Source organism: Lathamus discolor, chromosome 18 (genome assembly GCF_037157495.1).
Source record: "Lathamus discolor isolate bLatDis1 chromosome 18, bLatDis1.hap1, whole genome shotgun sequence".
In the NCBI taxonomy this organism is placed as follows: Eukaryota; Metazoa; Chordata; class Aves; order Psittaciformes; family Psittacidae; genus Lathamus; species Lathamus discolor.
Genome location: NC_088901.1, coordinates 4,320,155 through 4,464,333, shown reverse-complemented (window position 1 = coordinate 4,464,333; position 144,179 = coordinate 4,320,155). Strand labels below are relative to the sequence as shown.

The following is a 144,179-nucleotide window of genomic DNA, read 5'->3' as shown; positions in this document are numbered from 1 at the left end:
TTTATTGATGTATTGATATATGCCACCTAGAGGACAGATCCCATTGTTCTGAACAATGTACAAGTCCATGACAGTAGCTGAAGAGTTTACAAAGGTTTTCCAACCAGAAGTGCAGGTTCCGGAACACTGAAAAATGTTAACACTGAGAATATCTCCATTTCCCCCCAGATGATGGGTAGAGTAGGAAATGAAGTGCAGAGCTTTGGAATCAGTTTGTTCCACTCAATACTATTATTTCAGTTCTCAGTCTTGCAGCTTGTTTTGAACTATTGAATTGATTTGATTTTCTTTACTCGGGGACTCAAGATTGCAATGGAAAGAAACGTCTCCTGTCCAAACGCAGCCTTTTAATCTGATTTGAAGCTTCTAAAAACATTTCGTTTTTCAAAGAAATCCAAAACACTTGATTGGAGAAAAAAAAACCAACCCAAAAAACATTTCCAGCAAACTGAGAAGGTCATAATTTCCACCCAGCTCAATCTGCAGGCTTGGTAGGAGATGAGAGGCTCCAGTCTGCAGCAGCACATCATTTAGGGAAGGAAACAACGAAAGTTTTACAAGAAAGTTTAATTAAAGTAGGAGTAATTAGGTGCTGAGGAATCACAACACAAACTTGGCAAGGGATCAGTCTCTGCTAACAGTGTCTTTTTGCTGTATGTCTCTACCCTTGGACAGATGTAACCATAATTTCAGTTACTGGTTAACCAGCTTGCCATGAAGCTTCATTCTTACAGGCTGGTTTATGCTATAACTATTGGTATCTGACTGCAAGTCCAGAGGGAACAGAGCTGAGGGTAGCAACCAGATTTTCTGCTTTATTAGAAATCCTGTGATTTTTGCTCCAAAATAAAATTACTTAAAATAAAATGACTTAAAACTATTGGGAATTTCACATTAAAAAAATATAAAATCACTGAAGCAGGTCTCAGGTCACAGAAATATATGATTCTGAGCAAATAGTTGCAAGTGTTTGGTTTCTTAAAAAGCATTTTAGCATACTGAAGCAAAGGTTTCACTGTGAAAAGTGAATGTAAGTTGAATAGCAAGGTATTACATTACAAAACTGTAGGCATGGGATACTACATATTCATAACTGTGATTAATTTTGTTAGCATTACTGCTAATTTGTTGGGTTCAGTACAATCAGTGTATTTGTAAAGGATGTTTAACAGTACTAGCTGTGTTTGTAAGTCAACCAAAGTAGTTGCGTTTCTAATAGTCACTTTGTCTTGACTTCCCAATAAGTAAATGAAGAGCAGAGCAAGAGAAGAGAGAAAGAGAGAAAGAAAAAGAGAAAAAGAGAAAAAGAGAAAAAGAGAAAAAGAGAAAAAGAGAAAAAGAGAAAAAGAGAAAAAGAGAAAAAGAGAAAAAGAGAAAAAGAGAAAAAGAGAAGAGAAGAGAAGAGAAGAGAAGAGAAGAGAAGAGAAGAGAAGAGAAGAGAAGAGAAGAGAAGAGAAGAGAAGAGAAGAGAAGTTTCGTCCTTTTCTTTGCCAGTGGCTGTTTTGCCTATTCATTCTAGGAACTCCTCGGCTGTCTGTGGTGGTTCTGAGCCCTCCAGCCCCAGCTCAGAGACCAGCTCCAAGAGGAGCTGGTGAAGGGAGAGCAGTGTCGCCATTGAGTGATTTTGCTCTGAAGGCCATGCGTTAGTTGTGTCTGACATGTCTTGGGTGCCACATACCATCTGCTTTGTTGCTGGAGATAATAGAAAATCTAGGAGCAAACAAGGCAGATGAGCAGTGGAGGAGGTAAGAGGACTCAGCTCCCATGGAGCTGTTACTATTTATACATCAGGCATTGCTCAAAATAGCCTCTGCTGTGTTTATGGGGTGGTTTTCCATGGCATGAACCATGCAGAGATTCCTCCTGCCAGCATTGCCTGCAGACCTTGGGGTATCACCAACTGATGGAGAAGCTCAGCCCTGGGGAGAGGCTGGGGAAAAGAGGGTTTCATGGTGTCATGAAGAAAGACCTTCTTGGCTGCTCCCAGGCAAACTCCTTTCTCTGACCACTGAGGGTACATCCTGCTATAAGTGGGAGCAAGTGGGAGCAAGCCCAAACCTGCCACCCACCTTAATTTATCCACTGTCCACTTATGGCCCAGCTGAATGTGCTGAAGCTCCTCCGATGGGGAAAGCTCAGCCCCAAACGTAGACACCAATTCGACGTGTTCTGCAGTGGTAAGCCAAGGAATGGCTGAGCAGGCTTGTCCCAGACCATCCAGATGGCCCAGAGGTGATTTTTGCATCAGTTTGAGCAAAAAACTGCCTAAATTAGTGGCAAATCTAAAGAAGAGAAATGCAAAGAAGGCACCCAGGAGGAGTATTAAATGTGAACCTTCCCCACAGGTTTAATTTGAGAACTGGTCAGGTGTTTCCCATGATAAATAAGGTCCTGGGAGAAAAAGGTCTCTCCCTCTTTTCTCACTCTACCCAGTAGCACACTTACTTCCAAGCTTCTTCTTTAGCCAGGATTTGATTATCTGTACAGACTATAAGGAAAGATATGAAAATCCCATCCCAGATAACCTCACTGTCTCCCACCAAAAGGGGTCTCTGTGTGTAACAGCCCCAGCATGAAGCAGATAAAGTTACTCACACTTGGCCTCTTCCATGGCTCAGGAAAGTGCTGTAACCGCTGGACTTTGAGTCTACTAGTACACACACATGTCTGAGGGCTCGTCTCTGCTGCCTTTTGTGTGGGTTTGGCAAGCTCTGCACATGTCTAATGGATCAGGTCTTGCCAAAAAAACAGAGAGTGGGGAACGCCTAGTTTAAGAGTCTCTCCAGGGCTTGTGCACAAGCAGCTCACCATGTCCAAAGAGCTAAATCCAAAGGGGATTAAGTGCTCAAGCCTAGCATGCAGGCACCCTGGAGAAACCTAAAACCTGAGCTGCCACCTAACACTGTAGGTACTTTAGGTTCCTGGGTGCTGACGTTCCTCCACAGGAGTACACACAAACCAGTCTACACCCCAGGCCTTTTGACACTCATATTTCTGCTGCTGTATGGCAGACATCCTACACGGGGTACGTGCACATCCCCATGGCATAAACATTCTCCACTGCACTCAGCCTGTTCTCTTCTTTCCTGAAACAACAGAGTTGTCCCCGTCGTTTTATGACATTTTGGAAAGGAATTCAGCAGCACATCGAAGGGCACAAAACACAGCAGGGACAAACACTGATAACATTGGCAAAGTGGCAAACAGAGTGGGTGTTTGATAGCTCCCCAAATACAGACTTCCACACTCTGCTTAATGATAGGAAAAGTGTAGACAGGATATCCCTGCAGGGTGTCTCTTCAGGAGAGTTGTTGGCAAAACGTGTGTTTCTCTATACACGGTGAGCAAAGGTGCTTTGAGCCAGAAGGATTTTTTATTGTGTAAGAGAACAAAACAAGAAAGAACAAAAGTAGTTTTCATGAGAGGAGTGTGTGAGTGTGCTCCCTCTGCAATAATCTGCAATGAAGTGAGCATAAGTTGGCTGCCTCTGTAAATGGAAATGTAACATCTCTGTAGACATTGAAAGTCATAAGGAATGCAGAGCTCCATACATGATTGCACTCATTTGCTTCCATATCCCTGAAAAGATACATTGGTGTTTGCAGATGTAATGCAGGCTTGGCTGGTCGTGGAGGACAGACCCACAGGGTTAAACACAGGAAGAAGTCAGTCTTGTGAGGGAATGATGAGGAAACACAAGCAGATGCTTAGGATGAAGTTGGTGTTTGTAGAAGGCAATGCAAGGTTGGGCTGCAAACTGAAGGTGATCGGGTGTTACCTTGAGTTGATTTCTGGAGGAGAGATGGGCACATCTTCCCCTTTGCAGGTCCAACATAGGATGAGAGTCCTGGGGCAGCAGGACCTAATGCCTATGCATAGTGAGAGCGAAAGTACTCCATCAGCAACAGCTTTCGAACCTACCATTAACATTTGCCCTCAAAAGTTCTGGGCCAAAAGGGGCTGTTAAACAGTTTGGAGGCTCAGCTCCGGCTCAGTCATCCTCTGCCCTGCTTTTGCAGTTGTTCAAATCACCATGTTTTTAGGCTCAAACCTTTGTAATTCAGTGCCAGGAAGACAGGCTGCTTTGCACAGCTAATTGCATGCAGCAGCAGATGCCTCATTGTGCTATGGTTGTCTGGACATGATATAGCAGAGCCTTGGTCTAGCTGTGTCAGAGGGATAAGCAGAAATACTAGGAGGATGATCTGCCCTAGGTTAATGGCATAATGAGAGAGGTGTGAAAATTATGAGCTGTGGCAGCCCTAGGAGGCATCTTATTTATCTATGTGGTGACAGATGCCACCTAAGGAAGGGGTATATACGCTACACACAGATGACGTAACACAAATCTTAGTTAACATTAGGCACTTTTAACAATAACTGTTCAGATGACAGTTCATGGAGAGCACACATTCCTGCAGGCAGAGAAGCTGCAACCAGGAGCATACCCCACCCAGCTCTGCAAAGCAACCCTAAGGCACAAACCTACAGAGGCACAAGGGCTTGCCTGAGAAGGGCATGTTGCACCCAGCCCTTCGTTGTTTCACAGTGCTTTGTGTCTTGGGCTGTTCCAAAGGGGATTGCAACCAGAAGCCAAAGGCACAATGTCACTGGTGAAGGTTCCTCCATGGCCGAGTCACAGCAAGAGTAGACTACATGCATGGAGATGGTGGCATGATGTTCTAAGGGAGCATAAAGGTGTTCCCCCCACCAAATCAAGGGCTGAGAATGACTTTGTTCCTGAGACCATTTGTCACAACTTCTGCAGCCATGGAGATGTTATATGCAAGGCTCTGTTATACCCTGCGTCATCCTGGGTTTAGACCATGGTCTTCTGGATCTAGTCATCAGCATTGGGTGTAAGTAGGAGCACTTCAGCTTCTCTAACCTGCTACCCTGTGTGAGAGGAACAAGTGATACAGCACTGTTTTGTGGGATACTGACTCACCTCAGAAATGCATCAGCACCGGCCATAAGAGGATGATTACAGATCTTATGAAAGTCTTCCTTAAAATCCTGGGCTCTGGATTCATGTGGTGGTGTGGGTATCTCAGCTTACGTGGCTTGAAGGGAAGTCTCTTAGTCTGTGTACTCTAAGGAGAAACTGGAAGATATCAGTCCTAACTCACAAGAAACTATGTGGAGGAACTTCCTTCATGATCTTAGAGAAGGGGCTGGGAATGCAGCCTGGAGATGATGACCTGACTTTCTCTGGGTGGAACATCTATAGCTGCTGCAGTGATGCTACCTGGGAATCACCGCTGCGGAAACCTCACTATGTATTATGGAGCAGGGGTGGTTCATGCGGTTAGATGTGATTATCTCCCCACCTTGCAGCCTCACTGCTGTAATACGTGCTGCCTGTCTTAATCTTGGCTAGAATTGGGCAGTCATGCAGAAGACCTTGAGCAGCCAACTGCACGGCAGCACCATTCCGATATGATGCTTTGCAGCACGTAGGGGTGAAAAGGGACCTGGGATGCTTTCACAGCACCACGTTCCTCAACTGTCAGGAAGCAAATACCTCCGTGTGGTCAATCCCACCGAAGAAAATGGATTTTAATCCACTGAGATGCCAGCTTAGTTTGGCCTTGACATAAGCGCTGAGAGAGGATAAAAGCTTCTGGGAGGACAGGCCAGATGGGAGGATTATCTGCACTGTTTTGGAAGAGGCTGTGACTTTACAAACACTCACTCACTGAAATGAACAAAAACATCTTCTGCGGTGAGAGCTGCCTGCGCTGAGCCTTCTCCCCAGCTCGCTGATATGCAAATCCCACCACACGCAGCTGGGCTGGCGCGTTGCGGTTGGCATCCTTTCTGGACCAATTTTGGTAATAGCTTTCTACGTGACTCGGGTGTGACTAAGCAGAAAGGAATGAGTGGGGACTCTTTGTTCTTGAAGCTCAGCCGAAATATGAACGTGCTGGCCTGACAAAAGCCGGCTCTTTGAATGAAGAAAATCAAGAGGTCTGGAAGGTTAATGAGTGACATAATCAGCTCCCTGGGAAGTGCACATAGGCAAGGAATGAAAACAATGCGCAACTGAGAGAATTGATTACCCACAGTGTCGCACTCACCTGAGTGCAAGGATTCCCCACCAGGCTGCCTGGACGCGGCTCACAGGGGCCCAGCAGTGAGGCAAAGGCAGCAAAGGGCTCAGCTGGGACCCTCAGCACTAATGTTGTGCTTGGAGGAGGAGGAGGAAGGCTCTGAAGGTGGGATTTTGCTAACAGGCTGTTGAGGTGCAAAGTCTGTAGATAAGGTGTGCAGGAGGAGCAAAGAACGCTGTACCCTTTTACCACCTTAGTTTTAACCCAGGTTGTAATCTGCTGTTAGGGATGAAAGAGATGCGAATTCTCCTTCTGGTCAGCAAGTGCTAAAGTGAGTCTTTGGACCTCTGAATTACTTTCTAAAGCTGGAAAATAGCCCTTGTCCTGTATTTGAAATAAATGGTGTCTACTTAAAGGACAGAGCTGTGCCTTTGAGAAGAGGAATTTCCCTGTAGTCTTCCTGCCTCCCTATGGTCAGTGAGCAGGAAGAGTTGAGACACAGTCTTCATTTCATGTCATCTCTAAGTAGTGTTCAACCCTTCAGTTCCGTGGCAGCAGCCAAGAACCTAAATGTCTGAGGTTACAATGAGGTCAAATGTCTGAGATCGCATACCCTAAATACCGTCACTGATCTGACTGTGCTGGAGCCTGCAATACCCCTGTAACAAGGAGGTACAAGGAAGATGATCTGGCATACTGTGTGCTGTTGGATGCTGGGTTATAGCACAGAGATATATGTCAAAGAAGGCATGGAAATGACTTTGGTTCAACTAATTATATCTGACATAATGCTGCTTTTGATGACAAGATGAAGGAATGACCCCTGAACAGAGCTTCCATCTAACTGCTGAGCGAGGATGTGAAATCCTGTGCATCACTCCCAGGGGTCTGCTGAGCATAGGAAAATAGGCTGGTCCAGGCTCCCCGGCCAGGTCCTTGCCGTGATCCTCAATTTACCCACATCCACAGCTCAGCTAGCCTGCAGTTCTTCATAAAGAAAGTGAATGCACTGTACAGGCACAATACCTGCTCAAAGGCCAGGGTGATCTCAGTGAACTGCAGAAGACACAGACTGCATGAAGGGTTTGCCTCTGCTGCCGTGCGATGGGCAGCACACAAGGACATGAAGAGTCATGTCCCTACAGCAATGGGTGCCCAGGAGGCTCAAAGGCAGGACACTATTGTTATCGCCCTGACTTAAAGGTTTTGTTTGCCATTCTCACAAAGAATGAGTAACAGATCAGGTTGTTTCCTAAAATGGAATTAATCACGTATAGCTGCTGCTCTGCAACCTGCTCTCTGCAGTCCCTGTAAAATGAGCTTTCAGGTGTGTGAATGTACATACCTGGGTTTTGTGCAGTTCTCTCTGCTGTCATCAGTAAAGATTGCCCAGGAAATCAGAGCACTGATTTCACCTCTCTGGTCTGTCACAGCACTGCTGGAGACTGGCTCATCCTCCCAGCTTCAGCAAGGGGCTGGTAGAACTGTCCTTTCCCACAGGGCACAAGGTGAGAATGTCAAATGGAAATGTGACCAAAAAGGGATGGGCTTTCTGTCCTAATAGGGTGTGTATCTGTTGTTTACACCAAGTTTAATTATCAATTAACCTTGATAGTTAATTGTGACCAGTGTCAGTATTAATTGTGTTAACAGGGACATAAAGATTCTCACCTGCCCCTGGCAGCCATCTGTGAACCTGCTTCCACTTACACAGCCTGGAATAGCCAAAACCATCCTCTTCCCAGTGTATTTTCTCATACGTGGGTGCCAGTGAACATTTCTACCTCTGTCAGTGGCTTCAGCCCCTTAGTAGATGGCTTGTTCATGTGAAAATGTGTGCAAGAGTCTTACTCTGTGTCCTGGGAGATGAGGATCTGGACCATAAAAGCAATGCAACCAGCAATAAACTCTTTATGATCATGCACAGCAAAAGCTTAGTGGAGGGGGAAGGGAATGGTGACCTCCATTCCCATTTATTGATGTCAAAGGGGACCGTTTTAATCACCACTGTCCAGCTTCAGCCTTCTACAAAGTGGCAAATCTCAATCTGATTCTTATTCAGCACCTTTTCCCTAGTGTGAATGCGGATAACGCCATGTGCAGAAAACACCTTTGCTGTTTGCCTTTGCTGTGCCTTTTCTACCTTGGTGAGCAGGTTTCCAGGCCCTTAATTCCTGTCCAGCAGCAGTTACAGTTATTAATGCATATTAATGGTCAGTTATTGGCCATTGGTCAATGGTCAGTAATGACCATATTAATGGTCAGTTATTAAATTGGTCAGTTAGGTTGGGCATTACCCCTTGAGCAGGAGAACAGACCACTACACCTGGTGAGTGCCTGTGTAATAAGGACTTCATGCGCCTCTGACAGGCTTTCCTCTCACCTGCCTCTGTCATCTGAACATTCTTCCTGCACGCTTCTGAACCAAAGGCTGGACATAGACATCTGCTTTCCAAAAGCACATGCTCATGTGGATGAAGCCTGGCCCTGCTCACTCTCCAGGCTGGGTAAGAGAGCATTTCTGGGCTTGTGTTCTTCCCATAGCACAAGCAGTCGTTCTGTACATGTCCATCAATCACCCCAAGATGAAAGCCTTGTTCCTGCAGGTATTCCTGTCTCACATGGGCACCGTGTGAGGTCTCCCCTGCCCACTGGAATGCAAACTGGGGGGTATGAATCTGTCTCAAGATACCGCTTCTCCTCAGCTCATTGAATTACAGTAGGGGGGAATTCTTTGGAGGCTGATAAATGGGACCTGCTTGAGTCCAATCCTTATTAATGCCTGAGGTCATGAGAAGCTCAGAACAGCAGCTACAGCTGAAGGAATCTCAGGAAGATAAGTATCAGTCCCCAGGAGATGCCCAAAGGAGGGAGAAGCCCACTGGGAGTCTCATAAATGCATGTCCAATGTTTTCTTTGCTCCTCTTTGCAGCCTGCTGTTGGGACAGTTGTCATTCCCTGGAATGTGGTCGCCCTTTGTTCCTCAGGCGAGCTGCCTGGCCAAGATATTGATCAGCACACTGCTCTCCTCAATCCAGTCAGCCAGGTGGGGAAGTGTGAGGGACCAGAAGCGCACGCTGCAACTGCAACCCCAACTCATCTGTCACAATCTGGGAAATGTATTGGCAAAGGGTCAGAGAAAACAACGTTCTACCCAGTGGCCTCTCCCTTGGCTCCTTGGAGTGGCTCCAGCCTCACACCTTTGTTAGTCTCTGGACAGATTTCAGTTTTCTCTCCATCAGCACTTCCTTCTCTTCAGCATTGCCCTCATCGCCTCAATCCATCACCGTCGGCAACTCCTGTCACCTGTGCAGGGGCTGGCCCCGTAAACCATTCCTAAATCAGCACCTCACAGTCGTTATGGCCATGTCTGTAAACAAGGTACAGGGCTTTGAGAAGGAGCATGGTTCATTCTGATGATGGAGGATGTGGCAGGCACCCACTACCTTCAAACAGGAGCAAGGCTGACTCCTAGCTGACGAAGACAACTGCCATTTCCGGTAGCATCCCTATATTCTCAGTGGGGAGCAGGACACATCTGGAATCACTTGGGCAATGTGCTGTCCACAGAGAAAGAACTGGCAAAATTGGGCGGCTTGGCTGATTTTCTGCACATTCTCCAAGTCATTGGCCTCTCTTGTGACTGACACGGTTACCCTAGGCCATCTGTCTCTCCTGACCATCCCTGAGGCAAAGCATGGGGAATTTCCAGAGGGTAGCACTTGAATTTGACACCTAAATTAGGCAAACTGCACACAGCCCCAAGTGACTTCATGGCTCAAGTCCTGTCCAAAATCACCAGGATGTGTGTGCCCAGCACTGACCACAGCTCCAGTGTTAATTGCCTTCCTATTAGGCACAGGACCAGGAGATATCTCACACTTCCCTCCTTGTTGCCTTTCAAGCAGCGCTGTCAGGATGGACCTGTCAGTTTTATGCCTCCAGGTTTAATCCCAGCTTTGTTCTTAAGGATCAAAAATAATTCACATCTGGCTGCTTGCTCTGTAATCAGGGCATCTCAGCTTGCTTTGCCTGTCACCACTGCAGCACACACTGTGGCTGTCACAGGCTGGTTGTACATCTTCAGCTGAGCTTTCCTGCCCCAGTGACAAAGAGCCTGGAATAACACATTGGCAGAAAGGTGTCAAACTATTGTCATACCTGACCTAAAACCGAGCCTGTGCCTTGCACTGACAGTTCCAGAAGTCCCATAGAGGACAGTGTATGGGTAAAACTTATTCTTAGGTCTCAAACATTCATTTACTACCAATCAACTGCAGAAAGCTATTATAACATACCATGCTTATACAGCAAAGAAAATACTGCCATACAAAAAATGTCCAGATGCTTAAAACAGGTCCCTTTTTTTGACATCATTTCATGCCCCATCCCTGCAGTGTTCAAGGCCAGGCTTGATGGGGCTTGGAGCAAGCTGCTCTAGTGGAAGGTGTCCCTGCCCGTGGCAGGGGTTGGAGCTGGATGAGCTTTAAGGTCTTTTCCAATCCAAACCACTCTATGATTCAGTTACTGTGCAACTGATTGCTGGGGTTAAGTTATTGCTGGTCACCTCTACCAAGGAGCCTGTGAAGGCTGAGCAGCAAAGTGAGTTCTAAACTCAAAGGCAAATCATCTTCTCCCATACCAGCTTCTCACTGAGCCAAAGGATTTGGGGATCTTGATAATGGTGGAGGGATGGAGAGGTCAGATGCTGGTTTTAGCAACACTACCATGACCTTGGCTCAGCAGTTTGCCTGGAGTTAGCTGTGAATCCAGCTCTGGTACGTGCATGACATCGGGTAGTGAAGGCTGCACCAGAGGCTGTGGCTGAGAGTGACTGACTCAGATGGCAGCAGGTTGGCATTCCTTCAAAGAGGCTCTCTTTGTCTTCTTTGTGGGAGGTGTAAATGAATTGAATGGAGACGCTGAAGGCTTTCCCGTGCCAGTTATTAGCAATCTCGCTTCTATATATAGCTTCTGCCTAACTTACTCTGGGTGAGCAAGCAGAGTGGCATGTGAGTTATCGCTCTTGTCACGTTCGCCTCTCTTGATTACACGCATTTTGTTTGCTTGCTCTATCATGGTGATGTAAGGCAGGCTAAAAGAGGCTTCAATACCACACGGCTTCAACATGCCAGAGCTACAGGCTCCACTCTCTTCTTAGGAGCTACCTAAAGCATTGGCACTCCAAGGTATCACAGCCTCAGGACAGGGAACAGAGCTCCAGGCAATCCTCCATGGAAAGCCGGGCAGCTTCTGGGCTGTTTCCATCCATCTGGCCCAGCAGTGGTTCATGTGCAAGAAGAGAAGCAGTGGGAGATCAGCAAAATTGCACTGGAGGGAAGAGGTGAAACTTCTTCCTGGGTCCCCTGGCAGCAAAAGCCAACCGATCAATCAGAGCTTTTTCAGAAGTTGGGTTAATTTTCCCGTTCTTTTCCATTCCTCTGGGTTCTGGACTAGCACCAGAATCAGCCTGACAAAGGCTGCTCAAACAGCCCCATCGAGCTCACCACATCCCAGCTGTCTCAGGGGAGACTGGAGAAAAATACCCTGTGCACAGGGCCTGCTTATGCTAACCCGGTATAAACATACCCACTCTGTACCGATTAGCAACATCTGTTTTCCCTCTGAGCTGCATCATTCCCCCAACCAAGCAGCCCTCGGATGTGGGTACTTTCTTCCTGTGCTTTTTGAGGGGCAGCAAGTGCAGCAGCAGCTGGAGCCTCTCACCATTGACTAGGGACGAGTTGAGGAAGTTGATCAGAGACAGTGAATCTGGGTGCAGTGCCCCACTCCATCATCCCCACCTCAGTGAGGAGAGGTAGCCGGTAGCCTGAGGGCTGGGCTGGGTCACCTGTGCCAGTGCAAAATGGCTGCAAAGCTTCCTTATGCTGAGTCTGAGCACCAGGTCCCTGTTGCACACACCATGTGCACCACTCTCCTGCACTCACAAGGTCATGAGGATGCTGGTATAAAAGGACCATAGGTGTTAATTAGCCACCTCTAATGAATTCATTCTCTGTAGGTCTGGGAGCAGCTTTCCCCAACCAGTTGATGCAGGGAGCAATCACTCACACATAGCCAATGTGTCCCTGCTCTCTGCAGATCCCATCTGGATGCTCTACTTTGTACATGGTCTCCCCTTGGGAGCTCATGCTGGCAGCTGGTACCAAGCTGGGCCCCTCCACCATGTTCCCATCTAAGCTGTGGCGCAGGGTGCTGAGCATGCCAACAGTTCACAACATCAGCAGGCCCCCAGGGCATGATTCCATGCACGTGGGCCAGCACCAAGCCCCGTCGAGTGCTGAGGGGGTGTGTGTGTTGGCAGAATCCATTAGAATTCTTGGATTGCCACCAGCGACTTTAACTCTTTTGTTTGGGCCAAATTCCCAGTGGGGCCCCTTCATTGCTTCCATATTGGCTGTGGCCAAGGTCTCTTGAGAGCACACTGGTTCAAGTTGGAATATGTTTGAGATAAACAGCGTGTCAGGTTATGGCATGTGCCCAACAGCCTGAGCCAGCCTCACATGCAAACCCCACCCGCAAGCCCAGCTCTCCTGCGGAGGCGATGGTGGAGCATGACGATGGCTGTGGGTCCACCATGGATGGAGTACACCATGAAGTCCTTAATCCCAGCAGCCGGAATATTGTCCATTGGATTACGGCCTCCCACTGACCAATTGCTCCTGGATGTAATGTTAAGAACAGGCAGGATCATTTCTAATTTCAGCTGAAGACCTTTTAAGATGATGCTGGCTCATCCCGAAGCAGTTCTGGTCATAGGCTGGCGGTGACTCACACCTGCAGTATGAGGCTGTGTTCCCCTGGTCCATGGTGTCATTACCATCAGCCTCATTGAGAAGGGGAACTCACTTGGAATAAATGAATCCACTGCTGTTTTCTTCCACTACAAGGGAAACAGGAACAGCAATTGCCTGAGTGGAGCGACAGGCTGATGCAATGAATAAACACGGAGCCTCTTCACAGTGAGGCTCCTCCAGGCACCAAGACTATCTGAGGATTAATAACAGCAAAGAAAAGGGACCACTGGCAGCCAAAAGTATGGAGACAAAACCAGAGCCAAGCTAAATGTTTCCAAGCGCAATGAGCCCACTTGGGAATCCAAACCTCCAGCTGGGTTTGAGATTCAATTAATCCTTTCTCTCTTTTCCCCTTGCATGTGGCCATCCTGGGTAGGAGGTGGAGCAGAGAAATGGCACAGAGAAGACCGCTCCTGTTGACCTGGATCAACCCTCCAAAAGCATTAGCAAGCTACCCATGGACAACTCCTGTTGCCACACAGCCATACCTTGGGCCTGATGCTGCAGGCAGGCATTCCTGGGTGTAGTGATGATGGTAGTCTTCAGATATCCTGATAAGTGTGCTAGGGAGATAGCTAGGTATCGCTCATGTTACATTGTCATCTTCTCAGGGCTTTACTCAGATCTTCTTCAGACAAGTCATTTTTGGGGGGTGATTTGAGTAAGGAATGAGTAAAACTTGATCAATGCTCTCTAGGGCTGACCTCTGACAGAGAGATTCATGGGGCCCACAAAAGCTGGCAGACAACACTTCCCTGGCAGCCCCACTGTTATCATTTTATTTCGGAAGAAAATGCAAATTTAGGGTCTGTTTTCAACAACAGATTTTGATAAACTGATTTTTAATTGATTTTGAAGGCTTCAGTCAATAAGACTATAAGAACAAATAAAGGGTGGAAGGGGAAGCACCTTTTCTGCCAATTCTTACATCTCTTCACAGCCAGAATATATCAGCTGTCCCCCATACTTCTAGAGTAGGCAGAATAATTCAGTCTAGCAGTTACTCTGCTGTATATATTGTTAAAATACCAGAAATGATAATATGTATGTATATATGTGTGTCTGTGTGTGTGTGATGTGTGTAGTATATATAGATGTATCTATACCATATGTGTGTGATGATACATATGTTTAGAACATGTACATACAGTGATTAGAACACAATGTCCTACTTTCTATTTAATGCACAAGCATAGCGTGGCTCCAATTGCATCCCATCCTTATTCTACCACAAAAATAACTAGGTTTGAATCCTAAGGATGTTTCAGCAGCTGAAGCCTCTCCCCACTGCTGTGTAAGATTTCGTTTCAAGAAAGTATTGCATTATGTTCCTGGTACAGGGTGAACTGCTTAGGTGGTTGCTCAGATGCAGAGAGCATCGCCCATCACTGGTCAGGGGGCTGAGCAACCCCTGGAAGCTGCATCCCTCACAGCATTTCTCTGAAGGAATATCCTCCAGCTTCCCCATAGCAGCCAGCAGAGAACAGCAGCATCCAGAGCTGGTGTCAGACCAGTTGCTGGGTGAGAAGGACTGGGAGGATGTGTATGATAAAGGAACAGACTGGAGTCCAGTGAGATCCTAATCACAGCTTGCATGGTCTCCAAACGGCTGTTTCCTGCAGCTTTAAACCTGTCCCTTAGCACAGCAGTGGCCCTTTCCAGCTCTAATTCATCTATCACGGGTCTCCCCTTGTCTCTGTTTTTGGTCTTTTGTAGAATCATAGAATCATAGAATAGTTAGGGTTGGAAAGGACCTCAAGATCATCCAGTTCCAACCCCTCTGCCACAGGCAGGGACACCTCTCACTAAACCATCCCACCCAAGGCTTCGTCCAACCTGGCCTTGAACACCGCCAGGGATGGAGCACTCACAACCTCCCTGGGCAACCCATTCCAGTGCCTCACCACCCTCACAGGAAAGAATTTCCTCCTTATATCCAATCTAAACTTCCCCTGTTTCAGTTTTAACCCATTACCCCTTGTCCTGTCACTACAGCCCCTGATGAAGAGTCCCTCCCCAGCATCCCTATAGGCCCCCTTCAGGTACTGGAAGGCTGCTATGAGGTCTCCACGCAGCCTTCTCTTCTCCAGGCTGAACAGCCCCAACTTTCTCAGCCTGGCTTCATACGGGAGGTGCTCCAGCCCCTGATCATCCTCGTGGCCTCCTCTGGACTTGTTCCAGCAGTTCCATGTCCTTTTTATGTTGAGGACGCCAGAACTGCACACAGTGCTCCAGGTGAGGTCTCACAAGCGCAGAGCAGAGGGGCAGGATCACCTCCTTTGGATGCAGCCCAGGATACGGTTGGTTTCTGGGCTGCGAGCGCACACTGCAGCCGGCTCATGATCATTTTCTCATCGACCAGCACCCCCAAGTCCTTCTCTGCAGGGCCGCTCTGAATCTCTTCTCTGCTTGACCTGTAGCTGTGCCTGGGATTGCTGTGACCCAGGTGTAGGACCTTGCACTTGGCATGGTTGAACTTCATAAGGCTGGCATCAGCCCACCTCACAAGCGTGTCGAGGTCCCTCTGGATGGCATCCCTTCCCTCCAGCTCATCAACCGGACCACACAGCTTGGTGTCATCGGCAAACTTGCTGGGGGCGCACTCAATCCCACTGTCCATGTCAGTGACGAAGATGTTAAACAAGACCGGTCCCAACACCGATCCCTGAGGGACACCACTCGTTACCGGTCTCCAGCCGGACATCGAGCCATTGACCACAACTCTTTGTGTGCGGCCGTCCAGCCAGTTCTTTATCCTCCGAGTGGTCCATCCATCAAATTCATATCTTTCCAATCTAGAGACAGGGCTGTTGTGTGGGACAGTGTCAAATGCTTTGCACAAGTCCAGGTAGATGACATCAACTGCTCTACCCTTGTCCATCAGTTCTGTAGCCCCACCATAGAAGGCCACCAAATTGGTCAGGCAGGATTTCCCCTCAGTGAAGCCATGCTGGCTGTCACCAAGCACCTTGTTGTTTTTCATGTGCCTTAGCATGCCTTCCAGGAGAACGTGCTCCAAGATTTTGCCAGGCACAGAGGTGAGACTGACTGGTCTGTAATTCCCCGGGTCTTCCCTTTTCCCCTTCCTGTAATTTTGGGTTATATTTCCCTTTTTCCAGTTGTCGGGAACGTCACCTGACTGCCATGATTTTTCAAATACGATGGCCAGTGGCTTAGCAACCTCATTCGCCAGCTCCTTCAGGACCCTGAGGATGGATTCCATCAGGTCCCATGGACTTGTGCACGTTCAGATTTTTAAGATGGTCTCGAACTTTCAGACTTGTGATTTCCAAACAGGCTCTCTCAGGGCAGCCCAGCATCTCCCATGGCTTATGGGGACTTCTGAGGACACAATTAGACTATAAAAGCACTTGAGAGATTTTCACAGAGACTCTTACAACAGCTCCAGGGTGGAACAACCATGAATACAAGGATCAGGTGCAGGGCTCTGGGTGTGGATGGAGAGACAGGCAGAGCAGAGCATAGACAGGATGCCAGGAGCCAAATTCTCCAGTGCATTTCATGTTTAGTGCCACCAGCGTGGAACAACATACATATGATCCTTGGATTAAGCCATGTCTGTGCCTTGGGATGCACCCACACATACCTGTGACACACTTTGTGCTTCCAAAGAGATGCAAATCTGAACTTCAGCAAGTGCACGCACACTCTTGCTCTGTTTCTCTCCCTCTGTCACAAGCAGTCAGACACATGCATGTATATCTGTTCTAATAGATTTAGAGAAGATGGAGTCGTTTCTGCAGGGTCTCTCACAAGAGGATCTAGATCTTACAACAGTTGTCCACCCTGTAGTACCACTGACTTACAAGGCCCTTTAAAAACAAGTGAAAACATGCAGTATTTTCCTTATGGAGCTTCCATTCTAAATCAAGATTGAGAATGTGCCCGGCATATGCAGACAGTAAGCAAGGAAGGGAGATGCAGAAGCACAGTTGGAAAGGAGCTGCTGGGAGAGTGTGCGATGGGGAAGATTTGCATTCATTAGGTTTGCTTTCTCCTCTCCAAGATGCATCGAACCTATGCACAGCACTGCGTTGTTTTAAGGAAACGCAGCTTTTTGAAGGGAATATGGATGCTAAAGCAAAGCCCCACTAGATGGCACTCCGTGGACATGCATAATTCACCTTCCAACTGTGCCAAGCGGGGGCTGGCTGCAGGCTGCGGCTGATGCAACGCTGGGAGCTGGCGCGCCTCATGCCCCACCAGCATGGTCCTGAGCATCCCTGCTCGGTACCGAAGCTTTGTCTCTGCCTCTGACCTTACATCCCAGCGTTTTTGTCTCCCTGTCAATCATATGGGGGATCTGCTTCCCCTTACGCAGCTAAGGATGCTGCAAAGGGTGTTTCATGCACAGTGATCATCCCTAGTGTAACCAACATCAAACAGCCTCGTGTTAGGGCAACAGAAAACTTGCTTTGACCCTCGGATCGATAGCTCATGCCAGGGAGCTGCCCTATGGTGTGGCTGTAGGGCAGAGGCAGCAGAAAGGGGCATCTTCCCCTTCGTGCTCCCCAGCTCCCAGCCTGGCCCCCCAGATGACATGACAGGAAGAAGACCAGGCTGGGCGCAGCTGGGGGTCACTGCTGCGCTAAAGGAGCTGTAAAAGGTCCTGTTTTGCTTGAAAGGATATATTTATCAAAGAGGAGAGGGTCTGGGGGCTTCCCCACTCCATAGCACAGTGCCAGGGCTGTGAATAAGGGCAGGAGAACCAGACCCCATCAGGGAAAGCTGCTGCATGCTGTGAAGATGTGCTCTGGGCTAGGGAAACCTTTACTGAGACCCAAGACCTAATCCTTTCTTCCATCTGGCCTCAACCCCTCTTCTTCTGTGCATGCCAGGCCCAGGGATGCCTGCGGGAGCAGCTAAGCCCATGAGGGTCTTTTCTCCTCCAGGGTGATGCTCTTCACCATGGCCCTGCTCACAGCCCCACTGCTGAGCCATGGGGACGCCTCCAGAGAGCCCTGTGCCCAGTGCCACCCCCGCGGGGGCTGACGGTGGTTCTGGCTCCTTCCCAAGCGTCACGAGCACAAAATGCTCGCTTGCCCAAATGCTTGGCAGCAGGACTGTGACTCGCAGGGTTTGACTGACAGCTCCTGAGGCAATTTCATTAGAGAGACAGGAGTGCTCGAGAGAAATCATTAATTTCTCTTAAAGAGAAATCCTTGCTGAGCATACCTGCCCGATGCGGGTGCGAGGAGAGGATCTGGGATTGGCACGAGCCCCCATGCCCCTGCTAATCCCATCTTTTCATGTTTCACTCCTGAAAGCTCATTTTAATACCATCTGTCAGCAATCCGATTCCCTCTTATCACCACTGTAAGACCATCCAGCCATTCGACAAGCAGCGATGACGGGGCTGGAGGGTACACACAGCCATCTCCATGCAGGCTGCAAACCCTGTCCCTGATGGCCATGGCTGGCTGGATTTTAGCTGTTCTGCACGCAGGGCAGGGGGGAAAGTGGAATTTATTGCTAAGGTGATGCTGCTCAAGGGCTGGCTGAAGGTGGGAGCAGGGGTGTTAGTAGGTCAGGTACCTCACTGGGTTTGGCACTGAGTGGCCAAGGACCATAGAGGGTGTTTGGAGAGGGCTGTGAGCATCTTTAATCAAGCAAAGAGGACAATGAAGAGAATGAAGGAAGCCTGTGGCAAGAACCCAGATCTCAGTGGGTGCCAGCCTGAGAAACCCAAGTGCAGATTCCTCTTGCCTGAGGGCCGTGGCTGGCTGGGGACACGGCTCATCATCATGGGCAGCCATCACTGCATCTCGAGTGACTCAAACCTGGGCAGCAACGTCAGGCTGCCACTTGATGAAAGGTCTGTGGGGACCCAGCTGGGATATTCAGCTGCAGGACAGGGTTGGGGATCTCTCTCTTATGATGTCCTGGACTTACAAAAAAGATTGTGAATGCAGATCTCACCATGGTGCCTACAGACCCCATTGCAGTTCATCACCCTGACACCATGCTCAGGACTTTCAGTCTGCACACATTAGTTCCAGGCACCCCTGGCTGAAGCACAGCTCGAGGCTGGTGTGGTGAGACCATAACCAGACCTGCAGCATGTGCCGTGTGCACGTGCATGGGCTGAGCCTGATCCTCTCACTCTGTGCTCTTTCTCCTTGAGCAGATGGAACACCAGCACCTCAGCCCTTCACACCCCTCCATGCCAATGCAGATCATCAAAGCCTCTCTCCTTGTCCATGCAGAGCGGGCTTTGAGTGAAGCTTCTGCTGCTTTTGGAGCCCCAACATGGGCCCCTCGATGCGCCCCAGGACCGGCGATAGCTTGCACTGCTACCCAGCTTAGCCCAGCCCCGTGGCCTGGAGCCCAGGCAGGTCCCTGCCTGCCCACCTCTAAAATCAAGGTCTGGCTGCAAGTTTTGCTGGCTTCAATTCTCAGCAGCCCAAAATGGGAAACGCAGCCCCTTTTCATTGTGCAGGCAGGAAAACCGAGCTGCCTTCTTGCCTTGGATGCTCGCAGAGCTGTCTTTTGGGAATAGCTCATGAGCCAGGAATGTGGCTTTTTGGAGCACAAGCGAGGATCACTGCTATTTTCCCATTTAAAACCAAAGGAAAATAGATCAAATATTAATCAGCAGCAGGGGAACCTGCTGCAGGTTTAGTAGGATTTTCCCCTTCTGCAGAACCGCCTGATGAATGGACAAGCTACAGAGCACCATAATACTTTCAACACTGCACATTTGCAAAGAGCATGGCCAGTGCCCAAAGGATGAATAAGTCGGGGAAGGGGAGGGAAGAATGGTTTGAGTGCACAAAACGAGGATGTGAGTTTGCCTAAAGAGATGATGAATCCCAAGCAGCATCCCTTGCTCTGCCAGTGGGTAACGGTAAGATCCGAGCAGAGTCACATCCCTGGCTTGGTTCTTTATCTGTAAAATGACCTAACCTCTGAGCTAGTTGAGGCTGTAATAAAAAGGCTAGAGGCTGGAGCGAGCTCTCCCTGGTATCACAGCAACAGCAGGAACGTTTCAGAGCAAGCTCGGTTTAGCTGCAGCCTCCAGGGTTCTGAGGAGCAGCTCTTTAATGTCTGTGAAAGTGCTTTGAAACCCAGGGATGATAAAAGTGGAAGGGGAAGGATGGTGGTTATTGCAAGCACAGAGGATTGTGCTTCCAGCATGGCCCTGAGAGAACTCACACCTGAAGAGGATCATCTATGGGGGACAGATCAGCTCTGATTTCTCCCAGCTGATAGAGCCGAGAAATATCCAAGGATACCCAGTGAGCTGCATGACCTGCAGGGTGCTTCAGGTGGGATGAAACCAGCAAAAGAGCAAATGGGTCATTCTGGATGAGCCAGCAGTGCAGAAGCTGACAGTGCAGCGCAAGGGCGGATGGAGATTAAGAACCTTAATGTGCTTTGGGCTCCCTGCCTCTCACCCAGAGCTGTCTGCATGGCTCTGGAAGGATCCTGGAAACTTCTGTCCTCGGTTATCCCCCAGCAAAAAGTCCTCTAGACCTAAAAGTCACCCCATGGATTTATGGCTCAGCCCTGCTGGATGGCAGAGTGGGGTTTGTGGCCATAATTTAAACCCACAGGAAGAAACGGGGCTGGGATAAGGTCATTGCTCCCTCATGAACATCCCTGGATGGCGAGGCAGAGAGACAGGAGAGTTTCTGATGCTGCACAGTGCTCCAGATCCCTTACTTACCAATGGCATTAAGGGCTTACAATGTTATAGCAGGACCTCCAGTGTCCAACAAAGCAGTTCATAGGAGAGACTGTAGGATTTCACAGTTTCTCCTCCTTCCTGAAGCAGTACCCCTGGGTTATTGCACTTATTACATTAGGAGCTGTAAACCAACTGAGTAAATAATAAAGTGCTAGAAAGAAAGAAAAAACCCTGCCACCCATTGCAGTTATTAGTCCAGATGAGTGAATTGGGTGTTGAAACAGCAGCGTTGAACTTCCCCTCATTAAATCACACACCAATTCCGCGCTTATTAGGTCTCCAGTCAGATGTCTAAACCCCAGGAAGAGAGGTTTGCTGTTAGCAACAGCCATTACTTTTTCTGCTGTGAGCAGCCTGGGAGTCTCGTGCTGTTTGCTGGGTTGTAAGAGAAGAATAAGAACATAACCCTGGTGCTGCATGAGAGTTTGGGGGGGGGGGGCTGTTTCTGAAGGAGGAGCTCAGAAAGTGGGTGATAACGACACAGACATTCACCAAGAGTCAGGGAGGCAGAGAAAATGAGCTGTGAGGAGACTTTCTGGGTCTATCTGTCCCAGAGGAGGGTCAACCCAGATGCTCACATGCAGGTCTACCTCAAGAAGTTGAACTCTACCACTCAGCAACACTTTGGAGACTTCCCCCATCCCTCTCTCCATCCATCCTGGATAATCCTCTTCCTCATGCATCTCCTATCTCCCTTCCCTATAACCCTTCTCCCCATGCTTGCCTCCTGCCTGCTGGCACTGTGTCGGGCAGCAGCTGGGATGAGATGCTCTTTGCCTGGTTAAAGGTGTGCCACGAGGGCAAGTTCTGTCCTTTCCACACTGTAGCAGTGGCAGTTGGATGTGGTTTATCCACAGACCCCCCAGCTCCTGTGCACAAGGGTCCTGAAGCAATGTCTGGCTGGTGTTGCCTTCACCATAGCTTCTGAGCAGCTGGAAGGCTACAACCCACTCCTCACGCATTGATGGACATACTTAGGACTATAGGATAATTGAGGTTGAAAGGGAGTTGGGAGCTGGGCCAGCTTAGGAGGTCAGACCAGGTTATTCTGGCCTTTATCTGGTCTGGTCTTTTAAACTTTGCTTATGCTCCCTTTAGAACAATCAGGCCCACATTCCTAAGGGATGTGACCAGGTCTCACAGAAGGCAGTGGCAGTGTCATGAATCTCTCATGGGTGTTAATCCCTCTTGGCAAACGAAAAGGGGGCCACAGTTCTGAGTTTTCCACCATAACCAGGAGGATGCTGTTGTTTGCATCTTTCTATTGAGGAGAGCCAAGGTTTTCACTTCATCATCGGGGTGCAGGAGCTGTGGCTGTACAAATGAGTGCATGTTATGGGGTACCTGTTCAAAACGAGAAGCACAGGCTGACTGTGCACTTAACCCAAGGGCATCCTGCATCTTGTGCTGACCCCGTTTTGGGCAGGAGAGGCTGGGAGAGGACTCCAGCAGGACACAACGTTTAGTATGAGGTGATATTTTATTTGTCTTGCTAAGCATCCAAGAGCCGCCTGTGAGCAGATGAAGTCATGCTTCGCCTGCCAATGCTCCCCAGGAGTGATCTGCTGCAACCATCAGCACACTCTGTTATATCAGGCATTATTTTCCCAGTTTCTGGCCACTGCACAGGTCCCACCATCCATATCAATGATGCTGGTGGGGGTTAGGCTGCTGGCACGCAGCATCACAGGCATGCCCACACCCTTCTTGTGCACAACAGTACCATGAGCCCTTCCTGATGTCCCATGGTAGCTGCATCCCTGGGGGCGTCCTCCGTCCCTGCACTGTGCATGCTAACCCCTTACCTCTGCCTGACCCCTTGCTGGCTAAGACCTTCTCCACCACCATCCCTTTTCCTTCCTTTCCTCCTCACACACAGCAGCCTCCTCCTGTTGTCATAACAACAAGCATCAGCCCGTGGCGGCCACAACGGTCCATCCAGCAAAAACACCTCCCCATGGGAGAAAGCACCAGCTCCCAGCCCCAAACCATCTGGCTGTGGTTAGGAGAGGCAGAGCTTCCCCCCAGGCAGAGGGACAGCGGCTGCCTTGCCTCATGCATACACTTTGCCTGGGGCCTGTTCCTCAGCAGACAGGCAGCCTCACCTCCTGCACTTGCTGACACCACCCTGCCCTCCCATGTCCTTCCTTCTGTCTCCTTCCCACAGCATGGGGATGTGGGGCAGATGAAAAAGGGCCGCATCCCTGCCCAGCACCCCCCGGCGAGGCAGCATGTACCCCTACAGTGCACACCTGTGCCTGCCCCAGTAATCCCTCCTCCCCATCATCCCACAGAAGCCCCAGTATCCCCAGAGCCAGGTCCCCTGATCCTCTCAGCCCCTGGTCTCCTCTCCTCCCTGTATGACACAGATGTGGCACCCTGAGGCATAGGCAAGATCAAACAAGACCAGCTCAGTGCAGATTAAAGAGCCCCTTGTGGCTTAGGACATGCTTCTCGGAGGGGAACCAGGACCACAGGCACAGCCAGAGCTGCTCCTGCAGGCACCATCCTGTGCTCCAGAAAATCTGTCACATCCAAGGTCTCAAAAGTACTTCTCTTTCTTGAAGCCTGTGCCCAGCAACAGACTGAAACCACTCAAGTCCAGCCTGCTCAGAGCAAGGGGATGCTGCTACACCCAGAGGAACACAGGAAACAGAGCACCAAGATAAAGCAACTAAGATCTGAGATTTGCCTACTCCTTATTCACTCCCCACAAGCTTTGTGCGAGTTCCATCCAGCCTGGATGCTCTCCAGGACTGAAGATCAGCACCCTCCTTCCCCAGCGCCTCCCAGCCTTCCTTTCCCAGTTCCTTTCCAGCAAGCTCTGCCAGCTCCACCCCTCAGGGGAGCATTCGCAGCCCTTTGCACTGGTTGGCAGAAACCAACCAGAAACTTGCTCTCAGGGCTGGATCTCAGCGTGCCCACCTGCATCCTGTCTCAGCTTCAGTCCTGCTGCATCTCCCCAGAGGCATCCCTTCATCCTCCTCCCCAGTCGTTCCCCCTCTGTTATTCCTCCCATGCCAGTGGCTCCCTGTGGTGCAGCTCTGTGATCAACAGCAGGTAAACTGCTTCTGTTTTGCTGAAGCCATCCAGCTTATTCTTCGCGCAAGCTCTTCCCAGTTGGGATGCTGGGGTACATCTCCCAACACAAAGCAGCCAAAACCTGCCCCTCAGCTGGGCAATCTGGTTCCTTCTTCAGCTAAAAGCCGTACGAGAGGTCAGGGAGTGAAGATTTCTGAAGGTGCTTTTATTCCTGTGGTGCACAGAAAGGCCTGGTTATAACAGGAATGAATCTTGCCAGGTTCTCAAGTCAAGCTCCCGAGCTGCTGGGAGGCTGAAGCCGGGGAAAAGGAAAGACCATTTCACCATGGGATCAGATATCCCAGCCTCCCAGAGTGAATCACTGGTTTGAGCTTCCTACAGCATTGTCACAACCTTCCCCACTTCACGTGGCTGTCAGCAGCTGCATTTCTCACCGGGTAACCAGCCTGTAGCATCAGTAGCATCGGTCACGTGCAGTATTTTGATACCCTATTGGCCTCCCCAAGGCAGGAAATGTCTGGTCTCTCTGTCTAGAACACAAAGACTCTTTAGGGGAAGGAATTTCTTGGGACACCTGATTAATTGGAGCCGTTCTGGAGATTTGTGCAAACCAGATTTGTTCCAGGTTTGGGAGATCAGTGGGGTTTAGCTGCAGCGCTCTGCAGACAGCCCTGGCTGCCTGTAAAGCAGCTCTGGTTTGAAGCACTGTTTTCCTGAAAGGAAAACTCATTCCTCCATTCAGTGGCTAAAACACGCACTGGAGGGGCTGGCAGAGTGGCTGGAATAAACGTCACCATCCTGCGGCCTCCAGCCAGGACTCGTTGCCTTCCACCACCATAAAGGAATATACGAAGTGGTTTTAGGGTACTAAAGGACCCAGCCTTCCTCAAGCCTCACGCATCTCCCTAGACCCACAGAGGCACTTTGGATGCATGGACCAAAATGCTACATCCACTTCTACTGCACCGAGCAGACTCTTGGAGCAAGGACAACAGCAAGATTGGGACCCCCTGGAGCAGAGGGATGCAGAGCATAGCACCCACCACCCAACGCTCTCTAAGCCTTTCCAACACTGGAGAACCCCTGGGGGGATGCTACCCAAAGTTGTGCATCTTTAGGCCTTGCTTTTGCATATGTTTTAACCACTGGAGTTTCCTCATAGCCTTATGAGGCCAGGATTGCTGTCTTGCAGTTGGGGAAACTGAGGCAAGGAACAGGGACCTGATCTCCCAGCTGAACGCTGAGGGCTGATGCACTCCTTCCTCCTGAGTGATGCACAAATTCAGACCCAGTGACTGCTGCCAGCCAGACCTAAGAGAAGATGGAGGCAGAGGTTTGCAACCCTCTTCCTCCTTTCCATGCACAAATGTGGCTTTTGTGAGACTAAATGGAGAGCAGATGAAGTTCCCCACCCCTTCCCTCATCTCTGTCATCGAGAAACAGCCACCATGCTAAAAAGTCTATGCTGGAGAAGCACTGTCCAGGCTCTGATGTTCAAACAGGGAGCAGGCTGGCTGCGGGCTGATGCAGCCCTAACTGCATGGTCACAGATGAAATCGGATAGAGATTTCCTTCCCTGACCTCTTTCCCAAAGCCTCCCTCCACCAGCCCCTGAACTTGTCTGCAGGCATCCATCAGAGACAGGCTTGGGTTGGACAGGACCTTAAAGCTCCTCCAGCTCCAACCCCTGCATGGGCTGGGACCCCTTCCACTGGAGCAGCTTGCTCCAAGCCCCTGTGTCCAGCGTGGCCTTGAGCACTGCCAGGGATGGGGCAGCCACAGCTTCTCTGGGCACCCTGTGCCAGCGCCTCAGCACCCTCACAGGGAAGAGCTTGTGCCTAAGAGCTCAGCTCAGTCTCCCCTCGGGCAGGTTAAAGCCATTCCCCTTGGCCTGTCATGCCCCTGTCCAAGCTTCACACTGGTTTATCCAGCTTCGCCTCCGTGGTTTTCCAGGCCGGGTCCCTGGCTGCGCTGCACGAGGTGAGAATTAAAGACCGCCAGGCGCGCACGTGCTCGTATGTTGGGACTTTAAAATTTATTCCAACATGCTATTTTTTTAAAAATAGGCTCAGACCGAGCAGTCAATCCGAGCTGTAGTAAAGGCAATGTTATACTTGTAAAAACTTCTCATTCACAGTACAGATGTCATTTACAGAAGGGTCACAAACATCAAATACTGAGGATTTTCTCTTATTTTTCTCCTTTTTTTTTCCTTTTTTTTTTTTTTTTTTTTGTTCTGTTTTGTGGTTTTTCTGCTTTTTTGGGTTTTTTTTGGTGGTTTTTTTTTTTGTTTTTTTTGTGGTTGGGTTTCTGTTTTTACATCAGACTGTGCTTTTACCTGCGTTTCTTGGGTTTTTTTGCACTGCTATAACCATACAGACATCGCGAGATGCAAGTGTAGAAACCGGAGTTCAAATAAAATTACAGGCAAAACTACCAAACCCCATTGGACGCTGTACATATTTACAGTACCGTTTTTGGAATGTATTGCCATTTGAAGAACATATAGAAACTTTCTACAGACTATTCCACTTACAGAATACATACACCTTTTAGAAAAAAAGGCAAATATTTATCTTACATGAGACCATGTATATTAAATTTGCGTTACACATTATTCTTATTCTCCTTATTATTCTTATTTTTTACATTACATTTACTAAAGTGATCTCAAGTGCCATCATATCTCAGGAATGGAAACAAATTGGGGGGGGTTATGCCATTGGGACTGATTTTTTTTCTTTTTTTAATGATTTTTTTTAATGATTTTTTGCAAATAATTTACAATATGGTTTTCTTTGTAAATACTGTGCAATAGATGGAGATGGAAAGGAAAGGAAAGGAAAGGAAAGGAAAGGAAAGGAAAGGAAAGGAAAGGAAAGGAAAGGAAAGGAAAGGAAAGGAAAGGAAAGGAAAGGAAAGGAAAAGGAAAGGAAAAGGAAAGGAAAGGAAAAAGCACATGATGAAACCAAATCAGGAACCAAAAAGCTATTGCCAGAACAGCAGGAAAGGGCTAGATCAAATTGTCTAGGATTTTGCATGAAAATTGGAATCATCTGAATGCATGCCCAAGTCTATTGCTTGTTCAGGTGCTGATTCTGTGAACTGAAAGCAAACTCTGGGTAACACTGAAAGCTGGCTTAAGGGAAAACCTGGTTTGCAGGTTTGTTGGTGGAGGTGATAGGAAAGCAATGGGATGTGGTCGGTTGGGGCTGATATTGCTCCGGTGGAGCTGATGGGCAGTGACTGAAGCGTGGTTGGGTGCTTTACTGACTGCAGGTAGGCATCCCCCAGCTCTGCCAGCCAGCATCTCCTGCCACATCCAACCCCAGGGCTCTGCAGAGGTTGGCTTTGACCAGTGAGCCCAAGCACTAGCCAAGGCATGGAGCTTTATAGACAGCAGTGCTGCAAATGTTACCCCTTAGGAGCAGGTGGTGAAACACATTTCTCAGTCACAAGCTGTAAAGTCACAGCTACTTCGTCGTTACTTTTAAAGGTTTCCTGCTGCAGTTCCTGGGTATCCAGCCAACAGCCTGTGAATAATTGGAGCTGATAGAGATCTGCTTCAAGGCATGGGGTCGTTCTGGGGAGCCAACTGCCTCCCTCTCCTCCTCCCATGGTCTGCAAGATACTGAGCTCTGTAGCCTTGATAAAAGAAGCTGAATTCATGCTTAAGCACAAAGAAGTTACTGAAACTCCAGAAGTGCTTAAGCTTAAGCCAATGTACAAGTGCTTTATTAGCTCTGGCTATAAGGCTTGGTACTTAACGTGGCTGCTTCAAGGAGTTAAGAACATGGGCCAAGTACTCGGTGCAGAATGACTTCTTGGATGCCGGAGCATCCGTTTGCCGTTGAGTACCTGCATTCATGAGAGCTACGCAAACAGCTTACCAGGGAAGGAAATATCAGAGTGGGGTTTTGGCTGATTAACCAGCTTAACAAAGAGGAGCACCCAGTCTCTGGAGGCCACGTGCCCTCATGGACTACACATTTAAGAACTTCTGCCATAAGGAAAGCAGGGGTTTTATTTCCATGTGCTGATGAAAAGGAAGGGCTGGGATCTGGTTTTTTAATTTCCTTATTTGCATTATGAATACATTCTCCTGCAGATAATACTGCTAATTGCTCTGCAAACTGTACTGATACAAACTCCACCACCCCTGCAGCCCCTGCAGAAAGTAAAGCAGGATTTATCATCCCTACTTTGCAGACAGAACAGACACCCAGAGTGATATTAAAAGCTGTGACCTGCAAAGAGCTTTCACCAAGGGTGGCATGGGGAAGCCAATGGGTGCTCCAGGTTGGAACAGCAGCCACCAGTGATGGTTGGGTCTTCACCCCTGTTCTAACACACAACTCTATGACAATCAGTGGAGCTGCATCACTGTGCTCCTTGGCTGAATATGAGGCAGAGGGGAGACACGAGTTGCACAAGGGCACACTATGGTTTCACAGCAGGGCTGGGGCTGCCCTCAGAGACACCCGCTCTGCCCACAGACAAGATGCTGGTGCCAGTGCAGAGAACACTCTTCCCATGGAGCTCTGAGCTGTCAGTGTAAGAATTAGCCCTTGAATATATGTATATATATTTGTGATCCTTTTTGCCTATACATTAGGCCATATTGCGCCTGCTAGGTACAGCATGAAGCACCATTTCACCCCAGCCAGAGCTTCCCCCACTGCGCCCGCAGCCACTCTGCTGAGAAACCAGACTGGGTTGAGACCCAGATGGGAGCTTTGCCCATCTCCTGAGTTTTCAGCTCTCCCTGCGTGTGCCCAGTCCGTGACTACCAGGGGGTTGGTATGGGATCTGTGGGCAAAGGCATCCGGATGGTCACACACACCAGTGGCTGCCAGTCTGGATGCTCTGCAGCTGCGATGCAGAAAGCTTCAACTCATCTTGATCTGCTGGAAAAGCTTTAGGCAATAATAACAATAAACCACAGAAGCAAGAAACCAATGGAATGACTTCAGGGCTTTGTTGGGGTTTTTTCCCCCCTCTATCCAGAAATGACAGAGGGAAAAAAAACCACCCCACCATCTAAAGTATCAACAGATCAAGGATTTAAACAGAGTTACAGAAAGAAGCCGAGCAAATTTGATCTAGCCCAAAGCTCATGTCAAATGCACCTAAACAAAACCAGGACTCTGAGTGCACAACTGCTGCATTATTTTTCTTTATGTACAATTTCAATATATATAAATATATAGATATAAAATTAAATACAAAAAGCTACCTTGGAATAATGTTAAGAGTGTGACAAGAGTAAGGGAGGGGGCAAAGTGGCAAAAGCCAGGGAAGCAACAAGTGGTGGATGGTTCCCAGGGATGCTCACACTGAGCAGTCCACTCTGAGTCATCTTGATATTAAGCACACGCTTAAAACCCGAGTAGGATTTAAGCTGGCGCTTAAGAGTTTCACTGAACAGAGCTGCTTCACTGAACTGAACTCTCAGACCCTGCTCCTGCCTTGGGATCTGGCCAGGCTTGAAAGCAGGACCAGCTTTCAGGCTTGGGGCCAAAGAGGGAGAGATGGGAAAAAGGGCAACTTGATAAAAGTGCTAATTAAGGTATAAATGGGTTCTGGACATTGTTTTGGTCAGTGTCACAACCTTAATGTTATTTCCATGATATCTCCTTTTGTACTTAATTCCCTTGAAAAGAACAGAAGGAAACCCCCCAAAAAATCACAGAAGAGCATTAAAAAAGGTCTATTATTTGCCCGTGGAACGGGAACAGTTCATCGCTCACCAAGTCTGGCAAAGGGAGATGTTCTCAGTCAGGGGGTTCTTTGATTTCTTTTCTTTTCTTTTTTTTTTTTAATGATTTTTATTTTTACTTAAAAAGTGTATCACGTACCCGATAAACCAGAGCAGCTCTGAAAGAAAGAACTGCTCCACCGCTTAAATAGCAATAGCTTTTTCTGTTAAAATAAAACCCAAAAAAAAGAGGTTTGTACAGATTCCATAGACCAGAAAACCCTCTGAAGTAGTAAAGAACCTGCCGTCTGCTAGGGCAAACATATACGGAACAGTTGTATCTTAAAAAGTGTATTAACATGACAGAGAGGAATGGCTCCATCGGGTCTCTCTGTATTTGGTATCGTATCTATTGGCAGTAGAGGCCATTGCTCTGCTACGGATGGTCATGGTTAAAACTCTGCTCTGCCAGAAGTTCCTGTGCATGCACAAGAAGCTGATTGCGAACATCCACCGCTCAGCACCGTCACTGGTTGCTTCCGAAACACCAAAAAAAAGAGGGCCCATCTGCACCAGAAGGACTGCGCTGGCGACGTTCTGCTTAAATAAATAAATAAAGTGAAAACAAGCCACGGAGTTACTCATGAGTTACGGAGCCTCAGGCGTGCAAACGAGCAGAGCACAAACCCCTCCTGCATCCCTAGGGCTCAATGAAGCCAAACCAGCAGGAGCAAGGCGGGGATAGAGGGAGCTTGTCCACGACTAAAAAATGACAGAGGAAAAACGGTTGCAAGGCTGAGATTAACTTCGTCGTTCAAACAGAGGGAGGGCGTTTACAGAGGGCTCCAAACCCCACAGAAGAAGGGGGTCAGGCACGGGCAGGACTTTGCCGGGCGGCCGCGCGCGTGGGGTGGGAGGATTAAAGCAAGCAGGAGGCCGGCTCGTCCAGCGAGAGACACCATTCCTGGCACTGGGTCTACATTCGATACATCCCTGTGTTCTTGCAGGTAAATCTCTGAAGAAGAACCTTATTTTTCTGTCCCTTTTTAGGAAAGTGCTTTGATGGGTTCTGCAGGAGGGAGGAGGGATGCTCAAGACTCATTTTCTCTTTTGAGTGACAATTTCTCTCCCTGCGAAGGAACCTCCCCTACTCAAGGAAGTGCTAGTTTCATTTACAAGCTCAGGGTAAACACGTTTCTCAAATGTAAAGCAGTGTCAACTGTTTAAAGCACAACCATAGGCAAACAGAGGGATGCGAGAAAAAAACCAAGCACTTTGGGAGAATTAAATAAAGCATGTAATAAATACGAATCATAAACTTCTGTACACAGGAGCAAGGGTTTGGTTTGGTGTTTGGTGTTTTTTTTTTTCTTTTTTTTTTTTAATCATTTAATCAATATAAAAGAGTTTTTCTGTTTTGTTTTTTTGTTTGTTTTCAGTGCATCTTCTTCCTCTTAAAATGCTTAACCCTTTCCTTTCTGCATCTCTCAGGCCCATCATTACGCACACCGAAATGGCAAAAAAAGACAAAGGTCTAACAACCCCCTTTCCAAAAAACTGTAAAAAAATATTCACAGCCTCAAACAGTTTTGTACATTTCAAGCAACAAAAGGTATAGAAAAAGGCACAAGTAACTGCATACATGTGGAGATAATACCAGACTGGGACAAAGAAAACCAGGAATCTTCCATGGGTTTGGTCATTCACTAGAGTGCTTCTTATAGCGATGATTATACTAAAGGAAATAGTGTTGAAAATGTCTGTTGATTTTACATTGGAAGCCTAAAGGTGGAACAGATGGTGGAGGCTTAAGTACTTCCCGTGTTTTCATCCACCTTCTTTTGAGTTTGACCTAAATCTGCATGCTCTGGGTGTGGACTGCTCTTCCTGGAGGTTCCCCCTTGGTGAGTGGGCTCTCCAGAGAGGTTTCTCCTCCGGCTGGAGAAGGGCTGGGCGTGCGGATGGCTCGATGAGGGCTCTGAGAGGCAGCCGGTGCTGCTGCTTCGGTCCAACGGCTGGGAGGGGACGTCTGAGATGAAAGTGCAGGATGATTCAAAAGAAGTGCTCGAGCTGCCAGATTGCTTCTTGCCCGGTTTTGTCAAGGGTTCTTCCCCGCTTGTCGAAGGCTTTGGAGAGTGCTCGTGGGATGCGCTGGGGCTGGCTGGGGCTGCCGAGCCGCCTGCCTGCTCCGCCTGGCTAGACTCAGCGAACATTTTTACCCTGTATTCCTCCTGGTCTGTCTTTTGCTGAAGCTCACTAGTCCTCATTTGCTCTTCTAAGTAACCACTGCTCGTAAGCTCTGGGGACAGTGTGTATTTAGAAACCTTTGCAACCGGGGAGACGGATGCTGAGGATGGCTCCTGCGGGACCTGCGGTTCCTCGTCCCTTTTAGGAGCTTGGCTGAACTCTGCAAAGCTGCTGCCACCAGAGGCAAAGTATCCCACTTGCAGGGACACGACTGAACTGGGCACCAAGCTGGGATGGGTGCTTGGCCTCGCCTGGACCATCTGGATGCCCCCAATGGGAATCATAGGATATGGGGTCCTTGTGAGCTGCTGCGAATGCAACGGGAGATGGCTGAAGACATTCTCCTCCCCTCGGCTGGGAGCGTGGACGTGTATTTCATGAGGTGCCTGCAAGGGTCTGGAGCAGACAGGCTGCGTGATGCCAGGTGAGCATGTTGGGCTTCTTGTTTCTATCTTCTGCACCAGAGAGGGAAAAGAAACAGCTGAATCAGTGCAATGCACAAGTTACAATATTAGCATCATTAATGTTCATTGGGGTTTTTAGTATTTCACTCTATTTGAGGGAGATTAATCAACTGAAGAAGATCTGGAACCCCAAACCTTTAAGGTAAGGAGCAACACAACCCACAGCATTTGCCTTCTGGGTATAAATATGCCCACAGTCTGTTGGGGCACAGATCCGGGGCTTGGTTCAGCCTTGGATCATTATAAAATCATAGAATGGTTTGGAAGGGACCTTTAAAGGTCACGTAGTCCAACCCCCTGCTATGAACAGGGACATCCTCAACTAGACCAGGCTGCTTAGAGCCCCGTCCTACCCAACTTTGAATGCATCCAGGGATGGAGCATCTAACACCTCTCTGGGCAACCTGTGCCAGTGTTTCACCACCCTCAGAATAAAAAGATAAGATATAATAGCTAGTCTGAATCTACCCTCTTTCAGTTTAAAACCATCACCCCTTGTGCTATTATCAGAGTTGCCTCTGAAAGCCTGGCAGAGGATGCCAGTGTTTCCTGCCATCGGAGCTGCTTTGGATCCCTTTCAGTGCTCTGAGAGCCCAGAATAATGTTATCTATTTTCATTAGGATCACATCCTTACAGCTGCTAATTGAAGGATGGTTTGTACAGAGGGAGACATAGCATTAACTCTCATTTGAGACAAAGCACACCCATCAGCGTGGTCCCCACCACCACCCTCATGGTGTGGCCTGTAGAAATCAAGTGTTAAGACCCTATCATTTTACCTTTTCCTCTTTCTCTCTCGGTGCTTCACATAGTTTCCTAATGTACATCATGGAGAGATATGTGGCTAAACAGAAATGGATTAATTAGTGATGAGGTTATAACTAAACCCCTAAACAGGACTCCCAAGAAGAGGAAGCAACAGAAGTTGAAATCAACTTTCCATTAAGATGGGGCTAGCTTTAAAAGTTGAAGATACACTGGAGGGTATGTGTCTTTGTAGGGTTATGGAGAATTGATTGACCCCGTGGGCTGGATCCCTATGACGAGGCAACAGAGGAAAGCAGCAAAAGAGAGCAGAAGGGAGAGAAAGCAAGAGCCGCTGAAGATAGTGCATACTTGCTCGGCAGTTACAAGCCCAAACACTTGCTAAATCTCACTTATCCACATGAAGCCTTGGTAGAATCACTATGGGATGCTGGGACACCCCCAAACAAATTGTCTCAGTGGTGCAACAGCCACCAGCTCAAGAAACTACCTACTGCAAGAGGCAGTGGGAAGAGAGATGGTCATGGTCAGGCCTGATGCAGAGCATTGACAGAAAGCCTTACACTGAAGCTAAGCTGAGACCATCTCATGGTTTTGGATCTGATAAACCCACCTCTGATCTTTCTTGTAGCCTTACCAGGAATACACTTCTGCAAGGAAAACCCAGCTGTCCATCTCGCTGAGAAATGGAAAGCTTCCTGTTCAAGTCTGTCATTGCTTTGGAGGCACATGAGAAAAGCAACAGTGATGACTGTGTGAATAAAAGGAACGGGAAGATGGAGCAAAAAGGTGTGAGAGTTTAAGTTACAAGGTGTGAATGGGCAGATAAGCAGGGGTACACCATACTGTCTTCTACTGTTGACTAGGGAGCTTAGGGGATTTGCTACAAATAGTGCCATTGCGCGGTTTTCCTGATAGAGATGCTTTAGAGTTGAAGGACCAGAGATTTTCCACAAGACAGGAAACGTTAATAGACAGGAAAGGAAAAGAGCATTAAAGTAAGCAGAAGTTTGAGTTTAAACCAAGGGATTGTCTCTGAGAAGGTAAGACAAATACTCAAAGTGGAAAGCAGAAGGAAGGCAGCACCAGAAGAAGGTACGTTATCATAGACACGTAAGAAATGCACACAGGGCAGCGTGGCTTTCTGGAGAAGACCTGGGTCAGCATCTGCTGTGGCAGGTTCTCCAGAGCTTTTATAAAGGCCTCTCTCTTCCCAGTGTAGCCCATAAGGGCTTGAGTCTCTCCTCACACCAGTTTCACAGCAGAGCAACTCCAGCAACTGAATCTCAGCATGAATTACAGCAGATCCAGGCACTTCTGTAGAAACGAGAAACGTTCCACCAAACCCAACATCTAATTTGCCTGGAGCAGTGGGAGGAACATGCAATTTTCCTTTACCCATAGGATTTGATACGTCCAGCAGAGAGATTAAATCATTTTCTGGACCCAGTGGGATCCACCTCTCTGTGCTGAAGAGAGAAGGGAGATGAAATCAGAGATGGCCAAACAAGCATTCCTCAGCAGTTCATCTAACACAGTTGGCTGCCTATGTACATAGCCCAGAAGCCAGCAGGAGAGAGCAATGGCCAGTTCAGAGCTCGTTCAGTGGTTTCACTGACCAGATTAAAACGGCCACAGCTTTCCCCCAGATGGTGAAATTTCAGACATGGGTATGAAAATCTGAGGGGAAAAAAGCTTTTTAGTGACAACTACTCATTATTAAGGTCATCCTTACTGCTTGGCTCAGCAGGAGACCGGTTGGGTCAGGAGTGTGAATAACCCCTTGAAGAAGGGGCAATTTTATTCAACTGAGATAGGCAGGACCACAGGGATGCAAAACCCATTGCTGTCCATTGTCACTTTTCTCTGGGTTACCTGTGACATCAGCCATGATCGGAGTCACTGTGCACTTCTGCATTGCAACCTTCACTAAAAAACATACCAGAGAATGTACTGCAGGGACTAGAAGGCAAGAGGGGCTTGAACTTACCAGCTTGGACTCGTAGAGCTGTATGTTTTTGCCAAAGAACCTGTGAGGTAGAGGCATCGAAGATAATATCCCATGCTGGGCTTGATATGAGCTTTGAACTTGGTCATCTGCTGCTGATTTGCTAGTACCAGGCAAGTCCTCTTTCCCGGGGGATGGATACCGGGACGGCTCGGAACAGCCTGGAGACAGGACTTTCTTCAGCGATAAATATCTGACTGATGACATCTCTCTGCTCGGCGACGAGTGCCTCACAGGGGAGACCTCTCCTTCTGGTGGAAGGTATGTTCTTGGGGACAGCTCTCTTCTGGGGGATAGATGCCTGCTGGGCGACAGCTCGAGTCTTGGTGACACACATCGCAGTGGAGATGCCTCCCTCCTGGGAGAGACGCGTTGGCAAGGAGACAACCCTCTCCCTGGGGACAGGCACCTTAGAGAAGACAGCTCTGCAGTGGGTGAGAACCGCTTCGGTGAAGTTTCATTTTTGGTTAATAGGTGCTTTCTGGCTAGCATTGGTCTGCTGCTGCCACCGCCTCTGCCAGAGTCCTGGCTCGGAGACCACCTCTTTCTTGGGGAGGTGTCTTTTGAGGTTGCCAGGTCCATAACTAAGGCCATCTGTGGCCTTGTGACAGACTCCCTTTCAGCAGAAGCCAATTGTTCGGTGGAGGTCAAAGCTGGTCTGTGGAGACTCAAGAAGCTGTGGCACACAGCAACATCACTGCTGTCTGCTGACCACTTTGTTTCCAGCCCTGAGGAGGAGGCCTGCTGGCCTTCACCTGCTTTTTGGCTGCTGGAAATGGTTTCTTGGGCTAAGGACAATGCTGTTTCGGTGCCTTCCTCTTGAGAAGATGGAGAGCCACCTGAAGAGTGCATCAGGAGGGTGGTATGTTTGCCTTCCGGTAACTTTAAAGGTGGCTCATCTTGGCTCTCCTCTTCCTCCTCATCTTCCTCATCTTCATTGTCATCATCCTCGTCAGATTCCTCTAGGTCTGAAAACTGGTGTTCTTCAATTGGCTCAGATCCCTCCCGCCCCTCAGAGTCCTGGAATAGGTCTTCACTGGTTCCTGAAGGAATGGGCAAACAGAAAACAGGGTGTGAAAACACACATACAGGGACTATTTTTGTGCTAAATCTGCTCAGAAGCTCTAAGGGGACAAGAGAGAGGACCTGGCTATTTCATAGCTTCTTCTGACCATTGGTTGCAATGGTGCCTGCAAAATATCTACAGCTGCCAAAATACAGGGAAGTTACTGGGATAACCTCTCCCATCCTCCACATGTTGGGCCTTTTCCTGCCTAGATTAAATTGCAGTTAAACATTAGCAAGACAACTTCTTGAAAAGCAAACAACAGCATTGAAAGAACCTCTGTGGCTTTTCCCGTCTTTTGGCAAATTCCAACTATGATGCAGATGTTGCTTTGTAACAGAGGAGTTTGGAGCCTGGCTGTGCAAGGCCTTGCACTGGGATGCTTTTTAATAAGAGCTTCTAAATGGTGAGGAGTCTACAAAAAGCAAAGTCTAAAGGGTTTGAAGCGTGCAGGTATAGACACAGCATCTCCCTTCTACTTGAAGGACCAGCAGAAGCTTTCTGAGATCGGTACCACGCTCCCAAGCAGATTGGTGCAGCATCACCCACGGCCCTGCTCTGGCTAATGAAAACCTGCATTTCCCCCTGCCAGATGTGCACTGATCCTGGCAGAAGTGCAAGCTCAGCCTGGAGAGGTCCATCGGGAACAGCCACTGGATGTCACTGTAGCTCAACAAAATCGCACTGTCAGGAGGTTTCCTGCAAGCCCCCATGGCTCAACGCTGTTTCTGCCATACACCAAGGCGATGGGTGCAAAGCTGACGGCACACACTTTATCCCAGCTTTGCAAGGAAGGAGAGTACCTGGATGCTGCTCTGACACCTGCATGAAGCCGTGTAACTAATTGCAGCGCTGCTGGCCTCTTTACCCTGCCAGTTCAGCCTAGGACACTGTTTCTCCTCTGATGAACACTGAAATGGTTTTCCATTTAGAGCTGCCATCTGTCAGCAGGACAAGCCGGAGGGGAAATTAAACAGAGCTAATGCTGAGGCTGGACCACACCTGCCTGCAGCAGGCAGAGTGGTTTTCTGAAGGGGACGTGGCCACACAGTGAGAAGTCACTGTGATCTAAGGATAAAAACTCTCATTTTGCTTACTCCGAATAGCAGGGGCTTGGTAATTAGTGCTCATGAAAGTATCAGGCATTACCACTGAAATAAGACATCTATTTTACCATTATCCATCCACGAAACAGCCTGAAACGCATCCCATTTGCTCCCCACCCCGTTTCAACAGTATCTGTCACTAGTCTGCAAAGCGAGAAATACTTCAGAACTCCGACAGCATCAAGTCAAAGCCATCAGCTCTCCACCAAGAGGCTGACTTTGTGAAATGCTTGTGTGATGATGGTGTTTGCTGGACCCAGGATCCAGTGGCGGGTTGTTTGCAAACTCCCCAAGGAACCGAGTTCAGAACAAATATTATTCCGAACAACCAGCGCTCCCAGCTGTAGGGTGAACTGTGCATATTTCTTGCTTGGCAAAGGAATGCATCTCACTACTGGAGCTATGAGCTTGTCCCTGTTTCTGGCTTTGGGGCTGCGGATGGGCAGGCAGCTATAGCCTCAGCCTCCACTGAGTGGCTCCGAGAGCCTTGTGCTCTGTGGTGTCCTTTTTAGGCCCCAGTCACAGAACAGACAGGCGCTGGCCAGGTCAGAGAGCAAGGGCAGGAGTGTGGACTGAGGGAACCATGAAGGCAGCTCCGCACTGGGGACTTGTTTGCATTTGCCACTGAGGGAAACATTTCAGTGAGCCCTAGGACAGCCCAAAGGGAATCGGCTTTGGCATCCTAATGCGCTTCTTGCAGGCAGAAAGAAAGCTCAGCTCTGAGCTCTGAAATGCATCTTCCTGAGCTAATGGGCTGAGAAAGGGCAAATCAGGAGAAGACAAAGAGGGACACGGAGGAAGGAAGGAGGGAAGGAGCTAGTGAAAATGTGCCCTGTTGATGGCTTTGTTTGAGGGTTGCGTTTCATTACATGCCTGTTAGTCTAAGCTTATTCTACCAAACCTACTTGTGCAATCACACCGAGTGCAAACAATGCAGGAGTGAAGAAGGATACTCAAATCTCCTTTTATAGTAACACCCCTCACTTTCTCCTGCCCCTTAAATAGAAATAGAAACAATCAAGTGAAATACAACTCTAGTTTAAAATAATCCAGGGAGCTTTAGGAACTGCTGCTCCCTCCCAGCCTGCCCCCAAAGGAAAGCACGGCAATCTCCCTGCACTGGTTTGTGACACATGGAAATAGTCTTCCTTTTTTTGCTATTATTGTTATTATTTAATTAAAATAGTCCTTTCTAGGCTCTGTTTTAAGCCTCTTTCAAAGAAGACAGAAGATACACCGTGGTTACACAGAGGAAGGCTCTTTGCAAGCCACCACTCTGAGAACAGGGGATGTGTGATGCAGCTGTGATCTCTTATTTCTCATGCACCTTTCTGCGTTTCTATGTTATTTTCTCATTCATCCAAATAGCCCCAACCATTCCAGTACAAAATGCCATCTTCTGACCATCTTCTTGGCTGCTTTATTTAGTATTTACTTGGCATCTGTGAGTAATGGGCCTCCTTACTCCTGAAGCGAATAGCTGAAATCTCAGCAGAAGCCCAGTGTTAGCTTTCACCAGGTGATAAAGAACCTGGAAGGAAAGAAAGGAAACATCCTCCAATACCAGGCCTTCCCATTTCCACCTTTCTGCATTCCTTCCTGGCAGACCGTCCCCTTTACACAAACACAAATGGTCTTCATCAATGGGAGGAAATGGGTTCTGTATATTTTCTGTAATTCTACAATTACACGGATTGCTTGTATAATGCAATGAAGTCCAGACAGCACAACACATTCCAGCGAGCAGCCGCACAGCCAGCAGCAACAGTGGGAGAGGAGTCCCTAATGAAAGCTAATGAGTTCCTCTCCTCTGCAGTCCACATAGGGCCCTTCCTTGCTGGGCTTAGCAGGTGTCCAACCACCACGTGTTCAGCCACAAGCAGTCAGGGACCAATGACTTGATGGTGGCCATAAAAACAGTTCCCCAGCTGATGGTCCCATCCTTCCCAGCTGAGCTGGGGATGCAGAGCAGGCCTTTCTTGGGCTTTTGCTTAGACCTATTCTTCCCATAAGGCCAAAGGCTGAGACCAGCTCAGCTTCATCACCTGCCAGACCTCTGTTTTCACAAGCAGAGTGCCCCCATGAACAGGTTTTCAACACCCTGCTGAGTGCACTACTATTAACCCTGTATGAGCGCAGGGATGAATGACTGAAGGAAATGATGAATGAAAGCATTCCCCTGGCCCGGTGCAGTGAGCCCTTGCAGTTCTGTCCTCAGAAACATGTAATTACGTGTAACATAAATAGGACTTGTGATTTGCAGGTATTCAAAAGCGAAACTCAATTAATAGGATTCATTAGTTCTAATTGGCTGTAATGGAAAGGTTTAAAATAACAGTAGCTCTTTCCAGAGTTGTGCAACCGACATTTCAGGAGCCACTTTCCTCTTTGTCTAACTTTGAGCTGCAGAGGCATCACTGATGGGTGGTACAACAGCAGGGAGAGCTTTCTGGAGACCATCGGCCAATCAGTTCTTTTAAGTGAGCTCCTGGGCTAGAAGAGCTCTCCAGCAACCCCATGCGGGAAGAGCCTCGCACTGCTCACATCACACCAACACTTTTCCCTTGGGACTGCTACTGCAAAATCCCTGAGAGGTTTTCTTTTGGCCACACCACCCTTTGGAAAGGCCACAGCCGAGTACGGCACGTCTCGGCCTGATCAGAAGGTTGCTCCGAAGAGCTGGAGGAAAGCCAGGAGTTCGAGCAGATTTAAAGGGAAGCAAGCCATCCCCTGAGGCAGACAGCACACTGGTGGCCAGGTTATTCTTAGCCTTGGTTAGATGGGAGAGCCCTTTGTCAGACCCTGCACATGTCAGGAAAGGCACTGTGAAAGGGGGCACAGGTGTCTGGCAATGCCATAGGGCTCTTCATTTCTTCCATCTCCTTGTCTCCTGGCCAACCAGTTGACTACCCCTGGCCTGAACCAGCCCCTAAGCCTGAAAGGGCACAGTGCACTGCACTGGATATCACTGCGGTCTGGGACTGGTCAACCACTGGGACTTCTCAGGTACCTCCTCCAAGTTCTCTGCTGGCAAGTTTAGCCACGGTCTGTTCAGGTCAAAACCAGTCTCATCAGCCCTCCAAGCCACAGCTGCCCCAAAGCAGTGACCCAAGCCCTGCCACCCCATCAGGTTGCTCATGTGTGCCTCCAAACCAGGGTGGCCACATCTGACCCCAATTCCTAAAATGCGCTCAGCATTTTTATGGAAGTATGGGAGATTCCTTGAACCTTGCTGATTGCTCCTCAGTTTAAGTTGAGATGATGCTTTGCTGGTGCCTGCAGATGTCGTAGAATCATGGAATGGTTTGGGTTGGACAGGACCTTAAAGCTCATCCACCTCCAACCCCTGCCACGGGCAGGGACCCCTTCCACTGGAGCAGCTTGCTCCAAGCCCCTGTGTCCAACCTGGCCTTGAGCACTGCCAGGGATGGGGCAGCCACAGCTTCTCTGGGCACCCTGTGCCAGCGCCTCAGCACCCTCACAGGGAAGAATTTCTTCCTTATATCCAACCTAAATCTCCTCTGTTTCAGTTTAAACCCATTCCCTCTTGTCCTATGACTACAGTCCCTGATGAACAGTCCGTCTCCAGCATCCTTGTAGGCCCCAAGCACAGTGTAATTAATGAGCGTGGCGATACCCCAAGGATATAGCACACTGCATTTCTGAGGTTCAATATCCCAAAACTCAGACTTCAAGCACCTCGGAGGGTGCCCAGGCCCCCCAGCCCTGCGAACCACCTGCACCACAAGGGAGCAAACCCCATTCCCACCATAGGGAAAGACGCTTCGTGATTTTTAATTACCTCTGAAGCAGGGAGCATGCGGCACTGCCCATGTCCCAGGAACCAGCCCCTTTCCCAATACAGCCTCTGACTGACTTGACCCCAGCAGGGGAGCGGGGTGATAAGCGCTGTTTGTTGTTCCTGCTGAGTTAACATTCCCTGGCTCCTGGCTCCAGCACTTGCTCAGCTGATGTTCACTTTACAAAAATAACCGTGGCGCCGGGTGTTTTGTGCAGTTCATTTTAACCCATTGTCAACAAACCCTTGCGGGCTGCGGCAGAACGAACCCCAGCGATGGGGGAATCAGCATGGCTTGGGGTGAGACAGAGTGGGGGTGAAACAGGAAACGGGGTGGGGGGAAATGCTAAAGGCAGCCACAAGAGCTGCTTTCATACTGGGGTTTCTGGGGTGGCAGCCAGGAAGGGTCAATGGGGTCGTGCCCAGCCTGCAACGCAACGCAAACAGAAAACACCACCCTGCTCCCTGGCACTGGTTCACCCAGGAATAAAGGCGCTGTGATAGAGGCAGACCTGTGCTCCCAGAGCCTCCCTTCCCTCCATAGCCTGTGCAGTGTTTCCTACAAGCACAAACGACCCGCTGAGCACAAATGAGATGACTCAAACTTCACGAGGAGCTGAGATCTGCTCTCCCTAAAGCTTCTTCCCCATCATCCCTGTGCTGCGGCTCCAGGCCTGAATACTCAGGGTCTTGCTAAAGGAAACAATAACAATCGTCAAAACATCTAACTGCTCCCCGGGGACACATAACTGAGCCCTTCACAGCTGTTGGGCTGCAGCTTCCAATAACTCGGGTAAAAGATGCTTTCCTAGCTCAAACAGCTCAGTGTACGTAAGGCTTCCCCATGCTCCTTCATCTCCCAGCTTGGAAATCTTCCTCACCTTCCCCTCCCAGCATTTCAGATGGAGACAGAAGTGCTCATGGTCACCACGCTCCTGCCTGATGCTGCCCAACATCCCCGGAGATGTGCTTGGGATGACTTCAGCAGCAGATACTATAAAGCAGGGTGGATATTACTAAATAAGAGTCATGCGTCCTGCTCAAAGAGCAGGCAGACTCCTGCATGTACAGAGCTTTGGGCAGGCTTCGTGTGTGTGTGTGCTTGTGCAGAAGTAGGTGAAAGAAATAAGCAGGTGAGTCAGGGTAAATACATCTTGTAAAGCAGTCGGAATAATGCCATTAAATGTCAAAGCAATATCTTATTTCAGCTTTGCCGGCTCTTTCCCTGCTGAGAAACCTTCCAGATGATTTCTGACCTGGGTGATTCACCTTCATCCTACCCACAGAAAGGACCCATGAGAGGGAGGGATGTGGGAAGCAGTTGCTCACACCCCATCCTGGTATGCTGAGGTCTTCAGCAGTGGTGCAGGGTCCAAGCTGGGCCTGCCTGCAGAGACAGAAGCAGCTCCTGCAGGCACCAGTCCCTACAGACACAGCCCAGGTTTGCACTGGTAGTTTGGAGTCTCCTGGGATCAGCCCAATACAGGAAGATGGGCAGGTCCCTGGAAGATGATCCTTATGGAAAAGTCCTTCTCCAGAGACCCTTTCAGGAGGAAGGTATCCTCTGAATCATTAATACTCCTGTATTGCTGGAGCGCACCCCCTCTGCAAGAACATCACCACAGCCTGCACGGGCCACGCACCAAAGCATCACCCCCATCCTCATGCTCATCACTTCAGCTCCAGTAAAATATGCTGTCACATCCCAACCGAGGTGCTGGGACTGATTTTTCTCCTCCACCCACCACACTGTGCTTGCAGCAAAGTCGAGGTTCACAGCCTTATGCAATGCATCCTCATGGATGGGTCTTGTTTTGCTGCTTTTATGGCCAGAAGAGACCCAAAGCATACCAGGGAGCCCCCGAACTCCCTGCCAGAGATACCCCAAGATAGCAAGCAGCACAATCTCATGCCAATAGATAGATCTGCTATTTATTCTTATGTGTATAACCCATATGCAGAGCACTGGATCAAGCTAGGGATGCTCCCTGCTGTTCACTCTTGCCTGCAGCCAGCCAAAAGACTTCAGACAAACATGCACAACCCTCAGCAAGGAGACACAGGCTCACACTGTCCCTGTCCCACGGGTGCAGTGTCCCAGGATGTCCCCATAACCCCCCCCCTGCAAGCAGAAATTCCCTGACATGTGGGTTGGAAGCAGCCTGAGTGAGCAAAACCACTCCCCGTCTTCAAAAGGATGTTCTATGGAGCACATCTCCTGCCTGAGTGGATGCTGTCCTCTCTTAGCAGTAAGAGTAGGTTTATAATGTGAAAGACTTTACCTTCTTCGGCTTCCAGATCCACCAGTGAAGATACCAACACGCCCATCTCCTGACATTTTTTGCTGTGGGCCTTTGACTTCATGTGTTTAGTCAGATTCCCTGAAAAGAAGCAGAAAACATATTTTGCTCAATATGGCTCTTTCTTTCCCTCATTTTGCAAGCTCAGCAGTTCCAAGTTAATAATTTGGCTCTGAACCAGACAAAGGAGGCCTCTGACTCTCCCCAAACCACTATCCATTGCAAATCCCCTGTGACACAAGACTAAGTCCTCCCTTTCATTCCTCTGCTGCTGCGCTGGGATGGAAGAGGAGGTGCTGGCAGGGTTGTGAGACGTTTCAGGTGTTGTGCAACCTGAAAAAACAGTTGTGGTACACATTTGGGTTTGGAGGCAGGGAAATCCTGGCTTGCTTTCAGCTGTGATGGTGCAGCAGTGAAAAATGGTAGGAAAGTAGGGAAGAGAAACACATCTCAATCTAGTACCACCTCCCACCTCATCCCAGCACGCAGGGTCACCTGCCTGGAGGTGAGGAGCTCCTTAGCACCACAGGGCAAACTGCTACTACCAAAATGAGTGCTCGAGATGCCAGAAACAGCTTAAAATCCCCACAGCCACTCCACAGGATGGCTCAGATGCTCTGGCAGGCAGTGCCAGGTTAAAGTTCTCTGCTCCCTGGAGCAGGAGGTGTCCTGAGCACTCTCTGAAGCCCCATGCACCAGGGTCTGGCAGCACTAATGAGGTTTCATCCACCGGGATGTGGGGGCATCGGTTACTGCTCCAGGACAGTGTGATGGGATAACTCACGGGCACAGCGGCACCTCTCTAACTCCCACATTACAGGCAGGTTAATTAGACAGCTATTAACCCTGCTAATATCCAAGGGAAACACTGAACAAAGGGGAACCTTTGTTGAGGAGGAAAAGGTAGGAAGCTGGAATGCAGAGAAATACAAAGGGTAGGAGTAAAAAGCAAGTATGTCCTATTTTTCCCTTTCCTCTCCCACATTTCTTTATGGGCTGAGCTGCTGATGAGAAGAAACCTGGGCTCTTGCTGAAGCTCCACCAAGGGCTGCTTCATATCCCAGCAGAGCCCCAGGAGCTGGCTGAACACTGCAAGCTCACAGCAGCAATATTGATGTGCCACGAGCCTGTCTGTTAGCCAACACCTGAGAGCAGGGCTGAGCACAAGGCTTGTTTCTCTCACCGACATATAAGAGGAAAAAAAGGGATTCTCACACTTTATTCTACCCTTCGGTTGAGGTCCCTTGGCTGGTATCCTCAGTCTCCCAGTCCCTGAGCTGGGTGGGAGTATAAGAGGGCCTCTATCAACCTCTCCTCCCGCTGCTCTGAGTAGTATAAATAAATAAGCAACCATTCATTGGAGCAGAGAATTACCCGTGATGCCCTCCCACCTCAGAAGAGGGCCATAACCATCTAGCTACCAAGTTAAGTTTCTCTTTAGCCCATGAATTATTTATTTAGCCCATTTTGTACAAAATGGAATAGCTCCAACAGGAAAGACCGAGAGAGACAAAGGCTGACTATATATCCTTGTGTAGCTGGCACCCATCTAGGATGTGGATTCAAAGGATATTTAATAATTCAAATGCAGCACAGCAGCTCCAATAAGAGAGATGTATTATTTTTCAACTTCATGTCTAAATACCCTTAGGCCCATGGTTAGGACACTCAGGTATGAGGATGAAGGCAGCTTGGCTCAGGTCCTTGCTCTGAATCAGACCTCTCTTTCTGCACTTTGGACCAGGGGTTTTGTTCTGGACCCTAAGACACCCAGGACTTTGTGTCCAGTTCTGATGAGACAGATGGACACAAGATTCAGTGAATCAGTCTGGATCAGGATTCACATCCACAGATCCAGACAAGTTCATGCTCTCATGGACACCCCCGATCCCAGTGAATCACCATTGTTTTAAAGTGAAAAAATGCATCACCAAAAACAACGAGTCCAAATTGTGGCCTCATGGAACTGGAATTCAATTTTGGACCTAACTAGCAAAAAGGCAAACTGACTCAGTCTGTTGAAATCAAACCCTGCTGCTGCCTGTCCATCACACACATCACATCTTGGCTGGCAAAAATGACCCATCTTTGTGCACTTACCACAGCAAAAACCCTCACTGGATTCCCTCCAGTGACAATAAACACAGAGAAGAAGCCCAAGTAAATGCCTGGTGTGAGAAGGGGGGTGTTGGTTAACCTGTGGTCTGTGGCGCCTCGGGAATTCAGCTGTGATCCCCATGGTGGGAAGAGTGCAGAGGGGAGGTCCACCAGGCATTTTGGTGCTACCATTATCCACAAAGCAAGCTCGTAAATCCACTGTGTTACAAGCGTCTGGTTTGGCTAAACTGGAAGGGCATAACATCAGTTACTTGAGGGGTTGGTGGATGCAATGATCTGAGCAAGACTGGGACCTCCCCCTACTCGAGGGAAGGACTCTGCTCCTCAGAGGCATCCAGCGGCCACCTTGGCCACTTTGGATGTCCAAAGGCTGTTTATACACACAATTCCTCCTTACTACCTGCGCTCCAGTGCCACTGGCAGCATATGCACACTCTACCCTTTTGCTGCTGAAGGGCTCAGGCAGACACTTCTGCAGCCTGCAGCTCTGTGCCCATCCCTTCATTGCACCTCTGCTGTGACTCAGCTCCACCCTGAGCAATAGCTTGACTTGACAAGCCATCACTGTCACTTCCCTTCTTATTGTCTTTCACTGGAGGCAACTGCCCTTGTGCAAGGCAAGGTCATGGCTTTTCCTCTGCCTTGCCCCCCCGAGGCTGCCTGCACAGGCAATGCCACCCCCCCCTGTACCAATGAGCTTATGCGAAATACCAAAGGACCAATTCATAGCAAGCGTTGCTTTCCTTCCCCTTCCACTGTTTTCTGCTCTTCTTCCCATCTTCCTTCATTCTCATTTGGTCTGATAAAGCAATACCCACACACGCTGAGGAGCAAGATAACCCTGCAAAACTCTCGGTGCAAATCCCCTTGGTGCACAAGCCTATCCATATCCAGCTTGCTGCACACACGCCATGAAGAAATTCCAACAAAACAGGGATGCTGCTATCCTTTTAGGGAAGGGAGACTCAGCGGGCTGGATCCTCATCTGCCCTAAGCTTGCATCATTTTAAGGAAGTTAAAAGCTCGAGGCTCATTTACCCCATCTGAGAAGTTGAGTTATTACCTTGGGAGCAATTTGGAGGACAATCATATTTATCTTATCAGGGTTCTTCTCACAGTTTGTGTTTTTAGACCCCTTAATTAATGCTGGCAGGATTAAATGCTAAAGTCCTTCGGCAAGTTTCCAGTAAAATCAAACACCACTTTGCCTAAGTAAAAGCTGGATAGGAATCCTACAAGGAAGGACTCAAAGCTTCTTGTTGCCTTAAAGACTTCTGGCTCGCAACTTAAAAAGGAAGAACCAAACCCACTGAGCATTGCTTCCTTGGAAACAGTGGGGAAAACATGCTTGGAGGAGCAAGGGAGAAACCAACAGGAGGGGAAGCTGGACTTCAATAGCAGAACAGTATCCCAAGCAGGTGAGTGGTCCTCATTAAGGGCTGTTTACCAAAAAGGTCCCAGATTTAAAATACACTGGCTATATTTAAATAGAGCCAGGACCCAGTGGAAATTGTGACCCCATCCCAACCACTGCTGCACTGGAAGACATGCAGTACCAGCCCAGCACTCTCATTACCCCTGCTTGGAACTATGTAACAGCGGCTGCTTAAGCTCTTCCACCTTGTGAGGTCTTATTCTGGACTTAGAGCAGCTTAAGTACTGGTGTTGTTTCGAGAAAGCTGGAATTCTAGTGTTCCAAAAGCACTTAAAGCAGCTTCATCGGGACCAGAAGTGATTTCCCAGTTAAATGTAAAGAGGGAAATTAATTTTTCAGGGTATCCATGACCACATTTTTCAAACGTTAAAGCAAAACATAGGGGACAGAAACATGAAGATCCTTGGAAAAAATGATCCTGCCTATGCCAGGCATGCACCACGATTCCTACTTCTCCTCTTAAATGTGAACAATTTAACACCGACAAAAAGCCCCCAACAAATTACCAGCTGCATGATCTCAGCATCCAAGGTGATGCTGTGGTACAGACATTCACAGCTCTGCAGGACTGAAGGGTTTTCATACTCCTCTTTTAAAATACTACGCAAGGAGAGCAACAGCTTCTCCGCAAGTAGCAGACTCCCATTTTAATGTGAGACACACACACAGAGAATCAGCCACAGGCCAATGCTCTTCATCCCAGATAAACCCTTGGAATAGGTTTTATGTGCGACAGGCTTTGATTTAGGTCTTGGCATGGAGATAGTGTTCCCAGGTGAGACTCTATGAGAAGGAAAGCTTTAATTTATGTAACTTATTAGGCAAAAGATTTCAATTTAAAAAAACCACTGTTATTATCTTTTATTCTTATTGACTTAGATATTAAAGCCGAGAATCTGAAGATCTGCCTGCCTGCCTCTATTAATAGAGGCTATAAAATGCTAGCCGTCTTCTGGATCAAGCCTATCAGCTTGTGTTAGCCAAAGACTAATCTTCCAGAAAGGTGCCCAGGCTGGATTTGCAGATTTCAAAATACAGGGAATTAGCATATTTCCCATTGAGACTTGTGCTGAGCCTTAATAGCTGCTCTGTTTAAAACAAATAACAGCTAATATTTCACTTGAATTGGCCAGTTTTTTTACTTCCAGCCCTCATTCCTTGTTATTTTTTACCTTTCCCTGGGAAGTTACAGAGCCTTTTTGCTCACAGTGTTCCATGTCCTGTCTGGACCACTGGGCCATTTTCTGTTCCCAGCGACACGTCTCACGCCACATTGCGTAAGGGAGCAGGCAGCAAATTCCTGAGGATAACTCCGTCCTCATCTCATTGGAGGTTTGTGACATCCCGAGGAGTGGGGGGAACAAAGCCTCCTCCCATCAGTGGCTCCCACAGGGATGCTCAGACCCTTTCCCCCTCCCAGCCGCTGAGGAAGGGCCCCAGCACACACAGTGCAGGGGCAATCTGCAAATCTCTATCTCAATCTGCGCTGCTATAACAGCAGTTAATTCTCCTGGAGCTTCCAGCCAGTTGGACAAGCTCTGTAGTTTCCAGAGGAGGCTCAGCAGAGCGCTGAGTCTGCTGGAGCAGTAATAATAATAAACTGAGCAGCCACAACCTTGCCTTTAAGGGCTGAGGGGGTAATGCATTTAATACATTAACATGTTCAATAACCTCAGTGCCTGTCATGTGCTGATTTAAGGAACTGAAAACTAATTTATTAAAGGAAGACTATGGCTGAGGACATGAAGAAGTCTGGTGTCTGGAAACTGTGAGTGGACCAGACTATCAAATGGATATCTTCAGCCAACAAGGCACTGATGTCCTTTACACAAGCACCTTTTAAATTAATACAAAGTTCCTTGTCCCTTCTGACCTCCAAGCAAAGGCAACAGCAGTCACACGGAGAGCTGCTCCATACACTTCGTCCAGAAATGTAAAGCAATCTTAAGTAATCAGGACATGAGAGTCTGATGTGAGTCTGAACGAGGACAGAAAATAGCTGTGGAAATGGATAATGTCTGCACAGGAGGGGAATGGATGTGCCAACACTGATCCACATCCCCAAGTCACCCAAGAGTGCGCTTCCCTCAAGGTTCTGGAGATGAGTGACAAGGGAAGGCTAGTGGTTCCTGTGTTCCCTTTGGGAAGGTGGTCAAGGGAAAAGCTCTCCCTGACCTTCTTGAAAGGGAGACTTGTTAAACTGCAAGTTTTCCTTCATTTCCTTCCTGGTAAGAAAAGAACGAAGAAGCTGCTTAACTTCTTTTAAACAACCTCTTGGAGGCCATGGTAACAAACCTCTTAGGAGAGCACTACTACAGTGGAGGTAGACACCTCATTAAAGAGGCACATTTCTATCTGGTCCAGAAACGTAAAATCAAATAAATCTTTACAAACCAAATTTCCAAGGCTGCTGTTCCCATCAGCTCAGTGAGCCCCCGAAAATCCCAGGGATTTGCTTTAAAATAAGAACAAAAAGGAAGAATTTCCCTGCAGGAACAGCTCTGCTTACAGGGATGGAAGAGCACAAAAAGCAGACAAACAGGGTAACTATCCAAAAGGGGGGAAATACTTAAAGCTCTATCTTTTGCAGTTTTCCCAGTTGTTGGAACACTGATATGGAGTTTCCAGGACGGGGAGAGGAGAGGGGGAGGTACACTTTAACCAGATAAAGATCCTCATTAAACATAATAATAAAACAAACGTTTAACTGCTTCCAGCCTACTCGAGAGTTTAGAGCATTAGATCATGCGGGAGATATCTACTACAGCCCAAATGAAGACAGCTCCACAGATATCCCCCTTGAGTTTATGCTGAAGGCTAAAATTAACTTGGGAAAGCTGATTTCTAAGAGCTTCAACCCAACTTGTGTTTTTTTTTGCAAGTGCAGCCCGGTAGTGAGAGCTCCAGCTTCTCCATTCTGCAGCTAACTGTGGTTGCAAAACTGCCCGCCAGGAAGGAGGACCCCAATGAACCAGGGCACAAACAAACCGATTCTAGACATCTGCCAAAGAAGCTGTGAACCATCCAGTTCTGCACACCCTGTCCCTCTGTTTTGTGCTCTGTCGCCAACAGCAGTGGTTCTGTAACTGGGCTTTAACTGAGGATTTTATCAGCACATAAAGTTGATCTTCTTCTCCCTTTCCAGTAACTCTTCCAAAGACCCCTGTATCTCCATCAGCAAAACAAACCGCTGCAAAGTCATGTGGAGTACAAGCATGCCCATAGGACACAGCCAGGGCTCTGACTGTCACCCCCTTCTAGCAAAGATCCATCTCCACGCAGTTCCAAGTCACCACCATCCAACTATTTGTCCTGAAATCACTGATCTCTGGAAGCTCTTCCCCACTCATGCATCCATAGGTAAACCGATAGTTTTGCATTTAAATCCCAACCCTGGGGTTTGCTTTTGAAGGAAGCATTTCCATGCCGCCTTCCTCATGCAAGTTTCCTGCAAAGCTGAAGAAGGGAAGTCCCTTGGAGGCAAGTGTCTATTTGCAATGTGCAATCAGCAGTCAGTGCTGACAGTTTGTGTGCTTCAAGGAAGCAGAGATGAACAGCAAAGCAGCTAGAGAAATGGTGAAAAGGATGGTTTGATCGCAGCATCCTGAATAAAAGCCTAACAGAAGCATGGTGGAAAGCAAGGTGAAGTGACTGAAGAGGCTGAATGGATTCACCTCTCAAAGGAAAACCTCAGAGCAAAGTAACAAAAGCAAGAGAGAAAGAGAAAGAAAATGAACCAGAAATAGCTCTGGGCTGGGAGGGAAAGAACCGCTGCTCAGCTCTGCTGCATGTGTCTGACGAGAATTTGGCCTCTGTATCACTTCCCCATGCTCCCACACACGTAGTGATTACCAACACGGTGGTTCCCAAAATCACCCCCCAGCTTTACCAGCAAAGTCATCAGCTCCAGACGCTGACCGCCCTGAATCACCTGGCATCTGGGTCACTTGTCTAGCATGGACATGCCCCCATTGGCACGTCAGGGTAAGCACATGTGCCATGTTCCATACACACCCAGAGCTTCCTCCCCCATCTATGCTGTGCCACTTCCTTAGGTAGCACCGTTTTTGGGGGGTTGATGCTCTTCTTGAGTAATTGACAATCCCAGCTGTGTCATCTTCTGAGATTTGCAAGGATGGAGCTACAGATACTGAACATTTCATATTCATGTCGAGCTAGAATCAAGAAAGTGAACTCAACATCTTTATTGCAAGATGTGCTGCAACCAAAGATGGAGGGGAGGTCTGCCAAACTCACATGAGAAGTTAAGGGGACCTGGGCATCTCCAGCACTTCTGAAGTCTTTACCCACAGTCTCTTGGAATAGACTTTTTTCCTGCATGTGGTTTTGCATGTTCCTAATAGAATTCGCTCACGCACTCATTGAGGCAATGATGAAGGTTACTTGCAAAGAATATCTGGTGGTAGTGAAATTGTGGATCGTTAATGACCAGATGTCCTGGAATGGAGGCTTTAAGAGAAGAAGTCTACTGATATGATATAGGAAATGTGGAAGCTACATGCAACTGCGAAGGATGAAAATGTGCAGCGCAAACAGATCTGAAGAGCATAAAAAGCCACCCAAAGACTGTCTCCAGGTGCTCGGTCAGAGCATGTTGCCTGTACCCAGGAGCAACTGCTCTCATTCATGAGGTGCTTTGGTTTGTAAATCCCTGCCAGTGAAGCTGCATTTCAGGATCATTCCCTTTAAGAAGCACAGATGGGATGGCACAGATGCTGTGCTGCAGCCAGTGCTTTCCACTGGTCATCTTCTGATAATGACGGCCAATTTGAGACTCCCTCATCCCCCCCCCGCCTCCGGCTCCTGGGCTTTTCCAGACCCTGGGAAGGCTTTCCCTTCCCCTTCACCAGCACCCCCAGGAAGGCTTGTAAGTCAATATACTGAGCAGAGGAGCTAGGAGCTGACTGTCTCTTACCTTTGGTTTTAAAAGCAAAGTTACAGTACTTGCAGACATATGGCCTGACGTCTGTGTGCGTGCGAATGTGTTTCTTCAGCATGCTGGGTTTCTTGCAGCGAATTCCACACTCCTCACATACATACTTCCCTCTTCCACGGCCTCGCACATACACATACTCTTCGTTTGATTTGTACCTATGAGCAACAGGTGTCATGATAAAAAAAAGAAGATTCCCACCTCAAAAGTTGTCACAACTTCCCTGGATTAATTCAACGCGTTACGGACGCCACCGCTCCCGTTCCGCATGTGCTAGCTCAGGGTGATCAGGCTCAATTCAAACTATCTTCAAAAGCTTTTGCCCAGATGCCTAATTCCTCTTCTGGAACATGTTCTTGGGTCCTGCTTCTCTGTACAGACAAATAGCCCAAAGTCTGAGATAAGCAAATGTCCTGGTTTTCCCTAGCCTCAAACACAAGCTGAGGCACTCATGAAAGTCTGAATAAGATATGTCACAGTCCAGCCCGGCTGCATGAATCATTCCTCTGTCAGCCTATGCTGTGTTTTGAAGTGTGCACAGTCTGTCACTGTACTAGGCAAAGTAGTGAGCACCACAGAACACACATACTACTTAAACCTCGCATGATACAACCATTCCCACCCATTGTGACAATCAAAGCCATCTGAGAAGCCTGCAATACCACACTGCAAATTGTGGTCCCTGCACAGGCTTCTGCTAGAACGAGACACCCAGAATGGACACAAAGAGAAGAAAACATCCATTTTTTAAATACACTCTGCTAGCACTAGTTGTGAACACCGCAGACTCCAGGCTCCTTTCTCTTTGGCACAGTACCATGACTTAGGTTTACCCAAGAGAATGAGATTGGTCATCCTTCCTTCACACTGTATATTCATTTACTTTCTGTCCACGCATTAGTGTATGGGGAAGGCTCCGTGATGGGGGTCTGAAAAATATTGGTGAGACTGAGACAAATCATTTAGCCTCCTGCCGTTTAGCAAATGGAGTCAGTAATTTCCTGTACTTGCAGCATATGAAGAGTAAGGTAACATGAAATTGGTCCCCTCAGATTTCTAAGAAGCCAAAGTTTTGAAGCATGGTACTTCTTGCAACTCATTTTTCTATCCAGGATGAATTATGCCTGAAAGCAATCTCCAAACACCTACATGTGAAAATCAGGTCTTCTAAAGCACCACCATCAGTCACCTTTTAGTATCTTCCCAATAAAGCCACATGTGGGGGAACCGCTTGTATTTCTGCCCTTCAGCATCAGCAGAATTTTCCTAGACTGTAACCAGCATCATCTGGTAGCCCAAATATTCTATTCTATCTCTTGTAACTGAAACCACAGCAACGGCATCTACCTGAAGAATCAGCAACAAAAAACCCCCAAGAATCAGCACCAAACCCCCTTCAATCACAAGGTTCTAGTTATTTGGCCAGAAGGGACTGAGACAGTATCTGAAGAGCACACACTGACTGCCAGTCTCCACCCCAGCATGTCCACCTATCTCCATTTAACCATACAGATACACACAAGGAGTTGTTAGGGATGGCCAACGTCCCTTCTTCATTCAGTCAGTGACTTGATGCTAAGGGAGCAAAAGGAACCCAGGAATCCTGATTTCCCTCCTTCTGTTCAGATCTGGATTTGAGGCTTCCTTCTGGCTCTCCCCTCTCTTTCTGTCATTATGCTGGTAATCACCTTGCCATTTAAGAAATGAAATTGCTCCTTTATCAGCCTTGTACTTACTCTACCTTTAATTACACTCTCACTTGGCAGTCTCTAAGCAAGTCCTTTGTGTCCAGCAGTCCCTTCGTCAGCCTCATTAACGCTATCAGGGCTGGCTTTTCCTGGATAAAATGGGCCACGTGGTTTAATCTGAAATCAGACATTGCGGTTTATCTGTCACTCTGTGAGCCTGAGCCATCCCTCAACACAGAGGTTTTTTCTACAGCTCCCTAAGACCATGTGCAAAACACCCAGGGAGAGGAGAGAAAGAGAAAAAGAAAGGTAACCTAAAATAATACCAAACCAAACAAGGAGAAGAAAGCAAGGGAAGTAATCCTGCCATAACACAGAGAAGGCTGCTGCAAATGCCATCTGTCTGCATTGAAGGCTATAATATGTTTATGGAGATAATTACTTCAACATGATGCTGGTTTCTCTGTGGATCTAATACGCTCATATGATTTGCATCAGAAAGACAAATCAATGACAGCTCACTTCATGTGAAGATTTACCCTGGACAAAGGATGTTCCTGCTCCGTAACATTTGCTGTAACCAGATCCCTCTAATAGCCACAGTTGGAGTTTGTGTCAGCAAATCTGGGCTTCTCTTCCAGAGCACTGTGGAATTCATAATCCTGCAGTTAGCAACTTACACCTCCTACAGTGTCACAGCTCCCATCTAATACTGAGATGATCTGAAACCCAGGAGGCTAACTGGCCATTATGAGCTCAGAGGCTAATTTAGGAAATAGCTCTTTCAAACAGACATACAAAAAGAGATAAATTCCGTTATTTGTTGCATTTTTGGAACCGTTCTTTGCTGGGTTCTGCACATCTGTTGAATTCTGTGCAACCACTACAAATGCTTTTCAGAGCACGAGGAACTGGCAGAGCCATGGCAGCATCAGTACTACCACAGGCAGCACCAGATTCAGAGACGCGATGGCCCCAGAACAGGCCATCGCTGCCAGGAGTCACAAGAAACCCAACAATGGGAAAACACGAACCTGGAGAAAGCTTTGTCTCAGTTCTTTCCCTTAGACTTAGTTGAAACCTAAAACCATGAAGCATTTATTCCTTTGCAGGCTTTAGGAGGCTTAGTTCTTAGTATTTGCTGTTACGAGTATCTGAGTATCCTTTTTAGCCACAGACACTTCTTTTTATTTCTTTCTCAGTGCTGTGAGCCACATCCAAAACCCTCATGTGGCTGAAAACCACACGATAAAACCTTGGAGAGCGGAGAGGGAAGGAAGTCTGGTGGTTCACAGGCAGGAAGGGAGAGCAGGTTTCTGGGGGACTCATTGCTTCACACAGTTGGGCTGAATCACCCCTTCTCTCCTGCTTTCTACAACCACCAGGATCTCACCTTGCCCTGCAAAGCCTTTGTTGGTGCGACCTTGCTCATTACAGCCTCAGCACAGCAGCTGCATTTACGTTGCTTGCAGGTCACACACAGGCAGCTTCATTTTGTGGATTTCCAGAATGTGAAGCTCAATGATGTATTATGGTAACGAACACCCCTGCTAAGTTCTGCAGCAACCGAACAAGTATTTCCTCGACTGGTTTTGACATTTGTTACACTCACTTGTTTGCTTTTTGGATTTCTGGTACCTAGTAACAGGAATCTGATATCTGATCCCTTTCCTGAGCCGCTGCGTTCAGTTTACTGTCAAGTGAACCGAGTAGCTCCAGTTGTTGCCTTTGGTGTAAGTCTTCTGGTTTTATTGATGGCACATTTTGTCTCAGGCTCCCTGCTCATCTGGCTTGGCTCAGTCCTTCAGAAGTGCCTGGTAGTCTGCCCTGGTGCCCACTAATCTAATTTATATTTTATGCCACCTGCAAAATATGCCCTATCGCTAATGCATAACCACTATAATGTCACTACTTACTATCAAGCTCACTACTAGATGATTAGAGTACTTCTTGCAATACCCACTCTGAAGCTGCATGTGAAGCACAAGTCCTTAGCATACCCAGGGAAACACACGATGGGAGACCCTACAAGACTGCAGCCTACATAGGGATCACCACACACAGAGGTGATCTGTCTTTAAGGCCAGACAGTTACGATAAAATCTCCCTTAACTCAAGCCAAGCTACAGCAGAACAAACAAAAGGATTTCTTTACAAAACCCAGACCAGACAATGCCATTTCCAGGTTTCTAAAAGCATCATAAAACCTTCTGGTATCCCAGGTTACCAGACAGGGATATTGCACCAAGACAAACAATTCTTCTGAAGAATTATACAAGAAGACAGAGAAAGAGCTGGGTATGGGCATGGGAGGACCCAGGTGTGATTCAGCTCTTTGCAGAGGAAGTCGCCCCTAGATGAAGCAAACTAAAGCCAGGATTTACTGCTTTCCCTTCCACTTGCATTTGGGATTAACAATTGTAGGAGTGTCCCTGGGCTCTGAAAGTCACCCTGGTGAGATTACGAGCCCACCGATGTGTACATCAACACGATGTGGGCTTCTCCTGTCCATCCTCCCCAGCCCTGTAGCCCTGAGGGGACATCAGTGGGGCTCGAGGGACCTGCTGAGAAGTGAAGGACTTGTCCGGAGGGCAAGAGCAAGGACACATTCCTCAATGGGTTCAAGTGCTCCAGGCAACACCTTGAAAATGTGACAGCCCCCCAGCACTGGCACCAAAGCGCAGACCTTGCCATGCTTTCCCACTGAAGTGGGACATTGCGTCTCTGCATGGAATGAGTAGGATCACATCCTGGCTGGGGGGCAGTGTGTTAAAACTCGCCTGCAGTGGGTTTTTTTACACAGAAATGACAGTGAGGATCGTCTCTAAAACCAAGTCCTTTGTGAAGATTCCATGCCAAACCCAGAAGAGGAACTTTTGTTCCAAGCCCAGAAGTGCTTTCCAGGCCCTAGGCTCTGTAATAGTTCTCATGACCAAGCAATGAATACTGGTAGAAATACATAGGTCAATGACTCATTTTTGTGATTTAATTTACTACATAAAGTGGGAACCTCTTCACAAACACACTTTCATGATCTTCTTCTCTGAATTACCTGTTCTGGACTTACTGACATTTCATGTTTATGTCCCATCGATGTACAGAGCAGGACGCCAACTATCTGAAATATCTTTATGAAACAGTTGGAAAGCATTGAAGAAGAATGCAATATTAGCAGATGGAAACACCATTTGCCAGTGCCAGGAGAGGTACCAGGCAAAGACATCCTGCTGCTGTTTTCAGAATCTACCAGAGCTGACTAATCTTGCTTAGGGACCCGAACAGGTAAAGTTACATGAGCACTGAATATTGCTATTTCCAGATCAGGTCATATCAAAAGCACATCACACTTTTTCAAAGAAACCCTTTAAAGCATTTTGCACAGGGAAGTGTTGGAATCATCATCGCTGGAAGCGTTCACAAACTGTGTAGACAAGGCCCTCAGTGATACAGGTTAGTGGTGGCCTTGGCAGTGCTGGGGAACGGTTGGACTTGATGATCTTAAAGGTCTTTTCCAACCTGTTTGATTCTATGAAGCATCTTCAGCCTCACCAAAGTGTAGAACCTCAAAGGGGAAGATGCTGCTTACATTATCTGGTATATAATATATATATAAATTATCTGGTATATAATATATATATAATTTATCTGGTATATAATATATATATAATATATATATCTCCATAAAGAACAATCAGGTTTCTTGTCTGTAACCCCGCGTTGTGCTGTGAGGTTAACCGTTGACTGGAGGACAAGCTCACCATTCATAGCCACTAGCACATACCTAAAACACAGGAAGGCATGTCTGCTTACATGGAAACCAGTGGCAGTGTTGGTGTTCCATACAGCAAAACAACCGCTTGACTTGCCAGCAATGCCAATGACCCTGACTGCAAAATGCATGCCAATTCAGCAAGGAATTCTAAAGGCAACTTCAGGAACAAATGCATCCTGTCCATGTCCTCTCTGTGGGAATCTAAACAGATAGGAGGAGGAATTTTATGGCACTGCAAAAAACAAAGATCACCCAGGACAGCTCAGGCCTAAGTTACCCTTTCTGCTTTTTATAATATCCCTGGTGGGTCCCCACAGCTCAGATTTTACCTAAGGCAATTTTCCACATTTCTTTGAATGGGAAACAATAAAGTGGGTGTATCCCCACAGTGTGCTCCCTGTGATCATAGCTCTGTCAGCACGACCTCGGTGGCACTGGGGTTGCGTGGGACATGCCAGCTGTTTCAGAAGTGATGCTACCACCATGGGTGGCCAGGGCACTGTCCGAAAGCAGACCAGTGATTCTCCAGCCTGCCTACAAAGAAATAAACACTGACACAGCCCCTGTACCATTGAAAAACACCACAGGAGGTGCTTCCTATAGCACTGCCCTGTCACAAGGCAGCCAGACCACCAGGACGTGGGGAGGTCAGTGTAGAAAGATTAAGGCAATCTCTCTGATCACATCTGGGACATTTGGTCCAGGTTTTTGCCTTTCAAAATTCAAGTGGTGCCAGCAACCAGAAAAAACGGGAGGGAAACAACATCTCGGGTGAATGGGATGGATGCAAAGGTGAATTTTGGAGGAAAGCATACAAAAAAATGAATGACTCAAGCATCATATTGAACTGTAGACAGTAAAAGGTCAAGGATAGACTAACGATCTGGAAAGGTGTACAGGATGGCCAGGATGGAGAGAGAGTCATTACTGGCAGTTACCCTAAGAACCCCAGGGTGAAACCAAGAAGTGGAAAATTTAAGCTAAATATAAAAGAAGATGGGCAGTGTTTTCCAGTAGGTTCCTGCACAAAACCACGCCATGGATTTAAGCAGAATAACGCCTCCTGCATGGTCAGCCTCTAAAGCACCTTTTGCTGGACACAGCTTCTTGGTGTAAATTTACTGGAAGTGGTGTCGAAACTGTTGACACCTCTGTAACACACACAGAGGTCGACAAACAGCCAGAGTGAAAAGCAATACAGAAAATATGCATAAACAACCCAAATCCACATAAGAAGCTTTTACTAACATAAAAACACAGGCCAGAGAAGGACTTTTAATGGCATTTCTCCATCAGCAAAAGCATATCCTTTTGCCGGTAGAGCCCGTTTTGATTAAAGAAGTGTTGTTGGCTACAGGGACATGAGGATTTGGGACTGGACTGCGTGAGCTGGTCTGCACCAGGAAGACTGCTCCACCAACAGCTGTATCTGATCCTCCTGAAGCTGGCCCTCGAGCAGTGTGGTATGTCTGAGACAGACCATGGGACTTCCTTCAATTAAATTAATCCAGCACACAGGAAGCACAATAGCAGCAAATGTTGTATATGGATGTAAAACTGCAAACCCAGTGCCGTTTTATATTACTTCGCTGAATATTATGCTTGAGTGAAAGCTTGATTCAATTTTAGGTTGTGGCATCAGACCTCTTCTAGCCTAATAGAAGTAAAATTACAGCTATCCTCATTATGGTTCTAGCTGCTGTTATACAACTTCATCCTCTCTAAGCTTTAATCATTTAATTGTCATTGCAAACCGCTATAAAAACACATCTATTGCAGAAAAAAGAAATCAATGCAAACAGTCGTGCGGTGCTTTCTGCAGCTGGAAACCTGGGTTGGATTACTGAAATGCAATTAGAGATGAAACCAGTATCAAGAAATGAAAGAACATTCGCTGAAAGGCAAAAGCGTGTGCATCGGCCCTGCCAGGTGGTCAGCTTTAGCCACCTAAGCATGAAGAAATGTGGAAGTGTATTGATTGTGTGCACAGGCTAATCAGTCCCTTCTGGGCTTCCCTGTCATTAAATCCAATTGTGAGAGCAGGGAGGTAATGCAAAAACTCCCACGGTCGCATTTGTGTAGTGATTGGGCCTTGTGTCCCTACCCTCGGAAAATGCCACACGTAAGTCAGTTATTACAGAGCTCATGCAATGTGAACACTCGTCCCACCACCGCAGTGGCATAAATGGGAAAGAAAATAGAAAGTAATGAGCTTCTGCAGCGTTTTGCAACGACAGGGAGATCACAAAACATCACTTCTGCCTTCCACCTCTACCTGCCTACTCCCAAAGATTTCTTTCTGTGTTTTTAGAATAAACGAATGCTGTGTGACTGCTAACACAAGGCTGGGCATTTTTCCCAGCATCAGTCAAACAGGCTAGGTCGCAATTCAAAAGTCCATCCAGGTAAGCATGCACGCTGTTCCCAGGGCACTGCTCCAATGCAACCTCCTTCTTTTGAAGAGCAAATACAAATAGGGTAAGCCAACTGCCATAAACTCATACAGCCGACTCATAAAACATTTACGGAGAAAGTCTCGCGTGGAAATCCCCATGGATGTCCTGTCTCAATCCTGTTTCTTCCTTCTCTGCCCCCATCAGAATTGATTTAACAATTTCCGGAGAACCTGACATTAATGACTCCGTCTGACACTAAGTGACTCTTGTCTGACACAGATACTTCTTGTTCTCAAAACAGCTCTTTCTGCAACTGTTCTATGAATGATTCTGGATGCCATCACTGGTGTAATTACAGGCTGCCTTCTTGTCCTTCAGTTGCTTGTCCAGTCAAGGATGAAGGGCTGTGCCTGATGGCCTCACTCCAGTGCTTTATTTCACAGCACTCCCTGCAGTACCTGTATTTTTGGAGGCATGTTTAGGTCTTTAACACTTATCAGTCCTAAACAGATCATCAGATTCTTGAAGAAACTGGTTTGGATTTAGGTTAGTTACAACTCAAGAATTACTTATTGAACAGAAATATCCAATGTAAGAAGCAAGTGCCCACATCAATACGTTCTGCCCGCTACACTTGTTGTATGGTTGTTAGCTCAGTGATCTATCCTTCTCTATTTTGAAGCTGCTACCAATATACTCTAGACCTTAACAGTCACAGTCAAAGAAATTATCATTATGAGGATTTGGCATTTGAGATGTAAGAGCATCCTGTTGGTGCATTTCTGCATAAAAAGCCACCAATTTTTGACAAAAGTAAGCTTTTAGAATACACACGACACACTGCTGTTCAGGTTGGATATCATCATATTATATCTACCTCCACATTTATTTCAAGCAGCCTCTTTTCTATATCATTTGCTGGTCCTTTCAAAAGTCAAGTCCATTTCTTACAGTAATCTTGATTTGAGCTGGTTATTACACGGGCAAATACCACCAATGCTTCAGTCTCTAGGACGTTTATTAACTGCTGAAATGCGCACACTACAGAATGAAGTAGATCTGTGATATAACAGCCAGTGGAGTCTCTCAACAGAGACATATTCTGGCAAAATAGAAGGTGTCACTTCTGGAGTGACACCTTCCTGTGCCTCAAAGCTTATTCCATTTGTGGATTAATGTTCAATCCCCTCCTGGTCCAACTGGGATATAACAGGATGCTCAACACCTCTTGGGCCTGATGCACAGGCTGGTCCAGAACATTTAGATTTAGAGGATTTCTTCCTAAAGCTACCTGTCTCCTGGACATGGTTGTCTCCTCCCTGAGCTCTCTGCATGGTCCCTGTCCATTCTGAGGGGTTCACAGTGCTTTGATTACTCCATTTTTGACCCAGGTTTAGTTTTTGCCAGATGCCATGTCATTAAGATGCAGCACAGAGGAGTGCTGGTGTCAGACTGGCCCTGCTTACCTAGCACCATTCAAGCACCATTCAAGGTGAGAAAAGCTTAGTATTCTTGCCATGGGGCAAGGTGGGTAACATGGACTCCAAGTGACTACGTTAAAGACATGCATTTTCTCTTCTGTCACCATATCTGATATAAGCCTTCTTGTTCTCCAGCCTATTAGAAGTGAATAAATATCCCATTTACAACTTACACCTCAAAGGAACACTCCAGTGAGTCCCAGGGACAGGTACAGGGAAAAATCACTGCTGCCCCTGTATGCTCTCCATTGCCACATCACTTGGTTTGAAATCATTAAGAAGTGGAATTTCATCATTTCATTTGAGAAACAGACTCAACTGACACTTAACAGGCGGCTGGGTTAATGGTTTTTTTCCAGTATTCTGGCCAAAATTATATTTACATTGTTTCTGATTATTGCTTAATCTTCTGCAAGCAATTCCTCTGCTTTTGGAGATCACTGACCCACAAATGGAGCTGTCCCATCCACGGTCATTGGAATGACTGGTAGGTAAGCAGGAAAAATAAAAGAGCCATTTACTGGCTTTTACAATAAATCTGTAGTGTAGCAGCCAGTTTTGTAAGGTCTTTAACATAGAAAACATATTTTATGCTCAGCGAGCATGCTAATGGCTTTTGTGGTGAGACTGATAAAGCTGATACCTAATGCGGTTAGTTGTTTTGTTGCTAAAAAAATAAAAGGCAAAAGCCACGCTGCACATTTTTAGATTAAAACACTGTTGTGTGAAAAAAGCCAAATTTCTGCACAGAACGAAAAACAGTAATTAAGATGAACACCACACAAGGGAAATTTAACTGCGTTGTTCTGCTACTGCTCTGGAGCGAGGCACGCCAAGCCCAGATCCTCATGTGATTATCTACTTCTCTGCAGTGGGTGTATGAAGAGGGGCACAGTATGGTGCATTAGAAAACCATTTTAAGCATCACTAAGCGGGACAAGAAGCAGCAAAGAAACTGAGACCAAGACCAATAACATCCACTGTAGATTAAGGCTTCCTAAGCTTATTTCACATACTAGAAATAACCTGCTTGCCAACTGGAGAGCTGCAACACTAACAAACCAGGTAATAACAAAGAAGTCCTCAGTAATAACAGGGAAGAGTTAAGCAAGAGTAAGAAGAATTGAACAGACCAAACTTATGCATCGACAGATTTTTGGCTCTAAGTTCAAACCTTTCACCAAAATGATGCCAGAGATCATTTTACCTGGACCAGTGAGCACAGCCTGAACCAGCATTTCCACGCTGGTGCAATGGATTGGGCAGGGCTGTCTGCCCATGCTACTGGAGCTTTGTGCCAATAAGTCCATCAGCCCTACCCCAAACTGGACTGATTTAATCACTCTGGACTCAAGGCACTTCTGCACTGGGTTTCCTTTCGTGGCTTAGACACCTCTTGCAGATGTCAGCTGCTGTTATCAAGTCTGCACACCAATCTTGCCTTGGGACTAATGTGTCCTAACATTGTGTCTTATGCACCTTTTCTAATTTTTTTATATATTAGGAATTTAAAATTATGTATAAATAAATAACAGAATAGAATAAAATAAAACATATTCAGATTCAAAGTTGCAAACTCCATTAATTAAAAACTAGAAAATGCTACATGCAAGTTCGTCCACTCAACCAAAAGTCTTACATGATCTTTTAGATCTTGTTTTCAATGTTGACAAGTTTTGGAAGAGATGAGGTATGACATTTCCCAAGTTGTATCATTTTTTAACATCAATAGATGCATTTTATAATGGATTTATAGAAACAGTTAGGGGGGAAAATGACCTTGTCTCTCCAGCTCCCCTAGACCAGGTTGCTCAAAGTCCCATCCAACCAGACCTTGAACACGGGCAGGGATAGCAGGATTATGAACATTTCTAATCACTTAAATGGACAATGAAAAGCCTTCTGGCATTCACTACCGTAGGTGAGCTGTGAACTGCAGTGAAAACTACAGAACCTGGTAATTTAATAGCACTAGCAACTTCAAGACATTTCCACTGGCTAAATACCCATGGTCATGGCTAGCGTCCTGAGTGCTGATGGCAATGGATGTCCTGTCTTATAGGATCCTTGTGTTCCCTTACTGTGTGGCCAGACCACCTATTTAAGTCTCCTAAGTACTCCAAGTGACAGAAAGGAATACTCATTCCTTCTTCTTCGAGTAAAACTTGTGAAGTATTTCACAAGATGAAGAAAAGGCGCTTTCTGGTGCAGCTTACTCACTTGAGCAGAGTTCAAAAGCTCCCTGCAAGCAGTGGAGATGCTACTGCTTTCTCTCAGAGAAGGCTGCAATGCAATGCAGAGATCACTGGTTACTTCCAGCTTCCCTTTAGTATCAGCCCACTTCATTAATGGTAATCATGTTACTGGTAGTCATGCACAGACAGAACAAGAAGGACCCATTCTTCTATACAAATGAGCCACAGAAATGGTTCAGGCTAGACCCATTCACTGATGGATGTCTGCTTTGTCACATCTGTTTCCCTCTTGTTGTCTCACAGGGCTTCAGCCCATCTTCCTCACATGTAAGCTTACTTCTGAAAGCCTTGGCAAGGATGCTTTTACAGGGACCTCCTACATCTTCATTCCCACTGCTCAGTCAGCGATAGACTTTGGGAGCATCACAGGAGGAATCCGTAAAAACAACAGGAATGGGGAAAGAAAACTTCCTCTCAAGTTCCCCCACTCCCAGCGTTACACACTGGAGAGGCTCTCAGGAAACCCAGTCCCCCTCTCTAGTCTGTGTGAAGAGGCTACAGAGGTGTATAGGGGCCTGGCAAGGGGGTGCTGCTCAGGAACTGGTTTTATCCCCATCCTTTTGTTACTTAGCAATAGAAACCCAAACACTTCTCCTCCAAGTGTAGAAGGCTTCCAGCAGCTCTAGCAAGAGCCCTGCAGGGAGTATTGAATTTCATTCACTTCTTCACCAGTGACATGAATACCCATCCATGAACTGCTGGCACAATAAAAACTGAGTGTCTAAGACTGCCTGCCATTAACAATAACACAAACCCCATCCAAGCGGCCGCCTGGTTACGCTTTGAAATAACAGGAAGTGCCTTGATTTCAAAGAATCTTGGACATGAACCCGATATCCTGCACATTATGGAAGAAATTCTTCAAGACAAATGCTTGATTTCCAAATGTCTTCACAGGACAACCCAGACAACCTCACTGCCAATCCCATGCAAAGCTTCAGCAGAAGCCAGGGAGCTGGTTGGAAGCAGAAAGGTGTTTTCTGCAGGAGAAATGGTCCCCTTTGGAGTCTCAAGCCCTTCGGAAAGACTTGAGCGAGAAGGTGCTATGGATGGGACTAGCATCTTCAGCTGACTCTTCAAGGTGTCTTGCAGTGTGGTTACCTGTGGCTGACCTCAAGGTGTCAGAACACCTCTCTTTGCTAGGAGCATCCTGGGAGTTGCCTGCCAGGACTCTTCCGAGTTACAGACATTGGCTCTGCCACCCTCCGGCTGCTGGAAGGCGGAGAGGAATAGACTGGTTCCACTGAGCCTGACACTCCCCTAAGTGAGGTCCAGCTCCCCAGTGAAAGCTTTTACTAAGTAATAACAATAACTAATAATAACAGACAGGATTTATTTCCATAGCATGGAAGCCAAAAAGCTTCTGGCTATATTGCAAAGTAGTAAACAAACGCAAGTCCAGCTGCCTGGTCCCTTTTCTTCCCAAAGGTAACAAAACTGCATACAGAGGCATACTAAAGACAATCTGAGAACCACTACTAACAAAAATACTCAGGAAGTATCACTTTCTGGTCTGTTCTTGTCCTTAGCACCACTGGGTATTGATGGCTGATGAATTTCTGATCTGCAGATATAAATACCACTGACAAAATACCCAAAGTCACTTAGGTTATTATGACATCTTGACATCCCAGAGGATCTAAGAGATTGGTCTTATATTAATCCCCACAAGGAGACCACCATGTCAACCCTCATTCTGCCCTCCAGTACCTAGATTCTGCAAGGAAATGCGAGCCTCAGACTGTCCCAGGCCTTTACCCATTCTTCAAACTGAATCCGAGACAAACCAATTTATAAGAACTGATTCAATTATTTCTTATTTCCTCTGCTTCCTGCCTCCTGTCAAGGCCAAGCAAGGAAATGAGGACTAATCCCAAGGAGACCTCATATACCAAGATTCCAACCGCACAGCAGAAACACCAGGAACTGCATAAAAAAGTTTTGTCCTACCAAATGTCAGACTGATTCCAGACAGGTAAGAGATTCCAGATGAGCTGGAGTGAAGAGCCTTGACCCTCAGGCACTCATCTGGACTAGCAGGATTTTAAGCCATATTCATCCCTAATGATGAGGAATCACCAACCTGTGCTGTGAAACACCAGGCAAGAGGCAGTAAGTCATCAGCCCTGCTGAATCGATGAACACCAAGATGCTCTTTTAGTGTTTCTGCAGGCAAAACATTGGCCCCAATTCAGCGTGCCCTCAAGGCAGTGCAAGGGTCTGGACATTGGCTATAGGCAGGGCCTAGTGCAGGCTTGATTGAGATGGTATGAACTGGGTCCATGTATCATAAATGAATTATTGACCACGCAGTTGAATTGTTGCCAGCTGGGCAGCTCGCTCCTCCAGCTCAGGCACTCTGAATGGAGTCCGGTGACTCCTGTTCCCAAATCTGTACAAAATCACACATCCCTAAGGACCATCCTCCGTCAGCCATGCTGCCCTTCTGCCAAGATTCAGCTGCTCCGTGGCTTCCCATGGCCACTCACTGCAGGGTGAGGAGTGCCTCTGAAAGTGCCCCTTCCCATCTCACTGCTCCTCCCCAGGGCATCCTCAGAGTTAGCATTTCTGACTTCAGCAACTGAAAAAAACCTTGTCATTTCCCCTTTTGCTGTTGCTGCAAAACCCAAGACAGCCCAGAGAGAGCGAGCTGGATCCTGCTCTCTCTTGCACATCATCAACGCAGTGATTTAGGCAGCTCCAATCGCATATGCAAAGCAACTGAAGGAAACAGGGCAACACAAAGGTAACCAGGGGTAGAGCCTTCATTACCCATGATGAGGTGTAAGGAGGTGAGCAGAGCCAAAGGGGTGTATGCAGGACCCACAGTTCAAAACCCTCATCTTTTAACTTGGAAGCAAAGCACATTAGATACCACAATTATTAAGGAAAAAATCTGGAAAACCTATAATGCTATTTCCCCAGTCATTTTCCTGCAACTGAAAAAAAAGAAAGGAAAAAACCACCCCCCCCCACACACACCTCTTTCTTACGGATCTGCTTTTAGATGGTGCATTAGATAATTGTTGTGCAGAAGATCCAGTGTATAATGATTATAACAATAAAAACCATGATGGTGCCAAAGCACACTCTCCTGTAGCTTCAGCAGTATCCGTGCATGCCACAAGTAATTTCTTTTAGAAGTCCCTAAATACGAGTCTCGCTCACATCCTGCTCGTCTTAGGAACCATTTCTACAGACAGAGTTTTACAGCTTCAGATAACAGATCTATAACACGCCAATGTTTTCCTAAGCCCCCGTAGCACAGCGGTTCTCACGCGACCATCCCTGAGCGCAAGCGGCCGATGCAGGTCTCACCGCTCCGACGGGGAGCCCCCATGCTTCAAGGATGCAACACAACCCTCTGCATTCCCACCAGGGCCATGGGATCATGCTGCTCCGTCTGTTCCCAGACGTTATGCCACGCTCGTGGGTGAGAGCAGAGACACAAGCAGCGAAGCAGCTGGGAAATGAGGAAGGCAGGGGTGCAGTCGCCCCATAGCCAGCACCGAGACACACCGGTAGCATGGGTTTCTCTCCAAAGAATCCGGAGCTGGTGGGAGGAGGGAGACCGGCTCCCAAGTCACTGATGGAAAATGCCGTGGGTCCGGCCACCTCCCCTGTGGGTTGAAAGGGGCTGTGGAATAATCCCTCCTTGGAAAGTTTTCCATGGAAATCTCACAGGGATAACACACAGAGAGAAAAACATGCCCATGTTTGTGTGTGCAAATGGGGGAAGATCATAAGGTTTAGGGGAGGGGGGCAGTGTTTCAGAAGGAAGAAAAACATATCTAAGTTCCCTGAGAGCCCCAAGGTCTGCTGATGACACTGAAAGGCTTTCACTTTGAGTCTCTAGTTCAACATCCAGCCCAAAGCAATAGTGGCTGAAAGCTGTCACAGCGTGGCAGTTTTCTGGTAGCTCATAGGAGAAAGAAGCTGCTAATTGCAGCTGAGTTCCTATGGATTGCGTCTCTCCACTGCAGACTGGCTGCTCTCATTAGCTTCCCTTTGCAGGTCAGAACGAATCCTCTTCAGCCCTGCCAGCCCCCCCTTCTGCACACAGTGACTTTGGTCCCCAATGCTGCAGGTACCCTACCTTGCATAGATAAAAGAGGACAATCTCCAAGACAGGAACCCCATTATTTGTCTTAACACGGTGCCTGCAAGCCCGCTCTGCAGGCACTGCACACATAACAGCAGAAATGGTTTGCACCCTATAGAGTTCCTGCCCCAAGGCTATATGGATCCACAGCAGATGGGCACCAGCAGATAGTATGGGAAAACAACAGGACAGCATTGGACAGGGTGGTATCCCAGGATGTCCTGGCACAGCAGCCTAAATGTTGTCATCATTTCTATAGACATCTCAGAGTAGAGGTGAGTTGAAGGAGGAAAAGATTGGCAGATGTTGTTGGAGTGCTCTTTCCAGCAGGGAAGAAGGGTTTGGAAACACAACACATGGGGAGCGGAGAGCACTGTCACCATTCCAAGGCAGGAGGTGGCAACAGGCAGGGTGGTGCTGAACTGTAGAGTCTTGCTAGCGACACCAGTTTGTGTTTGGCACGACAGGGAGTGAGCAGGCAATGCAAGAGGATGCAAAGAGGCCTCTATGTGGACAAAGCACTAGGGAAATTCCTTTTTCCACTCTGTTTTCCAAAATGGACTGACACAGACCCAGATTACCACTGTCACCATGCAGAACAGGATACAGGAAAGGAATCAGATGAGTCTCTGATGTATTTTGCTCCTATATATGGACAGGAAAGGATGTATATAAGAGTTGTGCATGAAGAACTGGTGAAGTGCAAACATGGCCTGAATGTAACAGCCCTCTCCTGCTGCTGGAGAAGCTGTTGCCCTCCAGGGAGCCAGAATAACCCCAGTGAATGAGGACAAGATCTTTAGTCCCTCCTTTGAGATGAGCTGCCACCTGGAAGTGGATCTTGACAAGCTCAACAGCACGTGCCTTGCAGACAGGACACGGCCTACTCGGGGTGTGTTATACCCATTTCAGGAAACCCCTTTCTGCACTAATTCTGCAGGGTAGTTCCCTTTGAAAGAAAAAAAAGATTGAAACATCACCTAAATCCCTGCCCAGAACTCCTTCTCTCTGGATTTTGCATGCGTGCAGGGAGTCTGTTGCATGCACCAGTGTATCATGCTCAGTTTGGCTGAGACCAAAACACATTCATTTTTATCTCTAGGAAGTTACAAACCAGCCTTGCTTATTCTGCGATTGTGGCCCTTTTGACAAGCCAGGGAGGGACGTGCAGGCTTCTGGGGGTCTCTCAAGTACATGTCTTCATATGGGACACGTAGGCCTGCTTCCAGCTGGAAGATGTGCTGCTGTCTGAAGGCGAGGCGACACTAAACCCTGCAAGAATCCGAGGCTGCTCCTCCTCAAAACCACTCATCTTCCCCTCTTTTAGATAAACATGGAGTGGTAGGAGGCTGCCAACAACCACCAGCACTCGTGGGATCACCATCCAGCTGGGAGTTCCCTTGACGGAGCCATCTGCAGAGGAATTTCAAGCCATCTGATCCCAGGGGCAGTTCATAAACCCACAGCTCCAGATGTGACCTCGGCTGCTGGAGGCTTCAGCGGTTCTGGTGACACGACTCACACTCCTTAAGAGACAGCAGGAAGGCTGCAGAGACTGTGCAGAAAGAACTGGCTGCTGTTACTGCTGACACATCCTCTGCTCTCCAGCATTTCTGGGCTGTGCAGGAGAAGGAGGCCCGGGAAGTCCTCTTCTGGAGGGGGGGGGGCAGAGTTAGAAGCTATTTTAGGTCGCTGCTCTTCACTGCAAGAAATAAAACCTCCCTAAGCTTCATCAGAGAGACCCACGTGTGTTTCATGCCGAGGTGCCCTGGAGAGCTGCTGAGCTGCACAACAGCCATGCCCCACAGCGCAGCAGCGCAGGGTCAGAAATGACCATGACTTTCTGTGCTGGTAAAGTCAAGCTGCAAATTGCAAATGTTCCCAGTACAGGACTGGTATCTCCTAGAGCTCTGCTACTGTTGTAGGCTGCTGCCACCTGCAAGAACGCTTTGCAATGTATTAGCACTTTCTTAATTTACCATCAGGGTTAATAGTGCAAATATGCAGCAGGGTCACAGTTTTCTTTCTTGGATGCTGTGAGTAAGCTTATTAAACTCTTAGAATCATGGTATGACTTGTGTTGGACAGGACCTTCAAGCTCATCCAGCTCCAACCCCTGCCACGGGCAGGGACCCCTTCCACTGGAGCAGCTTGCTCCAAGCCCCTGTGTCCAACCTGGCCTTGAGCACTGCCAGGGATGGGGCAGCCACAGCTTCTCTGGGCACCCTGTGCCAGCGCCTCAGCACCCTCACAGTAAAGATGTCCTTCCTTATATCTAACCTACAGCAGCATCCACATAAAGGTCCAGTTTTCACAAGCACAAATACCCAGAGTTCTTAATGGTTGCAATGAGCTCTGCCCATTACTCAGCACCTCAGGAGACGAAGACCTTCTTTGAATGATGAGCTCAGCTTTCAGTTCAACAGATTTAACTCAAGATTCAACATGTGAAGAGCTGAATTAGTACTAAATTATCATTATTAATGGCACTTTGCAGCACAACGAGCAGGTTTCAACTCTAAAACTCAAAGCCATTCACAACCTGCGTAAATGAACTAATTATCCTCTATTGGTACCGTGATCCTGCATTCCCACATACACAGGAGGTCTCACTGCTGTTCTCAACACTGTACTATTACGGGAAAGGAAAATATCCACAAGCCAAGGCAATAACAGAGCCATGCAAAACACAGCTTCCCCCCTTCTTTGTACACTGCCTGAGTCAGCACCCGCCAAACATTACTTGGCCTTTTTGAATTCCTGGGAAAAACTGATCAATCTTCAATCTAAAGACTCCCCAGGGCTCTCTTCTATCTACCTTCCCAGTGACCAGCCCCAATGACCTGACAGCCTCCAGGTCTTTCACCCCACAGCAGCTCTCCTGCTAAGCTGAGGGCTGTATTTACAATAGGAAAGGGCTTTGCTCAGTTCATATTTGGGAAAGGTTCTTATTTTATCAAAACCAGCTTGCAGGCACAGGCTGCTCTGGCACTCCTCACACCAACACTCTGCAGACAACCCCATGCTTGGAAGCCTTCCTTGGTCTTGTAAGGGGACTGAAATACATGCAGCTGAATCTCAAAGAGCAGCGTAAGTGCTCAGCCTCTTGCAACCTTGAAAACCACAGAATTCTGCCATCAAATAGTTTGTTTAAACAAGAATGGCAAGAAATCCACAAACGTTGAAAACCGCTGCTTGAACTGCTGAGCTAAAACATCTGCAGGGAATAGTTTCCTCTCTGAAAGCACCGCTACTGTGCTGCTCACCCAACCAAGAGTTACACAAAGCAGCTCGGTCATGTCCGGGGTGTACAAGAACCCAAAGCACCCACAGACCAGAAAGCTTTATAAAAGCTTCGCTATGTGCATCTGATTATTCCCCTATGTTTGACATACCATGTCCTGAATAGAGATAATAGAGAGATAAGAGCAGCCAAGCAATCAGAAACACATAAACTTCCAAAGAGATGGAATGTCTACCAGAGACAGCAGGTGAACAGCATGACAGTCAGCCAAGACCCTGCCTGTAATCTCCCCTGCTTCCAGTTCTTAACTCTTCAGTCTTATCTCAACACCAGCACAAACAGCAAAACAGAACAACAGAAATACCTTATTAGGTCCCATTGCCTTTTGTCTGAGTGCTACATGCAAAGAAGCATGCAGTTACCATCTGCATTCTGCCTTTTCAACACATAGGCATCAATTTCTCACATAGCTCTGAAGAGGGACACTGCATTCCACCATTCCTTTTCATTCAATTGGTCCTGTGTAACTGCCCAAGCAGCAGCAGGTCCTTCAGGACAGGGAAAGGATTTTAAACACCTGCAGTGGGTAATCACAGCTTTTCCCACTCCTCCATCCTGGAGAAACAGAGCTGGGCTGGCAGCTGCCTTAGATCACTTCATGATCATGAGACTCAGATTGGCTACAGGTTTCAGATGCGTCTGCCTGCACTGTGTCCTTGGTGAGCTCCTCCTCAAACACAGACTAAAACTAAACCATAGGTAAACAGGTTTTATCATATAAAAGCTGGGAATAAAACTTTAAAATAAGGAAAAGCAACTTGGGAAGATGGAGTGCTTAAAGAAAAGTTTCTATACAGCCCAGCCCACCACGTCCTTGCAGTTGGATCCGTCCTGCTGGTCTTCTTTCCATCTGCTCTTGCCATGTCCCACAGCCTCTTAAACCTCTCGTGCCTTGAGCAAGCCCAGCAGCATCCCATGAGGAGGAATGATCTCACCTTCCTTCCATAGCACTGCACCTCCCTCCGCTGGGCAGATGAACCCTGATATTCATAACCATCAGTGATCCAGTTACATCATGGGCTATATCAGGACAAAGCACAAAGCTAAGCTGCTCTCCTTCCAGCAACAAACAGGGTAGAACTGGAAAATCTTTCTTAAATGCGGAGTCTGGCTCTCACTTGAGTCCCATTTCTTAAGGCTTTACTCAGTTCTTATGAGCATTCTCACCACTGGTCAGACTTGTGTGCTCACCTCTAAATTATGCAGAAAAAGTAAAACTTTTCCAAAAGTCAAATTTGGAATCCGAGCTGGGGCTGGGGAGTGCTTAATTCCCAGTCTCAGCGACATGGACCTTCTCTAGCGAAAACCCATGGTTAGTGGACAGATTTCATGGGATTCATGCTCCCAAACGCATGTCATTTCTTGAAAATCGAGTTTAGGCACATTTTACTCTCAGACCTCCACCATTTCCAGCATGCAGAATGTTCCAAACAATTTCACATCCCATCCATCATCTATCTAGGATTTGACAGATGGTAGCCGATACTAAAGAGAATTGAAAATCAACTGCTACACTTGGGAAAAGCCACCAAACAGGAATCAGATTAACATCTTCCTTGAGAAGAGACCTGTCTCCTCACGGGCAATGCTTTCACCGTCAGAAAGGGTCAGACAAGGAAGTCCCCAAAAGCCAGTTCAGAAATATATTCTCAGAGTCATCTTCCTGCCATTTACCTCGTGGAACATGGATCGAGTATTAGGCAGTCGGGTCTGAGTCTGTCTATTGGAACATAAGGTTTCTAATTGATTGCACAGTACTTGGACTCTATTAAAGGGCCTCTATAAATTACACTTCTGTATAGGACAGGCTGCCTAGATGTGCAGCTGTTAAGAGCTGGCTAATCCTACGTAAAGCTGGTAAAAACGTTTGCCTGCTCAGATTTTCCACCAAACTAATTGGAGAGATTGTGTCACTGAATCAATAAAATCAAAACCCTGTAATCTTGATGTTTGCCACAAGCCCATAAAATAGTCTGCTAACAGGGAGAGCTTATTATTCCAGACATTTGGCCCATATTGAACAGCAGCTCAGAATAAGACATTGTGTCATGCTTGTGAATCCAAAATGCAGAAGGACAGCCCAGGTGACCACGGACTTACTTCAGGACTTCACACAGATCCTTCTACATCATCGTTTTCAAACCCCTGACAACAGAAAGTGTTGCCTTTTATTAAACTGTAAAGAAATGCTTAATCTTAGGAAACCGGGGGTATATATAGCCTTGGGAATGCACACACACACGGTACCTGCATGCGACCATTCCTATGAGTGTGTTGTTTTCCCTATCCTGAGAGGATCTCTGACCCTCAACCTTCTCTTCACTTCTTTGCTGCCAGCAGCTTGTACCATTTTTCTCCATCCCACACCCTCACCTTTGCTATGAGAGCTCGGATCTTCCAGCCTCACCCTCTCCTGCTTGGATAATGTCTTCCATTCTAACCAATTTCTGCCTCTCTCCATCCCTATTCAACTGCCTAAATTGCCTGTCTGATGAAATCACGCTCTTCCTTTCCACTGGCTTACCCTCATCTGTGTGATCAAGGCACTGTGAAATACTCTTTCTGTCCTTTCATCTGCTCTTAGCTGTCACGGCTTCTCCTATCTCTCATGCACAGCTCTGCTCTGCCAACAACCCTAGGGCCTATACAACACCCACTGGCACTTTTTTGGTCCAAATGCTGTTTGTCCATTTTGTTTTGTAACTCTTTGCTATAAAACACATGCCAGCACACAGGTTACACCCTCAGGCTCTGCCCATCTGGGATGACAGCGTCATCCTCCCCACCTTCACCTTCTCCCCCTCTCAGCCCCCATACACTTTTTTGCTCTAGCCATGTACCAAGGCACCTGTGCGATGGAGCAGAGACATCTTCTTCCTTGATCTTGTTTATTAAATATGTATTTTTCATAATTTGAACTGAAAGCAAACAGGAATTCTTGTCTTTGTGTAATACAGAGAAGATGAAAGTCATGGTGAATGGAATGAGAGGCTGGGAAAATACCACTGGGGATGCTGGGCTCAGGAAGAGCAACATCCTCCCCCGGAGGACCACAGTCAGCCTCTGCCCCACCGTAACCATGTCAAACTGGGGAAGCCCATGGGCTGCCTGGATGCTCACAGGGATTTTCACTTGGGAGGAAAGAAATCCCTGCAGAAAGCTGAGCATCCCACACAGGTCAGACGGGAAGGAATCTTTAACAATTGTCTGTGGGAACTTAGCATCAAGCTGCATCATGAGTGCTGCCAGCAGGACGTGGCAAGAAAGCAAACAGGCAAAAATAAGAAAGGAAACCAAACAACGACCTAGCCTGAATGCTTCTGTGTTTGTCAGATTTCCTGGGAAAACAGGAATTAGCTGCAGAATGAGCCCAATTTGTCAAGTGAAGTGACGAGATGTTCAGGACAGGAAACATTAACAATCCCCACTGAGGAATATTAAGACATTTTAAAGGCATAATAAAATCAAGCTTAGCAGTAGGTGAGTTTGTACATCCCCTCTCACAAAGAAGGAAATTGAAGAGCACAGAGGATGACTTATCCAAGAGTCATGGTGAGTCATGAGCCCACCATCCCCAAGTCACTTCTCTGCTCTCACCAGCACACTGGCTGTGCCTGGGATATGTTCAGGAGGCCAGGGAACAGAACGTTCAGGAACTGCTCAGCACAAACACAGCTGGTATTAAAGGAAAGCTCCGAGCTGTAGGCACTAGGGGACATCCTGCATTCTGAAGCCAGGGTGCAGGATGGATGCTCATCACCACACCCAAAGCACAGAGAGGACAGGGGTCCACGTGTTGCAAATACCAGGTTTAGGATGATAACTGAGAGTGGGTCCATGCTTAGCTGACAGAAACATGCAGGATTTAATGGTGTTATTTGTACCTGCATCCACAGGGAGAAAGCAAACAAGGTAGCCAAGAGCACATTGAATGTGAAAGATGCTGATTTGTATTGCACAGACCTTTGAGAACTGTTCAGGGAAGGCAGCAACTCAGAGGCTGCATGTACTGTCATAAAAGCAAGGGAAAACTAAAGTGCTTCAAGCCCTGAGCTCTGTCATAAAGATAGAACATTTGGCATCTTGCAGGATGCTTCAGTAGCGCATTACAACCAGAACTGGTTGTGTTGTGAAGCATTACAACCAGAAGCTGCTCCCAACAGAAATTAATAACCTGTTTTAAAGTTAATAACCCGAGGTTACTTCTATATTATACAAGGTTACTTACAACAAGAGCTCTTGGCATGCAGCTCCATCTGCTGAGTGGCAGGTTCGGGAACTGGCGCTGTTACAGAGCCGGCCCACACTTCCCTCCGAAAGGGAATCTGTCTGTCAGCTCTCCCAGACACACCGGCTCTTATCTAACGCAGCTCGAAGCAAGCGCATAGGCTGAGGTGACCAGAGTTGGAGTCAAGCGAGTTACACCTTTGCTGGGCTGCTCTTTGCATTGAATCTACCTAAATCATCCCCCCTTCCTCCTCTTCCGTGTGCTGGGTCCTGTCATCTACCTTGCTGCTCCCAATCCAAAAGATTTCCCAAAAAGTCCACTGAAAAGAACTGATTTTTCAGCCTGGCTGCTCCCTGAATTACCAGGGGAAAAGGCTGGGTTTTAATTACACCCAAAATTAAAAGGAAAAAATAATAACCCGAATTTCCACGAAGACATGGGGAGAAAAAAGCCTTTGCTTGAAGTCAAATTGAACCTGTTTTTAATCTTAGCTTTTAAGCATGTAACAACGCAATGACTTTCAAAGCAAAAAAGCACATATTCCTTTCATTTTGAGACTATCTTCTCTAGTTGTTATTTTCCTCTGCTGCTATTCCTGAGTGGATCTTTCACGCAGCCTTTCTCGCTGCCTGAAAACCTGTCTCCTCAAACAATTTCTCTTCTTAACTTGTCAGCCTCAGTAAAACTCACAAATCCATCTCTTCCTTAAATTGCCACCCTGTGTCTTGTCTCCTTTGGATTGTTGGCTTTTTAAGCAGAAAATGTGCTTTGCTTGTACTATGATAAAAAAAGAGTGTAAACGTATGGTGCTCAAAAGAGACCTTATGTTCCTCTAATGGGCATGAGAAATGAGGCTCATCCTTTCCCCTGTATGGAGCACAGTGCCTGGACACAGCCCCAGTACCACAAGGATGGATTCTGGTGAGCATCACTACCCTTCGGACTATAGGCAAACCCCATGAGTATGGACCAGCAGAAAGGCAACCTCTCAGAGGGGAATGCAGACTGGCTACTCTGGTGGGGACTCTTGGCTTGCTGCCTGCATCTGACACATGTCTTATTTCATATGAGCCTTAAAAAAAAACCCTTCCTTTACTCCAGCATCCCCAGCACAAGCTGGTTAATTGTTCTCAGTTCGGCAGTCTCCAAGCCAGTGGCATGAAATCTCTCCTCTCCATTTGCTGTAAAGCCCCATCCAAACCAACAAATTCCACATACAAGAAACATGATTTCTTCAAAGGTCGTTTACAGAAGCAGGATAAACACCTGCGCACAAGCTGATGCTTGAGACTTGAAAATCACGTTTCAGGCGGCAGCTTGGCACAGGGCAGAGCCAGCTTCTCAGAAGGGCTGTGCAGCCACAGGGCTGCCCAAATGGAGCACAGCAATGCCTGCTCAGCACTTCTCAAAACAGGGGAAATCCAACCAGACCCCACTGGATGCTCAAATTAACGCTGAGTGGTCAGTCTGGCACCACTAACCCCAATGGAAACGTTTTAACACCAATTCCTCCCTTCAGTGCAAAGCAGCGTTAGGAAAACCCCTTTCGCTCAAAAATGCGAATTACAGGAATTCTTTACTTCTGTCCAGTACGGAATCAAATATTACTATTTCATACTACTTCCTTTCCTGCTAATGTTCATGCTCAAGTGAGTGTCTTTGGGATAAATGACTCCTTTCAAAATAAACATGGTGAATTCTTAGAACTCAGCTAAGCAGGAAAGGAAATCCCCTGAACGAACCGGGCCCGGTGCAGGGGTTTGGAGTTACACGCTGCGAAACTTTGCTTGTTTAACAGAGAGGCTTTCTCCAGGGTAATAAAACTCTCACATTGCTGTGCCAGGGATTTTCCATGAGGTGCGTGTCAGCGGGTGGTGGGAGCTGCAGTTTCTGTGGCCGGTCATAGAAATGGAGTGAGATCACCCCAGAGAAGCCGACCACAGATCCCAGTGAGTCCACAACAGCAAGAACTGGGAGGAGAGCTGGGGGAAGGGAGGTTTGCATACAGTTAATGGGCCCCCCCAAAGGTTCTTTTTCCTTATGCATCCAGTAATTAGCAGTCACATCCCAGTCTGATTAAACAGTCCCAAGGCTTCTCCATTTTCCTTCAACCCAGGGGAAAGTCTCTCTAGACAGGCTAAGTGAGGCAGATGTGCAGCTCCATCCTCTTCCTTCCTGCCTAAAAGTCCATAAGCAGCCCCACAGCACGGAGGCAAAGGGCAATACAGCACAGCTGGGGCTCTCTAGGGAGTGCAATGGTCAAACTTTATATGATCCCCCAGTTATTTGTACTCACAGAACCATAGAATATCAGGTTGGAGGGACCTAAAGAATCATGTGGTACAACCATTCTTTGCAAAGCATGACTTACACTAGATGTCCCAGCACCCTGTCCAGCTGAATCTTAACAGTGTTCAGTGCTGGGGAGCCCATCACTTCCCTGGGGGGATCACTCCAATGGCTCATTGTTCTTGCTGTAGCAGGCTAGGTCACAACAGCACTATGAGCATCTCTCTTAAAGTTAAAATTCTGACACACTACATTACATCACACGGGTGCTTCTTGCTTGTGTGTGGATTTGTACACGTGGGATGGTGTGAAAGGGAAGTATTTTTTAAGGTGTGAATGCAAGGATACTTAGGTCTTGCAGCCGTGTTTTTTCCCTGAAAAGGAACAAAATGCAACAGTTTTCCAAAAGACAGCTTTCTTTTTGATGTAGTTTCCATTTTACACGGCACTGGTTTGGTGATGTCAGTTAAGGTTAGTGGTCTTCGACCTTCTGTATCTTGGTACTGCTTTCGCTACTAGTTGCAATCAACTAGCGCAATAAGACAACTGATGGGCCCCATAAGAGCACAGCGAGTTTGGCTGTGAAATAGAAGAACATATATTGACTGTAGCTACTCCTCTACTATCAGATTTCATCATGGTAATGCTAATGCACAGTAAACAGTCAACATTTCCCTGACAAGACCATGACACCATCACAGACCTCACTCTTAAATCAGGTCGATACCAATCTACAGTTTCATGATGTAAGATTTCAGAATGGGCATGGTGCCTCCAAACGACCAGAGTGGATTGATGAAGGTGACACAGGGCCACCTAGGAACCACGGCACTCCTCCTGAAGCAGGGCTGACCAGCCTGACCTTCAAAGATCATTTTCACTGCTCAAAACCACCACAACATCCCTCAGGACAAGTCCAATGGATGTCGTCATTAGCTCCTTCAGGAGTACAAATGTTGACCTGGCTGCTTAATGGCATGGCTCTCCCAAACACAACCTAATGAGCACCCAAGCTTGTGTGGGGAATGACTCCCACCTCCTTTGCAGTCAAGTGCATGGGATGCTCTTGGGGCAGGGGGTGAACGCTGGTTGCCATGGAGGTATATCCAATCTTAGGGAATTTCAGGACTGCAGATAAAAAGACACTGCTGAAATGACATACGGAGTGATCTTTACATTTGCTCTCTAAGAGCTCTAAGCAATGTAGCAGTGGGGGCAAGGCAGCTATGGGATTGAGGAAGCAAGAACACTGTGCAGAGGGAAAAGCAAGCGTTGAAAATGGCAGTGAGAAAGGAAAGAGCTAGAAAGAAAAACTGAGGGGAAGAAGGAGCTAAAGGCCTGCAGCAAGTTCACCTTTAGTGGAAACACTTGAATTACTTTATAATCTCCCCCCTTGGTTGAGGCAACAAAGCATAGGATGGCTCCGGAAGATTTGAAGCTGACTGAATCCCACTGGAAGGATGAGTAGAGCCAGCAGCAGACTATGTGGAACCAATAAATAAGGGGAAAAAATGAGACAAGGAGGAAATATTGGGGGGGGGGGGGAAGACAGTGAAATCATGCCTTGAGAATGGATGCTCTTTTTGAGAGCCCTTTGCAAGAGATGAGCAGGAGGGGTCAGATCCATTTAACATCTTGCACAAAGCACCAGGCACCCTGTGGATTCATTTGCAGGAATGTTCCTTCACTTGCAAGAAAACATCCTAGCAGCCACAAGCTGCTGAGGCTGAACAATCCGACATCAATATCCTTGTGGGAACTAGGCATGGACCACCAGGTATGCACCGAGCACCTCCAGGGAGCCGCCTGTGCCTGTCCTGCCGCACCTCTTAGCAGTGCGCGTGCCATGTAATGTAGCTATAAAATGTGTTCCTGCAACCTGGTGTGTTACATTAGTGCCTGTACTTGGCATTAAACAGCTACTATATTCTGTCTCACATCCAGAAGGATGGTGGCCTTAAGTCGGTGATACAGGAACTTTAAAATAAAACACAAGCATACGTTCAGGATGACTAATGCTTTCCCTGATGCTTACACGGAACGTGTTGGAAAAGTTGCTTTATTTTGCCTCTGTCGTTTAGCAAATGTGACTCCGCACCCGTTGTGCTGGGCTGAGGGATGCAGACAGGCTCGCAGGGATGTGGAGACATGGCTTGTCTCAGTGGGGACAGCTGGGGAGCAGTTAGCACTGAGAACTCTACCCAAAAACCCTGCTCTGCAAGGGGCAGGGTGATTTGCATTCATGTTAATGCTGAGCCTCCTTAATTTAATTAAATTCAGGGGCCAAGAGTCCCCTGAAATGGCAGCAGTCCCAGGGCAACCCAGTCAAGGGAAACAGAGGCTTCTCATGGGCTTTAAGGCAATAAGCCTCAGTTCTCAGTTAGTCCCATAGGTCCTATTTGCTACAGGAGGGTGATGGCAATACATCAAACCTTTTTCCCATCCTCTTGCTTCCCTGCTATCCCTGGCTCCCTCCCCAACTCACTTCAGCCCATAATCATTAAAGGTTGCCACTACTTTGGCTCTTTGCATTCACAACTCACTGCTGACAAGCATCTAAACCTGAGCTGGGCACACAGTGCCTGCATCTGGGTGAGAGGTGAGCTCTGAACAAACAAGCAGGTTTCCTTTCCCAAAGCGTTATTTCACTTTTTTGGTGAGCTGGTTTGATCATCTACTAATGAAATACTTGGAAATAAAAGCAAACATCAACCAGTAACTACAGAAAACCACAACCACTGACTAATTAAAGCCTTTTTCCAACACACAAAACCCAAGACCACCCAATGGCAAGAGCAGAACTGAGGAATCCTGGCAGGGGTTTCTTTCAGCTCTTTGCCCCCTTCTGCAACACACAGGAAGGATGAACTTTAATTGTATCCCACAGACACGCTACTTATGAGCTGGGTTTCAATTTTTGAGAAGATAAACAGCAGTATTAGAACCATGCTGAATTACTGAAGAGAACTCGCAATTACCTGGAGCAGAGAATTCAGATGTACATCAAATTTAGAGCTTGCATCTATTCTGGTTGAAGCTACTTTGGTTGGGTGGCATTAAAAACCAGATGAATATAACCCTTTTTTCCTCCCCCAACCAAAACCCAGGTATCAGAAAAGACCTCCCCAGATCCTCCTTATAATAGTAACAACCATTGGGAACATCATTTTCAGAAGGCTCTGGAAAGACTGAGAAGATTTGGAGGACACCTCTGTCACATCAGAGACGACTAGAAGATGTATTTGTGCTCTTCAGCCGTCTTTGCCCAACCACCCACTCAGAAAAGAGATTGAGGTGCTTGCTAAGTTAAAGACAACTCAAAGATAAAAGGAAACTGATGCAGCCTGAAGTATCTTCAGATCTCAAGGGTCAGGTTTTTACAGTGGCTGTAGAAAGTAAGCTGAAAACCACCACTTCTGCTCACCTCCACATGGCACCTTCACTGACTTGCCATCATTGTTATCAGTAACTCCTATCCAACTGTGACACAAAAAGAGAAGTGAAAGGAGACACTTACCCTCCTTCAAAGATCTTGATCCGGACTGGCTCTCCTCTTTTGGTTACAAGAGCCTCTTCTTCTGGTTTTCCTCTTTTATCCTCTTCCTTCTCAGCTCTAGTTATATCTTTTCGACCTTCATTAGAAAGGAGCGAAGGCAAATGAACCTATCTCCCCAAAAGAGCAAAACAATCAATGATTACATACAACATCACTCCAAGACAGACACAGACCAAACAGTCTCAGAAAGAGCCAGCAACCTACCGCACATGCTGCTCCTGACAGCCAAGTGCAGTAATTAGGACACCGTCTGAACGTACAGGGTGTCTGCTACTGGATTTTGAGCCCTGCTGGTTATATTTACTGTGATTGCTTACAGGTTCTTAAATCACCCCTGGTATATGGTGGTTCAATATTATCCAGCTCTGGCCAACTGGAAAACTGAGGCATAAAGAGAAGTGTCTTGGCTGGGTCACTCTCAGCATGTGGTGGAGCCATGGGTCTCTGTTCCCAAATCCACTGCTCTGTCCTTGGATAATCCTCTCTCTTAATATCTACATCTACTAAGGTCTAGAGAGAAGGCATCTGTAGAACTCATATATTTAACCTCAGCCTTTGGGTTTCCCCCACACGTACACACATTCACACAATTCTGGACTTTAGCCATCTAAACGTGATATAAACCACCCGACAGTCAAAGCTCTCGGGTGATTTCCTTTCCCTGAAACCCTGTTGCCAAGGGCGCAGCACAGAGAAAGCCACAAAACCAAAGGGAGAAAATAATCCTCAACCTCCCCAGATGCTACCAGGGTAAAATTTGCTTTTCCACTGTTTAAATTGCCACCCCTTGTTTAGACCAAGGTTTAAGTCATGCACTCACATCTCATCTGCCATGTTTAATGTTATTTGTTACAGTATATGGACATATATACAGCTGCTTCTCTAGTTCTGTAAGATGCAAAGGGGAGCTCTTCCATGCCTGGAATGAAACCTGGATGTTGCCCTCCTTCAACATGAAAGTACAAATAACAGGGTTATCCAAAGCTCCAAAAGAGGGAAGCAGATTGCTTTTCACCCAGGTTACTCCTTATACAAGGGCACGAACACCTTTCAAGTACAACTAAATTACTCATATCCTCCCTTTATATATAATTCATGGAAACAGACTGAAGGCATTTGAGAGACCAAGGTTATTAGAGGGATTTTGGTCTGAAGGTAGCCAATGAACTGGCAGAAGTCTAAAGGAGAGCTGGTCACCCTTGCCTCTACAGCTGCTGGAAAGACTGGGAGCTCTCAAGTGTGATTCACCTACCCCACCTTAGACACTTATCTTAAGAGGGGAATGAATCACCCAAGAGGTGCCTCTTTGTCTCTCATGGTTATAGGGGAAGCCAAAGAGTGACTAGCTCAAACTGAGACACGCAAAGTTCAGTGGGATACAACCCCGGCTCCCCAGCAGCATGCTGCTGTTCCCACCCTCATTCTCAGCAGGAGGAGGAGGGATGGACTTAAGTGCAGCTTTGCAAAACTGAGGTTAAATATGTCAAATTTGCCCAGCAATTTCAGGAGCTCACCTTAGAGCATTAAAATGTACCCAGGACTACTTTGTCCTTGAGTCCAGCTTGCACAGATTAGCCCACATCCGCACCATCAGACCCACATATTCTTCCTAGATGCCTCCTGGGAATGGTCCTCGTCTTATCTCCCTAAAAGTGCCCAGGAATTGCTTGGGAAAAGAATATCAGTCCAGGACAGAACAGTGCCAGGAACCATTTTAACAATCTAACACCAGAAACAGTCTCAAGCTGCTATCTCTGGGCAGGGAGATGCCTGTGCTTGGAGGAAATCAGGGGCAGGTGACACACTGGGCACCTTCAAAGATTAAACTTTGGCCGTTGTGACTTCGCCTCCTGATACGAGCTAAACGCTGGTAACAATGCTAGTGAAAACCTTCCCAGTTCAGCTCCTGATTTACTGAGGAATACAAAACAATTGACTTTCTAGATACAGCATGAGGTTTATTTATTGCAACTTTTGAAAGCACAAAACATAGACAGATGAAAGGCACCAGAGAGAGCCAAAATCATACAGTCACTACTATCCCCCTTTACAATCTTGTTTAATTTACAAAGTGTGCAAGCCCGATACAGTGCAATCATCCATCCCTACATGCACGCTGGAGCCTACAGTCACTTCAGAATTGATCTGCTCAATAAATCCCACTGGTAATTTAAAAACCAAGCCAAGTACGTAGACAGTATACACAGTACTACTGTTTGCTGGTAGCTTGCTGCATGCATAATTATACAAAATATTAGAGCTGGTTTACATTTTCTGTTGTGTCAACTGACAACTTATAGATACATAAAGAAGAAAATACTTAAGGGAAATAGCTAAGAGCGGAGTTAACTGAAGGTTGAACTTTCAACCTTGGATTCAGACTACTTCTACGCAGCTCCTGTTAATCGCATCTTCCTGAGTAACCGGCAATGCTCCTTGCTAACCTGTGCCGGTCATGTGTACTTTAAAAACTAAAGGGAGGATTTCACTCCCACTGATCATCTAATCAGAAGTTATTTCTCTGCTTGGCATGAGGTCCATTTATCTCCATTGCAATTAACATCATTTCTGGAAGTCTCACTCCTTTAAGCAGCAGGTATTAATATTTCCATTTAGCTTACGCCATTTCCTAGGTGAATTTGGCAGGACAAACTGTTGCAGATCATACCATGAAAACCTTAACTTTCACCACCAGTCAGCTTACAGAGTTTTGTCTAAAAGGTTTTTGAGTCTTTTGAGCAAATGCATGCAGTGAACTATGTATTTTGATGGCTAAGGGCTGAACCATTCCTGTCTAGAGCTTAACCTTTAACTTCAGGGTATGAGGGTCTTGTACCTCTGAAGCACACGCTTGGTGTGCACTTTAGCACCATGTCAAAGAGCTAAGCTCAGAGGAGCACAGGCACTTCTATTAGAGAATGCAATCAAGGATGGTACGACACCATTCAGATAAAGTCCTTTGAAGAAGAGTGCATAATATCAAGCACTAGTGTGTTTTTTGCCCCTGTGTCCCTAGAAATTCTATCGTTTGGATTTCTGCAGAAGAATGATGGAAATGCTGAATAGAAATAAAGATTTATTGAGTCAAAGTGACTCTACTGTGTATTTTAAGATGCACTTATAAGCAGCAGCTGCAGCAGCAATTATGATAAATTTAATATTTAGCATTCATTTCATGATACAGAAATAAAATGAATAATCCATCGATATAAATTGACTTGAGATGAATATCAAACTGCAAAATCTTTAGAGCAATTCTGTTTGCTAATCTGCATGAACATGATCTGGATTAAAGGGATCTGTATGGTTCAGCATTAACCAAGAGGGGAAAAGTCTGGCCTCAAAACGAGACAGATAACATTAGGCAGCTACCAGAAGTGCGGTAAAGACTTCTGTGCCTTTGTGGCCAATGCCTTTGGTGAGCTCTGCCCCTGCGAAGCTGTTTGCCTTGCTCCCCTTAACTCTAAAGACCAGGTCTAAAATATCCTTAGATACCCACAAAAGCAGGTAGACAGCTAAGGACATTAACTTAAATGGACCAAATGACACGGGTGTTTTAACTAGACTCCATGTCTAAACTGCTGAGGCACTTTTGTAAATGTCACTGCATGCCTTTACGCTTCTTTGGGGGCCTAAATACACTTGCAAATCTTCCTTTAATATTTTTAACTACTTTTAAGCATGCCTCTCCATGTTCATTACTGTGAGATCAGTAGATGCACAACCAGACAGAATCCCATTTCCCCAAGGTAATCCTTTTTCATTTATAACATGCAAAATGTAGGGAATTATAACAGCAGTTAGGAAAAAAAAAAAAAAAAGGAATAAAAAAAGTTGTAAAGCTATTTGAAATATCAAGACAAATGCAAATCAAGTCTAATCCTTTGTGCTTGAGCAGTGGCAGTTCATGGTGCGGTGGTGATTCCTACATGCTCTTTTGATTACAAGGCAAGTAGAAACTGGAGAACAGAAATATGGCACATTGCCTTGGAGCAGGCTTGCCTTTTATTTTATATATAACAGTGGGTTTTAGCTTCTTCATTCTAAAAGTTTCATTGAGAACAAGTGCTTACCAAACTGAGAGAGGGATGAATAAACTCCTATTAAACTAAGAATAGCAATTCCCCGTCCCTCGTCCCCCTCTTCCCATGAATCCAAATGGATGAGGAGAAATATATAGGATTGCATTACCTCGGTCATTTTTGGCTTCCTGGAGCTGGACGGGACAAGCCTGCCTGCCTCTGGACGTGGAGCAGTAGCCATGGTGTAGGTTTCCTTGCTCACCTTCTGCTTGGACCTCAGGAGGGACAGGGCTGCTTTAGTGGATATACCTGGAAGGTTAGGATTATACAAGCTAATACACCAGCTGGCATACACTGAAGACCTTCGATCAGCTTGCTGGATATGATTTGGCTTTATGTAGTTTAAATAGCACCAACTGACATTAGTGGTTGTGTGGAGACTGGGGAACTGAAGTACCTTCTTCGTATCTGTACCTTCTCGAGACTTCATTGTACTATGAGCGACCTCAGACAGAGGTGCAGTGCTTGGAGGGTTTGGCGGAGACTGCTCCACCAGTTCTTTGGAGTCTTCTTTCTTCACGGGTTGCAAAGGTGCCTTGTTGAGGAACTGCTTGCCAGCTGGCTGCTTATACTCTTCCAGTGCCTCAAAACTTGGAGAACCTGAATGGGACACAGCTTGCTGTGAAGTACTTGGGATTTCCTTTGGCTCTGACTGCTCTGAGGACAAGCTAGGTGGTGTTTCAACCTCGACCCTCCCTTGGCTTTCTGCAAGCAAGTGAGACTTATCCTGCTTTTTCCCTTCCTCTATCGCACTGGGTGGCTTCACCACTTCCAACTTCTCTTCTGCTTCAGACACTTCCTCCTCTTTCACTCTCTTCTGCTGTTGGGTTTCCATGGTCAGCTCCAAGCTACCAGCTGGAGAGAGCATTCTTTTGCTTCCACCAACTGTTGATGTGCCTGCTTCCAGTCCAAGGACACTGTCTGATGGGGAGGTGAGTGGCATATACCCTTTCCGTTCCGGTAAAGGTAAGGGCACTCTCAGGTATGGGCTCTGGAAAATGCTTCTTTGATCCTCTGTGATCATCTGTGCCAGATCAAAACCTAGTCCATGAACATCAGCGCTACAGACCAGGGTACCCTTGGATTGGTGATCATCAAATGTGGGGAGTACGATAGAAGAGGAACTGCACTGGGATTGAGTGACCAGAATCTGGGACAGCGTTGTGTACATCGCACTCCCATAGGATGGCATATTTGTCTGTATGCGAACAGGGACCACAAGTGACACCACTGGGTCTGACCGCGTCGGAACAACGAGCTGAGATGCGGATACAGTCACCGAAGGACTTGTTGTGCAGGTCAGAGGATGCAACCTACTATCCGAGTCATATTCCGTGCACGGGGAAAGAGTGGAGGCTCCCGCTGTTGCAAACAAACTGGATTTGATCTGTGGTAAATGTTCACCAGCTTCACCTGGCAACTGGAGAGCAAACTGAGACTGAAGAGGCAGAAAAAAGGCTGAAGGTATTGGTGAGGAGACGGGATAATGAACCGGCAGGAATGAAGGATGCTGCCTGAATGGCACCTCAGCCGGGTGAGACATCAGCGGAGGAGCAATATGAAGCGGGCCTGGGTGGATGAGCGTTTGCGGGAGAGGCAGTGGTGGGGTCTGAAATATGGAAGGAGGAATCTGAGGCATGGTGAACTGAGCAGAGAGGATGTCAGACATCGTGTGTGCGGCAAAGAGCTCTGCAGACTGCCCTGGCTGCGGCAGGAGGTGCTGGTAGGGAAAAATAGAAACCTGTGGGGACATGAACTGCTTTTCATGCAGCGTTAGCTGTGGTACGGGATGAAACACTTGCAGAGCTTCTGTGTATGGCTGGGTGTATGCTGGCTGAGGGCTGTCTTTTGGCTGACTCTTTTCACTTGGGTAAGTACCGTGAGAGGGCAAAGGGGATGAAGATGTCGGCTGCTGGGGCAAACTTGTTGAAGGAGATTTACTTGTAGAAGGAATTGGATCTTCTGCCTCCGGCCGACCTGTTGGGGCTGAGTCTGGCTCATGCTCTGGGTGCCTAGTGAGGGATGCTTGCCTAACTAGAAAGCATTTCCTTCGCTCCTGCGGAGCTGAGGAGGATGAGGGGCCGGGGGTTGAGGCAGGAGTGGACGACAAGCTCCCGTAGTCGAAAGATTTACTGCGGGTCTCCGACATCTGGGAAGGATGGGACACATTCGGTGTCTGCTCAGAAGCAGATCTCCGCATTTCCCTGGAATGGTGATGGTGGCTTGGTACCATCAACATGTGTGAGCCAACACCAGGAGGCTTTGGGTGGGATTCAGAGGGCTGGCTCGTTGACTCTGACTTGCCGTGATCTTCACGATCAAATGAGACAGAGTGGCTGGAGCCGTGGGATACGCTGCTTTCCTGACTTGGGCTTCGGGTGAGGGAGACGGATTCAAAACTGGACTCTCCGGAGGACTGAGCCATTTCTGCCAGCCGCAGCCTCTTCTTTTTTGGTGGAAGTTTCTCTGCTGGGAGCTGAGAAAGGGTCTGGCTCCTCTGCGGCCACTGGAATTCCTCTGTTTTCTCTGGCTCTTTTGGTGGAGGCTCTGGCTCCGTTTCTGGTCTGTCGGGCTCTTCTGTGACCAGAATCTCTGGGACCTGGATGTTGGGCTGCCGTACCAGCCTGGGCTGCAGGGAGTGAGGCGGTCGGCTGTGCTGGGGTGCCGGCTGAGACGAGTACTGTGGCAAGGGTTTGTCTTCTTCCAAGCCGCTCGCTTGTTCAATAGAGTCAGACTTCTCAAAGGAGCTTGTGTGCTGGATAACAGATATCTCCTTTGAGGTTGTTCTTCTCTCTTTGCCCTCTGCACTTGGAGCCGGTTTGGTATTCCTGGAATGGAAGCTGGCACTGACATCGGAAGGTGTGGATTTACCCGGATCTGCTGGTGACTTAATGGATTCACGGGTTAGGTTTAACGTGACATCAGATGATGCTGGGTTTGCAAACTGAGTGCCTGGTGCAGTACTGGAGGAGGGAGTCTCAGACAGCTCAAAAGCTGGAGGCTCCTCATCATCACCGAGGCTCTTTTCCTTTCGCCTCTTTCGGAGCGGGGTGAGCTCCAAGCTGCTCCCTAGCTTGTAATGCATCATCTGGGGCCACGTGTCAGGATCCGCAACACTTTTCTCAGTCTCTGAAGAGGTATGGGAAGTGGAAGAACGAGGCTTTGAGAGCTGCAGTTCTGAACAGTAGTATTTCTTATGGGCTTCATAATTGTCCCTTTTCTTATACCGAGCACCACATACGTTACACTCGTACATGAACCCTTTAACTTTCGGACCCTTCCGAGACTTTTTGGTAAGATCGCTTTCCTTGGTTTCAGGCTCCTCAGGAGGTTTGGAAACAGTTTCTTTGTTTGCAGAGCTAACCTCCTCTGAGACGTATTCTACCCCCAAAGGTAGCTCAATAGCTGGTTGTCGTTTTAGCATTCGGGGATGGGAAGAAAACGCTTGACTGCGGCTTAAGACTTCAGGCTCCATGATGTGATCATCAAATGAATAGCTACCTCTAAAGGTATGTGGGGAGCTTATAGTGCATGCAGCAGAAGGCATTGAGTGGCTTCTTAGGAGAGGCACTGTCTCTGTGGCACTGTGGGATTGCTGAAGTGACAACAATGATTGTTCAGGCTTAACTTTTTCACCGTGGGATGTCAAAACTTTCGCTGCATCCAACTGGCTACTGGAACCAGACTTGATATCAAACTGAAACGGTTCTCTATATACACCAGACTTTGGAGATTCAATGCTGCTACGTCTAGATAAAGAGCTTCTTCTAGGCTTAACACTATCTATTTCACTGGTATCTACAACAGCTTCATTAATTGTAATTAGCTTAGTGATGTGTTCAATAACCTGTGTTCTAGGCACAGATAATGGTACCATACTAGGTTTCTCTTCACTAGACAGGTGGGGAAACCCCTGGGATGTGTTTGCACCTAACGCTGAAGTCCTTTGCCCAATTCTACCACATTTCCCAAAAATGATTTCTGCATAAGATTTTGCGTTAGTATTTGGTGGGCTGATCTGCTGCTCTGCACTTTCTGATCTGGAGAAGTAGCCTGACTCAGTACTCCCTTTGCTCCCGGGGCTCAGGAAAGCCTGTTCATCTATGACCTTCTTCCGTTCGCTCAAGCGGAGTGCAAGCTTCTGCTTTATAGTATGCGTATCTTCGGATTTATGGCTCAGAGGATGGTCTGACGATGGCTCCGCAAACTGGGTGCTGTCTTCAAGAGACTGAGACATACTGGAATGAGACAATGAACACCGGTCATGGCTGGAGCCTTGGCTCCCTCCACTCAGCAGACTACTGGACAAGAGCGTGTGCTTCTGCCTGGGTGAGAGCTCTACCGAATGGCCTGACATCGCACCCGTTTCCTCCTCCGAATCTGTGCTTTCTCCTTCTGTTGGCTCTTCAAAGTCCTCCCCACCAATCCTTTCCATTTCCAAGCTCGATGGATACATCTCTGCTCCGATCCCCGAGGCCAGCCCAGCTTTTATTCGATGAGCATGAGATTTCCTATGTTTATACAAATTGCTCTTAGTCTTAAAAGAAAAGCCACATGGAATGCAAGGGTATGGCCTCTCACCCGTGTGTGACCTGATATGTTTTTGGAGCACACTTGGCTTCGCACAAGGCCTGCTGCAGTACTGGCAAATATATTTGCCTGGCTTCTGAGGTTTCTTTTCCTTCTTGTGCACTTCCTCAGCTTGTTTTAAGGAAACCTGTGAAGGGCGAGGGATATAGACCTTTTGAACAGATGGCATGTCCTCTCCGGGAATGATCGGTGAATGGGAAGGTAAGAGCTGGCCGTGGTGAGAGTGAAGCCCGGGTGATGAAAAGGAGCCAGAGGGACCTGGTCTTACTGGATCAACTAGCTGCCATGTGGGACCTTCAAGGACATGCTCTGGTTTCCCAGGAGACATAAATGCTGGTGACAGTGCGTGCTGCTGAAGCTGCGAAACGTGGGGAGGATGTTCAAAAGAGGAAGGCTTAGGCTGCTTCTGATGTCCGGTCTTCTCCTGAGACTCCTCTCTTGGAATCGGCAAAGAACCAGAAAAGTGCTGCTGCGATATGATATCTCGGAGAGGGGTTCCTTGCGAAGGAGCAGAGCTGCCCTGGTACGTAGCTGCGGATGAAATACTGGCTTGGAAAGCCTCTCCTTTGGGAAGCCTCTTTCTTGGACTTTCCTCAGCCTTTTTTGTGCTCTTCTGGCTTTGTTCAGGATCCATGACCTTAAAAGGGTCTCTGAATGCTATTTCGGGAAGGTTTTGGCAGGCTTCATTTACGAATAATAAAGGTCTCTTCTGTAAATTCCCTGTTTTGCCTGCATTTGCTAAGAAGCCGCAGCCGCCAGGAGATGGTTGTTGAGTTAAGATTTTACTAAAGTGTCACTAGTTGCTATTTGATTCAAAAAAAAAAAATGTTTCAAGGTCAATAAAGTTCACATTGGTAACACATGACAAACTACTTCAAAGAGAGAAAACTTTCCAAAACTTTTAGTCCAAATATTTTCCTTGTGAACTTGGTTAAGGCTTTAAACCTTGCCATTTTATTTCAGTTGACAGTGGCAAGCCTTCAAAGTCAAGATGCAACCCACAATGTGTCTCTTGTTTGTTATGCAAACCTTTGAAAACTTGAGAGTTTAGTGCTCATCTCACAATGATCTTTTTTTTCCTGGGCAAGGAAAATAACACTGAACGGTGTGTGTCCCCCTGTGTCTTCCTTCTGTTCCACTTTTGACTTCAAAAGTCTTGGAAAAGTATTTCCCACATTTCTGTAATTACATCCAAAAAGAAAACAAACAGAAAGAATTACTTCAGCGTTTGTCTTGAAGCAATGTAATGCTGCTACTTCTATAGAGGGTAACAGTAAATATTTTGCACAAAAGTAAATCAGAGTCACTGACTGAATGTCTGCCATTCACGAGACATTAATTTTAATGGTAATCTAAACATAAATTGTACCAAGTCAAACCTCACAGTCTCATACTTAGTTCAACACACACATAACCTGGCTCTGCAGCAGTAACCAAAGACAGTAACTTGAAACTCAGACGCTTTTGGAATATGTATTAAAATGGTTTCAAACCTGAATTCCTTCTCATTTCCTGCACACACTGATGGGTTCACAGGTTTGGTAATTATATTTCCCTCCCAAACAAACACCAAAGTAAAGCTGGCTAAATACAAAGCACTGCCTAATGCAGCACATACATTCACCGACAAATAAAATGCAAATCTTTCCTGCATAAAACCCACTCTTCAGCATGCAACAATCTTCAGTGTCATTTGCAACAATAGCAGGTAAAGAGAAAGCACACGCAGTCTTATACTGAGATGTTGCCTCTTTAATTTCCTGCCTTTTGTCACCAAACAATGGTAAACCCAACTTGTAAAGGATGTATTTCATACAGGCGGGATGTCGAAACTGGCTGTCTATAAATGGGAAGCCTTCTTACAATGAATTTGAATGGGAGGCTCTATTAAACCTACCTCCCTTGTCAGCAAATACAGCTATTACTGAGACACTTGGGGAGGAAATACTCTGATTCCACTGAAATAAGACAGCATCACCAAGAGATGGAATAGAAAATGGGTGGGATACTCCTAAGGAAAATAAGGATGGTGCTTTTAAGCAAAGAAATTTGAGACATGTAATTTACAATGAGAAAAGAACTATCTTCTTTACAACGCTACTGTCTGCCTTAGGGTGCAGTGCCTTGCTATGACAGAATTGCATTGGTTTAATTATGGGAAATGGCTCAAAGTCCTGCTGCTTTGATCCTGTCCCATGTAGTGGAAGGGTGCATGGATGTCGCTGAAACACAGCAGGGAAGCACTGGGGACTGAGATTTTAACTGCACAATGGCCCAACTTCCTCTTGAAGAGAACCAGGGAAGAGCCAGCAGAAGAGGTTGGTTATGCTCAACACAAAGTCCTCCAAGGATTACCCACTGCTTGTTCATTCCTAAACCCTGTGGACTCTCCATATTCAATGAGAAAAGAGAGACATGGAGTGCAATTTAACAGGGGCTTACAAGGATGCCAGAGAGGGATTCTTCATGGGGGACTATAGTGACAGGACAAGGGGTGATGGGTTCAAACTGAAACAGGGGAGATTTAGGTTGGATATAGGGAACAAGTTCTTCCCTGTGAGGGTGCTGAGGTGCTGGCACAGGGTGCCCAGAGAAGCTGTGGCTGCCCCATCCCTGGCAGTGCTCAAGGCCAGGTTGGACACAGGGGCTTGGAGCAAGCTGCTCCAGTGGAAGGGGTCCCTGCCCATGGCAGGGGTTGGAACTGGAACCTTCCAACACAAACCAGTCTGGGATTCTATGATTAGTTATCATTCCAAATGTTCAGACCATCCTCAGCCTCTTCTGACGAACACATGGGCCCCAGCTGATTCTGTTAGGGACTCTGCACAGAAGTTCACATTTAAAGGACTGGTCAACAAACAAGCACACCTGCTGCCTGCAGCAGCGAGCACAACCAGTCCGAAACCATCCACGCTACTTTCCACATATTTTTGACATTACTGGAAATGGTCCCTGGAATGGGAATGGCAAGAGATCATTCTCCCGGCTGGATGCGGTTACTCCAGATTGATACATCCCCAAGGAAAATTCAACAGTGCAAAATAAAGTGGCAGAAAAAAAAGGAAGTCACAGAATCACAGACTGGTTTGGGTCAGAAGGGATCTTCAAAAGGCATCTAGTCCAAACCCCCTGCAATGAGCAGGGACATCTTCAGCTAAACCAGGTTGCCCGGAACCACATCCAGCCTGGCCTTGAATATCTCCAGGGATGGTGCATCCACCACCTCTCCAGGCACCCTGTCCCAGTGTTTCAGCACCCTCACTGTAAAGAATTTCTTTCTCACATCCAGCCTGAATACCCCTCTCATAGTTTAAAACCATGACCCCTCGTCCTATTGCAACAGGCCCTGTTAAGATGTCCATCTTTCTTCCCTGTGAGCTTAGAGGCACCGTAGAAGAAGGGAACAAGATGCCTAATGCTGCTCTGCCCAGCTCAGATACAGCCTAGGGTAGCTAAAAGTGTCTCGCTGCATTACATCACGCAAGAGATCATATTCCTGCTGCTCACCCTCTTGCCTGATGCATCCCTCCAGCTGGCAGAAGTGAGGGATTGGTGTGGGTCAGGCTTCATAGAGGTGGCTCCTTCTGGATATGCGGTGGGACTAACGCTGGTGGGAAAACCTCCTCTTTTTCTTTTCTTCCTTATTGCCCTTCCAGTTTCTATTCTTCATCTCAGTCAAAACCTATCCTCAGATTCAGCCTTTTAATATTCATTACATTTTACCAGTTCTCCCCTTTGTTTCTCAGAAAAGGCACATCTTTTGTTTTTACTTTCATCCCTTCCCCTCATGACCTGAGGAGCTTCTTCTCCCTGTCGTGTTGTGCCTCTACTCGTTTTGCTCATCACTTTCACTTTGCATGCACTCTGCGCTGGGCTCCCTGTAGAGCAGCACAGCAGCAGCTAACATACAGCAAGGCAGCACATGGCTTTGGCACAACACAAGAATCACAGAATCAGCTAGGTTGGAAAGGACCTTCAAGATCATTAAGTCCAACCATTCCCTCAGGACTGTGGCAGTCCAAACACTACCTCACTCCTAGAGACAAATCTTTAAGGAAGAAGTCCCATGGATTTTACGGCACATGGTTTCCAGCTGCTAACTTTGCATGTCCGTGGCCAAATCCAAAGTACAGGCACTGAAACTGGGGATTCCAGCTATTATTTCTATTCAGACATCATTTCTTAGGGGTTTACTTGAGATGCAACTGAGTGAACATGAACAGAAATGCCTGTTTTGTTCACAGCGACAGAAACAAAGGGATCAATGACAAAATTCCTTCTGATTTTAATGGGATAAAAAATTTACCCTAAGGCCTGAGATAAAATGAATGGAAATGCTTTTTTAGAACGTCACAAGTGTTGGCATTTTGAATTACCGTATTACAGCTGAAACGAATCCCTGCATAGAGGCCTAAGCACACAGTCTCTCCCAATCCCAAACCTCAACTAAGTCTACCTAAAGAGTTTGAGGAAGAGCTGACCAGTGTCAAGCGTTAGGTTGATCCCTCTGTGACTATCAGCACCTCAATGCAGCCATCCACCCAAGTGAGCTCCTCACATCGGATTTTGGACTAAGACCCCCCGTAAATGGGAAGAGAAGTGCTGGGGTCTGCACCTGACATGGGAGCTCCTGGTGGGAACATCACTGAAAAGACACTCACTATGTTCCTCACTTCTTCCCCAAAACCTGCAACCCCATGCTTTATAAAGGCAGATAACGTGATGGCCAAAGCATGGGGTGGAAGCTAAAGGGCATTCTGCTACCTGGAGATCATGGTCTTTGCAACCAGCTCTCAACTGTAGCTTTGAACAACGGGGCAGATGCCACCTTAGACATTCAAAGTGAGTTATGACTCAGAGGGATTTACAATGCAAACAGTGGGCAGCAGCAGTAGATCTCCTGTCATTACCTCTTGTAACTCGACTCAGTATCACAAACGACTACTACAGCCAGGCAAAAGTTTATCAAAGAAAAGCAAAGGAAACCAAACAGAAACGCAGGTTCTGTTGCCAGGTTGAGTCCATTGCAAAGAGCAGTGCACACATCCAGGATAGGTCACAAGGGAAGAAAACAGGGATTACTTACAGTGGACTTGGTAGTCTGTAATTCTGACGGTGTCTCCCTTTTGTTTGCTCACGATTTAATTCAGTCTGTAAAAGAAACAGCCCGTTGGAGATGTAACGCGCATACATTAAAATGCCATCTCAGCAGTGAGCACACAGGACTTACATCAGGTGCCCTGATGGAGAGGATTGCTTGGTAACTGAAACAGTACACAAACTCAGTCCCAACAGCTGGAGAAGCCCTTGGTGACTGCATGCACCTCCTCTGGCACATTTATCTCAGTGGTGATGTGCACGCTCATAGTAAACACATTGCCATGGGCTATTCCTCCTCCTGGCCAAGTCTGCAAGGGAAACCACAGCCTGGCTGGTGTCAGCCATGGTCAGATGCAGAGCAGGCAAGGCAACAGCTCCACACTCGCACGTGGATTTCATGGCAGTTCAGATACTGAGTATTCAGATCAGCACACAGGTGCTGCAGCCCATCGTCCAGAGCTCGTATTTAGTCCCCAGTTTTGCATTTAGTTTGAAGTAAACCACTCAGTTCCTCCACATTTCATAGAATCATAGAACATTTAGGGGTGGAAAGGACCTTAAGCTCATTCAGTCCCACCCCACTGCCACAGGCAGGGACCCCTTCCACTGGAGCAGCTTGCTCCAAGCCCCTGTGTCCAACCTGGCCTTGAGCACTGCCAGGGATGGGGCAGCCACAGCTTCTCTGGGCACCCTGTGCCAGCGCCTCAGCACCCTCACAGGGAAGAGCTTCTGCCTAAGAGCTCAGCTCAGTCTCCCCTCGGGCAGGTTCAAGCCATTCCCCTTGGCCTGTCCCTACAGGCCCTGGTCCCAAGCCCCTCTCCAGATTTCCTGCAGCCCCTTCAGGCACTGGAGCTGCTCTAAGGTCTCCCCTTCAGGAGCCTTCTCCAGGCTGAACCAGCCCAGCTCTCTAAGCCTGGCTACAGAACAGGGATGCTCCAGCCCTCGCAGCATCTCTGTGGACTCGCTCCACATCCCTCTTAAGTTGGGGGCTCAGAGTTTTATTCTTGCTCAGTGGCAACCGATTGTTAGAAAATAAATGATTAAAAACATAATAAAAAAGTGGGGGTTTTTCTTTAAGAAACATCAACTTTGTTTTAAAACCACAGACTCCTGCATTTACCAACACGATTCACACGTTTGATTCTTAAACCCATATCACACATGCAACATCTGCTGAGTTGCTGTGGACCTGCAGGGGGAAGAAGGCAAATCCAGCGCTAAAGTCCAGTGACTTGGGTTCAATTCCCACATCAGTTACACATTTCCTGTGTGAAACTGGGCAAGTCAGATCATCTGTGGGACGAGTTACTCCCCGTTTCTAAACTAGGGATACTTCCTTCTTTCACAGATGTGCTGTGAGTCATCCGTTAATGTCAGTCAGACCCTCGGATACTACGGGAAGGGAGAGACTCACAGAGATAAACAGGGATCTGTGTAACTAGAAACAGATGGGAAGGCATCCAGGGGACTTTCTCTGCTCATTGAAAAGTCTAGGATGTGATGCTGTGCTTAGTAACTTTCCCTTATACCCCACATTGTATCAGCAACTTCCCTTCTCACCTTTCCAGGCACCAAAGGGCACCCGTAGCCGCACCACGAGGAAAGCAAACAAAGAAAAGCAGCTCTCATTTCGCCAGCAAGGCATGTGCAATGGGTTAATCTAATTCATAACTTAAAACAGTTTCTCCAGAAAAGCGTTTGAGTCGGAACAGAGTAATTATTGCAAAATCTGCATATTTTAGAGCTAAATATTCCCAGAAATATCACCATTGAAACTGGAAGGAAAAACAAAAACGAAGCAGCAAGCACTGTGCAGCTTAGGAAGCATCCCCAGCACAGCAGAGATCCTCAGACCATGAACAAACAACAGCTGAGAGCTCCCTTCCTAATGCTAACACTCACAAATGCAGAAGATACAGCAGTTTCTTCCTACCTTGAAGGTCAACACCCAGCTCTGCATCCTTTGGTAACAGTTTTAAGGCAGACCCAGCTCTCGCACACAGCCTCACGCTCGCTGCCTGGACCAGCTCTCGGCTGTTCCATTTCCATCATTAAGAGCAGCAGGGATTTGAAGCCAGGCTGCTGCAGACATGGAAGGGCATGCCAATATATCACTCATATTCCAGAGGGTTTGTTGGGTGTTTTTTACATTGTTAATGAAACTAATCCTGTTTTCTTGCTACCAAAACTCAAGAAACCCAAGTTCCCTTCAAGTGTTCAAGCTGACCCTCAAGAACCATTCAACGCTTGTGACTATGAAGAGGGATTCTGTGCATCACCGCCACATCTCCTCCTCAGGATTGCAGAAATCTCTGCTGCTTTCACTTCTCACATACTCATTGGCGTAAGAAAGTCATTAGTTTTGAAACTACTGCTGCATAATGATGCTTTCAAAATCCATCTGAATTGAACACTCCAGACCTGCCAAACCAAGAGTGGGAAGCCAGCTATCGGCAAGATGGTGATTCTGTCCAAGGTAACATGTCTTGCATACAGCTAAAGCAGTAATCGCCTTTCCCCAATAATATGTTCCCCCTGCTGAGACTTATGGTTAAACTCATGTATTGAGAAACCTTCCAAAACGTTTGTACATAGTTTCAAGCCACAGGAGAGAGGGAAAAAAAAAGAAAGGAAGGGACAACCACAGTTCAGATGGAGTTTATGACTTGTGCTCAATCTCATAATTGCAGGGTGAATCAGTGGGGAATGAGGTTTTAGTCAATACCACACTGCCTTGGTCTCATGGGCAGCAAGCTTTGTAGAGATCAGCTGAAAATGGTTTCCCCTTGACTCTCCCCTGACTTATTGATGAACCTCACCTCAGAGACTGCCTTGCCTTTCTTCTATGGATGCACACAGCCACGTCCGGACGGTCGTGCACTCTAGTCACTGCACACTGCCTGCTCACATCTTCATTTGCCTGGTGCAAAAGCCAAGTGGACAATGGAGAGTGGAGGTATAACACAAAACCCAGGCAGATATAGGGAGTGTCACAGATTATTTTGCTGTGTGAGAAGCAGAATCTTGCTTCAAGATGAAGCTCAGCCTTCTGCAGAGAGCAGACACAAAGCCCAGACACTGATTCGGAGCGAGGTCCTTCCATGTCACTGGCCCTCAGGGTCAGAAAATTGATGCTGGTTCCTTTTATTGACTGGTGTAAGAGTTGCCTCAGTTGCTCTGCAGTTGGAGGGTGGAGGGTTGCATCTGCAGCTAGTCACTGCCCTGCTCCTCCTGCCCTGAGGAACTGACTCCTCGCACTGTCTGGTGAACTCAAGGGCTGGGACGGAGCAGAAGGAAGTGCACTACGGGAAGTTGAACAAAGACAGATGAACCACAACGGAGGTCAGGCTGACAAAGTGTTAAGAAACAGATAACAGGCCAACTTTCAGACATCACACTCGGTGCTGTCTTCTCATAGCAGGCTCCAGTTTGAAAAGGCCTGTAAGCAGCTGCTGGGGTGAGGAGGGAATCCCACCCAGCCCCATGGCCCCCTTGCAGCAAGCTTGGTCTGCAGATCAGAGCATGGGCCATGAGGTTGCTGTTTTGCATGTGTAGGTGTCTGGGCTCACTGCACATATCTTATCAAGCCCTATGCAAATACACACTAGACCCAGAACCACGCTGCAGGCGGGGTGCCTCATCTGCCTTTGATGTGCATCGCAGTAACCCAGCAGTGATTTTAGCACTCGGTGGGGAAAAAAAAAGGACCCCAAATCAACTACCAAAATGGAAAGAAGCTTGTCTCAGCACTTTGTGTGTTTCATTTCAGCCTGCAATGATACACAGCAAGTGCCAGGCCCTGGCTCCTACTCGCACATCTGGACTGTGCTGTCCAGAAGGGACCAATTTGGAACCTCTTCTCTTGTTTACTTCAGGAGAACAATTAATGGAGTAAGGGTTACCCAGCAGGCAAGCCTGCAGCTACTAAATTAGATGCTCAGTTAATCACTATGCAAAAGAGTACTGAATGACAGAAAAGAGGCAGCAGCAGCAAGGAAGTCATGACTGTGCGTAACAATGAAATTCATTTCCAGTCCTTGCAGAGCATTCTCCAGTGTTCCATACACAGATTTTACCACCCATGATTTAGACCCCACAGCCGACGATGTAACTCCTGTATGGTTTTGCTTCATAAGGATGCAGTTGGTTACTGCAGGGGTTGAAGCCATTGCACAACAGGGAAAATAAGGATTTTTGGTAGATTTAACAAGTGTAAGACAGGCTACTTGTGGCTGATTGCAGAAGTGACCAGGAATGAAGGACTGATAGAGGGTTCAGGCCGGAAGGCGCTGCCTTGGCCATACGTATGTGCTGTGTAACATCCTGCAGCATGGAGAACGCATCCTTCTGCCTGCCCTCAGAATGTACTTGCGGGACGTAGCTGGGTCACTGATGTTGCCTGCAGGGCACAGCAGGTTTGTAGGATTGAACAAAACCAAATGAGGACTTTGAAGACAATGAAACCAATTAAAAGAAACCTTTAACATGCAAATTCCATCTCTGCTCCTTGATAATTTTACTCTTTGAGCTATTACATAAACTGCTTTTTGTCTCGTCAACAATAAAGCAGAAGCAATTAAGCAAAATGCAATAAAACTTAAGCCAAATAAAATTAAAACAGACTCCAAGATTATTGTATAAACTCACTAAAACGACGAAGTGATCTTTCAAGCCGACATCACAAAAAGCTTCCAGTTTGCATTGGATATAGAAGCAAGAAAAAGAAATACTATGGAAAACATCTCCACGCAAACATCTCTCACTGGGAGGGAAGCTTTCTGGTGGCTGCGAGCTGCATTATCATTTATCCCCATGCAGAATTACAGTCCAAGCCCACAATAAGGCTCCCTCTCTTTGTACAGGCTTAGCAAAATGGGGCAATGAAGCATCCACTCCTGAATGTATTTGCACCTCTGCTCGTATCTATATAGATAGACACCGAACTATGCAACAACACAATGTTTAATCAACTAGGGAGGGACATAGAGGTGTTGGAGCAAGCCCAGGAGAGGCTACAGAGATGCTGCAAGGGCTGGAGCAGCTCTGCTCTGGAGACAGGTTGAGAGAGCTGGGCTGGGTCAGCCTGGAGAAGAGAAGGCTCCTGAAGGGGAGACCTTAGAGCAGCTCCCAGTGCTCCAGATCATGACCTGCCAGGTGGGTAATCCCCGCTGCTGCGAGAAGATTGCATCACTTCAGGTCATCACCTCACCGGCTCTCACTGGCTACATCAGGATCTGGAGGACGTTGGTATTTCGCTAGGAGGTCCGCAGGGAAATCCAGGCTGCCCTAACCACGAGGAGCAGCTACGCCACGGCCCCCAGGCGGGGAGGTTGATGGTAGTTTGTGACTGAAATCCGAGGACCGATCATTAAGGATCCCATAAGCCCTTCTGGGCAACCACAGCCTGAAGTTCCCACACTGCTGGACAGGAGGTTTTTCTTTGCTGCCTGCCCTGCGGTACTGTGCAAGGCTGCTGCATGCTCTCATCCAGCTGCCCTCTCTCCCTCCATGGTATTCCAGCACTGGAAGTGATGCACTGAATTAACCAAGTTCCTAAGTGCCCTAAGGATAGGAAATACTATAGAAATACAAATACATCATTAATTCTCTGAGTTAGGATGATGCAAAAGCAGGATGCAGATGGGGAAATCACTGCATCTGAGCACAGCCCCTGATGAGAAAAACAAAAATACATCAGATCTTCCTAAGTAGTGTGTTACTTTCTGAACACAACAGCAAGACACAACACTGTATTATGCCAGTCTCTATCTTATTTAGCCAAATACAAAGAAGAGATATTGAAAGTGACAGTGAAAAAAACCATGGAACCTCAGTGAAAATATTTCCAAAAGGAAAACCTCCCTCACTGATTCAGGACCAAAGACAACAGGGTTTTTCCTATCCTCAATGAAAAGACAGACAGAAAGAAGAGAAAATGGTCCCTTTATTCCCGACAAGCAAAACCAGAGTTTCTGATCCTATCACCAGGCTGGCAATCTCCTGTTTACAGAAACAGCCTTGACTCACTGGGACCGTATTCTGAAAGTCATTTCTCTTTTGTCACATAACTGAAATGGGGAAAAGAGCAGATTACACACACGGAAGCAAGCACCTGCGTGTCCCCAGTGCCACCCTCATCCTGAGGAGCTTCCTCGATAAAGACTTTGCCGTGTTTTCCTTATGTGGCAGGGGAATTGGTACAAGAGGCAGTTTCATTTACACAACTTTTCCCAAGGCAAATGTTTTCTCAAGGCAACGTGGAGCTGCTGAAACACCACGCACTGAGCTGAGCAGATGGAAGCAGAACCAGCTGCTAGAGATGGTGCAGCTCGTACAGCTCCTCCTCCCCAGCAACGTGTCCCCAGACCTCACTTCGAAGGATAATATCTATCCTGCAGATGTCTGCGCACACGCACACAGATCTGAGCATCCCTGAGTTCAAATGACAAGCTGAACAGCTCTGGGCAAGCAGCTACAAAGGGTGTGAAGACACGTCAGTGTTGGAAGACCCTGGTGTTCCTCACACCAAAAGCATGGGGGTTCAGAGGGAGATGTCCCATTTTCGAGCTCTCATACGGCCCGTAGAGGCCAGGCAAGTCACAAAAACCACAGAACTCATTTTAAATCAAGATCTATGTTTAAGAGGAGAGAAAGAAAAACCATGGCTGAGTTTGGAGGGAACATTGTCAGCTTTGTAGGAAGAAAAGACTCAAGTCTGGGCAGTGTTTGCTTCCTTGTCATCACAAGCTTTACAAAACTCCCTTGTATGCACATACAAAGATATACCTTATGCCAGTGAAACGAAGCAGCATTTAATGAGAACCAGAATGTGTTTTGGTTAATTTCCAGGTGATTGGCCTCTTATTAACAGATTGTTCTTGCAGATGAATGCAAATATTTACACAGGGACCCCATGGGCTCTGTGTCCATCTAGTCTGGTTTTTCCCCTCGTAAACCTGTTCCTCAGGAATCCACAGCACTGGCACTCACTTAGGGCATGAGAGAAAATCCAGAGCTGGGTTTTCCACCTCTTCACCACCCCAAACAGGATCATCCTCCGCACCAGGGAGTCTCGCCTCCACTTTCTAAATCCTACTGGATTAAAGTTATCAATCAAAAATTCCCCATCTCCGATTGCCACACAGGGCTACAGTGAGACCGAATATTCACTTTGGCATCTGCTGCTTCCAATGGACTGTAGTGCCTCACACTAAACCATGTCACCCAAGGCTCTGTCCAACCTGGCCTTGAACACTGCCAGCGATGGAGCATTCACCACTTCTTTGGGCAAATGAGGGCCTCACCACCCTCACAGGGAAGAACTTCTTCCTCATCTCTAATCTGAACTTCCCTTCAGTTTAAGCCCATCACCCCTTGTCCTATCGCTACAGTGATATATGCTGTTATCATAGCCACCAACCAGATAAACTATCCTAACATATCAAAGCCGTAAGCAAAATGACATCTTAATATAGATCAGGAGAACAAGACCACTTCAGTGACACAAAGCTCCACTTTCTAATCCTAATAGACTTCTGGAATCTGTTTCTAATAGCAAATGAATTAAGAATCAGCCAATTATGTGTACCTTTATTACGATGAATCTAATGAAATAAAGTGTGAACTTCTGTTTAATCAGAAATGAGCTCACACTGCTGAGCAGAGACACTTCTAAGATATCTTTCGGCACTTCACAACTGAGCTCATCAGGGCTTTGAGTTGGAATGGCATTAAGGCAACGATATGGAGGTCAAATAGGAAAGATTTCCAGGGAAACGGATGTTTTTCAAAGCATGGTCCCACATCCCTAACAAAGAAGGTGGATCTATCCTTGTGCATAGTCATGCAGGAAATCTGAGATCATATTCCTTCTGCTTAACGCTTAGGGCTCAACAGCAATTAGTTAGGCTTCAAACTGTTTATTTGGTGATATTTAAAAAGAATTTAAATGCATTTGGCAAGAAAAAATGGACCAAGATTTTCATTAACACTTCCAATTTTGGTTTTTTTTTTTCTTTAAAAGCAGGTTACTTTCTTGTAAGATATTAAAATAACAGCCATTAAACCTGCAGAGAACCCAGATCCAGAAATCACTTGTGTGCCTCCTGCTTTGCAAAGCCTCAAGAGGAAGAATGCTTCAAAAAACCCCTCTGAAGATGAACTGATTAAACAGCTAAGAGACCACAAAACCCCTCAGTGTCTGAATGCAAGCAAGAAATCCTCTGGTCAAAGATCACAACCAGCTATATACATCTGAATGTTTGATTAAGTGGCTCCTTTAAAAGAACCAAACAAAACAACCTTCAAACTGACATCTTTTGGCTAAATGGATTCCCACCCACATTCACCTCTCCTCCTGACCAAGCCTTATCAGCGTGAGAAATAACAGGAGGAGTTTATGAGAGTCCTGCCACCCTGATTTTTGTCCAGATGCTTCGGTTACATCTCGCACTCCTCACACGTGGATTCACAATGGGCTCTGCTGGCACGTCCCAGAGAAACAACCAGATTTTGCAAAACACCATCAACAAAGCACAGCACTAAACCAGCAACAGGGCTACTGAAAACAAACCACAACTACCTCCACCTTAACACAAAGCCCACCTCGATTATCCATAACAAGCTGGCTTTGCTGGGTCCAAGGACTGCCTGCTAAAACTGCTATAGAAGCACCGGGTGTTATAATAAGACTTCTCTCTCTGTCTTCTCCTCAATCTGCAAAACAATGTTTGTAGATGAGGCAAGTCTGGAATTGCCTCCAGCCTCTTTAGGAAAGGTTAAAAAGAGAGATATATTAAGAAAATAAATCTATTACAGGGCCAGAATTCCTGCTTTATGCCTGAGCATTCTCAGGCAAACAAAAAGAATAGCTACAGGCCTTGACAGGAATGGAGCCAACCATTTACTGGTGTAGGTCTGGTTTATGACTGCTGTCACTGCAGACACCACTCACTGGCTGTAGGCAGCAGATAGCAGAGGCTGTCTTTCATCTGCTCAGCAGCTGAACAGGGCAGTTATGTCAGGACAAGTATAAAACAGTGGGGGACAGGTTCAGAAAAGGTGTTGGATGAGGTTTCTGCATGCCCCTGAAGAGGTAGCTCCAGTCACGTCTTGTTAACAAGGCGAAGGCAGAGATCCCCCGTTAATGTACGAAACAGCGAGACCAGGTTTGGAGGAAGTTCCTGTATTTAAATAGACCAGTTGACATAGTGGGAAACACCCAGACGAGCTTTCAGCCACACCAGCCCTGTTGCAAGTCAATAACACTGCAACTTCTGCAAGAGCAAGTCATTAAATGAGCGCCGTCGGGGTGGGCAAATGAGGCGCAGCAGGACAGAACTCCCCTGCGGCTTGATGTGAAAGGGCAGGTAGCTATGGGATCTGCTGCTTGCCCCTTGCTTTGCACAGCAGCCTGCAGAGCAGTAATCCTCCCTGCATGCTTCCTTTTGGTTGCAGCCTGTGCTCTGGGTGCATGGGGTGTGCCCCGCAGCGGGCGACAGGATGTGGTCCCACGCCTCCTGTGCACTCTGCCTGCTGGTGTGCAACATACATCACCCTGAGGGCTCAGAAACCCTGCAGAGGAACACGCCAAGAAGGTTGCTAAGATTTCCCCCCAACTCCTCCACCACCTCTTCAGCCGACCACAAGCTACCCAGGAGATTCTCCCCTCCGCTTCCAGGTTGCGGCGAGTGAAGAGCATCTCTCTGCACACCTCCCAGCACACGCACGCTGCATCACCTATGGCTCCTCCGCCGTGCTGGGCTGCACACCAGAAGGTGGTGCTGCAAGAATGGTGTAGAACCAATTGCCTGACCTGAGCTGGGGTGGAAGATGCTGAATCATCCTTCGGGCTTCATCAGGCCTCACTGCCTACCAGACCTGCTCACCAGAAACCTAGAGGGTCCAAAGCTGAAGGAACCCAAGCAATTAATTGGCCATTTGGGTAGAAACCCTCTACTGAGAAACATGAAATTATGACCTCAGTTTTCTGCTTTGCAAAATGCTCCTCTTTGAGCCTCTTGCATTCACTCATGAACAACAGGATTATGGGGGAGGAAAGCCATAAATATGGCCCTGCTTTGGTCGCAGAGAGAGGATGCTTGGGCAGACAAACAGCATTCTGACCACACCCCCAAAATAAGAGAAACACGTCTTTTTTCTCTTCCTTTTCTCCTAAAAGTCAGTTTGGAAGATGCTGTTCCTGCCCACAGCCAAAGGATGTGGCATTCTTACAACCAAAACTGGAGTTTAAGAGAAGGGTCCCCAGAAATACCACTAATAATAAAAAAGATCATTCAAAACAAGAGGGAAATTGAAGTTTGGATGCAAAAGCGTTAAATTAAAACTATATGAAGTGCATGATAGATGCACAAGAGCTTATTTGTTTTCACAGTGAGCTGCTGCACAGCTCACAAACCAAATACTATGACCTGTGGGGGCTTGAGGGCTCCATGGGCTATTCTGTGATGCCACATCCTAACACCAATGAACTGGTGTGCAGTTAGACTAGCATTTGACTTGGCAGTTCCTATTCTTAGCCTGAGCCTGAACAGCAAACAACATTCATGCTCACATTTGGGGGGTATTGCAAGATACAGGATTGCAGACTGTAGTCAAGGCCCTTGATATTTCAGAGTAAGCATTTCCAGGAAGATTAAAAGGGTCTTCAGAGATCCTCAAATGTTAAGACCAGAAGACAGCATGATAAATGATAAAGCCTGACCTCCTGCTAAACACAGGCTGCAGAACCTCTCAGGCATTTCTACATCAAGCTTATTACTTGCCCTTGAGCTCCAGTATCTCTCAAGAAAACAGAAAACAGTCTTGATTTAAAGACTACAAATGGTGGTAGAAGCAGCAGTGCTCACCAAAGATGTTCCAGTGATTGATTTCCTCTCTTCTAAGATTCTGTTCCTTCTTTCTATGCTTACTTTGTCGAGGTTCACTGCCTGAACTTCAATGAGAAATACCCTGACTATCACAAGCCAAGAATGCATCTTTGTGGGCCCTTCCTAAAACCAGCCATAGATGTTGTAATTCCCCACCTACAATTACTATTTGAGATCTATTTGGGGGAAGAGAAACATATTTTAAATTTTAGACCTTACACAAACCAAAACACAGCGGATTCTTGGAAACGTGCCTCTTTTCAATCAGCCTCCTATACATCTTACACAAACTTGCTGGCTGCAACTGGTTTTGAGGGCTGCAGAGGCTGACTGTGACACTGTGGGAGCCAGAAACCATCGCTATTTTCTCTGGTCCTGGAGACACTATGGTGCTGAAAGTCAAAGGGGAATAAAAAAGGCATACTTCTATCCTTTGCAAGCTAGTTGATATTTCAATACCCACATCTGGCTATCCACCAATGACAAAATTCATAGTGGGTTTTGTGTTTTTTTTTTTTTTTTGTAGCACCAAAATTTTTTAAATGTTATTCTTAAATACTGAAAAAAAAGGAAAAAAAAGGAAAAAAAAAAAAAAAGAAATGGATTATTTTATTCTTAGCAACGGCAGGGCTTCATAACCACAGAGTGCACAGCACCCAAGACTCAAAGTTCAACGCAACGCAACCATCAGCCCCTGCAGTTTCCCTCTTAGCTCCCCAGTGCCCTGCTGGAGGCCTGGGTATGCGGGCTGTTGCTTTTAAAGCCCTGTTCCAGTTCCTTAAAGCAACAATAAATCTGCAGGCCTATTATAGCAATTTAAAAAGTAAACCTAAGAGGGAAGCAAATTTGGTAGCTGCTCCATCTGGCTGGCAGATCGAACCGAGCTGAGCTGCACCCCGTGGTTTAGGAGGGACTCAAAGCAAGGTCAGACACCAAGCCCAGCTCCAGAGCTGCTTCCCCCAGCAGCACGGAGGAACTGGTTTACTAGAAGACGCTGTATAAATATTTTGCTGAGCTGCAAAAGGAGGAAGCTTCCCCAGCCCCGGGCTGACTTGTGTCATGATGAGTTCCCAGGCACAATGCTCAATGAATGCTATTATATGAAAGGGTGTTTATTTCACATTGCCAGAACACACAATCCCGTGTCTTACCCGACGGCCCTGCAGGCTGCCACGGAGAAACTCCTCTCCAAAAGAGAATGGGACGTTTATGTTGGGATTAACACTTTGGCGGCGGCAATGGGACTTCCCCCAGTCCCTGCACTGCTTCAGCCCCTGACCAAGCAGCACTGGGGGCACAAACGTTACCACTGACACTCCCCCATATCCAGTGAGCCAATTAAACCTCTTCATTCCAGCACAGACAGGGGAGATCGGGGCTTTTCCCACTTGTTCGCTGGTTTCATTATCTCAGCCGCTCGCTGGCTTCGATGCTCTGCAGATGATCTTATTCCCACCACCGAGGGCAACGCAAGGAACAAACTTGTCTGAAAGGGCTGCACTGTAGTGCTGGGCAGATCTAATCAGCAGCTGAAGGGGGTTTATTTCCCTGGGGTATTTCATTTGCACTCCAATTGTCGTTTCCTTAATGAAGACAGATGAAGGAAACACCAGGTTAAGAAGCCCGTATCCTTGCAAGTAAAAACAATACGCCTCTGCTCAGCCCCAGCAAAGGTCCTGCCTTGCATGCTTTTGCCTTGATAACAATTGGGATTTTCTTTAACTGTTTCTGCACTGGGGTCACTCCTCTCTTTGAGGCAGCCATTCCTGAAATGCACAGTAAATAAAATCAGAATTAGGCCTGGCGTGACCCTCTGCTCCTATCCCTATGGCCAGTTTGAAACTTAACACATCTCTAACAGCTTGGTTTAGCCCAGGATCCCCAGTGCAACACCAGTGAATCCTAGACGGCCTCACAAAAATAGAAGTGCATCGTTCCTGTATTACAGCTGAAACACAGGATCCTGAAGAAGTGTTGCAAGACAAGCCAGTGTCAGAGCTTAGCCCAGACGTCCTGTTTTGCCTCCTTTCATCATGATAAGCTTCTCTTTTTCCATTCTAAAGAACCATGCTTTAAGCAAGCAATGATATTTTCCTCCCACTTCCCATGCTGCAATCTTTCCCTTGAATTAGGTGATGGATCCTCATCACTTCTTCCAGGAAGACAAGAGGATCACTACTTCATTGCAACGTGCTGCAGGTTAATATCATCACAGAAAGCTCTAGGAAGCAAGAGGTTTTGAGGGTTTAGAGCTCTGAAATTCATATGAGAAGGAGAGGAGGTGGAAGATTACAGACTAGCACCCAATTCTCTGACACCAAGAGCGCTTTGACATCAAAGAGAACAGGATCCGATTGTGGGTTTATGTACATCATCATACAACCTTGCATTTCTTTGATCTGCTTTCCTGTTGTTTAGCAGTGAGACGTGCGCATCACCACATGGCCAGGAGTTCTTGGCCATTTGTGGTACACAAGGATACCAGTACAGTCACCGCTTTAAGTAATAGCTCTCCTCTGTGTCTCCCCAGCAAGGAAGCTGTTTCCCCCAAGATGTTGGGATATTCATTGGCAGTGCGGGAAGGCAGAGGCATCTTCTGCTCTCTAGATACTTCTGTGATGCCCTGCTCCACCTCCTCACCCAGTATCTCTGGCTCTTCTACTTCTTCCCTGTAGCTCCGAGCACATGCAACAAGTTTTATATCTCCGCCTTATTTCCCAGAGGAACCATCTCATTCCCCATTACTTCCCTTAGTCATTATTTCTCATTCGATGTGACAACGCATCAACTCTCCAAAGCACTGTGGGACACTGTCCACATACAGAATGTGCTGTATTAGCTACCAAACACCTCCAGAAGAAAAACCTGGTCCAGAGTTTAATGTGACATTTCAGCCTTAGGGGCAAAGCCAGCTACCGTAGAGCTAATCAGAAAAGTCCTCATGGCCACATAGACCTTTCTGTATGATCAGCAACTCACCTCTGTTGCTTCACTCCAGGGTAAAGGTAGGAATGCTCAACTCTCTATGAATCATTCCCTAAGAAAACATCCCAAATTAAAATATAAACCACTGGGCCACAACACCAGCTTCATTTTTAGAAGCAGCTTAAAATAGAGCGTGTGTTACCTTGTGAAAAACCATCTCCTCTCTACTTTGGTAAAGGATGACATAAAAGCAATGATACACCCTCCTCTGTGGAGAGGCACTTCACACCCTGCACCAGGATTACTGCACACCACCAAGCTAAAAGACTGAAAACAAAAGGAGGGGGGGAAGTACAAAATGGGTCTTAACACCTCAATGAGATACCAGGATTAAAGACAGGAATATAAAGGGATGAGACAATGAAGATTTTGGAAATAAAGGCATATTTCCCCCTAAAAAGTGAAAAGAAAGAGCTGTGCGTATTTTGAGAAAGGGTTTTGGTTTCTGATAGCCAGCCCTGGGTCTGAAACGGATGCTGATGCAATGTGAACTCTTGGTTGCTGCTGTGAAACCATGCAAAGGCTTGACATATCCTGATCTGGCAGTGCAGTACTCTTCTGCACCAGTAAAGTAATGGAAAAAGAAAGGAAAAGAGCCCTTGGCAGCAGGGTGCATCACTGCACCAACACCATAGGGTGCCTTTCTCTTGAAATAGGCTCCAGTTGACACAAGGACTTGAGAGGACATCCAATCCTCAGGTATCCACCAGAAACCATTGCAGATAATGAAGTCTGTGCCAAGAGCAAATACTTTTCCACAGCTCCTAAAAGGGGCCTATAGGAAAGATGGGGAGGTACTTCTTAGCAGGGCCTGTTGCAACAGGATGATGGTTTTACACTAAAAGGGAACATTCAGGCTGGATGTGAGGAAGAACTAGCTGGAGATGTCCCTGCTCATTGCAGAGGGTTTGGACCAGGTAGCCTTTGAAGGTCCCTTCCAACCCAAACTATTCTATGATGTAACTGACAAAGATGTAGAGTAATGGTCATAGCATCCACACAGGGAAAATCTTCTGGTCTTTCAGACTTGCAAAATTCAAAGCCTTCTTCATATTTTGATTGAAGCTTTCAAGGAATAAACATAAAATGAGAATAGAGGGAGGAATCTGATGGAAAATTACCTCCTCTGACAGCTACTGTTCTGCAACCTTCGCTATACACGGATACATATGGGCAGGGACATATGCAATGCCATACAGTTTTGTTTAGTGAAAATCAGAACAGCTTTTCAGAAATGGAAAACAGTAAGGGGGGGAAAAAAATACAGGGAAAAAAGTGATGGGAAAAGTCAGTGGCATATGCAAGTGAGAAAAGATACGGCTTCTGGTGAGACTCAAGTGGAAAATGACAGAGCGACTGCTTCAGAGAGGGAAAGCCAAGTGTGGGATGGGGCAAGGGTGCTCTGCAGATGAGGGTTTGGGCCATACCAGAGGATCGGGAGCAGAACCAGGCTGTGCCTGAGGGGAGATTTGGGACAATCCTCAAAAAAGAAGCTGTGAGAAGAAATGTGTTCAAAGGCATTAGCACAGGGGTAGCTGGGTCAACTCCAGATGGGCAATGTGGGAAAGGTGACAGGAGATGGATTTACTGACAACACAACATGCAAAAGAGGAGATGGAGAACTAATGGCTGGCTCTAAATGCTGAATGCAACACAATTCCCCCTGAAAGCCCAACCAGCCTGAGATTTATGCACTGCCCCATGTGAAACAAGTCAAAACTACTACTAAAACTCATCAAGATTTCAAACAAAACTCCTTAGATGTGCTTTTATTTCACCTAATTAAAAGCCAGGCAGCTAAATTAATCCTAATTAATCTGATTAGGATTACTGCGGTAGTAGGAATCATTTACTGGTATCAGAAGCTTTTTTTCCCTTCTCTCCAGAAAGAATTCCCTTCGTGCACCTGCTTTTAACACCACCATACTAGATAGCACATCCCAAATGTAATTCCATTACGGTCAGGAAAGATTTCATGCACTCAGCGAAATGCAATGAATAAATACAAAATCATTCACATTATGTACTCTCTACAGGGATATTTAAGGCATTTTCCTCCAAAGTAAATCAGTTTTATGTAGCTAAAGTCCTTGAAAATATCAAATTGCAAGTTTTTGTTCACAGCACTTCATTTCTTCTCAAATTCTTGGAACTTTGGTAAAGACACAGAGGTCACAGAGGAGGGGATGAGAAGCAGCATTTCTCATCCGGCTCACTCTATGAGCCCAACACAATACCAGCCTCCCGTGCCTCAGTTTACCCCTCTGCAACATGGGAATAGTATTTCTGGCCCCACGGCAGAGGTGCTGGAAATCCTAATTCACTGTCATAGCTCTGAATTCCAAGGAGAATGGCAGGTAGAAGTTATGTGCTCCCATTTAAGCTTAAATTAACAGAAACAGCAAATGTCACAGAGCAGACGAGGTTTGAAACTGAGAGCTGTTCTGACAAACATATATACCTTTAGATGCAGCTACCAGCAAACCCCAGCTTCACACTCCTCTTGAGAGGAAAACCAAGAAACTAATTCTCATTTGAGTTCATTTGCAACTCATTTCCTTTGGGGTCCATCCACCGGTTTTGTTTCCATTTCTTGTTTGTTCAGCAGTGACAGGGACATAAGCAGTGACTGTCCACTGTATTTTTGGTCTCTGTGGGCAGCAGCTGGCTCTGCCCCTTGCATTATGTATGTGAGCTTGGTCTATAAAGCTGCATTTATCAGACCCCATGGAAATTCCTAAATCTTGGAATACTACACCTTTTGCCATCTGCACCAAAATGAACCTATGTGATAGTCCACTGACACAGAAACACAGTGTTTGAGCCAGAGGGTGAAAATGCAAGCACAGGACATAGACATCAACTTGGACACAGCCTTGCTGCCACCCACAGCAGGTCCAACACACCCCCACCATCACCCACAACTGCCTCCTTGGCTAGTAAGGCATGAAACAAACTGCATTTGCTTTCCTTCTCTCTGGATCTTAGCCCCAAACGCTCTTCGTTGAAGAAGTATTTGCAAAAGGGACACTACAGGATGTGAACAGGAGGTAGATTTTCCATTGAGAACAAGGGCAAAAAGAAAACTGCAACAAATAGATGGGGAAAAGTTGCCTATTTTCAAAGGAAGCACAGCTTCTACCCTTTCAAACCACAGAAAAGGCAGAGTCACCCTGTTAATTATGCGAGGTGCTGCCTTAAAGGCCAGGTTGGACGGGGCTTGGAGCAAGCTGCTCTAGTGGAGGGTGTCCCTGCCCGTGCAGGGGTTGGAACTGGATGAGCTTTAAGGCCCCTTCCAACCCAAACCAGGCTGGGATTCCATGATTCTATGGCAAATTTCTCATTACAAATCTCCAAGAGAGCTGATGAAATCTCCTGCTTTGGGATACAAATCTCATCATCCCAGGGAGCTGCTTTTGCACCTTTTGCAAGGCAAATGCATCATTGTATGATGCTGCCACAGTGTGCACTGGCAAAGGGAAAGATGCATCAAGGGGGTGCCCAAAGTGTCCTAGCTCTAGCACAATTTGGTATCTTTAAGATTGATCTCAGTGACGGAACATAGTATGCTTACTACAATTGCTGCTGATACCAGGCTGGGACAGGCTGCAAGTACTTCGGAGGCCAGGATTAGGATTCAAAATGATCTTGATAAATTGTAGAAATGGTCTGGAAAAAAAACAAGGAGAAAGACAATTCAGGAATGATGGATGCGCAGCGCTAAGACAGGAATCATCAATGGCAAGGGAAAGTATTATTATCAGCTCACAAAGTTGGTGTTTTCTGTGGGGAAAAGGATCTCAGGATTACCACAGATCACAAACTGAACAGGAGCTGAACACAGTCACGTTGCTGCAATAAAACCAAACGTCACGCTGCAATACAGAGAGAGGTGAACTTTTCACCAAGGAACTTCTCATTTACGTAGCACAACCGGAGGTCTGATATTGGACACCGCATTTCCATAAAGCTCTGGAGAAAGTCCCAGTGCAGACAGTGAGAACGATCAGAGATTGAGAATGCACAGCCTGGAAAAATCAGTGAAACAAAATCGCATCCATCTGGACCAAAGAGTAAAGACAACAGGGAGGCATCAGAATGGTCTTCAAACACATCAACAGGGTCACAGGAGAAAGGAATAAACTATCCTCTTGGCTTGTAAAGAGTAGCAGTTGGTGTCATAGTCTTAAACTGCATCAGGGAACACAGGTTAGACACTAGGAAGAGTTTCCTGACTAAGGGAAGAAGTACATTATGACAGTTGAAGTCCCATTCACCACATGATCCACACAGGGAACCCATCTTTCCCCACTGCTGTCTATCTATGCAGACCAGGTAGAGGAAAGAGTATTATTATGTCAGGATTATGGAGAGAAGAAAGAGACCTGAAGAGACCAAGTCATGTGCCAATGCCATGCAGAGGATCTGCCACAATAAAAGAAAAGCCCTGTCCAGTGGTGTAATCTCTGCTTAGGGAAATATTCAACTATATTTAATAGAGGTCTCACTCAGCTATGTGCAGATTCACTGCTTGTGTCAGTACGTAATAGGATCTCAGAACAGTTTTACTCTGCCTTCCCATGACATGCAAAATACCCACTAGCAGGTGAAAGACTGCAACAGCAATGCTGACAGTACTAATTTCTCATCAGAAGTAACCTGCCCAGAATACCGATGGGGCCGGAGGGCAGGAGTGTGATGGCTGAGGAGTGAAAGCAAACACTGCTAGCAATTTCCACTGAGTGCAAAAATCGATGTGTAATAAGGTGCTGTCCCAGTCTGGCAGGATGCTGATGCTACAGTGGGGGCTGCAACAGGCACCTCACCTGGGCTGGCAAAGGGTCTCACAGCTTCCCTTGAGAGGCGCAAAGGGAGCATGGTCCAGGCAGAGTCTTCCTTCTGCACACCCAGTGAATAGGCAGCCTCTGGTATCTGCTGAGATCTTCACCAATGCTCTCAAGAGACCAAAATAGGGCTCACTGAAGCATCATCAAGCCCTGGCTGCCACCTGGCTATAGACAAGCTAGGAAAATTCAGGGCTAGAACAGGTACTACAGATGCTTTCATCAGAAGGGAATTTTCATTTTAACAGGAAGATATCATAATAATAATAATAATCATAAAACAACCCAATAACAGTAAAGAGAGTATTTCAGAAGCAGACAGCGATGCTACGCAGTGCAAAACTGCCCTGGCTTTAGCAGAGTATTACTGCTGTATCACTCCTCTACCATGAAGGCTTCTTCAGAGCACCTCCAACCACAGCAGCTAAAATGCCAGTGGGAATAAATGCTGGCCTTGCCCCCTTGCTGGTGCATAAACATCTCAACACATTTCCTTTAAGCTGTCTTTGACAAACTGAAGCTCCAGCCTTTATCCCAATTTAGTTCAGAAGCATCCTATGAAACGGCAGGCAGATTTCTATTGATAAGTAACATCAATCTTAACTGGGGGGCATCTGTCCTTCTCGATTTTGAACAGAGAATATCAGATTAAAAGGGAAAAGGGAGGGGAGTGGCAGCAGCAGTCCAGGCACTTGAGATAAAGCAGCTGTTATCACCCTCTCCAATGAGGATACGTGCGCTATCTCCAAGCAATGACTCTGTGAAAGCAGTTGGAACACAGGTTAAAAATTCATATCCCAGCCAAGCTGTGCTCACTAAGGTAGAGGAGGGTCATTGCTCCTGTGACTTTACATTATGTGGTGGTACTATCAGGTACACTGGGCAGCTCACTGCTCCAGCCATCCTCTTCAGGCAGGGAAGAGCCTTGCTGCTTCTCCTTTTTTTGTGGTATAAAAGCTTGCAAAACCATTTAGATGAAAAATCTCCATTTCAGGTTGAAAACAACTTTGTAAATCACACAACTAGTCTAGCACGGAGACATCTGGCACATCTCCTTCGCAATGACTGTGGACAGGGCTAAGAAAATTAAGGCTGTTCAGCCTGGAGAAGAGAAGCTGCGTGGAGACCTCAGAGCAGCTTCCAGTGTCCGCAGGAGGCTACAAGGGTGCTGAAGAGGGGCTCTTCATCAGGGACTGTAACGATAGGACAAGAGGTTATGGGTTTAAACTTGAACAGGGGAGATTTAGGTGCTGCATCCCAAGCAGACTTGCAGGACAAGAAACAGCTATTTAAATGAGCAACTGAAAGCATCCAGGGTCCTGATTCAGCAGCTGAGAACAGGTACCAGCAAAGCTGTGGATCTCAGGAGGTAACAGCACTGAGGGACTAAATTTCTGTAGTGGCTATTTACCCACTAAGAAGAAGAAAAATCAGGTCCATCACTGATGTGCTATTTCACCCTGCTGACAGGAAAGAGCTGGAAAGGGCCATTGCTTCTGAGCTTAATTACATCCGAATCTTCTAAGGGTGAGGTAAAAGAGTACTTCATGAGCCAAAACCCGAAAAGTTAATATATTATACTGCAGCAAGAACATAGCATCTTCAAAGCTTTCCCTCCCCACACCCTCGAGTGTGAAATCAGAGCTATTTTTTTTCTCAGTAATGCTTTTTGCTCATTTCCTGCCTGGCCTCATACTCATATAACAATGAATCAGGATTAATTAACATCAATGTCAAGATTAAGATCATGCCTAACCAGGACTTTCTTGTCATCTTCTAGGGAATTAAACTAAAGCCACATAATGACGGACTGACCACACAGCCAGGTTGGGCTACCTCTGTTGACCCATGGGGAGCTGGTGCTTCCAGGTGAAAGCAGCTTGCCTTTAGCACAGATCTCTTGCTTTGGGAAAACAGACAGTCTCCCAAGCTGGTTCTTTGTTTCCCATGAACCTTTCCTAAAGCAACCATCACCATTTATGTTCACATTCCCAGGCAGGAAGCAAGAAGCCATGCAGAAGCCAGAAGCTGTGGTCTGAGGTGATCAAGGTGCACTTTTAGTATAAGATACTGCAAGCCATAAGCTAGTATAGAAAGGAAAAACAAGTCCAGCAGTCTGCGGTGCTCTGAAATCAGACATTGGTAGCTGAGAAGAAAACTTCCCTGGATTCTCCTCCAAATATACACTTGAGACCTCTATCAGGCTCTATATTCCATATTTGAGCAAGCTGCTCTAGTGGAAGGTGTCCCTGCCTGCGGCAGGCAGTTGGAACTGGACGAGCTTTCAGGTCTTTTCCAATCCAAACCAGTCTGGGATTCTGTGATATGCTCATAAGGCTGATTACTATCAATTAAGCTATAAACTTCTAGACAGCTTTTTGTATGACCGAGGAGAAGGTCTTGTCTTTCTCATCTGGGCAATTACTCATCAGGCATGAACTGGTTTGAACTGCAAGTTTAAACCAAGAGTTGCAGCAAAAAGGTGGTACGAAACCACCTCTCCAGCCCACACTATGCAGCAAATAGGTTCAGCATCACAAGCGCTGTGATGTCTCGATTCGAAGACCCTCAGGAAATCGGCAGCCCCCCCTTTCCCAAGTTTTGGATACACATTATAAACACAATGTTCTGAAAAGAACTCTGCTGTCAAGCATGACATAGTGCCTATGGCAGTCTCTACAGCTACTCATTCATCTTTCCTACAGCCCTATCAACAGCGTACCAAGAACAACAGAAAAATTATTCATGTGGCACATTTCTGGTGCGTGTTGGTTTTATTTTACTTCAGTACTGTAGAAGTTAAAAAGCATGGCCTGTGCCTTTAGAAATCATTAAGAGCAAAGAGAGCCACAAGTATGGGGAAGTGCTGGGGACTTTAACTTTTTGACACTTCTGCAGAGCAAAAGTACTCTGCCGAACTAAGGGAAGTGGAGCGAGGCTATGAACTAAGATTGAACCAAGAGTTCATGGGGCTTAAGTTTAGGATGTAATCAGTTATAGAAAAGAGTGTTAAAAAGCAAACAGAACCTCTTTGCAGAACGCTGGCCTGCATCCCTCAGCAGAAACCATCTTACAGAATCACAGAATAGTTAGGGCTGGAAAGGACCTTAAGATCATCCAGTTCCAACCCCCCTGCCATGCTCAGGGACACCTCACACTAAACCATCTCACCTAAGGCTTCGTCCAACCTGGCCTTGAACACTGCCAGGGATGGAGCACTCACAACCTCCCCGGGCAACCCATTCCAGTGCCTCACCACCCTAACAGGAAAGAATTTCCTCCTTGTATCCAATCTAAACTTCCCCTGTTTAAGTTTTAACCCATTACCCCTTGTCCTGTCACTACAGTCCCTGACAAAGAGCCCCTCCCCAGCATCCCTATAGGCCCCCTTCAGATACTGGAAGGCTGCTATGAGGTTTCCAGGCAGCCTTCTCTTCTCCAGGCTGAACAGCCCCAACTTCTAGGCTGTTATTTCAGTAAAAAATAAATGGCCAAACATATGTCCTAACGACTCAGTAGGATAAAAACCTTGGCTTAACCAGTGCAAAATGAAGAGCTTCATTCTCCAACCTCCAAAATACAAATGCCCAATGTTGCTCCTCCCAAGAGCGAGCAACCAGAAAGATCACACCACTCATCTCACCCCATCAGCAGCGAGGGGAGAGATGACACCTCCTGCAGTTCCCTGCAGCGGTCTGTGCTCTCACACTGAGGGCCAGAGCAGCAACCAGAATCTTCGGAGGGTTGTAAGGCCTGATAAAGCTACCCTACAACAAGATGAGCTCCAGCAGAAGCGCATCACCGCACTGCACATGCTGAAATGCCACAGTATTCTCATCTCCCCGGCCTTGAAGCTCCCACAGATTAGCAATTTCTATGCTACCACTCACTTCCTTCAACCTTTTCATCTGAAGGACAACACAAAAGCGTAACCTTGAGCACAGCGCCCAAGACTAATTGTGATTTCTCAATTCCACTCATGGCACAGGCTCAGTCTGTACAAAGCACAGACTGGGGTGGGGGGGGGGGGGGGTTGCCCTTATGAGAGAGGGAAAAAACAGCAGCAATTCTCTTCTGCGCACAGAAGTTCTGCTCTACTTTTGCTGGATGACACACCAAAGAACCACAACTGCACAGCCCAAAGGAGACAAACGGCTGATGCAAATGGAAAACAATGCAGCAAAAGGAAGTAATTCTGTAAGGCGATCACTTTGTTCTTTCAGGGGCTTTCTGGGGTACCTTCTTTCCATAGAAAGTTTCCATTACAGTTATTTAAATGAAACGCGTGTATATTTTTGTCCTCAAACCCATGAGGTTGCATAGCAGGAGGCCTGCTGAAAATCAGTAAAACAATATATAGACTTGTGCACAGGTCCAGGTTCTTTGGTCAGAAACAGAGAGAAAACACAAGGAATGCCCCAAGACAATTAGCGAGTTACCTGGAAAGGCTTCAAGACATCATTTAGTGAAGTCACTGCAGATGTTTTGGGGGTTGCAAAACTGCAAGCACGTGAAAAGCAAGAGTCCAAAGGTACCTGCACAAGCCCATACACCTTCATGGGATGGGGCAAAATAGGGAAAGGGAAGAGCTGAATGAACATTTGGAAATCCCACCACTAAGAGTCATCCCAACACTTGAAACACAGCAAGGCTGGAGAAACATCCTCACGTTGTTGGGTTGGAAACACTTTTCCAGGACGCAGATTCTCATTGTCTCCATGTGGGGCTCCAGCAGCATTTCCTCAGACACGAAGGAAAACACCACCACAAAGAGGGGTGAAGCCTGGGTAAGAGCTTCAGACCTAATTCTACACCTCCAAGTGATTTTCACTATGAGGGTGCTGAGGCGCTGGCACAGGGTGCCCAGAGAAGCTGTGGCTGCCCCATCCCTGGCAGTGCTCAAGGCCAGGCTGGATGGGGCTTGGAGCAACTTGGTCCACTGGATGAGCTTTAAGGTCCCTTCAATCCAAACCACTCTGTGATTCTATGATTTTAGGATGTCTATGCCTTCCCCCAAGTCTGCAGATGGCTGAATATTCAACCAGCTTTTGCTTCCTGGCACTGTGCAGCAATGCAGTGGCATGAACACAGCATATAAAAGACCATTTCTGCAGAAGATTTACAATCCACCTATAAACCCTCAAAAGGGGTTAAATAACATGCGTTTCTTATGGGAAAATGACTCACAGGAAGGATGGCAACAATGCACTGCTATAAAATATTCAACATAATCGGTCTCTCTGCCCTGGACTGAAAGAATAGAAACCAAGGGAAGTGGACCTGTGTTTTCCTCCTGGCTCTCAAAGTCACTAATGGCCCAGTGGTTCTGTGAGCAGATGCCAGCAGCGTACTGCAGGCACCGCAATTTACTCGCTGCAAATTATTGCCTGGCATTTAATTAACATTTTATGGTGGCGATTCCCATCAGCTTCTCCCCACAGCACCGAACGAACAGTCCGAAAAGTGGAACTTTGGGAGCAAATGAGCCCAGCTCATCAATAACGTACTGGAGCCCCAAAAGAGGAAAAGAAAGTGTGTGGTAAGAGGGCTGGTGATCTGATGCAGGGGCCCCACGGTGCTGTTCCCGGCACTGACGCCTGCTCTGAACCAGCCTGAAGCTGGCTGTGGGGTGAGCCCAGAGCATGGATTGTGTTTTAATGCTTGGACTCATGGAGAGTCGCGCAACATCCCTTCGTCGCGCAGGATGGAAGAACCAGACTCAACAGTTCACTTGTCCAGCTAGGGAGGAAAGCACTTTTACTACAAAAAGCTTTTTATGCGCTGTTTCATTTCCCATAACATAGAACAATCCCAAGCTGGTGGCAGGATCTGTCCACATAATGAAGGCTCCTTAATAATTTGTGCCTTTTTTTTACCCCAAAACAATGAATGACTTGCACCCATCATAGCAGTGGGAGGCATCAGGGAGCTGGATGGACTGACATATCCACTGCTTGTAGTGGATGAAGCAGAGGGACTGGGTCTTCTCAGTCCTAGTCTGCTGCTCCATACACTCCACCATGCCCATAGCTTGCAGAGTTTCAGCTAGGGGCCGGATGGAAGCAGGAGACCCATCTTTTCTCCTGTCTTGCACATTTTTCCAGTGGCTTCCATAAAATCCAGTAACTAAAAGCACAAGTGTAGGAGACTCCGCAGTTCTGGGGCTTACACACAAGCTCCCAACCATCCCGGAGACTCTGGAATGATCAGGTGTGCAGAGGTCCCACAAGTGCTGCTGGCAGTAAAAGAAGAAGAAAATCCTGTGAGTATCACGAGATATCTCCTGAGTCACGGACACAGTGATCCCGAATCCATGAGCAAAACAATACAGCCAAGGAAGGAAACGGTCACATCCACAAAAGCCGATGCCTGATAGCACTAGATTATCCCAAACCTTGGTGTCCTTCTACTAGTTGAGGCCACCCTTAATCCTTCCAAAAAAGACAGGGGAAAGCTAAAAGGCAAGACAAAGCATCCTCAGTTGCTTGTGTGCTTAGAAAAACTGCCCTCCTGATACCTGCAGACATCTGCTGGGAGAGGCACAAGACCCAAGGAAAGCAGAGTTTTCATGTGACGTGAGATGCTAAAGACAACAATGCAACCCCTCTCTGTCCACAGCTAGAGGAAACAGAGGCTTACCCGCACACCAGCTCCAGGGCCAGGATGGATTAACACCGTCATCTGCCTAACACCTTGAAGTACTGGGGGAAACACAGCTCTTAAATAAAGGCTTAAGACTCAGGGTCTCTGAAGACCTGAAATACCCAGGGGCAAGGTAGATATTAGCTCCTCTCCAGAGTCTCAGAGGTTAACACAGGCACTGCTGAGCTGCTCTAAGCAAAGCTGCAAACCTTCCTCCTAAAGGTATCTGCTGATGCTTTACCTCCCTGTGCAACTGCTTTGGAAAGTCAGGGGAGGCAGAGCTGGAATGATGGATGCAAAATTAAAAGCTCAATAAATAATTAATTGCTGAGGTCATCAAATTGTACGGATCTGTCCATCTCACTCCCTGCTCTCCTGTTAATCAGAGGAGGCTCTATTCCTATGGTGGGTGAAGTGGTCCTGGAAGAACCATCATTTCTGCACACCGCTGCCATGAAGCTCATACTGGGTGCCGTACAAATCAATAGCCATAAATCATGTGCTGAATGCAGTGAAGACTTTCAGAGTGTTAAGCAAACAGAATGCCTCCAGAGATCCCAAAATAAAGTGAGAGGCGACTTTGAGTAAATTATTCAGGTAATTATTAAAATGCAAAACATCAAATATGTATAGCATAGACAAAACCGCCCTTCCTCTTTCCGGTATCGGCCTCTCCACAAATGCCAATGAAAAGGAGCATTCTGAAACACCACAAATAAAATATATGGCAGACATGAAAGCTGGTGAACCCACCTCACCTCCTGGCCACTATAACCCTTTGTTTTCCTCCTGTCCATGCGCTATCTCCCTGTGATGGTAAGCTCCCTGAAGCTGGGACCAGGCGGCCAGCTTGCCCGATACATGCAATTTCTGGTATGTGATGGAGACATTCTGATTATGAATAAGTGATTAATGAGACTGAACAAGAACCTCCAGAATGACAGAAGTTTATCCCATGGGAGACGTGTTGCAAAGCTGGTTGCATCCTCCAGAGACAGGCTGCTGAGCAAGGTGAACTGATGTGATTGAGCATGTCGGGTCCTTGTGCTTCGAGGAGCATAGCAGTGGCATAATCCAGTCTCTGGACTGGCTTAGTTCAGCTCCCTGACAAGGAATAATGATACCCCGAGTATTGGAAGCACAGAGGAGAAATAAGGGGTTTATTCCTGCATCAAAGAAGGAATTGGGGAAATTCAACCATTCAAACGGCAATTTAGTGAGGGTTAATAGTTAATGTTTGCACAGAATGCCAGTTCTTCACAACCTCGTGCAAGCACTCAGGACCAGTCTGCGCTGTGCTGCACCTACAAAACGGGTTTTTAAAGTTTCCCAGCAGCTCTCTCCCAGTTTGTGAGCAGTGATGTTCCCATATCCATGCAGAAATGTCATGTTATGTGGGAGGAATGCCATGCTAAGCACAGCCCATGCGTATCACTCTGGTACTAATACATTACAGGAAGAGAAGACAGCCCAGCACTGGTGGGGAGCTGCAGTAGTAGGATGAACATCCTCACTGCTCCCTTTGGACATGGGACTACAACAGCCTTGGGTGCACAGGCTGCATGGCATGGGAAGAGCACACTCCAGCTGCACAAGGTCCTCTCCCTGCAGTAACTGACTGTATGATTCCCTCACCACATTATACAATCCCAGCCTGGTTTGGGTTGGAAGAGACCTTAAAGCCCATCCAGTTCCAACCTGCTGCCCCAGAGCTGGATCAGGACTGCAGGGGGGTCCCCCCAGAGCGCAGCAGGGGCTCTTGGCTCAAGTGCTCACTGAAGCCAGGTCATGGGGAGCTTCTCCTCACCCAACACCCCCTGCATGTCAGCCGCACCTCACTGCACATGAAGCTGTGGCACAGAAACTCTGGTCTTTGTGGAGCAGCTCCTATCTGGAGGTGGCTCCTCCAGCAGCAGCAGGTCCAGGGGCTCTCCCACCACGCTTCCCACCCTGCGCATAGTGCACAGGAGATGCTCCCACATCTGGGCACCGCGGCACATCATCATCCCGAATCCAGCCTCAGCCATGCGGTGAAGCCATGCCCGTCTACTCTAACAGAGCCATTTGTTGCCACAATGGAGCAGGACACCCGTAAATAGGTCTAAAAACTCCCTATCACCATATACATTCATCTGTAACTTCTCATACTTCTCTAAGATCATCCCAGCTATCTTCAAATTTCTTTCCTCTTCATAATAAAAGCTAACTGATGTTCTTTTTCCTGAAGCACCATCATACAACACAGCACCAGAATGCAAGCACCAAAATTCCCCTTTTCCAGTATCCTGGGTGCTCTTCTCTGCCATTTCACTTCAGCTGTTTCTCAACTCCATTAGAAACACAGCCAATAAAAATCTCCTGAATACACTGTTCCCAATTAAAGTGAGCCCTTATGAAACCAGTATCACAGCCACTTGCTTAATATATTTCTCCCTTGAAGAACTTCACAGTGTTTCCTTGATGAACCCCCAAGCATAACAGTTTCCACAGTGATTACAGAAAAAGCAGCAGCGCCAGAAATAACACCGTTCAATGGAAAACATCCCCTGCGCCTGCTCTCACACATGCACACACCCAGAGCACAAACGGGCTCATTGGCACTGGGGACGAGTCCTCCCCGCGACAGCCCAAGCACCGACTGGCTGCCGCAGTGCAAATGCAAGCAGAGATGGAAACTGGATCAAAATATCACTTTTTAAGTGGCTTAGGGATTGGACATGGGCAGGTACCTTCCATACAGCATACTCTTGAATAGAGAGAGAAACCAGTCCATCCCAATACCACACTCCAAAAGCAGCTTTCTTGAGTACATGATGCAAATTATTTTACCCAGCAAGGTGGGATGGAATGACCCCTCCAGGTGCTGTGTCTTGTCCTGTGAAAGGCAATCTGAGTTCTGACACCGACCTGGTGCAAAAGCAGGAATGTACCAAGTACCGGAGCTTCTCTAAATCATATCCACCCCCTTCAGCACTCACGTTCATTCACTTATCTGAGGTCTGAGGCATGCAAAGCTGCAGTTCCCATTCACATGAAACTCTGGGTGTGTTTTCAGGGGGCTCTCCCCACTCGGGCTGTGGGCAGCCTGCTCTCAGTATGTGGGCAGATGGAGGCTTTGGCCATCTCTACTGCTGCTGGGACGGGACTGACATAGAATCATAGAATCCCAGCCTGGTTTGGGTTGGAAGGGACCTTAAAGTTCCTCCAGCTCCAAGCCCTGCCACGGGCAGGGACCCCTTCCACTGGAGCAGCTTGCTCCAAGCCCCTGTGTCCAACCTGGCCTTGAGCACTGCCAGGGATGGGGCAGCCACAGCTTCTCTGGGCATCCTGTGCCAGCGCCCACTGCTCTAGTGGAAGGTGTCCCTGGCCATGGGGTTGGAACTGGAGGATCTTTAAGGTCCCTTCAAACCCAAACCATGCTGTAATGCTATGATTCCACATGACCAAATTACTGTTCACTTCGGAAGGTATCGCTCCAAGATGGACAAAATGGGTTCAGAAAGAAAAAAACCCAAATAAAAACTAGCCGCCAGTATCCAGCTTAGATTCTTTCCTGACAAGTCTTGTGCTTGACATGACTGACACATCCACAACCAGATGGCTCCCAGGACCAGCGAGAGACAACCTTGACTGCCAGCAGAGATTTCCAGCTCAGAAGTGGGATTGGAGGCTTTCTGTTATATTCCCACACTTCATTTCTGCCTTTACACCAGTTTACTTAGAAAGATTTAACTGCTGGTTTAACATTTTGGCAATCCATTTCCAGGCTTCACAATAAGATTGAATTCTGATGAATGCAAATATGAACGCAAAGTATTTGCTCACTTTGCAGCAAATCCCCACAGGTGGATGACAGATCAAAACACAAAGGCAGCAGACCATGTCTATGGCAATGAGTTACAGGCAGAAGTGAAAAGCAGCTACATTCCATGGAGAACAGAAGGCAACCAAGTCCTCATCTGGGACTTTCCCTTAACTTCTTTAAAGACCTAAACCCTGCATAATGCATAATAAAACCAACACTGCAGGCGTTTTCTTCAGCACAGCGCTGCCTTAGGGTTATGAAAAAACCCTTCTCTTTGGCAGCAATGGTTTCAGCCTTCCTAGCTCGCCTGAATGCAAACGGCGCCATTCAGAGCAGGTTTGCAAAAGCAGCAAGGGTTTGGTTTTAATAAATACTCCTTGAATTAAAAGGATTACCTTCATAATGGTACAAACCACAGCAGTAAACTCATTAGACACTGAGTCATTACTGTAGGATGCTATCAGATGTGAAGATCCAGCCCGTGCTGCTGGCAGCTCTACTTGTATGATGTGAGGAAGATCTTAGGTGATTCTTGGGTCTCTTCTATCCATTTGGGCAGCTTTCTGAGTGGCTGCTGGGCCATCAGTGCTTAAAAGCAATCACTTCCTCCACCTAGAGCGCTCATGAACCCTAACAGCACATCTTTACCATAGTATGTTTGCATAGGTATTTGTAGCCATTCATTCTAGTATAGAATATTATCTAAAATAGTATCAATGTACCTTTATTTAGCATTTTTCACAGTGGTGGAAAGAACTCTGTGGTGTTTTACAAGCTGCTGCGGAGGGAGTGTGGCAATGCTCCTGGGAGGGAGGGAGGGAGGGTATTTTTAACCCCATTTTACAGAAGTGGGAACTGAGGCACGCACTTTTCCACAGAAGGACATTGGCCAGAAACCCTTGCAGGATAGCATCCAGCAGAGCTCCTCACTTCCAGAAGAAGCCTACACTTATTCCAGGCTACAGCGGTCACCCTGTTGTGTCCCAGCCAGTTTCCTCATGTAAACAGAGTGGTGAAATAGGAGGGAAGAGTGGTTTATCTTTAGGTTTTGTTAATTTTAGCCTGAGAAAGTCATGAAGGAAATACCTGAGCACTACAGGCAAGTTTGGGGCAGGCAATTAAACACCCAGCTCAACTTCCAGCCCTGAAAAGCTTCACATTCTTCTGCAGGTATCTACAACTCTATTTTTGCACTTGGTTCTGGCCTGACCTCTCCTTGCACTGTTCTGTTCCAAAGTCAAGCACTCCAAGTCCTCAAAATGAAGGCATTTTTCTTTCAAACATGACCAAAACTGCATTTTCCTCTTAAAAATGTGCAAAGACCCAACGCATTTCTGGTGGGTTCAGATACACACAGGAACGCATTGTCCTGCCCCTACCAGCCCTGACATCCCCCGCAACAGAAACCTCCCCATTCAGACCAGCACTCCAGATGGGATGCCAAGAGACCTCAAATTTGAGTAATCCTTTAGCTGCTTTCACATGTACAAAGAATAACTGCTGTGAACAGCTCTTTTAAGGAGAGCCGCTCCACAAACACCACACAATACTCATCATCCCCTCAAGGAACAGCCATCACCTCTCCATCCTTCCTCACACCCAGCCAGCTCATCACCCTTAACTTGTTCCTCTGCAGCTCATATAACCTGGTGTGCCTGTGCTGCCTCCATAGGAGTTTATCAGATTTACTCCCCTTTGGCAATAGGGTAGCAACTGCAAACCAGCCCGTTACAGAGTCATAGCACATCCCAGTGCTTTCCAAAACACGTGAACGTACTGGAACTTCTTTATTTTTCATTTCTATTCAACTCATTTTAGCTCCATCTCCAGTTTTCCTATAGCTTTACATTAGTAAATCTCCCCAGAAGGCAACAACCCCCCAAAAAACTGAATACAGGGCAGGAGGGAACACAGGAAACCCGTGGGCAGCTATTTAAAGAGTAAGCGATGCCTCATGGAAAACTCTGAAACACTCCGCTGTTAGTGACAAACCCTCTGCATTGGCCCCAGGTCACTCACTACATCCCTTCAGTCCTCAGTGCCACAACCCTGAACAGCAGGGAATGGGGAGAGCCTTTCCATCCAACACCTTTTCCTGGGCATCTCCAAGCAGCTTGGGGCAGGAAGAACCAGCCAAAACCCCAGGGTGTTCCTCCTGAACGCCCTGAAAGCTCCTAGAAGCCCTGAGTTTCACAACCTATTTTGTGAACCCCACTATCTAAATAACAAGGACACATTCACCTTTGCCAGATGAAAGGGATGGAGACAGCAGATGCAGTGCAACGCAGACCTCTATAGCATTAAACCCACGATTTATCTTACCTTGTTACTTTTGGGGTACAGGAGCCGAGTCATAGACTTACCTAGTTGGCTTTTTACCCAAGACCTGAATCAGGAATGCAAGCAGCTCACAACACCCCTCAGGTCCCTCTGCCTTCACTGGCTCAAAGTTTGCTATGATACTGAGGACAGACAGGGCTCTCAAGAGAAAAATCACACAACTGAGGACAAAGGCTAGTCCATGTATTCCTGAGATTTAAATTCACTGGTAATTCTTATGAAAAGTGATAGAAGGTGGTTATAGAATTAAGGGGTTTGGCTGTTTTGTGCCTTTTGAGTTCTGTGAAGTAATGAACTGCCCTTGAGGAGAGAGCATCTCAGCAACGCAGAAGCTGGATTTCAATCTGGATGTAGGAGCGTGGCAGTAAAGAATTCAGGGAACCGGGTTTGCTGGGAAAAGGGCCAGGCCTGATTTCACTGGATTCTCCTGAGGTTTCCCCTCTACGCTGCACCACCAAATGAGGGCTCAGCAAACCCCTCCATGTCCCAGTGCATCTGAGACCAACATTAGCAGAGAAACCCAAATCCTACGTCTGAATTCAGCTGGATGCAGCCAATTTCCAACACACCTTGCCTTCCTGCCTAAAATCTGTAGGTCTAATGGAGAAGCAGAAATAATTGAAACCCCACAGCCTCTCAGGGCTGCAAAGCCTGAATAATGGTTTAATGAGCAGGCGACCCTCCAAAGTCTGAGGAAGGAAGAAGGAAGGGTCTGGATAAGTGGCATGGAAAAGTCAACTTAGGATCTGGAGACTGAGGAGCTGCTGAAACCGAAAACCTCATTTGCACAAGAAAGATTTTCATATCATCAATGTATAATGAAGTTTCCCACCACGCTGAAGATGCTCTGCTCTGAGCTTGTGCCAGTGGCTGACCCGCCTGCTTGCTCCTACAGCCCTGCAAGGCTTTGTGCCTACGCGAGATGGTACACGGGTGTCAAGGCAATGAGGAACAAGCAGTCTGTGCTTACAGCAAGTCCATTTTGGGAAGGTAGGAAAACTTGATCTCACTCATGTTTTCCTCTTGGCTATCCCCGCTCCAAAGCGGCTGAGCACTTCCCAGAAGAAAAGTGTCCCCAGGCTGAATTTTCCGTACAAATGGAAAAACAAAAGGGCTACAAAAATACCGTTTAGATGCATTTAAATGGTTTAGATACTCTTCCTCTAAGGGAGAAGGCTTCTCAGAGGATTTCCACGTGGTTAAGGCTCAAGGTTGCCTCTGCTCATCTCATTGAGCTCTGACACTGGTTTCCTCACCTTACCCTCCCGCACGTGCAATCCCTGTTCACGTTCTCAGAAAGCTCAGAAGAGTGGGCAGTACGGAAGAACCAGTGCTACACGGGCTAGACACAGCCTGGACTTCCTAAGGAGGAGAGGCTGGGCTTGGTTCAGGGCTTTGCAGAGAAAATGAGGCTGTGTAGAGGATAAGGAAGATTTATGGCACATTTACTTTCAGCAAATGTTTTTTGAATGACTGAATAATCCCTTAGTCCCTTGAACACGGGCCCTCCCTGACACACAATGCGTCTTTTGACGCTCATTAAAAGGTTCACCTTATGCAGGCGTGTAATTAGAGCCCGGCAGGATAAAAATCTCCATTCTGATTACTGCACCGATTATAGGCACCGAGATCCCAGCTGACTGTGCAAAGCCGGCTTGGGAAAGCCCATTTTGTTGCATTCAAGTCATGGCACAGCGGGAGCGCTAATCACGACTGTCCTCATGCAAGGTGGTCTCGGCAGAGCCCAGGAGAGGGAGCACCACTGAGAAATCCGAGCGGATTAACAAACCTAAAGGTGGGAAGAATTCAGCAAAGTGTAATGGGCAGGATGGAAAACACAACATCCCTGCATCCCAACTGGCCCTACTGCCTGCCGAGCCCAGCAGAGCTATCAAGATCTACTAACAAGCAGCTTCTTTAAAGTCAGAGGCAATAACGTCGAATGTACATTTTAAATCAATCGCTCTCTTTTCCAGAGGGTTTGGGGTTTTTCCCCCCCCCCTCAGTTTGAACCCCTTGCCAAGAAAGCAACTGCTTTAGAGTGCTTTAGGAGCAGCGAGTCTGCTGAAACCCTTTCTGCATTCAACACGTGCAGCCAAATGTGGCCATAAGTTATGCCGGGAGAGCTCCTCCGAGCTCGGAGCCAGCAGGAACCTCGGTGCGGAGGGGAGCCCGTGGGGGAAGCCAGCTTTCCTAAGGCAGAAGGAGCTCCCCGATGGGGCCATGGGACTTCGCCGGTGACGTACGGCAAGGGAGTTCCCAGGAGCCCCTCATTAATGACCTGCCACCCAATCAACAAGCCGGCGGCGGTGATTTCCCCAGGCGGGATGCACTTCCCGGCTCTCCCCGATTCCTGCTCACCCACCCATGGCAGCGCTGCCTTATCCCGGCAGCTTTCTCAACAGCGCTTTTGTTGGGAGCTTCGGGATAAAGCTGATTTGCGAGAGCGTTTCTCCAGGGACTCACCCCACCGGATCCCTCAGTAGTCCCCCACATCCGATCACGCTCACACCCGCTGCGGACTGCCCCAGCTGAACACTGAGCTATTCTATTGACGGCTATTTTTCAAGAGCAAACTGCAAACATTTCTGAGTTTGCTCACCCCCCCCGCCCCTTTCCTCCACCCCAGCTGCAAGAACGTGCTTTTGCTCAGTCAGGAAAAGCAAATGAGCAGAGCCTGTGGTCCTGCCTCTCCTTTTTTCTGCCACTTATCGGGGCAAGGGGTGAAGGAACCCTGTCCCTTGTGCAGTATGGAAGCTGCAAGAGGGACGTACGCGTTTCTGAAACAGATGATGTCTGACACAGAGAAATCTGAAGTGCCCACTGTGTGTTAGGATACAGTGATAAGTCCCTCTCCGTGCTGCAAGAGAGGGACTTCTCCGTGCTCCAGGAGAGGAGAGGGCTCCTCAAAGGCATTTCTCAGGGGCTGCACAGCGCTTTGCGTGCTGAATGTGCCCCAGAGGACACAAAGCCCACACCTGCCACATGCAGTCTGATGGCAACACATTCATCAGCTAATCCACCAGTAACTTCTCAAAGCCTTTTCTGTGACACACAGTTTACACAAGTCCTCAACACATTTTCATTTCCTTAATAAAGACTACAGTGAATCTTTCACCAGTCCGAGAAGCCCGATGGCAAGCCTTAGAGGCATGTGGCTTATCTTCTCAGGAGCAAGTCAGGACAGCACACATCAACCCCTACCATCTACACAGTACCTCTGCATCCTCCACTGAAGGTTAATTCTCTAGGGATGAAATAAATCATATTTCTAGGAGCCCTTCACTTTGACCTGTCTGCTAAGAAGGGGGAAGCAGGAAGGGGATGGGGACAACGAGATGCATTGCAATGGGCTTTGGAGCATCTTTGTGGAATCATAAATCACAGACTGGTTTGTGTTGGAAGGAACCTTGCCACAGGCAGGGACACCTTCCACTAGACCAGGTTGCTCCAAGCCCCGTGGAACCTAGCCTTGAGCACTTCCAGGAATGGGCAAGCCAGCTGAGACTCACAACATCCCACCCCACACAAATCCCACCTATTCTTATCAGGGAAACACACTGTGACAGCATTGTGAAAGCCCTCCTACAATAACCAGAATGAGAAGTTCCCGAAGCACTGAGAAAAGCGTGACAGTCCCCAACAAGCACAAACAGCTTCCTCGAGGAGCCCTGAAGCCAAACAGAGTAAGAGAGATCAGAGTTCTGACAAAGAGACTATCAGGACATCCAGACAGCGCAGGTTAAACCTGGCTCTGCACACTGACACAACTCATCTTTCAACACCAGGAAAACGAAAAGCCTGTAAGCAACAGGTTATCCTCAAGCATTGGAGCTGGACTTGGATTCTATTGCTCACACCATAAATCACCATGTCAGCTGCCCCAGACATTTCCACTTGCCGGAGTAGAACTGGGTAAAAGTGCCTGGTGCTTTCCCGATACTGGGGATTAGCTACAGAACAAGGAGAAAAAGTGAAATAAAATGATGCATGGTGCCTTTTCCCGGAATAACGATCCCCACATTTGCATAGCGAGGCTCAGAGTGTGTCTGCATCTCTGATCACACCTCTGGGTGCATCCAAAGCCTTATTCATTTCCATCGAGGAGGATTAAGAAGCTTAAATCGTTAGCGCTCATTTACTCAGACTTAATGCATTTTTAAAGCTGCCTCATTATATGCTGATGTGCAGGTGCTCGTCAGCAGCAAGAAACACTTGAAAAGGATAAAGCACACAGAGGGTCAGCCCCAGGTACACGAGGAGTCTTCCTCCTTCCCTGCATCCAGCCCCTCTGGCCTCCTTGCAACAGCCCAGCAGGTAATCTGGGCTCTGGATTGGGAAAGCCAGTTTGCCAGGAGCTCGCACAGGGAATTCACTCACACCGCTTCTCCCTCGCATCACGTGTGGCCCGGGAACAACCCCTCTGCTCCCGGCTTGCTTTCCTGTGCAAGTGATAAGGAGGAAATCCGTCCCAGACAGCCGGACACACAGCTCACCCCTGCCCCGTGGGGCAGCCAGTCGGAGCCGCCAGCTCCCGGGGCATTAATTAGAGGTGGCCGCCAATTAAGAGCGGAACAGTTCGTGCCAGTGCCAGGGCAGGCACCCGGGCTGCCTGGCGCCGGATCAAGAGAAACAACCCCTCGGTGTTTACACTGCGGAGTTAACCCGACATCCAGTAACTCCGCGTTACTCACTGCGGTGACCTCATCCTGTGCCCGCCTGCTACAAGTGCTCGTAATTACACCTCACCGGCTGCTCTTCCCTCTCCACGGCAGATACGAGGAATCATTAATAATGCATATCTATGGAGTAGAGCTCGTACCCCCCTCCCCGTCCCGCAGCCTGGAAGCAGGACCGGGTCCGTTACCTGCGCTCGCCCCCCGCTCGGCAGCCGCGGCTCTCCCATGGCTCTGCCCGCCGGGCGGTGGGGACCGGGGGCTCCGGGGGGATCTTCTGCCGGGCTGCAACAGAAAAGGTGAGTTTAAAGCTCCTTATTTGGGCAGTGATGTAAAGGGAAGTTGTTCAGCCGGCGCCACCCCCTTTTTCCATTCACTACACATTGTTTCCTGTTGTCAAGCAGCTGCCGGGGCTCTCGGAGCGGACAAGGGAATCCTGCGGCCCCCGGATGCTGCGGGAGGAGCTGCCGGGGCTGCCCGGTCCCCGTAGCCCCAAGCGGGGACGGGGGAACCGAGACTCCGCCGGGCTGGACCGCAGGAGCGGGTCGGAGATGGTTGTGGTCCGCGTCGTTCCCCCCCCTCCCAGAGCTTTCCATCACAAAAGCGGCTTCTTGCCTGCAGGAGCCGGTGCCGTTGGAGCCCGGCAGGGAAGGAAGCAGCCCCGGCCCGGCGAAGGGAGCGCGCTGCCGGCACGGTGCTGCCAGCGCTGCTCTTCCTCCCCGCCGCCGCCCTCCCCTCTCCATGCATCCCTCCCTCGCCGCCTTCCTCCACCACATCCTCCTCCTCCTCCTCATCCCCTCCCGATCTGTCCCGGCAATCCCCCCGTCTGAGAGGGGGGACCTGAGGGCAGCCCGAGCCGCTTCCCTCGGGATTGGGAAGCGGAAGGGGACCTGCAACCGGGAAAGGGGGGGTCAGGAGGGACCCGTCCGCGTCCGCCCGCTGCTGCGGCAGGGAGAGGAGGCGCCGAGAGGGTCCGGCATCCCCTCGACGGCCCCGATTACCCCCAAACACAGTCAGATTTCTTGTTCTCCTTTTCCTCTTTTTGTCCCTTTTTTATTTTCCCCCCGTAAGTTACCACTGCCGTAACAATCTGAAAGCCGGAGCCCTTGCGCTAAAAGGGAGAAAGACAAAGTCCTCCTTCATTCTGCTGCAGGCAAGGCAAAACGATCATGCAGGCGAGATCCCGAGATCCGCAGAGCCCCGTCCCACTTCCACGGGATGGTGGCCTAAGGCCTCCAGCGCTGTTTGTCCTGGCTCCCATCGGGATCCCGGCTCTGGGCAGCCTGAGATGAGCTCAGAGGACAGAACCAGACAACCCCAGGCCAGACAGCTGGGAAGCAGCAGGCTGGGAGTGGGTTAGAAGAAAGCAGAAGTAGCTGTACCCCAGAGCTGGCTTGACCAAAACTGCATCTCAGCCCTCCTTTTCTAAGGCAGGCAGCACAAAAAAATCCCGAGTTATAAAGAAAACACCCTGACCCCTCAAAACCTCCACTATTACCAAGCCTATGTTCCTATCTGACTCCAGACTTTATCAACTCAGGGTTAAGCCAAAAGAAAAGACACCTAATGATGAAATAGTAGTGATGCGAAGTCTCTGTGATGGAATTAATTACACTGGCAGCCAAATGAGAAGCTTCACAGGATGTGCTTTTTGGGGTGAACATCAACAGAGGTGTCACTTCGCTCAGCAAACAGCACATTGCTCATCAGCAGAATGAATGATTGGAAACCCGCTATCGAAACACCCGCCCGGCCCATCTCCAGCCAGCCACAGAGCAAGCTCCATGTCAACTGCATCCTCTGAATGCTTTTGTAACACAAATACCGTGTAACACATGCGCTTCAATTCCCTCAATAGCCCGGTTTCACACCCAATTTCAGCTCCTCTCATTTCAGGCAGAAATGAGAATTGGAGCATGATGTAAAAACGCTCCATAGTTTTATTTGTTTAATTTTGCTCCCAAGCTGCTCCAGGCTCAGCCTGAGTCACTTTGGTGTCAGCAGGTGCAGTTGCTTAAGGTCCTTAAGGAATTGTACGGATGCAGTCAGACACTGGATATGCTAACTGGCCCATAAGGACTCTCAACCAGTGCATGTGGAACGGCCTCTACCCTCCCAAACCTCACTTGATAAACACTGAAATTGGGTGTATTCCCCCCTCGAGCCAGCTCTCACATCAAACTGGCTGCAATTACTGAGCCGCTCCATCCCAGGCGCTGGGATCCAGCCCCAGCTGCACATCCCGTTTGCTGCTGGCCATGGAAAGCAGATCGCATCCGGAGCTCTGCACAGCCCAGCTCTGGCGGGCCAGGAGCAGTAAAAGCAGGTTTGTCACTTCAAGGCCAGGTAACACAACCCGCGCTGACCTGGGGACTGTGGTGATAGAAGGGACTGGATATGGCAAGTATCCAAGTTGAGGATGTGGACAGACACATAATAGATGAAATAGAACTCACAGCAGCATGGACAGAAACACAGGGAACCCTAATCAGAAGCAAAAGCAGCCAAGCAAATCAATGTCCCATTTACTCCATGTCACAGTGGGGAAAAATCAGCTACATCTCAGTTACTCTGTAAGAATCTCATCTTTCAGGCTGCTTCCAAGCCAAACCAACCTAGGACTTCATCAGAAGCTTCATGGTGGTTCTGATTTTACTAGGCCAGACAGACAGATCATCTCCTGACATCCACCATCTTCCTTCCTTCCTTTTGCACATAGGGGTGAACTGAGAGCTGGCTGTGAGAAGGGCTTACTGAAGTATCACCTTCCAGCCTGGTGTGACTGTGAGAGGCTTCAGCACCTCTGCTATGATAAACTCTCTCTTGGAAGACAAAGCCTCAGGAATTCAGGAAAACACTGGCAAAGTGCTAACACTGCTTTAAAAGTGCACCACAGAACATCAAACATGGGCACATTCAAGGTTTGAATGATTTTAACCTTTACTGTGCTCGTCCCATCAAACACCCAGACATCCTTTTCACGGTCATGGAGGTTGAGCTCTGTGTTCCAACACCCAAAAAGGTCCAAGTATCTTTTTCCCCTGAGCACAAACACAACCATTCAGGGCAACCAACACAAAGGTGTTTGCCTGGTCCTGGTGGCTTTTCCTGCGTGGAAGAGCGTGGTTTTCCTTGGATGGGAAAAGGAAGGACCAGGCTCCCCTGAGACTCCTCTTCCCACTGCAGGCTCAGGAACACAGAGGGTTAAGTTCAGGCCACGACGGGCAGTTTTGTGGAAATCCTTTGTTAGAACCCAGCATTTAGTCAGGAAAGAGGCTGTCCTCAGGTCTCTAAACAACCACATCTCACTCCGCATTTAAAGCTCAGCCTCTTTTCTTCCCCTTGGTGTTTAGTCTGGTTACGCTGCCTTCACCCCACTCCCGTTCACCTCAGCGTGGTCCAGGGTGTGCACAAATTACCAGTGCCTCAAAAGGCCTCTTTGAATCTGTTCCCACTTCTCTTTTTTGAGCTCCATTACTTTTTCCACCATCCCTGCTGCTGTGGAGGAGTTCCCAGCTCTGTGCTCCTCCTCGGAGCACCCTTGGTGCTCTGCACGCTTCCATCTGGTCCCTAACTCGCTCTTCTCTTCCCTGCTGCTAAAATGCATTAAGAGAAGCCAAAAGCATGGTCAGGACTTTCAGCTTTTCCATATACGCGACTGCTCGAGCTGCTGTTTGAGTAACCCAGTGGGAAAGGAGATTCCCCCAAAGAACCCCTTTGCTACAGTGTGGGAATCAGAACCACAGCCTGGGTTGGGTTGGAAGGGACCTTAAAGCTCATCCAGCTCCAACCCCTGCCACGGGCAGGGACCCCTTCCACTGGAGCAGCTTGCTCCAAGCCCCTGTGTCCAACCTGGCCTTGAGCACTGCCAGGGATGGGGCAGCCACAGCTTCTCTGGGCACCCTGTGCCAGCGCCTCAGCACCCTCACAGGGAAGAGCTTCTGCCTAAGAGCTCATCTCAGTCTCCCCTCGGGCAGGTTCAAGCCATTCCCCTTGGCCTGTCCCTACGGGCCCTTGTCCAAAGCCCCTCTCCAGGTCTCCTGGAGCCCCTTTAGGTATTTGAAAGCAAAGGAACCAGGGATTTTCACATGAGTTCTCACACTGATTTGCTGTGCAGTTATCAACAGGTCACTTCACCTGTCTGGGGACCTACAAATGCTGTTGTGTATTTAGTTTTTCTTAAAGCCCCTATGGCCAAGTATGAGCAATCACACTCCTGATTGAATAGGAGACACGGAATACGGTTTTCATGTCATCCTTTCCCCTTGGGAAAGCTAGAGTAGCCAAAACCAGTGAACCAAACACATTTCAGACACATTTAACAACCTTTTACAACCTGAACTGTAAATCCCTAAAAGCGAAATAAGATCTTCAGAAGTTTTAGGCTCACTCAGCACCACTGGCGAGCCCTGAGCTCCCCCTGCTTTTGGAAATCCTATCAGGCACCTTTCCTGAGTGAGGTTATTCGGAAGACTGACCCCAGGAAGCCCATATCCCCTTTTTTTGGCAGCCCATCATCAAACCCGCATTGAAGGGCAGCACTGGTTTGGCTTCAGTTCCTCCCTCTCATCCCCTCTTGTAGTTCTGCTCTCCCCAGCTTGCTTCCATCCTGGACCTCAGGCACTGCAGGAGCTCTGTGTCTCACTTTCCACATCTGCAAAATGGGAATAACAGCGTTCCGCAACGCAAAAGGTCCCTGTGCTTGTTAAACAGTTCAAAAGCATGCGGGAGAATCTTCAATTATCCCCCCCCCAAAAAAAAAAATCACTGCAAAGTTTCATTATTATTCCAACACTTCCATTAAAGACACATGTCCTGGTAAGTAACAGGCATGAGGAATCATTATGCTAATTTTAGACAGAGCATCTGCTCAATGTTAAATCTGAAACTTTGTCTCGAAGAAATCATTTAAATGCTTTTTCTGCAGAATTGACATTTGTCAAACAATATGTTGCGAATAGAAATCGCAGCCAACCATGAGTAATCCGAGCGAGCACATGGATTCCACCACGGGGAAAAGCGCTCGGGGAGGGACGCTGCTGCATTTTGGCATGGCAGGAATTAATGAGTAAAGTAGCCAGGCTGACGTGCTTCCTGCCTCCAAACCATCCCTGCCAGCTCCGGACGGTGGCACAGACCCTTGCTTTGGACCTGTGTTATCTCTGTTTGCCTGTGCCCCTTCCTTCTACCTTCATCCCCAGCATCCAGGGGTTACCTGACCTACCAGGCTCTGCTCAGCATCTCCCTGGGAGAAGGCCAGATAGAAACCTGGGACTTCTCTCTTCACCATAAGTGTACCTATGCAGATCAAATGGCTTTAAGCTACGCTTATTGCGCTGGAACAAACCACATCCATTTCTTCAAGCACCATCTTACCCTTTTTTAACAGGTTTGCATAAGCACGTGAGCAGCTTCCCACTCACCTACCCCACTTCTGTAATGTACCAGGAGACAGGAGACAGCATCTTCAGAACTTGCGGGTTCTTTCTACAGAGCTTTGGGGGTTGGAACTAGATGATCTTAAGGTCCTTTCCAACCTTCACCATTCTATGATTCTATCAGCCCAGACTCTCTCAGTTGCCAGCCCTGTTTGCACTGGGGGATGAGACACTGACTTCCCAGCCCATTCTTTCCCTTCCCTACTGTTTTCCTGGACAACCTTTCTATTAATTTTAGAGCAGGCATTTCCAGTGTGCCTGGGGAGCCCTGGGGATCAGCAGCAGCTTGTAAGGCTTTTGTGAGCTGTAACTAAGAAAAGCAAATCCAGCCCCTGGAAGCTGGAATTTGCTACGCAAATGATGCACCCCCCCCCCCCCCCCCCCATAAAAATGTGAGATTTACAAATCAAGGAAAAAGTTTGGAATCTACTGAAATAGCCCAATATACAGGAAACACCCCAATAACCACATCAACACATGTGAAACAAGGTGTTACAGACGAGGTCCACATCTAGCAGAAGGAGAGTCTATACATCACAAGCATTAATTTATAAACTAAATAAGCATTTTTACCATATATTTTCAATTGCTCTGTATCCACAGGAGTCATCTCCCCTTTAGGAAACAGTGCAAAAATAGATGTTCCATTTTGCTTCTAAGTAGTCAAGTGGTCGCAAATTGCCATCGTCACGTCTTGTGGATAAAGTGCCCGATTCTACCTAGTAGAGCTCAAAAGTCCTATTAGAAATTGCTCATCTCAAATACCCTAAATGCCTATTTGTAAAATCAGCCACTGATCCCTGATCTCACTGATATCGTTTTCAGAAATACCATATGTATATAGTCCACAAGTATTTATCAGCCTTACAGACAAAAGATGCCATAGATATAGCTACCAAAATTCAGTCATGCTGCCTAAAACCTGTTTCTCCTTCATTTTGACCCTGACAACACTTTTCAAGTCATCAGAATCCCTCTTGACTGTGAAATTACCAACTGTCCCCTGCAAATATTCATTTTCCCTTAAATATGGCGGGGCAAAGGATGTCCTCACCATGAATCCCCGGGCAGGGAGAACACCATGTCAAGGAGGACAAGAGTAAAAGCAAAGCTGGTGCCACAGAGGCTGTGGGGCTCACAGGAAGCACATGTTTTGCTGGGTGAGATGTGTTGTTTCAATGCCACGCTTGGGGAATGTGACGGGCTTTGTGTCCTTATATGAGCTCCAGGTTTTGAGTCACACATCCCAACCCACCGGTGCTCAGATGCGGATGCTCCACTTGCAGCCTTTGCACTTTGGTGTGTCTCAGCAGGTCACCAATGTGTTGTGCATCCTCTGCACTCGTGGAATTACAGCCAGGATTAACCCAAACACTGCCGTTGCTGTGTTTTAGAGGAAAACCCCATATAAAGCAATAGCTACTGCTTCTTCCACCCCTCCAGGGCAGCATCCCACTGCAACTGCAGGAACCCTCCCGCAGCAGAGGCCGAGGAGGAGGTGGCAGTGTGGGCAGCCTGCCCTGTCTTGGACCTTTGGCACTTGCTCACACACTACTCCTGTAACAGTCTGCTCTCAGGTTACCCTGCTCAGCCCAATTTGCCTTGCAGGCTGAGGGGGAAGCCACTGCTGGGGCTGAGGGACTCAGCTCAGTTACAGGATTATTCCGTTTGCTCCAGCTGAACTGACAGGTTGGTTTTGTACTGTGTGCAGTTCTGGTGGCCCCAGCATAAGAAGGACATGGAGCAAGTCCAGAGGAGGCCACGAGGATGAGGTCCTGGAGCAGCTCCCATACAGAGGCAGACTAAAAACTGAGGCTGTTCAGCTTCAAGAAGAGAAGCTGCATGGAGACCTCAGGGCAGCTTCCAGTATCTGAAGGGGGCTACAGGGATGCTGGAGAGGGACTCTTCGTCAGGGACTGTAGGGATAGGACAAGGGGGAATGGGTTCAAACTGAAACGGGAGATTTAGGTTGGATATAAGGAAGAAATTCAAGTTGGACAGGGCTTGAAACTCTATGATCTTACAGTCCTTTCCAACCCAAACCACTCTGTAATCCTATGATTTATTATTTGTAAAGATTTCTCCTGGGAACCCAGACCTCTGGATAGCTGCTCTTTGGGTATCATTAGTATATACACAGACAAACAGGAAAGTTTTCCCAACAATTTGCGCATTCATTTCAATGGAGTAATTCTGAAGTTGAATTTGGCCCCACATTCTCAGTGGTATTTAAATAGGACAGTTTATGCTGTATATGGCCATGGACTCAGCCAGGAAGAAGTAAAATAATGGATGACACAAGAAACATTGAATAATACATCCTCATTAGAGAAAAACTAGATTAATCCTGAAATGCCATCTTAAGTAGGGCTACATCATGAGATGAATGAGTACAAGGCTTGGATAAGGCTGGACAATGACAGCTCTTTCTTCTAAAGACAAAACGCACGTTCCCTAAAACTGCCTCCTCTGCTAGGACCTAAGGAGAAGCGATCAGCTTTTAATTCACTGAATCGCAGGATCGCTGTGACCGCATTCAGGTTGGAAAGGAGCTCTGGAGATCGTGTAGCCCAACCTCCTTGCCCGGGCAGGGTCACCTAGAGCAGGTTATAGTTCTTCCAAGTCCAATCTATTGGGCAGCAATTAGAAACCCCTAAACCTTTGAAGGCAGCAGGATCAGCAGCGTGTGTTTGGACTGAAACACCACAAACCCTATACCCTGAAGCAAGGTAACAACTCGTGAGTGGATTTTCTTGGAAGAGCTGTTTCCCGTGATCAGTGCTCTACCAGAAGCTTCTGCTGCTCTTTGCATTAATTGCATTACCTCATTTATGCTTCTCGCTAAAGCCACTCGCATCATTTTGTCAGCTCATATTCTCTCTTTCAAGTCAGAATTAGCAATAGAAAACCAAAATAGTTTTATTAGTGGACTGTGTCCTTTTAACAAACTTCAATAACAAAGCATCATAAGTTTTGCATCTGTGGCTAAATGCAAAGGGGGGGGGGGCACTAACCAACAGCATCTTTTGATGGAAGCTCAAGGGAGAGCAGGCAGCAGCCTAACACCACCGAAAAGGGGAATAAAAGCATCATTCAGGCAACAACCATAACTTTATAGTTAAGAGTCAGTTGGTTTCTTTTCCTTTTGCATTTGTAAAGCAGAGATTTCAGTTCTTTGATGTACAAGAAGCTGCACTCAGCACAGCTTCTCCAGATTTACAGCATTTGTTCCATACACATAGAAATATGCATCCACTGAATAATGATGTTAGAACTAGTTTCTGCAGCAAGCTTGTCTTTGTCTTAAGTGGCCTCACAGCACAGTAACGTTGAAGTTCAACTTCAGTAAACAGCAAAGATAATATTCAGTAAAATCTTAAACATAGGCTACACTAGGAAAGATATAATTAAGCAACTTCATCATTCAAGAATGACTGCTGTACCTAATCAGTGTGCTCTCTTGTGGTACACTGCCTACTTAGAATCGCAGAATCCCAGCCTGGTTTGGGTTGGAAGGGACCTTAAAGCTCCTCCAGCTCCAACCCCTGCCACGGGCAGGGACCCCTTCCACTGGAGCAGCTTGCTCCAAGCCCCTGTGTCCAACCTGGCCTTGAGCACTGCCAGGGATGGGGCAGCCACAGCTTCTCTGGGCACCCTGTGCCAGCGCCTCAGCACCCTCACAGGGAAGAGCTTCTGCCTAAGAACTAACCTAACATCTCTGAAACAGAGCCGTTCCAAGAATTAACAAATCTCTTATTTACTGAGGCCACGTGGCTGTAATGAATGGGCAGGGGCAGCACCATTTCTCATTGCTCACTTGGCACTGCTCCTTAAAAATTCTGTGGCTACCTGGTACTTTGACCACTGGGGACTTCCAGGCTTCCAGCAGCCTCGTCTCTTTGTCTGGCATCTCTGTGTGTTGCTTGGTCGCAACAAAGGAAGCCTTTAAAGTACAGAGAAAAAAGGGCTGGGGGTTTTAACCCTGCACACCTTTTCCCAATCTGCTATTCTTGGCAGCACAGGCCTCTAAGCTATTGCTAATAAAAATATATTAATGCCTGTCTTCTGCAGCATGCTTCCTGGCTGGAATTTATCTCACCCAACTTCAGCTCTCTGCAAAGTAAATACCTCCACACCTCCTTTTATGGAGGAAGTCCTAGAGTTGATTCACTTCGTTTCAAGATACACAGTGAAGCGGTAGGTGAATCATGCCCTGAAACGCTTTTTGTCCTCTCTAGTGACTGCAAAGGGAGAGTGGATGACTTCTCAACTGGAGAGAGATGAGGGGAGTCTCAACCCTGCTGCTCACACTGCCCCGAAACTCCAGTAGTGTGCTTTTAAAAGGATGTGTGCATGTGAGTGCATGAGCATGCATCAGTTTACACTTCATCAGACCACTAGAAATGTCACCTGACTACCCTCACTGCGGTTATTATGCATTATTCATACATTCAGTTGGATGTCATTCACTAATGAACACCATACCAACAAAATATACATTTTAGACAAGGAAATTCATCAAAAAAGACCCTTCCAAAATAAGATACAGTAAGTTAGAACTTCTAAACCTAGGAAATTAGGACTTCATGTCACATACAGAAATAAATTCAAATAAACACATGGGAAATGAAGATTATCAAAAAACCCCAAACACTCTGAGCCAACATATTGCAGGAAACCATAAAATAACCAGTGTAATGTTTGTGGTTCCAGATGCTGGGCTGCCATTCTTGGTCATACCAACATCTATCCGTTCCTGTATCCTTTACCCAGAGGTGGCCAGAAGGGACGTGGCTGTACCATCAAACTGAACTCAAGAAGACAGAGCAAGGGAAGAGAAGGACAGGTCTTTTCCATCAGTTGATTGAACTTCATCAGTATCACGATGAAAACCCAGAACTGCACAAACAGGGGAACATAGCTGCAACGTGCTTGGGCCATTCAGGAGTCTACACGCAGCCAGTAATGAGTTGACATGTCCCAACATGACCAAGGAATCAAGACCACGTGTGTGTATGTGGCTGCAACCTAATTGGGGCTGGAGTAAACACAGGTGAAGTTCAACCCCCTTTAAGACCCTCTGAGTTGTCTATGGGCTACTCTGGCACACAGGGATGGATCCCACCCATCTGTGAACGTCGTCTCCTCCAAGGCAGCGCCAAGGATGAGGCAGGATAATTCTAATTCAGGCAGGAGCTGGCTAACATCCTTCCAAACTTAGTTCTGACAACTTGTAAGTCAACAGTCCACAGGCAAGATCCCAGCTGTCTTAATGCAGCTGGTTATTGGGGTGCTTTTAGGCTGGCTATCCTGTAAACAACATGGGTACACATGTTGTTAAGGACTAAGGGAGTTTCCATAACCACCAGCACAGCTCCTGATAAACTTGCTTTGCATGTGAAGATATTTTTCTCTGATTTTTATCTTTTCCTGCTGTCCTATATTCTCTCTCCTGCATTCAGGTTCACACGAAGGGGCTGTATTGGTCATAGAAATGATTTGGGGATTCATTCCTTATAAAGACGGTATGGCAATGGACTAAGCAATGAGAATGAGGATCTCTGGGAATGCAGAGAATGGCAGTGAAACTCCAGAAAGCTGGAACACAGCCTTGAGCATGGGGATGACCTGGGCTCCTAACCAAGCACTACCTGCAAGCCTCCACCTCCAGGACAAAGGAAACAACTAAATGCAGGCGCTGCTTTGCCATCAGAACCTCCTGCTCAGAGCAGATGCTGTGAGAGGAAGATGGGGAAAGCTCACCTAGGTTTAGATCCATAGTAGGGATGCAGACGGACAGGTTTTCTTGGTATGTGTGTGTGCATGGATGTCTTGAGACATTTCCCTGCCCTGCCTTAGGATGCAGCGAGGATCTTTCACATTTGTTAATTAGAAAAATGAAATCAGGAGGAAAACCCTCTCACTTGGCTGGAATTAATTTGCTGCTTGACGTGTTCAGCGACAAGGAGAGGAGCTCAGATGAGATCCGATTTTCTTCATCCAGGTAAGCATCCTAATAACCTGGCAGGTTTGAGGTGGGTCACAATCCTCTCCACATCAGGAACTGGATCTCTTTTATATAAACAGTTATTAATGTAAGAAAAGGAATGACTAGGGCTTTCCGTGCATCAAAGAACCACGAAGAACAAGGCTGTCCCACACGCAGGACCAGCTAAGCCTGACTCTGCAGAGGACTTCCTGGGAGCCTCTGTCATGGATTTATTTCCAGATCTGAGGAAATCATAGTCAGAACCGGGCTATTCCTGCACAAAGTCTCTGTGTGAAGCCCAATTTTCCTGCCCTCAGGAAATTTCTGAGGGTAGGAAAATTCCTCCTCTGTCCCTGTGAACACACAGAGTGCCCAAGCCTGGGGACAAGCAAGCCACCCTGATCCTCACCCTCACAGCACACTGTGTCCTGTCCTACATTTTCTCTGTCTAAAACCACAAACTCTCCAAACTGTGACTCTTTCTTAAAGAACTTTTGGTTTACAACAACTTTAAGTTCACGCTCCAGGGAGCATTGTGTCGAGGGTGTAAAATTAGCCAACAGATTAACTTGGGTTATTTTACTGAGGACAGAAAGAGAAATTAAAGACTTGATAGTCCCATCTCTTTGCCTCTAGATTGCCTCTTCTGTCACATGAGGTAAGAAGGACAAATCTTGATGCTTTGTTTTAAACTCTTCTCCCTTTTTTTTGAGGTGGAAAGAGAGAAAAGCATTTTCTACATCTGGGCTCCCGTGCCCTAGGGAAAACCGGAGCCAGTCCTGGCCCACACAGCAGCTGGGTGATGCTTCAACAATTCACTATTACACCAACTTTTGTGAACTTAGGACTGTGTATTCTATGCGCATCCTGCTCGTTTTGGAGGATGAAGCTTTTACAACAACTCATCTGCTCACCCTGGTTACGTTTCCCATTATAACTCCCCAAAACAGCAGTCTGCAATATGAAGGAAGCTGCTGCCATCCCCTTCTGCAACCCCTTAGAGACCCCAACCAAGAGAAAAATCGCAAAGCCTAAATGGAAAATCAATGCTTTGAACTCAGGGGGTCTGGAGAAGAAACCACAGAGAGGCAGCACTGCCTGGAAAAGTGTGTTTGAGCTGTCAAGTGCATATGGTGGCCAAATAAAAGGGTCCATTTCTATGAGTGCACTGCTGAAGCTCTTGATGATTTATTTCGAGATGCAGAGAGACAGGACAGGCACACAGTGAATTTCAAGGCAGAAAAGGGCTGTTATAAATCGGCTTGTCATTTTCCCTATCTTCTCAAAAGAATCCCAGAGAGGTTAATTTAAGCAGTGAGGTATGTTTCCCACTCTCTCAATTTTCTTCTCTCCCTCATGGCTATATGACACAAGTTATGTTACTGCTTACCTCTAAGGCAAGAGAATAGAAAAAGACTTCTGCTGGAGATCAGCCAACGCTCTATGCTGGATAATAACAGAATAAGGAAATCGTGGAGATTTAGGTGAAGTCCAGATGTTTTTGCGTCTGCTTTGGCATCTTCGGCTGGCTTTGGCATCTGGTGTGGTGCGTGCATTAAATAAAGTGATCCAGAAGTGCCATGCTCCGAGCTCCTTAGCCTTGCAGATGCCTCAACTTGACTAGAGGCCATGTAGCACCTCAGGTCTCTCTAGGTGCTCACATGCAGGCACCCACACATACTCAGAAATGCCCCAAGCTTTTGAGCTACACACTTTGCTCATACCTGATCTATGTCTTCATCCAAAGGGAAGGCGTTTGCTTGAACACCACCCACTAGGCATAGGCAGCCCCCAAATTCAGCATGAAGCACAAAATGCTCTCTGACAGAGGTTAAGAGAGGTGCTGTATGGGCAGCCACCTCCGTACTGGATTAAGTTTTATGATGCCAGCTTAGACTAGAGGTTTGATGTCCCCCTTACCTCCCATCAGGAAAGGTGGGAGACATCGCCTTTTGGTGGAGACTGCCATGCAAGGTTGTGCCAGAACATGGTCATGACCGTCCCTAGCCACTTCTGTGGGCTATATTAGGTTGTGCAATAAGAACCTCACCTGCACACCCACAAAGGAGAACAGAGAGTCCACATAAGGCAAGGAAACCAAATAAAGCCCTGCCCAGCTACTCCCAGGCCCATCAGCCCATCC

The 144,179-nt window shown here is 47.3% G+C and overlaps 1 protein-coding gene and 1 long non-coding RNA gene across 4 annotated transcripts; one reads left to right on the top strand and one right to left on the bottom strand.

Annotated features, from left to right (window-relative positions):
• Positions 1–25,637: 25,637 nt before the first annotated feature.
• Positions 25,638–130,971, bottom strand: HIVEP3 (HIVEP zinc finger 3). Of its 3 annotated transcripts, XM_065697898.1 has the most exons (10): positions 130,801–130,971; positions 111,877–111,971; positions 94,415–94,479; positions 84,848–90,507; positions 80,618–80,763; positions 51,568–51,743; positions 43,061–43,159; positions 34,790–35,850; positions 32,814–32,878; positions 31,939–32,024 (listed from the first exon to the last, which is right to left on the bottom strand). In XM_065697898.1, the coding sequence occupies exons 4-9, from the start codon at positions 89,960–89,962 to the stop codon at positions 32,861–32,863; spliced, it is 6,615 nt and encodes a 2,204-aa protein (XP_065553970.1). In that variant the 5' UTR covers positions 89,963–90,507; positions 94,415–94,479; positions 111,877–111,971; positions 130,801–130,971; the 3' UTR covers positions 31,939–32,024; positions 32,814–32,860. The 3 variants fall into 3 exon arrangements, with proteins under 3 accessions (XP_065553968.1, XP_065553969.1, XP_065553970.1); XM_065697896.1 differs by lacking the exon at positions 32,814–32,878 and having other exon boundaries at positions 25,638–32,024; positions 130,801–130,970; XM_065697897.1 differs by lacking the exons at positions 32,814–32,878; positions 94,415–94,479 and having other exon boundaries at positions 25,638–32,024; positions 130,801–130,970.
• Positions 130,403–143,185, top strand: LOC136023454 (uncharacterized). Its single transcript, XR_010616604.1, has 3 exons — positions 130,403–130,908; positions 140,761–142,051; positions 142,750–143,185. It is a non-coding gene; the product is annotated as an uncharacterized LOC136023454 (long non-coding RNA).
• Positions 143,186–144,179: the final 994 nt, after the last annotated feature.

What these genes read in the sequence shown, in the direction of transcription:
- HIVEP3 (XM_065697896.1), bottom strand. Translation starts at nt 89,962, where the DNA reads ATGGATCCTGAACAAAGCCAGAAGAGCACAAAAAAGGCTGAGGAAAGT. An exon ending in ATCAAGATCTTTGAAGGAGG is followed by an intron (nt 51,744 to 80,617) that starts GTAAGTGTCTCC and finishes TGTTGCTCATAG; the next exon opens with GTACAAATCAAACGAAGAGT. An exon ending in AGCTCTACGAGTCCAAGCTG is followed by an intron (nt 32,025 to 34,789) that starts GTAAGTTCAAGC and finishes TCTCTGGTGCAG; the next exon opens with AAGATAGAAACAAGAAGCCC.